A 144,179-nucleotide genomic window follows, 5' to 3' on the forward strand; every position below is an offset into this window, starting at 1 on the left:
GAGTTTATGTCTTGGGGTTAGTATTGATGTTTAGTTCATTTCTTGGGTTTAGTCATGATGTCAGCTGCTGTATTTACATTTACAGCATCTTGGGAAAGATGGGAACAGAGTCTGCATTCCAAATAGCACCCTATTCCCTATGTGCCCTGGTCAAAAGTAGCACACTACATAGGGAACAGGGAATAAGAGGGTGCAATGAAATTCAGCTAGTTCTGTGAATATTATGGCAGTAGGGAGTAGTTGTACTGTCTACATTCACACAGCTAGTTCTGTGAAGAGTAGTTGTACTGTCTACATTCACACAGCTAGTTCTGTGAAGAGTAGTTGTACTGTCTACATTCACACAGCTAGTTCTGTGAAGAGTAGTTGTACTGTCTACATTCACACAGCTAGTTCTGTGAAGAGTAGTTGTACTGTCTACATTCACACAGCTAGTTCTGTGAAGAGTAGTTGTGTCTACATTCACACAGCTAGTTCTGTGAAGAGTCTACATTCACACAGCTAGTTCTGTGAAGAGTAGTTGTACGGTCTACATTCACACAGCTAGTTCTGTGAAGAGTAGTTGTACTGTCTACATTCACACAGCTAGTTCTGTGAAGAGTAGTTGTACTGTCTACATTCACACAGCTAGTTCTGTGAAGAGTAGTTGTACTGTCTACATTCACACAGCTAGTTCTGTGAAGAGTAGTTGTGCGGTCTACATTCACACAGCTAGTTCTGTGGAATGACTCCATTCCTCTCTTTATTGTAATGGATGTATTACACATTCAAACCTATCCTTTACTTTTTCCCAACCTCCATATTATGATAGTGGAGGGGTGTTCACACAGCTAGTTCTGTGAATAGACTCCATTCCTCTTTATGCTTCCTGTCCAACTCAAAGGTCTCTCTTATTTGAACAGATGTGGCCAGACACAGCACCCCCCTTCCCCCATCTCCGCTGCACCCCAACGACCCTAACGTGCACTTCCTGTGCAGTAAGCTAACACCCAGCACCAGAACAATCCCACTTTGTACCCAATGCTACGCTAGACGTTCCCCTCTATAGTGCTTCCACTGTGGGCTCTATAAGAGAAGAGCTTCAACTGAAGGTGAAGGTCAGAGGGAGACACCATTACTCAGTTTCCTCTCTTACATGTATGACTCTGGTAGTAGTGTTAGGGTTAGATATATTTTTAGTCAAGCGTTAGACAAAATAAATGAATGTTTATCGCCTGTGTGGTCCAGGGAGTTGTTAAGGTACACTACCTTCCCGAAAGGGTTCACACCCCTCCACTTTTCCCCATCTTGTTGTTACAAAGTGGGATTAAAAATGGATTGAATTGTCTTTTTTTTGTGTGTCAACGATCTACACAACGATCTACACATTTGTAGCATGCTAGACAGCTAATTTAATAGGTGTTAGGAGCATGTCAGATAACCAATTACCACAGGTGTTTGTAGCATGTTAGATAGCTAATTAGCACAGGTGGTCCCTCTGTCTTCGGTAAACACTCGCTGTAACATCGAGAGATCGGCATGTGGGAACACTAACCCTAACCCCATAAAGGTGTGTATCAATTAAATGTTTTGTTTTCTGGAAATGATTTCTCGCTGATATGAAAGATAAGTTCCTTAATGTTCAGAGGGAGCGTTGCTCTGAGCAAAAATCTCCCCTACAGAAGACGCCTTCGGCCAATGACTTTTACGCGTAATGTAAAAGATCAGATAGTCATGATCAAGGGCCTGCATGAGCGTTTTGTTTTGTAATTGTTTTTACAGTCATGACTGGTTGTGTTTATACCACGTTAAAAGGTAGGCTAATACATTTTAAAAGTTAAACGACATATCAGGGCTACTAAACCCATAGAGATTATATTGAATGAATAGGGATTCTACATGTAGCCTAATTGTATGATTACAAGGGGGTGGGGGGCACTCCAACCCACTAAACCTGGTCAGGCTCCTCTCCTTCCCCCCTCTCCTAGCTGCTGCTGTGTATGACTGCCAGAGATGGATTAGGTCAAGGTTGGCTTGAAACCCGACCACCTGGGTTCAAGAAGTAATTGTTTACTTTCAAATACCTCAATACCTTAGCCGCCGCTCTTATCGAGCTTTCCTGTTGAAATAGAATCGATGGAACAGTTCCAAAACCTACCCATCTGACACTCAGGCAGGCTATCTGAGTATTTTGAAAGAAAACAAACACTACTTGAAAGCAAAGCTGAGGCTGGGTGGAAACATGTCTAACTGTGCTGTAGCAGGGGAACTCCTAGTACCAAGGGAGGATGTAACGGTAGGGCAGATATCTTACTTTTTCCCTCTTTAACTTCCTCCCAACCTTTCTACAGTGCAGCCAGTATGGGGATAGGAGAGGGTGTAACACTGCTCTATTCTGTCCAGGGGTCCGACCTGTTGACTGGGCTTGGCTACAGACAGTAACCACCTTCCTCCCAACCTGGGGAGAGTGATATCCTGCTGATTCCATGGGATAAGTCATTTAGGTCAAATACATTACAATTCAGGGTGTTATTTTCCTGTAATGAGCATGGGGCTGACATAATGCTCAACCAAATACCTCTCCTCATACTATATAGTAGTTGATCTGATTAACAAAACAAGGTATTGATGAAATCATCACCCACATGTTCCTGGTTATCTGACATCACCCACATGTTCCTGGTTATCTGACATCACCCACATGTTCCTGATTGTACCATCTGACATCATCACCCACATGTTCCTGATTGTACCATCTGACATCATCACCCACATGTTCCTGATTGTACCATCTGACATCATCACCCACATGTTCCTGATTATACCATCTGACATCATCACCCACATGTTCCTGATTGTACCATCTGACATCATCACCCACATGTTCCTGATTGTACCATCTGACATCATCACCCACATGTTCCTGATTGTACCATCTGACATCATCACCCACATGTTCCTGATTGTACCATCTGACATCATCACCCACATGTTCCTGATTATACCATCTGACATCATCACCCACATGTTCCTGATTATACCATCTGACATCATCACCCACATGTTCCTGATTGTACCATCTGACATCATCACCCACATGTTCCTGATTATACCATCTGACATCATCACCCACATGTTCCTGATTATACCATCTGACATCATCACCCACATGTTCCTGATTGTACCATCTGACATCATCACCCACATGTTCCTGATTATACCATCTGACATCATCACCCAAATGTTCCTGATTATACCATCTGCTTGACGGGAATTCAGTCTTGCCACTACCGTAAAGGCCTGAGTACTGCAGAGTTGGTTGTCCTTCTGGAAGGTTCTCCCATCTCCATAGAGGAACTCTGGAGCTCTGTCAGAGTGATCATCAGATTCTGGGTCACCTCCCTGACCAAGGCCCTTCTCCCCCGAATGCTCAGTTTGAACGGGTGGCCAGCTCTAGGGAGAGTCTTGGTGGTTCCAAACTTCTTCCATTTAAGAATGATGGAAAACACAGTGTTCTTGGGGACCTTCAATGCTGCAGAATGTTTCCGTTAGGGAGTTGCAGCGATGAGACAAGATCATAATTGGATCGCAATTGGATGTTACAAAATTGGGGAGGAAAAATGTTTTACTTGCATAGCTTCATTTATTTCCACAATTAACGAATAATAACGTTGGCAGTTCATACGAGGGATTTTTCTTTTTTACCTATAACCGGGATTGGTATTAAAAAATAACATTTTTGGCAAGCAATTATTATTTGTTGGCAAACAACTACTGTGATTCATCCAATACATCCCATAACATCATTACCCCATAGCAACAGATGTAGAATACATTCTATACTGTCCCTAACATCATTACCCCATAGCAACAGATGTAGAATACATTCTATACTGTCCCTACATCATTACCCCATAGCAACAGATGTAGAATACATTCTATACTGTCCCTACATCATTACCCCATAGCAACAGATGTAGAATACATTCTATACTGTCCCTACATCATTACCCCATAGCAACAGATGTAGAATACATTCTATACTGTCCCTAACATCATTATCCCATAGCAACAGATGTAGAATACATCCAATACATCCCATAACATCATTACCCCATATCAACAGATGTAGAATACATTCTATACTGTCCCTAACATCATTACCCTATAGCAACAGATGTAGAATACATTCTATACTGTCCCTAACATCATTACCCCATAGCAACAGATGTAGGATACATCCAATACATCCCATAACATCATTACCCCATAGCAACAGATGTAGGATACATTCTATACTGTCCCTAACATCATTACTCCATAGCAACAGTTGTAGGACACACATACACTCATCACCCTTCCCCCACAACGACAAGCTCAGATGTTCAACAGTTGCTCCATCCTGAGCCCATCCTGAGCCTCAACAGAAGACAATGTCTGAATGCATATGCAGTTGTAGCTTTTTGAGAAGGTATGCAAAATTCAGCAAGAATGGGGAGATTTGATTAACCAATGTTAAGTCCTAGCTGATGGAGAACAGATACACCCCCTTCTCCAGAAGCACACACACACTCGTCCCCCATTGTGACCATTTCCCATCAGGGCCACAATAATTTCCCCCCTCTCTGATTGTCAGAGTGTGACCCCCCTCCCCATAGGTTACTGCTGCCAGCACTGCCACTACCTGGAAGGGGGCAACCCACCGGAATTCACATTCCTACTGAAACGAGAGTCTCAAACAACTGCGGAATTTCCAACTCAAAATCAAAAAAATGGGGAATGACAACTGCAAGGGTAGGTTTAACCAGCCATCCAAGCGTTGGAAATATCAGGAGGAATTTACCAGTAGGTGCATCATCCAAATCAAATCAATTTGTATTTGTCACAAGTGCCGAAATAACAGGTGTAGACCTTGAAATGCTTACGTAAAAGCCCTTAACCAACAATGCTTTAAGAAGTTTTAAGAAATAAAAGTGTTAATAAGTAAAAAATAGAAAAGTAACATATAATTAAACAGCAGCAGTAAAATAACAATATGGAGGCTGTCACGAATCCCGCTTCCTGAGTATGTGTTTGCCTGTGTTTCTGTCCTGGAGTGTGTTTCCGGTGTCCTGGAACGCACCCTGTCTGGTTGCCGGGCGAATTAGCTTGTTGGGAGATCGATGTTCACCCGCACCTGTATCCCATCAGTAATCTGCACATCTGTCCTGATCATCACCTCTCCCCTTCAAAAGCTCTGACCTGACATCCATTCCCTGCCGGATCGTTAGCCATGAACAGTATGTTGTGCCATAGTATCAGCCTCAAGTTGGATAGAATTTGTTTTGTTGTTTTTTACGTATTGCTTGCCTTAAACTTACCTCCGTTTGTTCTGTCTTCAGTTACTCACCCGGATCATTTACCCCATTCCCGCCTGGTCGTCGGAGGATTCCGCTTCCCCATTGGATCTACCTATTTACTCCCATCAACTCACCACCGCTGCCCGCTACGCCACCTGGATATATCTACCCATTCACATTCACTTGTAAATAAATACTCACCTTCTTCCTACTCTCCTTGTCCTGGTCTGCTTCTGGGTTCGATTTTGAAAGAACGTGACAGAGGCTATATACAGTGGGTACCGGTACAGAGACAATGTGGAGGCTATATACAGGGGGTACCGGTACAGAGTCAATGTGGAGGCTATATACAGGGTATTACGGTACAGAGTCAATGTGGAGGCTATATACAGGGTATTACGGTACAGGGTCAATGTGGAGGCTAGATACATTATGCACCGGTTAGTCGAGGTAATATGTACATGTAGGTAGAGTTAAAGTGACTATGCATAGATAATAAATAAGAGAGTAGCAGTAGCGGAAAACGGTGAGATGTGGGGCAATGCAAAATGTCTGGGTAGCCCTTTGATTAGCTGTTCAGGAGTCTTATGGCTTGGGGGTAGAAGCTGTTAAGAAGCCTTTTGGACCTAGACTTGGCACTCTGGTACCGCTTGCAGTGTGGTAGCAGAGAGAACAGTCCATGACTAGGGTGGCTGGAGTCTTTGAAAATTCTTAGGGCCTTCCTCTGACACCGCCTGGTATAGAGGTCCTGGATGGCAGGAAGCTTGGCCCTAGTGATGTACTGGGCCATACGCATTACCCTCTGTAAGTGCCTTGCGGTCGGAGGCTGGGCAGTTGCCATACCAGGCAGTGATGCAACTAGTCAGGATGCTCTCGATGGTGCAGTTGTAGAACCTTTTGAGGATCTGAGGACCCATGCCAAATCTTATCAGTCTCCTGAGGGGGAATAGGCTTTGTCGTGCTCACTTCACTACTGTCTGGACCATAACAGTTTGTTGTTGATGTGGACACCAAGGAACTTGAAGCTCTCAACATGCTCCACTGCAACCCCATTGATGAGAATGGGGCATGCTCAGTCTTCATGTTCTTGTTGTCCACAATCATCTCCTTTGTCTTGATCACGTTGAGGGAGAGGTTGTTATCCTGGCACCACACGGCCAGGTCTCTGACCTCCTCCCTATAGGCTGTCTCATCGTTGTTGGTGCTCAGGCCTACCACTGTTGTGTTGTCCGCAAACTTGATGATGGTGTTGGAGTCGTGCCTGGCCATGCAGTCATGAGTGAACACGGAGTACAGGAATGGACTGAGCACGCACCCCTTAGCAAAACAGTCATGTAGCTTAGCATCTGCTTCATCTGACCAATTTCTTGTTGACCGACTCACTCATGCTTCAGTTTTTTCTTATAAGCAGGATTCAGGATGATAGAATTATGGTCAGATTTGCCAAATTGAGGGCGAGAGAGAGCTTTGTACATGTGTGGAGTAAAGGTGGTCTAGAGGTTTTTTTTCCCTCTGGTTGCACCTTTAACATGCTGGTAGAAATCAGGTCAAAAGGATTTGAGTTTTCCTGCATTAAAGTCCCCGGCCACTAGGAGCGCTGCCTCTGGATGAGCGTTTTCAAGTTTGCTTATGGCCTCATTGAGTGCCAGCATTGGTTTGTGGTGGTATAGTGGCTTGCAAAAGTATTCACCCCTCTTGGCATTTTTCCTATTTTGTTGCCTTACAACCTGGAATTAAAATAGATTTTTGGGAGGTTTGTATCATTTGATTTACACAACATGCCTACCACTTTGAAGATGCAAAATATTTCTTGTTTATTTCACAATAAAACATAAGACCCCAAAAAATTTAAACTTGAGCGTGCATAACTATTCACCCCCCCAAAGTCAGTATTCTGTAGAGCCACCTTATATAGTATTGCAGCTGCAAGTCTCTTGGGGAATGTCTCTATAAGCTTGGTACATCTAATCACTGGGATTTTTGCTCATTATTCAAGGCAAAACTGCTCCAGCTCCTTCAAGTTGGATGGGTTCCGCTGGTGTACAGCAATCTTTAAGTCATACCACAGATTCTCAATTGGACTGAGGTCTGGGCTTTGACTCGGCCAATCCAAGACATTTAAATGTTTCCCTTTAAACCACTTGAGTGTTGCTTTAGCAGTATGCTTAGGGTCATTGTCCTGCTGGAAGGTGAACCTCCATCCCAGTCTCCAATCTATGGAAGACTGAAACATGTTTCCCTCAAGAATTTCCCTGTATTTAGCGGTATCCATCATTCCTCCAATTCTGACCAGTTTCCCAGTCCCTGCCGATGAAAAACATCCCCACAGTATGATGCTGTCCCCACCATACTTCACTGTGGGGATGGTTTTCTCGGGGTGATGGGAGGTGTTGGGTTTGCACCTGACATAGCATTTTCCTTGATGGCCCAAAAGCAAAATTTTAGTCTCATCTGACCAGAGTACATTCTTCCATATGTTTGGGGAGTCTCCCACATGCCTTTTGGCGAACACCAAATGTGTTTGCTTGTTTTTTTCTTTAAGCAATGGATTTTTTCTGGTCACTCTTTTGTGAAGCCCAGCTCTGTGGAGTGTACGGCTTAAAGTGGTCCTATGGACAGATACTCCAATCTCCACTGTGGAGCTTTGCAGCTCCTTCAGGGTTATCTTTGGTCTCTTTGTTGCCTCTCCGGTTAATGCCCTCCTTGCCTGGTCTGTGAGTTTTGGTGGGCAGCCCTCTCTTGGCAGGTTTGATGTGGTGCCATATTCTTTCCTTTTTTTTAAATAATGGATTTAATGGTGCTCCATTGGGATGTTCAAAGTGTCTGATATGTTTTTATAACCCAACCCTGATCTGTACTTCTCCACAACTTTGTCCCTGACCTGTTTGGAGAGCTCCTTGGTCTTCATGATGCTGCTTGCTTGGTGGTGCCCCTTCCTTATTAGTGGTGTTGCAGACTCTGGGGCCTTTCAGAACAGCTATATATATACTGAGATCATGTGACAGATCATGTGACAATTAGATTGCACACAAGTGGACTTCATGTAAATAATTATGTGACTTCTGAAGGTAATTGGTTAAACCAGATCTATTTAGGGGCTTCATAGCAAAGGGAGTGAATACATATGCAAAGGGGGTGAATACATACACAAAGGGGGTGAATACATACGCAAAGGGGTGAATACATACGTAAAGGGGGTGGATACATATGCAAAGCGGGTGAATACATATGCAAAGGGGGTGGATATATATGCAAAGCGGGTGAATACATATGCAAAGGGAGTGAATACATACACAAGGGGGGTGGATACATATGCAAATCAGGTGAATACATATGCAAAGTGTGTTTTCTGTTTTTTATTTGATATTTTTTAAACAAGTTTTTTTTTTTCATTTCACTTCACCAATTTGGACTATTGTATATATGTCCATTACATAAAATCCAAATAAAAATCCATTTAAATTACTCTCGGCGAAGGATCCTTACAAGGCACCCGGATCTTCGTCCTCAATACCTCCGTCTCTTTCTCCTGAGAATGACGGGGATGAGGGGTTTGTCGGGCGCCTGAAGTAAATCCTTCCCATCCGACTCATTGAAGAAAGATTATTCCTTCTTTACGAGGTGAGTAATCGCTGTCCTGATATCTAGAAACTCTTTTCGGTCATAAGACACGATGGCAGAAACATTATGTACAAAATAAGTTACAAATAATGCAAAACAACATACACAATAGCACAATATCGGGATTGTAAAATGGCTGCCATCTCCTTTGTCGCCATTCTCATTCAATGTGTTCTGGGCTCTGAAAGCAGAAACACCATGCCGATGAATCAATAGACTTTTACCAGAGGAAGGAAAGAGAGCTGGAAGGCTGTGGGGCCAAAGGATAACTCAGCCAACCACAATCCCCACCAGAACTGAAAAGGCATCCTATGAAGTTCAAGACCACAGTCCAAAAAGCCACATTCAATGGGGAAAACCCTAATCAAGCCCGTTGCAGTGGCCATGTATGGTGCTAAAATAGCCTGTGAGCTTAAACAGTCCTGCTGTATAATGACATTTTTGCTCAGTGTATTAATGACATGGCAAATGATTGACAGGGTGAAGGGAGGGAAACAACATGTTTTGCAGCTAGATGAGTCAACTTGTATTCATCAGATACAGTTTTGATGGAAAACTTGATGAGGACATGCTTTTTCGCACAGATCCACAGATGATGCAATCTCTATTGCACTCCACGTTGCCCTTTCCCTCTTGGACAAAAGGAAAATCTACGTTAGAATGCTATTCATTGACTCCATTCAACACCATAGTGCCCTCAAAGCTCATCACTAAGCTAAGGACCCTGGGACTAAACAACTGGATCCTGGACTTCCTGACGGGCCTCCCCCAGTTGGTGATGGTAGGTAACAACACATCTTCCACGCAGATCCTCAACACGGGGGGCCCCTCAGGGGTCCTTGCTCAGTCCCCTCCTGTACTCCGTGTTCACTCATGACTGCATGGCCAGGCCCGACTCAAACACCATCAATACGTTTTCTGACGACACAACAGTTGTAGGCCTGATCACCGACAACGATGAGACAGCTTATAGGGAGGAGGTCAGAGACCTTACAGTGTGGTGCCAGGACAACAACCTCTCCCTCAACATGATCAAGACAAAGGAGATGATTGTGGACTACACACACCACCAGCACACACCTATTCTCATCAATGGGGCTGTAGTGGAGCAGGATGAGAGTTTCAAGTTCCTTGGTGTCCACATCAACAACAAACTAGAATGGCCCAAACACACCAAGACAGTTGTGAAGAGGGCACAACAAAGCCTATTCCCCCTCAGGAAACTTAAACGATTTGGCATGGGTCCTCTGATACTCAAAAAGTTCAACAGCTGCACCATCAAGAGAGTCCTGACTAGTTGCGTCACCGCCTGTTACGGCAACTGCTCGGCCTCCGACCGCAAGGCACTACAAGAGTGTAGTGCATATGGCCCAGTACACCACTGGGGCAAAGCTTCCTGCCATCCAGGACCTCTATACCAGGCGGTGTCAGAGGAAGGCCCAAAAATTTGCCAAAGACTCCAGCCATCCTAGTCATAGATTGTTCTCTCTGCTACTGCACGGCAAGCGGTACCGGAGCGCCAAGTCTAGGTCCAAGAGACTTCTAAACAGCTTCTACCCCCAAGCCATAAGACTCCTGAACATCTAATCAGATGGCTACCCGGACTATTTGCATTGTCCCCACACCCCATTTTTACGCCGCTGCTACTCTCTGTTTATTATCCATGCATAGTCACTTTACCTACATGTACGCTCTCGTTGGCTGGCCCTCGCTTCATACTCATCGCTAAACCCACTGGCTACAGGTTATCTACAAGCCTCTGCTAGGTAATGCCCCGCCCTATCTCAGCTCACTGGTCACCATAGCAGCACCCACTCGTAGCACACGCTCCAGCAGGTATATCTCACTGGTCACCCCCAAAGCCAATTCCTCCTTTGGTCGCCTTTCCTTCCAGTTCTCTGCTGCCACTGACTGGAACGAACTGCAAAAATCACTGAAGCTGGAGATTCCCATCTCCCTCACTAGCTTTAAGCACCAGCTGTCAGAGCAGCTCACAGATCACTGCACCTGTTCATAGCCCATCTGTATACAGCCCATCTATCTACCTCATCCCCATACTGCATTTATTTATTTTGCTCCTTTTGCACCACAGTATCTCTACTTGCACATCCATCTTTTGCACATCTACCATTCCAGTGTTTAATTGCCATATTGTAATTACTTCGCCACCATGGCCTATTTATTGCCTTTACTCCCTCATTTGCACACACTGTATATAGACTTTGTTTTCTTTTTTTCCTACTGTATTATTGACTGTATGTTAGTTTATTCCATGTGTAACTCTGTGTTGTTGTATGTGTCGAACTGCTTTGCTTTATCTTGGCCAGGTCACAGTTGTAAATGAGAACTTGTTCTCAACTAGCCTACCTGGTTAAATAAAGGTGGAGTAAAAATAAAATTAACACATTGAAAAGTACAGTATTTTAAGTAAATGATTTCAATTTGAAGTATACTTTACAAATACTCGTAATATATACAAATATACATTGTTTTCCTCTTGGGCAACTGGCTGCTTTGATGTCACACACATACAACAACTCTGTCTCTCACACACACACACACACACACACACACACACACACACACACACACAGACAGACAGACAGACAGACAGACAGACAGACAGACAGACAGACAGACAGACAGACAGACAGACAGACAGACAGACAGACAGACAGACAGACAGACAGACAGACAGACAGACAGACAGACAGACAGACAGACAGACAGACAGACAGACAGACAGACAGACAGACAGACAGACAGACAGACAGACAGACAGGACAGACACACACACACACACACACACACACACACACCTGGGTGTGTGTTCACATCATCACTTCCCCAGCCATATGGACAAAACACCCTCAAACCAACTTTTCACAAGCAACTATATTTCAAACTACCATCAAATGTTGTATGTTGCCTAATATAACTTATCATTATAACCAGCTGAAATCATATCAGGTAGCCTTAGTCGATCTCGAGCAATACATTTGAAAAATGACTATTTATATTTGTTACTGTCAAAGGTAAGTGATTGTTCTCTTTTCTAAAAGTTGTCTGTGTTATCAGCATACATTTTCCACATTTGACTGACCCAAACTTAAGGAAAGCTTTGACTGTGTACTGACTCAGTGAGCATAGTCTTGCTATTGAGAAAGGCCGCCGTAGGCAGACCTGGCTCTCAAGAGAAGACAGGCTATGTGCTCACTGCCCACAAAATGAGGTGGAAACTGAACTGCACTTCCTAACCTCCTGCCCAATGTATGACCATATTAGAGACACATATTTCCCTCAGATTATACAGACCCATATAAAATTTGAAAACAAACCCAATTTTGATAAACTCCCATATCTACTGGGTGAAATTCCACAGTGTGCCATCACAGTAGCAAGATTTGTGACCTGTTGCCACAAGAAAAAGGCAACCAGTGAAGAACAAACACCATTGTAAATACAACCCATATTTATGTTTATTTATTTTCCCTTTTGTACTTTAACAATTTGCACATCATTACAGTGTCATTTTTACTGTTAATTTTAATTGTTTATTTCACTTTTGTATATTATCTACTTCACTTGCATTAGCAATGTTAACATATGTTTCCCATACCAATAAAGATCAATGTTAACATATGTTTCCCATACCAATAAAGATCAATGTTAACATATGTTTCCCATACCAATAAAGATCAATGTTAACATATGTTTCCCATACCAATAAAGATCAATGTTAACATACATACCAATAAAGATCAATGTTAACATATGTTTCCCATACCAATTCAATGTTAACCCATACCAATAAAGATCAATGTTAACATATGTTTCCCATACCAATAAAGATCAATGTTAACATATGTTTCCCATACCAATAAAGATCAATAAAGATCAATAAAGATCAATGTTAACATATGTTTCCCATACCAATAAAGATCAATGTTAACATATGTTAACATATGTTTCATATTTTCCCATATAAAGATCCAATAAAGAGCAATGTTAACATATGTTTCTAATACCAATAAAGATCAATGTTAACATATGTTTACCATGCCCATAAAGATCAATGTTAACATATGTTTACCATACCAATAAAGATCAATGTTAACATATGTTTCCCATACCCATAAAGATCAATGTTAACATATGTTTACCATGCCCATAAAATGGAGAGAGAGAGAGAGAGTCTGTCATATCTGAATGAATGGCAGTCTGATCATGACAACACTCCTACCACAGCTTTACAAGTATTCCCTGAACTAACTATATGTTTCTTTGGAATGCCAATTTCATCATGACCACCTCTCCCATCATCGGCTGATCACCAGTTTTCTTAGCTACAGATTGTTAGCCCAGATAATGTGATTTAACCCCCTAGAGTCTATTAATGCACGGTGCATGAATCTAAATTACATAACAAATATCCCCATCAAAATCCGTCAGTTTAAGAGATATCAGGTTTCTTTTCATTGGATGAGTATCAATCTACTGCATCTGCCAGTGTCACACTTCCCCATCTGTGGTGAAAGGAGACAGAGCTACAGTAGAGTGGTATCTGAACAGACCAGGAGACATCCCATCTGTGGTGAAAGGAAACAGAGCTACAGTAGAGTGGTATCTGAACACACCAGGAGACAGAGCTACAGTAAGTGGTATCTGAACAAACCAGGAGACATCCCATCTGTGGTGAAAGGAGACAGAGCTACAGTAAGTGGTATCTGAACAGACCAGGAGACATCCCATCTGTGGTGAAAGGAGACAGAGCTACAGTAGAGTGGTATCTGAACACACCAGGAGACAGAGCTACAGTAAGTGGTATCTGAACAGACCAGGAGATATCCCATCTGTGGTGAAAGGAGACAGAGCTACAGTAGAGTGGTATCTGAACAGACCAGGAGACCCCCATCTGTGGTGAAAGGAGACAGAGCTACAGTAAGTGGTATCTGAACAGACCAGGAGACATCCCATCTGTGGTGAAAGGAGACAGAGCTACAGTAGAGTGGTATCTGAACAGACCAGGAGACAGAGCTACAGTAGAGTGGTATCTGAACAGACCAGGAGACATCCCATCTGTGTTGAAATGAGACAGAGCTACAGTAGAGTGGTATCTGAACACACCAGGAGACAGAGCTACAGTAGAGTGGTATCTGAACAGACCAGGAGACTTCCCATCTGTGGTGAAAGGAGACAGAGCTACAGTAGAGTGGTATCTGAACAGACCAGGAGACCTCCCATATGTGGTGAAAGGAGACAGAGCTACAGTAGAGTGGTATCTGAACAGACCAGGAGACATCCCATCTGTGGTGAAAGGAGACAGAGCTACAGTAGAGTGGTATCTGAACAGACCAGGAGACATCCCATCTGTGGTGAAAGGAGACAGAGCTACAGTAGAGTGGTATCTGAACAGACCAGGAGACATCCCATCTGTGGTGAAAGGAGACCTCCGATCTGTGGTGAAAGGAGACATCCCATCTGTGGTGAAAGGAGACAGAGCTACAGTAGAGTGGTATCTGAACAGACCAGGAGACTTCCCATCTGTGGTGAAAGGAGACAGAGCTACAGTAGAGTGGTATCTGAACAGACCAGGAGACATCCCATCTGTGGTGAAAGGAGACAGCTACAGTAGAGTGGTATCTGAACAGACCAGGAGACTCCCATCTGTGGTGAAAGGAGACATTCCATCTGTGGTGAAAGGAGACAGAGCTACAGTAGAGTGGTATCTGAACAGACCAGGAGACTTCCCATCTGTGGTGAAAGGAGACAGAGCTACAGTAGAGTGGTATCTGAACAGACCAGGAGACATCCCATCTGTGGTGAAAGGAGACAGAGCTACAGAAGAGTGGTATCTGAACAGACCAGGAGACATCCCATCTGTGGTGAAAGGAGACAGAGCTACAGTAGAGTGGTATCTGAACAGACCAGGAGACCTCCCATCTGTGGTGAAAGGAGACAGAGCTACAGTAGAGTGGTATCTGAACAGACCAGGAGACATCCCATCTGTGGTGAAAGGAGACAGAGCTACAGTAGAGTGGTATCTGAACACACCAGGAGACAGAGCTACAGTAAGTGGTATCTGAACAGACCAGGAGATATCCCATCTGTGGTGAAAGGAGACAGAGCTACAGTAAGTGGTATCTGAACAGACCAGGAGACATCCCATCTGTGGTGAAAGGAGACAGAGCTACAGTAGAGTGGTATCTGAACAGACCAGGGACATCCCATCTGTGGTGAAAGGAGACAGAGCTACAGTAAGTGGTATCTGAACAGACCAGGAGACATCCCATCTGTGGTGAAAGGAGACAGAGCTACAGTAGAGTGGTATCTGAACACACCAGGAGACAGAGCTAGAGTAGAGTGGTATCTGAACAGACCAGGAGACATCCCATCTGTGGTGAAAGGAGACAGAGCTAAAGTAGAGTGGTATCTGAACAGACCAGGAGACTTCCCATCTGTGGTGAAAGGAGACATTCCATCTGTGGTGAAAGGAGACAGAGCTACAGTAGAGTGGTATCTGAACAGACCAGGAGACAGAGCTACAGTAGAGTGGTATCTGAACAGACCAGGAGACATCCCATCTGTGTTGAAATGAGACAGAGCTACAGTAGAGTGGTATCTGAACACACCAGGAGACAGAGCTACAGTAGAGTGGTATCTGAACAGACCAGGAGACTTCCCATCTGTGGTGAAAGGAGACAGAGCTACAGTAGAGTGGTATCTGAACAGACCAGGAGACCTCCCATATGTGGTGAAAGGAGACAGAGCTACAGTAGAGTGGTATCTGAACAGACCAGGAGACATCCCATCTGTGGTGAAAGGAGACAGAGCTACAGTAGAGTGGTATCTGAACAGACCAGGAGACCTCCCATATGTGGTGAAAGGAGACAGAGCTACAGTAGAGTGGTATCTGAACAGACCAGGAGACATCCCATCTGTGGTGAAAGGAGACAGAGCTACAGTAAGTGGTATCTGAACAGACCAGGAGACATCCCATCTGTGGTGAAAGGAGACAGAGCTACAGTAGAGTGGTATCTGAACACACCAGGAGACAGAGCTACAGTAAGTGGTATCTGAACAGACCAGGAGATATCCCATCTGTGGTGAAAGGAGACAGAGCTACAGTAGAGTGGTATCTGAACAGACCAGGAGACCCCCATCTGTGGTGAAAGGAGACAGAGCTACAGTAGTGGTATCTGAACAGACCAGGAGACATCCCATCTGTGGTGAAAGGAGACAGAGCTACAGTAGAGTGGTATCTGAACAGACCAGGAGACATCCCATCTGTGGTGAAAGGAGACAGAGCTACAGTAGAGTGGTTTCTGAACAGACCAGGAGACATCCCATCTGTGGTGAAATGAGACAGAGCTACAGTAAGTGGTATCTGAACAGACCAGGAGACATCCCATCTGTGGTGAAAGGAGACAGAGCTACAGTAGAGTGGTATCTGAACAGACCAGGGGACATCCCATCTGTGGTGAAAGGAGACAGAGCTACAGTAAGTGGTATCTGAACAGACCAGGAGACATCCCATCTGTGGTGAAAGGAGACAGAGCTACAGTAGAGTGGTATCTGAACACACCAGGAGACAGAGCTAGAGTAAAGTGGTATCTGAACAGACCAGGAGACATCCCATCTGTGGTGAAAGGAGACAGAGCTAAAGTAGAGTGGTATCTGAACAGACCAGGAGACTTCCCATCTGTGGTGAAAGGAGACATTCCATCTGTGGTGAAAGGAGACAGAGCTACAGTAGAGTGGTATCTGAACAGACCAGGAGACAGAGCTACAGTAGAGTGGTATCTGAACAGACCAGGAGACATCACATCTGTGTTGAAATGAGACAGAGCTACAGTAGAGTGGTATCTGAACACACCAGGAGACAGAGCTACAGTAGAGTGGTATCTGAACAGACCAGGAGACTTCCCATCTGTGGTTAAAGGAGACAGAGCTACAGTAGAGTGGTATCTGAACAGACCAGGAGACCTCCCATATGTGGTGAAAGGAGACAGAGCTACAGTAGAGTGGTATCTGAACAGACCAGGAGACATCCCATCTGTGGTGAAAGGAGACAGAGCTACAGTAGAGTGGTATCTGAACAGACCAGGAGACATCCCATCTGTGGTGAAAGGAGACAGAGCTACAGTAGAGTGGTATCTGAACAGACCAGGAGACATCCCATCTGTGGTGAAAGGAGACCTCCCATCTGTGGTGAAAGGAGACATCCCATCTGTGGTGAAAGGAGACAGAGCTACAGTAGAGTGGTATCTGAACAGACCAGGAGACTTCCCATCTGTGGTGAAAGGAGACAGAGCTACAGTAGAGTGGTATCTGAACAGACCAGGAGACATCCCATCTGTGGTGAAAGGAGACAGCTACAGTAGAGTGGTATCTGAACAGACCAGGAGACTTCCCATCTGTGGTGAAAGGAGACATTCCATCTGTGGTGAAAGGAGACAGAGCTACAGTAGAGTGGTATCTGAACAGACCAGGAGACAGAGCTACAGTAGAGTGGTATCTGAACAGACCAGGAGACATCACATCTGTGTTGAAATGAGACAGAGCTACAGTAGAGTGGTATCTGAACACACCAGGAGACAGAGCTACAGTAGAGTGGTATCTGAACAGACCAGGAGACTTCCCATCTGTGGTGAAAGGAGACAGAGCTACAGTAGAGTGGTATCTGAACAGACCAGGAGACCTCCCATATGTGGTGAAAGGAGACAGAGCTACAGTAGAGTGGTATCTGAACAGACCAGGAGACATCCCATCTGTGGTGAAAGGAGACAGAGCTACAGTAGAGTGGTATCTGAACAGACCAGGAGACATCCCATCTGTGGTGAAAGGAGACAGAGCTACAGTAGAGTGGTATCTGAACAGACCAGGAGACATCCCATCTGTGGTGAAAGGAGACCTCCCATCTGTGGTGAAAGGAGACATCCCATCTGTGGTGAAAGGAGACAGAGCTACAGTAGAGTGGTATCTGAACAGACCAGGAGACCTCCCATCTGTGGTGAAAGGAGACAGAGCTACAGTAGAGTGGTATCTGAACAGACCAGGAGACATCCCATCTGTGGTGAAAGGAGACAGCTACAGTAGAGTGGTATCTGAACAGACCAGGAGACTTCCCATCTGTGGTGAAAGGAGACATTCCATCTGTGGTGAAAGGAGACAGAGCTACAGTAGAGTGGTATCTGAACAGACCAGGAGACTTCCCATCTGTGGTGAAAGGAGACAGAGCTACAGTAGAGTGGTATCTGAACAGACCAGGAGACATCCCATCTATGGTGAAAGGAGACAGAGCTACAGTAGAGTGGTATCTGAACAGACCAGGAGACATCCCATCTGTGGTGAAAGGAGACAGAGCTACAGTAGAGTGGTATCTGAACAGACCAGGAGACATCCCATCTGTGGTGAAAGGAGACAGAGCTACAGTAGAGTGGTATCTGAACAGACCAGGAGACATCCCATCTGTGGTGAAAGGAGACAGAGCTAAAGTAGAGTGGTATCTGAACAGACCAGGAGACTTCCCATCTGTGGTGAAAGGAGACATTCCATCTGTGGTGAAAGGAGACAGAGCTACAGTAGAGTGGTATCTGAACAGACCAGGAGACATCCCATCTGTGTTGAAATGAGACAGAGCTACACTAGAGTGGTATCTGAACACACCAGGAGACAGAGCTACAGTAGAGTGGTATCTGAACAGACCAGGAGACTTCCCATCTGTGGTGAAAGGAGACAGAGCTACAGTAGAGTGGTATCTGAACAGACCAGGAGACCTCCCATCTGTGGTGAAAGGAGACAGAGCTACAGTAGAGTGGTATCTGAACAGACCAGGAGACATCCCATCTGTGGTGAAAGGAGACAGAGCTACAGTAGAGTGGTATCTGAACAGACCAGGAGACATCCCATCTGTGGTGAAAGGAGACAGAGCTACAGTAGAGTGGTATCTGAACAGACCAGGAGACATCCCATCTGTGGTGAAATGAGACAGAGCTACAGTAGAGTGGTATCTGAACACACCAGGAGACAGAGCTAGAGTAGAGTGGTATCTGAACAGACCAGGAGACATCCCATCTGTGGTGAAAGGAGACAGAGCTAAAGTAGAGTGGTATCTGAACAGACCAGGAGACTTCCCATCTGTGGTGAAAGGAGACATTCCATCTGTGGTGAAAGGAGACAGAGCTACAGTAGAGTGGTATCTGAACAGACCAGGAGACAGAGCTACAGTAGAGTGGTATCTGAACAGACCAGGAGACATCCCATCTGTGTTGAAATGAGACAGAGCTACAGTAGAGTGGTATCTGAACACACCAGGAGACAGAGCTACAGTAGAGTGGTATCTGAACAGACCAGGAGACTTCCCATCTGTGGTGAAAGGAGACAGAGCTACAGTAGAGTGGTATCTGAACAGACCAGGAGACCTCCCATATGTGGTGAAAGGAGACAGAGCTACAGTAGACTGGTATCTGAACAGACCAGGAGACATCCCATCTGTGGTGAAAGGAGACAGAGCTACAGTAGAGTGGTATCTGAACAGACCAGGAGACATCCCATCTGTGGTGAAAGGAGACAGAGCTACAGTAGAGTGGTATCTGAACAGACCAGGAGACATCCCATCTGTGGTGAAAGGAGACCTCCCATCTGTGGTGAAAGGAGACATCCCATCTGTGGTGAAAGGAGACAGAGCTACAGTAGAGTGGTATCTGAACAGACCAGGAGACATCCCATCTGTGGTGAAAGGAGACAGCTACAGTAGAGTGGTATCTGAACAGACCAGGAGACTTCCCATCTGTGGTGAAAGGAGACATTCCATCTGTGGTGAAAGGAGACAGAGCTACAGTAGAGTGGTATCTGAACAGACCAGGAGACTTCCCATCTGTGGTGAAAGGAGACAGAGCTACAGTAGAGTGGTATCTGAACAGACCAGGAGACATCCCATCTGTGGTGAAAGGAGACAGAGCTACAGTAGAGTGGTATCTGAACAGACCAGGAGACATCCCATCTGTGGTGAAAGGAGACAGAGCTACAGTAAGTGGTATCTGAACAGACCAGGAGACATCCCATCTGTGGTGAAAGGAGACAGAGCTACAGTAGAGTGGTATCTGAACACACCAGGAGACAGAGCTACAGTAAGTGGTATCTGAACAGACCAGGAGATATCCCATCTGTGGTGAAAGGAGACAGAGCTACAGTAGAGTGGTATCTGAACAGACCAGGAGACCCCATCTGTGGTGAAAGGAGACAGAGCTACAGTAGTGGTATCTGAACAGACCAGGAGACATCCCATCTGTGGTGAAAGGAGACAGAGCTACAGTAGAGTGGTATCTGAACAGACCAGGAGACATCCCATCTGTGGTGAAAGAAGACAGAGATACAGTAGAGTGGTATCTGAACAGACCAGGAGACATCCCATCTGTGGTGAAATGAGACAGAGCTACAGTAAGTGGTATCTGAACAGACCAGGAGACATCCCATCTGTGGTGAAAGGAGACAGAGCTACAGTAGAGTGGTATCTGAACAGACCAGGGACATCCCATCTGTGGTGAAAGGAGACAGAGCTACAGTAAGTGGTATCTGAACAGACCAGGAGACATCCCATCTGTGGTGAAAGGAGACAGAGCTACAGTAGAGTGGTATCTGAACACACCAGGAGACAGAGCTAGAGTAGAGTGGTATCTGAACAGACCAGGAGACATCCCATCTGTGGTGAAAGGAGACAGAGCTAAAGTAGAGTGGTATCTGAACAGACCAGGAGACCTCCCATCTGTGGTGAAAGGAGACATTCCATCTGTGGTGAAAGGAGACAGAGCTACAGTAGAGTGGTATCTGAACAGACCAGGAGACAGAGCTACAGTAGAGTGGTATCTGAACAGACCAGGAAACATCCCATCTGTGTTGAAATGAGACAGAGCTACAGTAGAGTGGTATCTGAACACACCAGGAGACAGAGCTACAGTAGAGTGGTATCTGAACAGACCAGGAGACTTGCCATCTGTGGTGAAAGGAGACAGAGCTACAGTAGAGTGGTATCTGAACAGACCAGGAGACCTCCCATATGTGGTGAAAGGAGACAGAGCTACAGTAGAGTGGTATCTGAACAGACCAGGAGACATCCCATCTGTGGTGAAAGGAGACAGAGCTACAGTAGAGTGGTATCTGAACAGACCAGGAGACATCCCATCTGTGGTGAAAGGAGACAGAGCTACAGTAGAGTGGTATCTGAACAGACCAGGAGACATCCCATCTGTGGTGAAAGGAGACAGAGCTACAGTAGAGTGGTATCTGAACAGACCAGGAGACATCCCATCTGTGGTGAAAGGAGACAGAGCTAAAGTAGAGTGGTATCTGAACAGACCAGGAGACTTCCCATCTGTGGTGAAAGGAGACATTCCATCTGTGGTGAAAGGAGACAGAGCTACAGTAGAGTGGTATCTGAACAGACCAGGAGACAGAGCTACAGTAGAGTGGTATCTGAACAGACCAGGAGACATCCCATCTGTGTTGAAATGAGACAGAGCTACACTAGAGTGGTATCTGAACCACCAGGAGACAGAGCTACAGTAGAGTGGTATCTGAACAGACCAGGAGACTTCCCATCTGTGGTGAAAGGAGACAGAGCTACAGTAGAGTGGTATCTGAACAGACCAGGAGACCTCCCATCTGTGGTGAAAGGAGACAGAGCTACAGTAGAGTGGTATCTGAACAGACCAGGAGACATCCCATCTGTGGTGAAAGGAGACAGAGCTACAGTAGAGTGGTATCTGAACAGACCAGGAGACATCCCATCTGTGGTGAAAGGAGACCTCCCATCTGTGGTGAAAGGAGACATCCCATCTGTGGTGAAAGGAGACAGAGCTACAGTAGAGTGGTATCTGAACAGACCAGGAGACTTCCCATCTGTGGTGAAAGGAGACAGAGCTACAGTAGAGTGGTATCTGAACAGACCAGGAGACATCCCATCTGTGGTGAAAGGAGACAGCTACAGTAGAGTGGTATCTGAACAGACCAGGAGACTTCCCATCTGTGGTGAAAGGAGACATTCCATCTGTGGTGAAAGGAGACAGAGCTACAGTAGAGTGGTATCTGAACAGACCAGGAGACTTCCCATCTGTGGTGAAAGGAGACAGAGCTACAGTAGAGTGGTATCTGAACAGACCAGGAGACATCCCATCTATGGTGAAAGGAGACAGAGCTACAGTAGAGTGGTATCTGAACAGACCAGGAGACATCCCATCTGTGGTGAAAGGAGACAGAGCTACAGTAGAGTGGTATCTGAACAGACCAGGAGACATCCCATCTGTGGTGAAAGGAAACAGAGCTACAGTAGAGTGGTATCTGAACAGACCAGGAGACATCCCTTCTGTGGTGAAAGGAGACAGAGCTAAAGTAGAGTGGTATCTGAACAGACCAGGAGACTTCCCATCTGTGGTGAAAGGAGACATTCCATCTGTGGTGAAAGGAGACAGAGCTACAGTAGAGTGGTATCTGAACAGACCAGGAGACAGAGCTACAGTAGAGTGGTATCTGAACAGACCAGGAGACATCCCATCTGTGTTGAAATGAGACAGAGCTACACTAGAGTGGTATCTGAACACACCAGGAGACAGAGCTACAGTAGAGTGGTATCTGAACAGACCAGGAGACTTCCCATCTGTGGTGAAAGGAGACAGAGCTACAGTAGAGTGGTATCTGAACAGACCAGGAGACCTCCCATCTGTGGTGAAAGGAGACAGAGCTACAGTAGAGTGGTATCTGAACAGACCAGGAGACATCCCATCTGTGGTGAAAGGAGACAGAGCTACAGTAGAGTGGTATCTGAACAGACCAGGAGACATCCCATCTGTGGTGAAAGGAGACAGAGCTACAGTAGAGTGGTATCTGAACAGACCAGGAGACATCCCATCTGTGGTGAAAGGAGACATCCCATCTGTGGTGAAAGGAGACAGAGCTACAGTAAAGTGGTATCTGAACAGACCAGGAGACTTCCCATCTGTGGTGAAAGGAGACAGAGGTACAGTAGAGTGGTATCTGAACAGACCAGGAGACATCCCATCTGTGGTGAAAGGAGAATGAGCTACAGTAGAGTGGTATCTGAACAGACCAGGAGACTTCCCATCTGTGGTGAAAGGAGACATTCCATCTGTGGTGAAAGGAGACAGAGCTACAGTAGAGTGGTATCTGAACAGACCAGGAGACATCCCATCTGTGGTGAAAGGAGACAGAGCTACAGTAGAGTGGTATCTGAACAGACCAGGAGACATCCCATCTGTGGTGAAAGGAGACAGAGCTACAGTAGAGTGGTATCTGAACAGACCAGGAGACATCCCATCTGTGGTGAAAGGAGACAGAGCTACAGTAGAGTGGTATCTGACCAGACCAGGAGACACCCCATCTGTGGTGAAAGGAGACAGAGCTACAGTAGAGTGGTATCTGAACAGACCAGGAGACATCCCATCTGTGGTGAAAGGAGACAGAGCTACAGTAGAGTGGTATCTGAACAGACCAGGAGACATCCCATCTGTGGTGAAAGGAGACAGAGCTACAGTAGAGTGGTATCTGAACAGACCAGGAGACATCCCATCTGTGGTGAAAGGAGACAGAGCTACAGTAGAGTGGTATCTGAACAGACCAGGAGACATCCCATCTGCCCCTCCCATCCATAGAGTACTATCAATACAAACCAAATGTCAGTTAACCAAATAGGTTCAATGTTAGCTAGTTAGCCAGGGAGGGAGGGGCAGGGGCGGAGCTATGGAGAGGGGGCCAGGGGTGGGAGGGGCCAGGGAGGGAGAGAGAGAGGTGGGGCAGAGAGAGGTAGAGGTGAAGTAGAGGTAGAGGTGGGGTAGAGAGAGGTAGAGGTGAAGTAGAGGTAGAGGTGGGGTAGAGAGAGGTAGAGTAGAAGTAGAGGTAGAGGTGAAGTAGAGGTAGAGGTGGGATAGAGGTAGAGAGAAAGAGATGGGGCAGAGAGAGGTAGAGGTGAAGTAGAGGTAGAGGTGGGGTGGGATAGAGGAGAGAGAGAGAGGTGGGGCAGAGAGAGGTAGAGGTGAAGTAGAGGTAGAGGTGGGGGAGAGAGGTAGAGGTGAAGTAGAGGTAGAGGTGGGGCAGAGAGAGGCAGAGGGGCAGAGAGGTGGGGCAGAGAGAGAGGTAGAGGTGAAGTAGAGGTAGAGGTGGGGTAGAGAGAGGTAGAGGTGAAGTAGAGGTAGCGGTGGGTAGAGAGAGAGGTAGAGGTGAAGTGGAGGTAGAGGTGGGGCAGAGAGAGGTAGAGGAGAAGTAGAGGTAGAGGTGGGGTAGAGAGAGGTAGAGGTGAAGTAGAGGTAGAGGTGGGGTAGAGAGAGGTAGAGTGAAGTATAGGTAGAGGTGGGGCAGAGAGAGGTAGAGGTGAAGTAGAGGTAGGGGTGGGGTAGAGAGAGTAGAGGAGAAGTAGAGGGGTGAAGTAGAGGTAGAGGTGGGATAGAGGTAGAGAGAAAGGGGCAGAGAGAGGTAGAGGTGAAGTAGAGGTGGAGGTGGGGTAGAGAGGTAGAGGTGAAGAGAGGTAGAGGTGGGGCAGAGAGAGGTAGAGGTAAAGTAGAGGTAGAGGTGGGGTAGAGAGAGGTAGAGGTGAAGTAGAGGTAGAGGTGAGGTAGAGAGAGGTAGAGGTGAAAGTGGAGGTAGAGGTGGGGCAGAGAGAGGTAGAGGTGAAGTAGAGGTAGGGTGGGGTAGAGAGAGGTAGAGGAGAAGTAGAGGTAGAGGTGAAGTAGAGGTAGAGGTGGGATAGAGGTAGAGAGAAAGAGGTGGGGCAGAGAGAGGTAGAGGTGAAGTAGAGGTAGAGGTGGGGTGGGATAGAGGTAGAGAGAGAGGAGGGTCAGAGAGAGGTAGAGGGAAGTAGAGGTAGAGGTGGGGGAGAGGGGTAGAGGTGAAGTAGAGGTGGAGGTGGGGAGAGAGGTAGAGGTGGGGGGGATAGAGGTAGAGAGAGAGAGGTGGGGCAGAGAGAGGTAGAGGTTAAGTAGAGGTAGAGGTGGGGAGAGAGGTAGAGGTGAAGTAGAGGTAGAGGTGGGGCAGAGAGAGGTAGAGGTAAAGTAGAGGTAGAGGTGGGGTAGAGAGGGTAGAGGTGAAGTAGAGGTAGCGGTGGGGTAGAGAGAGGTAGAGGTGAAGTAGAGGTAGCGGTGGGGTAGAGAGAGGTAGTAGTGGAGGTAGAGGTGGGGCAGAGAGGTAGAGGAGAAGTAGAGGCAGAGAAGGTAGAGGTGGAGAGTAGAGAGAAAGAGGTGGGGCAGAGAGAGGTAGAGGTGAAGTAGAGGTAGAGGTGGGGTGGGATAGAGGTAGAGAGAGAGGTGGGGCAGAGAGAGGTAGAGGTGAAGTAGAGGTAGAGGTGGGGGAGAGAGGTAGAGGTGTAAAGGTAGAGGTGGGGCAGAGAGAGGTAGAGGTAAAGTAGAGTAGAGGTGGGGTAGAGGTAGAGGTAGAGGGTGGGGAGAGAGAGGTAGAGGTGAAGTGGAGGTAGAGGTGGGGCAGAGAGAGTAGAGGTGAAGAGAGGTAGAGGTGTTGGGGATAGAGGTAGAGGTAGAGAGAGAGAGGTGGGGCAGAGAGAGGTAGAGGTGAAGTAGAGGTAGAGGTGGGGTAGAGGTAGAGGTGAAGTGGAGGTAGAGGTGGGGCAGAGAGAGGTAGAGGTGAAGTAGAGGTAGAGGTGGGGTGGGATAGAGGGAGGTAGAGAGAGAGAGGTGGGGCAGAGAGAGGCAGAGGTGAAGTAGAGGTGGAGGTGGGGGAGAGGCAGAGGTAGAGGTGGGGCAGAGAGAGGTGGGGAGAGGTAGAGGTGGGGTAGAGAGAGGTAGAGGTGAAGTAGAGGTAGAGGTGGGGTAGAGAGAGGTAGAGGTGAAGTGGAGGTAGAGGTGGGGCAGAGAGAGGTAGAGTTTAAGTAGAGGTAGAGGTGGGGTGGGTAGAGGTAGAGGTGGGGCAGAGAGAGGTAGAGGTGAAGTAGAGGTAGAGGTGGGGCAGAGGATAGAGGTAAAGAGAGGTAGAGGTGGGGCAGAGAGTGGTAGAGGTGAAGTAGAGGTAGAGGTGGGGTAGAGAGAGGTAGAGGTGAAGTAGAGGTAGGGTAGAGAGAGGTAGAGGTGAAGTATAGGTAGAGGTGGGGTAGAGAGGTAGAGGTGAAGTATAGGTAGAGGTGGGGCAGAGAGAGGTAGAGGTGAAGAGAGGTAGAGGTGGGGTAGAGAGGTAGAGGAGAAGTAGAGGTAGAGGTGAAGTAGAGGTGAAGTGGGATAGAGGCTAGAGGTGGGCAGAGAGAGGTAGAGGTGAAGAAAGTAGAAGTGGGTGTGGGTAGAGGAGAGGAGGGAGGGTCAGAGAGAGGTGAAGAGAGGTGGGGTGGGGAGAGGGGGTAGAGGTGAAGTAGAGGTGGAGGTGGGGGGAGAGAGGTAGAGGTGGGGTGGGATAGAGCTAGAGAGAGGTGGGGCAGAGAGAGGTAGAGGTGAAGTAGAGGTAGAGGTGGGGGAGGACAGAGGTGAAGTAGAGGTAGAGGTGGGGCAGAGAGAGGTAGAGGTAAAGTAGAGGTAGAGGTGGGGTAGAGAGAGGTAGAGGTGAAGTAGAGGTAGCGGTGGGGTAGAGAGACAGAGGTGAAGTAGAGGTAGCGGTGGGGTAGAGAGAGGTAGAGGCGAAGTGGAGGTAGAGGTGGGGCAGAGAGAGGTAGAGGAGAAGTAGAGGAGAGGTGAAGTAGAGGTAGAGGTGGGATAGAGGTGAGAGAAAGAGGTGGGGCAGAGAGAGGTAGAGGTGAAGTAGAGGTAGAGGTGGGGTGGGATAGAGGTAGAGAGAGAGAGGTGGGGCAGAGAGAGGTAGAGGTAAAGTAGAGGTAGAGGTGGGGTAGAGAGAGGTAGAGGTGAAGTAGAGGTAGAGGTGGGGTAGAGAGAGGTAGAGGTGAAGTGGAGGTAGAGGTGGGGCAGAGAGAGGTAGAGGTGAAGCAGAGGTAGAGGTGGGGATAGAGGGAGAGAGGAGGGTCAGAGAGAGTAGAGGTGAAGTAGAGGTAGAGGTGGGGGGAGGGGTAGAGGTGAAGTAGAGGTGGAGGTGGGGAGAGAGGTAGAGGTGGGGTGGGATAGAGGTAGAGAGAGGAGGTGGGGCAGAGAGAGGTAGAGGTTAAGTAGAGGTAGAGGTGGGGGAGAGAGGTAGAGGTGAAGTAGAGGTAGAGGTGGGGCAGAGAGAGGTAGAGGTAAAGTAGAGGTAGAGGTGGGGTAGAGAGAGGTAGAGGTGAAGTAGAGGTAGCGGTGGGGTAGAGAGAGGTAGAGGTGAAGTAGAGGTAGCGGTGGGGTAGAGAGAGGTAGAGGCGAAGTGGAGGTAGAGGTGGGGCAGAGAGAGGTAGAGGAGAAGTAGAGGTAGAGGTGAAGTAGAGGTAGAGGTGGGATAGAGGTAGAGAGAAAGAGGTGGGGCAGAGAGAGGTAGAGGTGAAGTAGAGGTAGAGGTGGGGTGGGGAGGTAGAGAGAGGTAGAGAGGGTGAAGTAGAGTGGAGGTGGGGAGAGAGGTAGAGGTGGTAGAGGTAGAGGTGGGGCAGAGAGAGGTAGAGGTTAAAGTAGAGGTAGAGGTGGGGTAGAGAGAGGTAGGGGTAGAGAGAGGAAGTGGAGGTAGAGGTGGGGCAGAGAGAGGTAGAGGTGAAGTAGAGGTAGAGGTGGGATAGAGGTAGAGAGAGAGAGGTGGGGTAGAGGTGAAGTAGAGGTAGAGGTGGGGCAGAGAGAGGTAGAGGTGAAGTGGAGGTAGAGGTGGGGCAGAGAGAGGTAGAGGTGAAGTAGAGGTAGAGGTGGGGTGGGATAGAGGTAGAGGTAGAGAGAGAGGTGGGGCAGAGAGAGTAGAGGTGAAGTAGAGGTGGAGGTGGGGGAGAGAGGTAGAGGTGAAGCAGAGGTAGGAGGTGGGGAGAGAGTAGAGGTAGAGGTGGGGTAGAGAGAGGTAGAGGTGAAGTAGAGGTAGAGGTGGGGTGGGGCAGAGGTGAAGAGGTGGGGCAGAGAGAGTTTAAGTAGAGGTAGAGGTGGGGGTGGGGGACAGAGAGAGAGAGGTGGGGCAGAGAGAGTAGAGGTGAAGTAGAGGTAGAGGTGGGGGCAGAGAGAGGTAGAGGTAAAGTAGAGGTAGAGGTGGGGGTAGAGTGGTAGAGGTGAAGTAGAGGTAGAGGTGGGGTAGAGAGAGGTAGAGTGAAGTAGAGGTAGGGTAGAGAGAGGTAGAGAGGTGAGACAGAGGTGGGGTAGAGAGAGGAGGTGAAGTATAGGTAGAGGTGGGGCAGAGTAGAGTAGAGGTGGGATAGAGGTAGAGAGAAAAGAGGTGGGGCAGAGAGAGGTAGAGGTGAAGTAGAGGTAGAAGTGGGGTGGGATAGAGGTAGAGAGAGGTGAGGGTCAGAGGTGGTAGAGGTAGAGGTGGGGAGAGGGGTAGAGGTGAAGTAGAGGTGGAGGTGGGGAGAGGTAGAGGTGGGGTGGGATAGAGCTAGAGAGAGAGAGGTGGGGCAGAGAGAGGTAGAGGTGAAGTAGAGGGTAGAGGTGGGGGAGAGAGGTAGAGGTGAAGTAGAGAGGTGGGGCAGAGAGAGGTAGAGGTAAAGTAGAGGTAGAGGTGGGGTAGAGAGGTAGAGGTGAAGTAGAGGCGGTGGGGTAGAAGAGGTAGAGGTGAAGGTGGGGGTAGAGGCGAAGTGGAGGTAGAGGTGGGGCAGAGAGAGGTAGAGGAGAATATGAGGGTGAAGAGGTGGGATAGAGGTAGAAGAAGAAGAGGTGAGAGGTAGGTGAAAGGTAGAGGGTGGGGGGGTGGGAGGGTAGAGGTGAAGTAGAGGTGGAGGTGGGGAGAGAGGTGAGGTGAAGTAGAGGTAGAGTTGGGGCAGAGAGAGGTAGAGGTAAAGTAGAGGTAGAGGTGGGGTAGAGAGAGGTAGAGGTGAAGTAGAGGACAGAGGTGGGGTAGAGAGAGGTAGAGGTGAAGTGGAGGCAGAGGTGGGGAAGAGAGAGGTAGAGGTGAAGTAGAGTAGAGGTGGGGTGGGATAGAGGTAGAGAGAGGAGGGTCAGAGAGAGGTAGAGGTGAAGCAGAGGTAGAGGTGGGGGAGAGGGGTAGAGGTGAAGTAGAGGTAGAGGTGGGGCAGAGAGAGGTAGAGGTAAAGTAGAGGTAGAGAGGCAGTGAAGTAGAGACAGAGGTGGGGCAGAGAGAGGTAGAGGTAGTGAGAGGTGGGGCAGAGAGAGGTAGAGTGAAGTAGAGGTAGAGGTGGGTGGGATAAAGAGGTAGAGAGAGAGAGGTGGGGCAGATAGAGTAGAGTGAAGTAGAAGAGGTGGGGTAGAAGAGGTGAGGTGAAGTAGAGGTAGAGGTGGGGTAGAGAGAGGTAGAGGTGAGGTAGAGGTAAGGTGAAGTAGAGGTAGAGGTGGGGTGGGATAGAGGTAGAGGTAGAGAGAGAGAGGTGGGGCAGAGAAGTAGAGGTGAAGTAGAGGTAGAGGTGGGGTAGAGAGAGGTAGAGGTAAAGTAGAGGTAGAGGTGGGGTAGAGAGAGGTAGATGTGAAGTAGAGGTAGAGGTGGGGTAGAAAGAGGTATAGGTGAAGTAGAGGTAGAGGTGGGGTAGAGAGAGGTAGAGGTGAAGTAGAGGTAGAGGTAGAGGGGTAGAGAGAGGTAGAGGAGAAGTAGAGGTAGAGGTGAAGTAGAGGTAGAGGTGGGATAGAGGTAGAGGTAGAGAGAGAGAGGTGGGGCAGAGAGAAGTAGAGGTGAAGTAGAGGTAGAGGTGGGGTAGAGAGAGGTAGAGGTAAAGTAGAGGTAGAGGTGGGGTAGAGAGAGGTAGATGTGAAGTAGAGGTAGAGGTGGGGTAGAAAGAGGTATAGGTGAAGTAGAGGTAGAGGTGGGGTAGAGAGAGGTAGAGGTGAAGTAGAGGTAGAGGTAGAGGTGGGGTAGAGAGAGGTAGAGGTGAAGTGGAGGTAGAGGTGGGGCAGAGAGAGGTAGAGGTGAAGTAGAGGTAGAGGTGAAGTAGAGGTAGAGGTGGATAGAGGTAGAGAGAAAGAGGTGGGGCAGAGAGAGGTAGAGGTGAAGTAGAGGTAGAGGTGGGGTAGAGAGAGGTAGAGGTGAAGTAGAGGTGGGGTAGAGAGAGGTAGAGGTGAAGTAGAGGTAGAGGTGGGGTAGAGAGAGGCAGAGGTGAAGTGGAGGTAGAGGTGGGGCAGAGAGAGGTAGAGATGAAGTAGAGGTAGAGGTGGGGTAGAGAGAGGTAGAGGAGAAGTAGAGGTAGAGGTGAAGTAGAGGTAGAGGTGGGATAGAGGTAGAGAGAAAGAGGTGGGGCAGAGAGAGGTAGAGGTGAAGTAGAGGTAGAGGTGGGGTGGGATAGAGGTAGAGAGAGAGAGGTGGGGCAGAGAGAGGTAGAGGTGAAGTAGAGGTAGAGGTGGGGAGAGGCGTAGAGGTGAAGTAGAGGTAGAGGTGGGGCAGAGAGGTAGAGGTAAAGTAGAGGTAGAGGTGGGGTAGAGAGAGGTAGAGGTGAAGTAGAGACAGAGGTGGGGTAGAGAGAGGTAGAGGTGAAGTGGAGGTAGAGGTGGGGCAGAGAGAGGTAGAGGTGAAGTAGAGGTAGAGGTGGGGTGGGATAGAGGTAGAGGTAGAGAGAGAGAGGTGGGGCAGAGAGAGGTAGAGGTGGAGTAGAGGTAGAGGTGGGGTAGAGAGAGAGGTAGAGGTGAAGTAGAGGTAGAGGTGGGGTAGAGAGAGGTAGAGGTGAAGTAGAGGTAGAGGTGAAGTAGGGTAGAGACAGGACAGAGAGAGAGGTAGAGGTGGGGTAGAGAGAGGTAGAGGTGAAGTAGAGGTAGAGGTAGAGGTGGGATAGAGGTAGAGAGAGAGGTGGGGCAGAGAGAGGTAGAGTTGAAGTAGAGGTAGAGGTGGGGGAGAGAGGTAGAGGTGAAGTAGAGGTAGAGGTGGGGCAGAGAGAGGTAGAGGTAAAGTAGAGGTAGAGGTGGGTAGAGAGAGGTAGAGGTGAAGTAGAGGTAGAGGTGGGGTAGAGAGAGGTAGAGGTGAAGTAGAGGTGAAGTGGAGGTAGAAGTGGGGCAGAGAGAGGTAGATGTGAAGTAGAGGTGGGGTGGGATAGAGGTAGAGGTAGGTAGAGGTGGGGCAGAGAGAGGTAGAGGTGAAGTAGAGGTAGAGGTGGGGGGTAGAGAGAGGTAGAGGTGAAGTAGAGGTAGAGGTGAAGTAGAGGTGGAGGTGGGGGAGAGGTAGAGGTGAAGTAGAGGTAGAGGTGGGGGCAGAGAGAGGTAGAGGTAAAGTAGAGGTAGAGGTGGGGTAGAGAGAGGTAGAGGTGAAGTAGAGGGAGGTGGGGTAGAGAGAGGTAGAGGTGAAGTGGAGGTAGAGGTGGGGCAGAGAGAGGTAGAGGTGAAGTAGAGGTAGAGGTGGGGGTGGGATAGAGGTAGAGGTAGAGAGAGAGAGGTGGGGCAGAGAGAGGTAGTGGTGAAGTAGAGGTAGAGGTGGGGTAGAGAGAGGTAGAGTAAAGTAGAGGTAGAGGTGGGGTAGAGTGGTAGAGGTGAAGTAGAGGTAGAGGTGGGGTAGAGAGAGAGGTGAAGAGAAGGGTAGAGAGAGGTAGAGGTGAAGTATAGGTAGAGGTGGGGTAGAGAGAGGTAGAGGTGAAGTATAGGTAGAGGTGGGGTAGAGAGAGGTAGAGGTGAAGTGGAGGTAGAGGTGGGGCAGAGAGGTAGAGGTGAAGTAGAGGTGAAGTAGAGAGAGGTAGAGGAGAAGTAGAGGTAGAGGTGAAGTAGAGGTAGAGGTGGGTAGAGAAAGAGGTGGGGCAGAGAGAGGTAGAGGTGAAGTAGAGGTAGAGGTGGGGTGGGATAGAGGTAGAGAGAGAGGAGGGTCAGAGAGAGGTAGAGGTGAAGTAGAGGTAGAGGTGGGGGAGAGGGGTAGAGGTGAAGTAGAGGTAGAGGTGGGCAGAGAGAGGTAGAGGTAAAGTAGAGGTAGAGGTGGGGGTAGAGAGTGGTAGAGGTGAAGTAGAGACAGAGGTGGGGTAGAGAGAGGTAGAGGTGAAGTGGAGGTAGAGGTGGGGCAGAGAGAGGTAGAGGTGAAGTAGAGGTAGAGGTGGGGTGGGATAGAGGTAGAGGTAGAGAGAGAGAGGTGGGGCAGATAGAGGTAGAGGTGAAGTAGAGGTAGAGGTGGGGTAGAGAGAGGTAGAGGTGAAGTAGAGGTAGAGGTGGGGTAGAGAGAGGTAGAGGTGAGGTAGAGGTAGAGGTGAAGTAGAGGTAGAGGTGGGATAGAGGTAGAGGTAGAGAGAGAGAGGTGGGGCAGAGAGAAGTAGAGGTGAAGTAGAGGTAGAGGTGGGGTAGAGAGAGGTAGAGGTAAAGTAGAGGTAGAGGTGGGGTAGAGAGAGGTAGATGTGAAGTAGAGGTAGAGGTGGGGTAGAAAGAGGTATAGGTGAAGTAGAGGTAGAGGTGGGGTAGAGAGAGGTAGAGGTGAAGTAGAGGTAGAGGTAGAGGTGGGGTAGAGAGAGGTAGAGGAGAAGTAGAGGTAGAGGTGAAGTAGAGGTAGAGGTGGATAGAGGTAGAGGTGAAGAGAGGTGGGGCAGAGAGAAGTAGAGGTGAAGTAGAGGTAGAGGTGGGGCAGAGAGAGGTAGAGGTAAAGTAGAGGTAGAGGTGGGGTAGAGAGAGGTAGAGGTGAAGTAGAGGTGGGGTAGAAAGAGGTATAGGTGAATTAGAGGTAGAGGTGGGGTAGAGAGAGGTAGAGGTGAAGTAGAGGTAGAGGTAGAGGTGGGGCAGAGAGGTAGAGGTGAAGTGGAGGTAGAGGTGGGGCAGAGAGAGGTAGAGGTGAAGTAGAGACAGAGGTGAAGTAGAGGTAGAGGTGGGATAGAGGTAGAGAGAAAGAGGTGGGGCAGAGAGAGGTAGAGGTGAAGTAGAGGTAGAGGTGGGGTGGAGAGGTAGAGGTGAAGTAGAGGTGGGGTCAGAGAGAGGTAGAGGTGAAGTAGAGGTAGAGGTGGGGGAGAGAGGTAGAGGTAAAGTAGAGGTAGAGGTGGGGTAGAGAGAGGTAGAGGTGAAGTGGAGGTAGAGGTGGGGCAGAGAGAGGTAGAGGTGGGGTAGAGGTGGTAGAGGATGAGGTAGAGACAGAGGTGGGGTCAGAGAGAGGTAGAGGTGAAGTAGAGGTAGAGGTGGGGGAGAGGGGTAGAGGTGAAGTAGAGGTAGAGGTGGGGGGGAGAGAGGTAGAGGTAAAGTAGAGGTAGAGGTGGGGTAGAGAGAGGTAGAGGTGAAGTAGAGACAGAGGTGGGGTAGAGAGAGGTAGAGGTGGTGGAGGTAGAGAGAGGTAGAGGTGAAGTAGAGGTAGAGGTGGGGTGAGGGGTAGAGGTAGAGGTAGAGAGAGAGAGGTGGGGCAGATAGAGGTAGAGGTGAAGTAGAGGTAGAGGTGGGGTAGAGAGAGGTAGAGGTGAAGTAGAGGTAGAGGTGGGGTAGAGAGAGGTAGAGGTGAGGTAGAGGTAGAGGTGAAGTAGAGGTAGAGGTGGGGTGGGATAGAGGTAGAGGTAGAGAGAAGAGGTGGGGCAGAGAGAAGTAGAGGTGAAGTAGAGGTAGAGGTGGGGTAGAGAGAGGTAGAGGTAAAGTAGAGGTAGAGGTGGGGTCAGAGAGGTAGATGTGAAGTAGAGGTAGAGGTGGGGTAGAAAGGGTATAGGTGAAGTAGAGGTAGAGGTGGGGCAGAGAGAGGTAGAGGTGAAGTAGAGGTAGAGGTGGGGTAGAGAGTGGTAGAGGTGAAGTAGAGAGAGGTGAAGCAGAGAGAGGTGGGTAGAGGTAGAGGTAGAGGAGAGGTGGGGCAGAGAGAAGGTAGAGGTGAAGTAGAGGTAGAGGTGGGGTAGAGAGAGGTAGAGGTAAAGTAGAGGTAGAGGTGGGGCAGAGAGAGGTAGAGGTGAAGTAGAGGTAGAGGTGGGGTAGAAGAGGTAGAGGTGAAGTAGAGGTAGAGGTGGGGCAGAGAGAGGTAGAGGTGAAGTAGAGGTAGAGGTAGAGGTGGGGTAGAGAGAGGTAGAGGTGAAGTGGAGGTAGAGGTAGAGCAGAGAGAGGTAGAGGTGAAGTAGAGGCAGAGGTGAAGAGAGGTAGAGGTGGGATAGAGGTAGAGAGAAAGAGGTGGGGCAGAGAGAGGTAGAGGTGAAGTAGAGGTAGAGGTGGGGTAGAGAGAGGTAGAGGTGAAGTAGAGGTGGGGAGAGAGAGGTAGAGGTGAAGTAGAGGTAGAGGTAGAGAGAGGTAGAGGTGAAGTGGAGGTAGAGGTGGGGCAGAGAGAGGTAGAGATGAAGTAGAGGTAGAGGTGGGGTAGAGAGAGGTAGAGGAGAAGTAGAGGTAGAGGTGAAGTAGAGGTAGAGGTGGGATAGAGGTAGAGAGAAAGAGGTGGGGCAGAGAGAGGTAGAGGTGAAGTAGAGGTAGAGGTGGGGTGGGATAGAGGTAGAGAGAGAGAGGTGGGGCAGAGAGAGGTAGAGGTGAAGTAGAGGTAGAGGTGGGGGAGAGGGTAGAGGTGAAGTAGAGGTAGAGGTGGGGGGCAGAGAGAGGTAGAGGTAAAGTAGAGGTAGAGGTGGGGTAGAGAGAGGTAGAGGTGAAGTAGAGACAGAGGTGGGGTAGAGAGAGGTAGAGGTGAAGTGGAGGTAGAGGTGGGGCAGAGAGAGGTAGAGGTGAAGTAGAGGTAGAGGTGGGGTGGGATAGAGGTAGAGGTAGAGGAGAGGTGGGGCAGAGAGAGGTAGAGGTGGAGTAGAGGTAGAGGTGGGGTAGAGAGAGGTAGAGGTGAAGTAGAGGTAGAGGTGGGGTAGAGAGAGGTAGAGGTGAAGTAGAGGTAGAGGTGAAGTAGAGGTAGAGACAGGACAGAGAGAGGTAGAGGTGGGCAGAGAGAGAGGTAGAGGTGAAGTAGAGGTAGAGGTAGAGGTGGGATAGAGGTAGAGAGAGAGAGGTGGGGCAGAGAGAGGTAGAGGTGAAGTAGAGGTAGAGGTGGGGGAGAGAGGTAGAGGTGAAGTAGAGGTAGAGGTGGGGCAGAGAGAGGTAGAGGTAAAGTAGAGGTAGAGGTGGGGTAGAGAGAGGTAGAGGTGAAGTAGAGGTAGAGGTGGGGTAGAGAGAGGTAGAGGTGAAGTAGAGGTGAAGTGGAGGTAGAAGTGGGGCAGAGAGAGGTAGATGTGAAGTAGAGGTGGGGTGGGATAGAGGTAGAGGTAGAGAGAGAGGGTGGGGCAGAGAGAGGTAGAGGTGAAGTAGAGGTAGAGGTGGGGTAGAGAGAGGTAGAGGTGAAGTAGAGGTAGAGGTGAAGTAGAGGTGGAGGTGGGGAGAGAGAGGTAGAGGTGAAGTAGAGGTAGAGGTGGGGCAGAGAGTAGAGAGGTAGGTGAAGTAGAGGTAGAGGTGGGGTAGAGAGAGGTAGAGGTGAAGTAGAGGTAGAGGTGGGGCAGAGAGAGGTAGAGGTGAAGTGGAGGTAGAGGTGGGGCAGAGAGAGGTAGAGGTGAAGTAGAGGTAGAGGTGGGGTGGGATAGAGGTAGAGGTAGAGAGAGAGAGGTGGGGCAGAGAGAGGTAGTGGTGAAGTAGAGGTAGAGGTGGGGTAGAGAGAGGTAGAGGTAAAGTAGAGGTAGAGGTGGGGTAGAGAGTGGTAGAGGTGAAGTAGAGGTAGAGGTGGGGTAGAGAGAGGTAGAGGTGAAGTAGAGGTAGGGTAGAGAGAGGTAGAGGTGAAGTATAGGTAGAGGTGGGGTAGAGAGAGGTAGAGGTGAAGTAGAGGTAGAGGTGGGGTAGAGAGAGGTAGAGGTGAAGTGGAGGTAGAGGTGGGGCAGAGAGAGGTAGAGGTGAAGTAGAGGTAGGGGTGGGGTAGAGAGAGGTAGAGGAGAAGTAGAGGTAGAGGTGAAGTAGAGGTAGAGGTGGGATAGAGGTAGAGAGAAAGAGGTGGGGCAGAGAGAGGTAGAGGTGAAGTAGAGGTAGAGGTGGGGTGGGATAGAGGTAGAGAGAGAGGAGGGTCAGAGAGAGGTAGAGGTGAAGTAGAGGTAGAGGTGGGGGAGAGGGGTAGAGGTGAAGTAGAGGTAGAGGTGGGGCAGAGAGAGGTAGAGGTAAAGTAGAGGTAGAGGTGGGGTAGAGAGAGGTAGAGGTGAAGTAGAGACAGAGGTGGGGTAGAGAGAGGTAGAGGTGAAGTGGAGGTAGAGGTGGGGCAGAGAGAGGTAGAGGTGAAGTAGAGGTAGAGGTGGGGTGGGATAGAGGTAGAGGTAGAGAGAGAGAGGTGGGGCAGATAGAGGTAGAGGTGAAGTAGAGGTAGAGGTGGGGTAGAGAGAGGTAGAGGTGAAGTAGAGGTAGAGGTGGGGTAGAGAGAGGTAGAGGTGAGGTAGAGGTAGAGGTGAAGTAGAGGTAGAGGTGGGGTGGGATAGAGGTAGAGGTAGAGAGAGAGAGGTGGGGCAGAGAGAAGTAGAGGTGAAGTAGAGGTAGAGGTGGGGTAGAGAGAGGTAGAGGTAAAGAGAGGTAGAGGTGGGGCAGAGAGAGGTAGATGTGAAGTAGAGGTAGAGGTGGGGTAGAAAGAGGTATAGGTGAAGTAGAGGTAGAGGTGGGGTAGAGAGAGGTAGAGGTGAAGTAGAGGTAGAGGTAGAGGTGGGGTAGAGAGAGGTAGAGGAGAAGTAGAGGTAGAGGTGGGGTAGAGGCAGAGGTAGAGGTAGAGGTAGAGAGAGAGAGGTGGGGCAGAGAGAGTAGAGGTGAAGTAGAGGTAGAGGTGGGGCAGAGAGAGGTAGAGGTGAAGTAGAGGTAGAGGTGGGGTAGAGAGAGGTAGAGGTGAAGTAGAGGTAGAGGTGGGGTAGAGAGAGGTAGAGGTGAAGTAGAGGTAGAGGTGGGGTAGAGAGAGGTAGAGGTGAAGTAGAGGTAGAGGTGGGCAGAGAGAGGTAGAGGTGAAGTGGAGGTAGAGGTGGGGAGTAGAGAGAGGTAGAGGTAGAGGTGGGAGGTAGAGGTGAAGTAGAGGTAGAGGTGGATAGAGAGAGGAGAGTGAAGTAGAGGTAGAGGTGGGGCAGAGAGAGGTAGAGGTGAAGAGAGGTAGAGGTAGAGGTGGGGAGAGAGAGGTAGAGGTGAAGAGAGGTAGAGGTGGGGTAGAGGAGAGGTAGAGGTGAAGTAGAGGTAGAGGTGGGGTAGAGAGAGAGGTGAAGTAGAGGTGAAGTGGGGAGAGAGGTAGAGGTGAGAGAGGTGGGGCAGAGAGAGGTAGAGGTGAAGTAGAGGTAGAGGTGGGGTGGGAGAGAGGTAGAGAGAGAGGTGGGGCAGAGAGAGGTAGAGGTGAAGTAGAGGTAGAGGTGGGATAGAGAGAGGTAGAGGTGAAGTAGAGGAGGTGGGGTAGAGAGAGGTAGAGGTGAAGTAGAGAGAGGTAGAGGTGGGACAGAGAGGTAGGGGTAGAGAGTAGAGGTGGGGAGGAGAGGTAGAGGTAGAGGTAGAGGTGGGGAGAGAGGTAGAGGTGAAGTAGAGGTAGAGGTGGGGGAGAGAGGTAGAGGTGAAGAGAGGTAGAGGTGGGGCAGAGAGAGGTAGAGGTGAAGTAGAGGTAGAGGTGGGGTAGAGAGAGGTAGAGGTGAAGTAGAGGTAGAGGTGGGTAGCAGAGAGAGGTAGAGGTGAAGTAGAGGTAGAGGTGGGGCAGAGGGTAGAGGTGAGTAGAGGTAGAGGTGAAGTAGAGTAGAGGTGGGACAGAGGAGAGCAGAGAGGTAGAGGTGAAGTAGAGGTAGAGGTGAAGTAGAGGTAGGTAGAGGAGAGGTAGAGGTAGGGTAGAGGTGGGACAGAGAGAGGTAGAGGTGAAGTAGAGGTAGAGGTGGGGCAGAGAGAGGTAGAGGTGAAGTAGTAGAGAGGTGAAGTAGAGGTAGAGGTGGGGGGTAGAGGTAGAGGTGAAGGTAGAGGAGGAAGTAGAGGTAGAGGTGGGGCAGAAGTAGAGGTGAAGAGGTGGGGCAGAGAGAGAGGTGAAGAGGTGAAGAGAGATGTGTAGAGGTAGAGGAGGAGAGGTAGAGTTAGAGGTAGAGGGGCAGAGAGAGGTAGAGGTAGAGGCAGAGAGGGGTAGAGGAGGAGGTAGAGGGGTAGAGTAGAGAGAGGTAGAGGCAGAGAGAGGTAGAGAGAGGTAGAGTTAGAGAGGAGGGGTAGAGAGAGGTAGAGGCAGAGAGATGTGTAGAGGTATAGAGAGGTAGAGGCAGAGAGATTTGGGGAGGTAGAGAGGGGAGGGGAGGTAGAGAGAGTTAGAGTGGGCGTTTACAGCCAGTCTGTGTGGAAAGAAGGGTAATTGTTTCCTGGTGTCAAGTTTCTGCTCTTTGCCTGCTTCTCTAAATAATAGGCCCTTTTCCATTCCTCCGATCTGAGGGTGGCTGGAGTTCTTTCTTGAAGTATATGTGTGTGTGTGTGTGTGTGTGTGTGTGTGTGTGTGTGTGTGTGTGTGTGTGTGTGTGTGTGTGTGTGTGTGTGTGTGTGTGTGTGTGTGTGTGTGTGTGTGTGTGTGTGTGTGTGTGTAGCAGTTTAGCGTGGCGCTAAAGATGCTAATCAGATTCATGTTTCAGCTGCTGCTCTACCCCATCTCCACTCAGTCTCCTAGTCAGACAGCCCACTGAATGACTCAACTCAGGAGAATGTAGTTACCGCTAGGTTTCTTCTAACACAAGGCTAGCCTATCCCACTACTGCTACTGCTAGGTTACTGCTAACAAGGATGGCCTATCACACTACTGCTACTGCTAGGTTACTGCTAACAAGGATGGCCTATCCCACTACTGCTACTGCTAGGTTAATGCTAACAAGGATGGCCTATCACACTACTGCTACTGCTAGGTTACTGCTAACAAGGCTAGCCTATCACACTACTGCTACTGCTAGGTTACTGCTAACAAGGCTAGCCTATCACACTACTGCTACTGCTAGGTTACTGCTAACATGGCTAGCCTATCCCGCTACTGCTACTGCTAGGTTACTGCTAACAAGGCTAGCCTATCACAGTACCACTACTGCTATGTTACTGCTAACAAGGCTGGCCTATCACACTACTGCTACTGCTAGGTTACTGCTAACAAGGCTAGCCTATCACAGTACCACTACTGCTATGTTACTGCTAACAAGGCTGGCCTATCACACTACTGCTACTGCTAGGTTACTGCTAACATGGCTAGCCTATCACACTACTGCTACTGCTAGGTTACTTTTATATTTACTTCACCTTTATTTAACCAGGAAGGCTAGTTGAGAACAAGTTCTTATTTACAACTGCGACCTGGCCAAGATAAAGCAAAGCAGTGTGACACAAACAGCAGAGTTACACATGGAATAAACTAACATACAGTCAATAATACAGTAGAAAAAGTCTATATACTGTGTGTGTTAATGAGGTAAGATAAGGGAGGTAAGGCAATAAATAGGCTATGGTGGCAATTTAATCACAATATGCCAATTAAACACTGGAATGGTAGATGTGCAGAAGATGAATGTGCAAGTAGAGATACTGGGGTGGAAAGGAGCAAGATAAATAAACACAGTATTGGGATGAGGTAGTTGGATGGGCTATTTACAGATGGGCTGTGTACAGGTGCAGAGATCTGTGAGTTGCTCTGACAGCTGGTGTTTAAAGCTAGTGAGGAAAATACGAATACCAGCTTCAGTGATTTTTGCAGTTTGTCTGGAAGGAAAGGTGGCCGAAGGAGGAATTGGCTTTGGGGGTGACCAGTGAAATATACCTGCTGAAGCGCGTGCTGCAGGTGGGTGCTGCTATGGTGACCAGTGAGCTGAGATAAGGCGGGGCTTTACCTAGCAGGGTCTTGTAGATGACCTGGATCCAGTGGGTGTGGCGACGAGTATGAAGCGAGGGCCAGCCAACGACAGCATAGAGGTCGTAGTGGTGGGTAGTATATGGGGCTTTGGTGACAAAACAGATGGCACTGTGATAGACTGCATCCAATTTGTTGAGTAGAGTGTCTCCTCCTTTGAAGAGGGGGATGATCGCGGCAGCTTTCCAATCTTTAAGAATCTCAGATGATACGAAAGAGAGGATGAACAGGCTAATAATAGGGGTTGCAACAATTTCGGCAGATAATTTTAGAAAGAGAGGGTCCAGATTGTCTAGCCCAGCTGATTTGTAGTTGTCCAGATTTTGCAGCTCTTCAAAACATCAGCTGTCTGGATTTGGTTGAAGGAGAACTAGGGGGGGGGGCTTGGGCCAGTTGCTGTGCGGGGTGCAGGGCTGTTGGCCGGAGTAGGGGTAGCCAGGTGGAAAGCATGACCAGCTGTAGAAAAATGCTTATTGAAATTCTCAATTATGGTGGATTTATCGGTGGTGACAATGTTCCCTATCTTCAGTGCAGTGGGCAGCTGGGCGGAGGTGCTCTTATTCTCCATTGACTTTACAATGTCCCAGAACTTTTTTGAGTTTGTGCTACAGGATGCAAATTTAGCCTTAACTTTCCTAACTGCCTGTGTATATTGGTTCCTAACTTCCCTGAAAAGTTGCATATCATGGGGACTATTCGATGCTAATAGGATGTTTTTGTGCTGGTCAAGGGCAGGCAGGTCTGGAATGAACCAAGGGCTATATCTGTTCCTGGTTCTTAATTTTTTGGTGAGGAAGGCACTTTTAAAGAATAACCAGGCATCCTCTACTGACAGGATGAGGTCAATATCCTTCCAGGATACCTGGGCCAGGTCGATTAGAAAGGCCTGCTCGCTGAAGTGTTTTAGGGAGCGTTTGACAGTGATGAGGGGTGGTCGTTTGACCGCAGACCCATTACGGATGCAGGCAATGAGGCAATGATCGCTGAGATCGTGGTTAAAAACAGCAGAGGTGTATTTGGAAGGGCAAGTTAGTTAGGATGATATCTATGAGGATTTGGGTTGTACCTGGTAGAATCATTGATAATTTGTGTGAGATTGAGGGCATCAAGCTTAGATTGTAGGATGGCTGGGGTGCTAAGCATGTCCCAGTTTAGGTTATATTGTTGTGAGGTTTGGGTCTGGTCCAATGTAACATCACTCTAATCTGAGTTAAGTCATAGTGGCTGTCTAATGGAACAGGGAGGTTGTAAACTCTACTCTGAGTTGAGTCATAGTGGCTGTCTAATGGAACAGGGAGGTTGTAAACTCTACTCTGAGTTAAGTCATAGTGGCTGTCTAATGGAACAGGGAGGTTGTAAATGCTACTCTGAGTTGAGTCATAGTGGCTGTCTAATGGAACAGGGAGGTTGTAAACTCTACTCTGAGTTGAGTCATAGTGGCTGTCTAATGGAACAGGGAGGTTGTAAACTCTACTCTGAGTTGAGTCATAGTGGCTGTCTAATGGAACAGGGAGGTTGTAAACTCTACTCTGAGTTGAGTCATAGTGGCTGTCTAATGGAACAGGGAGGTTGTAAACTCTACTCTGAGTTGAGTCATAGTGGCTGTCTAATGGAACAGGGAGGTTGTAAACTCTACTCTGAGTTGAGTCATAGTGGCTGTCTAATGGAACAGGGAGGTTGTAAACTCATCTCCATTGTGTTGCCATTTCACTATGTCACACTCTGTCCTGACATCACTACGTCTCCTGGCTGGAGAGTGATTAGACCAGACCGGCGGGGAAGAGGTGAAACACATTCAGTCACTGACTCCTCAGCATCTGGGCTGTGCAATTTAGACTGACAGACTGAAAACCAGTAATTACATAAACCTCTCTAAAGCCACAAGCAACTCAGAGCAAACTGAAGGAAACAACACCGACATTCAACTGGCTGTCTAATGGAACAGGGAGGTTGTAAACTCCCTCTGACTGACCCCCACCCCTTCAATGACCACCCAGGTTGTAAACTGATCTCCATTGTGTTGCCATTTCCCATGTCCCTCTGTCCTGACCCCCCACGTCTCCTGGCTTCATTGACCAGACCGGGGAAGAGGTGACCCCACATTCAGTCACTGACTCCTCAGCATCTGGGCTGTGCAATTTAGACTGACAGACTGAAAACCCCTAATCACATGAAACCCCTCTAAAGCTGACCCCCACCCCAAACTGACCCCCCCACCCCATTCACTGACCCCCCACCCCCTCTACTGTCCCCCACCCCCTCACTGACCCCCACCCCGTCACTGACCACCCACCCCCTCTACTGACCCCCACCCCTTCACTGATCCCCCCACCCCCTCTACTGACCCCCCCCCACCCCCTTCACTGACCCCCCCACCCCCTCTACTGACCCCCCACCCCTTCACTGACCCCCCCCCTCCTACTGACCTCCACTGTTGTCCCCCCCCCTTCACTGACCCCCCTTCACTGACCCCCCACCCCTCCACTGTTGTCCCACCCCCTACACTGACCCCCACCCCCTCACTGACCCTCCACTGTTCTACCACCCTCTACTAACCCCCATCCCCTTCACTGACCCCCTCCTACTGACCTCCACTGTTGTCCCACCCCTACACTGACCCCCCTTCACTGACCCCCCCCCCTCCACTGTTGTCCCACCCCTCCACTGACCCCACACCCCTCTACTGACCCTCCACTGTTCTACCACCCCTCTACTAACCCCCCATCCCCTTCACTGACCCCCTCCTACCCCCACTGTTGTCCCCTTCACTGACCCCCCCCCCTACTGACCCCCTCCACTGTTGTCCCACCCCTTCACTGACCCCCACCCCTCCACTGACCCCCCATACAACGCTATTAAAAACAATCTTTCCATGTATTTAACCTTAGCCTATAATATCACAAAGAAAAATAAAACTACCTAAATTAGAACATATAGGAAGCTAATTGGTAAATAATACAATCGCGTGTCTCTCCCTCCCGCGCTACAAAAAAAAGAGTGTTTTCAATTATGCGCTCAAGAAAAAAGTGTGACGTCATACAGCGGTCCAGTCCCGTCGAGTGGCGAACAGGGCTCTGAGACGCTGCAGAGGAGGACGCAAGGAAAGTAGAGAGCCACCATAACTATGCAATCACACAAACACACTCGTCTCTATGGACTGTAAAATGAAAAGATCACACATCCTCAACTTGGATTGGAAGAAACAACACATGCGACTCTGATGACCAACACAATAACGGAATTCACTTTTTGGAGTTTTGGAGTTCACTCCGAAATAATATTTTGGCGTTTCAAGCAACAGTTTGTAAATATCGCTGAGACAGAACGACTGTAAGTAGGAATTTATTTGTTTATCTCGAACATAAAACATTTTAATCTCCAACACGTAGCCTATAGATATATACGAGATATGTCCGTTTTTCCTTCACCCTCGCGCACCTTCAGCTGCATCTTCAGGTGTCTATGCAAACGTAGGTAGGTTGTTTTCAAAAGTCGAACTAGTATGTTACCGGCCATCGTATTATCATTCACAATCAATTGACAACTGTTTAATGGTAGTTACCGCCGATGTCGTGTTCCTGGTCAACGTCTATTTAATATGTCTGGATCTCACGGCAGAAAACCGTGCAGCTGAATCATAACTTGTTGCGCCTGTGCAGTGCCAGGTAAAGCTATTGAATTTTTACATTCGTTCAATATATGAATCTTCGTTTTTCCATCGACAAAAAAACAACAGATGAAATGTGGGTTTTGGAAAATGGGAATAACTGTTACCTGGGTTGATCGATTTTGGGCAACTTTTTTCACTTTATCTTCGATGATTCCTTGGTAGACTAATTATTCAGAATAAAACACCTGGGTCCTGTAATCCTCCAGGCTCTATCCTGTCGTCCTGTAATCCTCCAGGCTCTATTCTGTCGTCCTGTAATCCTCCAGGCTCTATCCTGTCGTCCTGTAATCCTCCAGGCTCTATGCTGTCGTCCTGTAATCCTCCAGGCTCTATGCTGTCGTCCTGTAATCCTCCAGGCTCTATGCTGTCGTCCTGTATCCTGTCGTCCTGTAATCCTCCAGGCTCTATCCTGTAATCCTCCAGGCTCTATCCTGTCGTCCTGTAATCCTCCAGGCTCTATCCTGTCGTCCTGTAATCCTCCAGGCTCTATGCTGTCGTCCTGTAATCCCCCAGGCTCTATGCTGTCGTCCTGTAATCCCCCAGGCTCCATGCTGTCATCCTGTAATCCTCCAGGCTCTATGCTGTCCTGTTGTCCTGTAATCCTCCAGGCTCTCTGCTGTCGTCCTGTAATCCTCCAGGCTCTCTGCTGTCGTCCTGTAATCCTCCAGGCTCTCTGCTGTCGTCCTGTAATCCTCCAGGCTCTATGCTGTCGTCCTGTAATCCTCCAGGCTCTATCCTGTCGTCCTGTAATCCCCCAGGCTCTATGCTGTCATCCTGTAATCCCCCAGGCTCTATGCTGTCGTCCTGTAATCCCCCAGGCTCTATGCTGTCGTCCTGTAATCCCCCAGGCTCTATGCTGTTGTCCTGTAATCCCCCAGGCTCTATCCTGCGTCCTGTAATCCTCCAGGCTCTGCTGTCGTCCTGTAATCCTCCAGGCTCTATGCTGTCGTCCTGTAATCCTCCAGGCTCTGTCGTCCTGTAATCCTCCAGGCTCTATGCTGTCGTCCTGTAATCCTCCAGGCTCTATCTGTGTCCTGTAATCCCCAGGCTCTAATCCTCCCCAGGCTCTATCCTGTAATCCCCAGGCTCTATGCTGTCGTCCTGTAATCCTCCAGGCTCTATCCTGTCGTCCTGTAATCCTCCCAGGCTCTATCCTGTCGTCCTGTAATCCTCCAGGCTCTATCCAGGCGTCCTGTAATCCTCCAGGCTCTATCCTGTCGTCCTGTAATCCTCCAGGCTCTATGCTGTCGTCCTGTAATCCTCCAGGCTCTATCCTGTCGTCCTGTAATCCCCCAGGGTCTATGCTGTCCCGTAGCTCTTACAGATTATTTCAGTCTTTTGCTTAAACATTGGCTAGGACAGATTGATAGTCATCAAACATTCTTGTTGGTTTTTGGCATGTCCCCAAAGTCTACGCCTTGGTGTAGTCTCTCTCTGGCTCTGAGAGGGCTGTGTTCAATGCTGGGTGCCGGTCTGAGGTCTCAATAACAATGGTTTGGACATTTGACAAAAGTAATCCGTTTTTTTTTTCACTTTGTTTTGCTTTGAATCAGAACTACCTTTATTTGCCAATACATTAAGATGTACATGGATTTGATATGGTGCTGACAACGCCTTAAAATTAACCGAATATAGACAATAGAATTTGTCAGATCCTGTCATCTAATACATGGACTACATGACCGAAAGGATGTGGACACCTGCTCGTTGAACGTATCATTCTAAAATCATGGGCATTAATATGGACTTGCCCCCATCCCCCCTTTGCTGCTATAACAGCCTCCACTCTTCTGGGAAGGCTTTCCACTAGATGTTGGAACATTGCTGCGACAACAGCCTCCACTCTTCTGGGAAGCTTTTCCACTTGATGTTGGAACATTGCTGCTATAACAGCCTCCATTCTTCTTGGAAGGCTTTCCACTAGATGTTGGAATACTGCTGCTATAACAGCCTCTACTCTTCTGGGAAGCTTTTCCACTTGATGTTGGAACATTGCTGCTATAACAGCCTCCACTCTTCTGGGAAGCCTTTCCACTAGATGTTGGAACATTGCTGATATAACAGCCTCCACTCTTCAGGGAAGCCTTTCCACTAGATGTTGGAACATTGCTGCTATAACAGCCTCCACTCTTCAGGGAAGCCTTTCCACTAGATGTTGGAACATTGCTGCTATAACAGCCTCCACTCTTCTGGGAAGGCTTTCCACTAGATGTTGGAACATTGCTGATATAACAGCCTCCACTCTTCAGGGAAGGCTTTCCACTAGATGTTGGAACATTGCTGCTATAACAGCCTCCACTCTTCAGGGAAGCCTTTCCACTAGATGTTGGAACATTGCTGATATAACAGCCTCCACTCTTCTGGGAAGCCTTTCCACTAGATGTTGGAACATTGCGGCGGGTCCAAGAGCTTTAGTGAGGTCAGGTACTGATGTTGAGTGATTAGGCCTGGCTCGCAGGTGGCATTTCAATTAATCCCAAAGGTGTTAGATGGGGTTAAGGTTAGGGCTCTGTGCAATCCAGTCAAGTTTTTCCTCTTCGATCTCAACAAACAATTTCTGTTTGGACCTCGTTTTTCTGCACGGGGGAATTGTTGCCACAAATTTGGAAGCACAGAATCGTCATTGTCATTGTATGCTGTAGCATTTAAGATGTCCCTTCACTGGAACTAAGGGGTCAAGCCTGAACCATGAAAAACAGCCCCAGGCCATTATTCCTCCTCCACCAAACTTTACAGTTGGCACTACGCATAGTCTTCTCCTGCCATCCACCAAACCCAGATTTGTCCGTCAGACTGCCAGATGATGAAGCGTGATTCATCACTCCAGAGAACGTGTTTCCACTGCTCCAGATTCCAATGGCGGTGAGCTTTACACCTCCCCAGCCGTCGCGTGTGTGGCAGAACAGTTTGTAGGACAAACCGTTCCAGATGATTTTGTGAGGAGAATGTTTTTCGTGATGTCTCATGGTCTGTGCAGACACCGCTCTGTCATCTTTCACAGCAGATGCGAAAGTGCGATATAGGCAGATGTGGTAGATTGAGACATTTGTTTAGTATTATGCTATTTAGATTTCCACGGGGGCGTAGACATCGACCATAGCAGGTTAAGTGTTAAAATTTGCCTTCTGAAAATGTATCTGTAATCGGCTTTATAGCCGCTAGTCGAAAACACTGCATGGGTTTCACCACGTTAACACAGTGGGCATCATAGTAAGAATGCCCTGGTATGGGTTTCACCACGTTAACACAGTGGGCATCATAGTAAGAATGCCCTGGTATGGGTTTCACCACGTTAACACAGTGGGCATCATAGTAAGAAGGCCCTGGTATGGGTTTCACCACGTTAACACAGTGGGCATCATAGTAAGAAGGCCCTGGTATGGGTTTCACCACGTTAACACAGTGGGCATCAGTATCACAGGGACGTGAGGCAGGAAGTAGATTAAAGGCACCTCAGTGGTTTTCTAAATGGCATGCCCTTTTATAGGGGTGTGGTCTAAAGTAGTGTGCTATATAGGGCTCTGGTCTATAATAGTGCATTATATATGGAATAGGGGCTCTGGCCTAAAGTAGTGCACTATATAGGGAATACGGTGCAATTTGGGACTGTCCCTGTGTTTTTGTGAATGTGACAAATGATGAGTGGTGATAGTGATTGTTGGTGCTGTCAAACCAACCAGATGGGAAGAGCCTGCACCGGCCGGTAGGTCAGATGGAATGCAGGTCAGTCACAGGAGAGACCTGCGTCCTGTCCCAGCCTCAACCCCAGCCCCTTCCTAAGCTCTCCCAGGGATGGCTTCATGTTCATTGGGCAAGTAAACATGTAATACCCCTCACACTGTCTGGTGTATTATATACCCACGCCGGTCACACTCCATGCCCAACTTGGAGGGAGAATAACACGTGGTTACTGTGTAGTAGAGGTCAACCGATTCATCGGAATGGCCGATTTAAACTTTTCATAACAATTGGAAATCTGTGTTTTTGGGCGCCAATTTTTAAGTATTTATTTTTACACCTTGGTTATAGTGGTAGTGTCTACAGTAGTAATGGTAGTGACTGGATATAGTCGTGGTAGTGTCTACAGTAGTAATGGTAGTGACTGGTTATAGTAGTGGTAGTGTCTACAGTAGTAGTGGTAGTGACTGGTTATAGTAGTGGTAGTGACTGGTTATAGTAGTGGTAGTGACTGGTTATGGTAGTGACTGGTTATGGTAGTGGTAGTGACTACAGTAGCTATTAGCTTGAACATGAGAAAGTTGGTTTGGTGTCTCTAGATTTATATGGTTGACAAATGTTTTTTATAATTTGAACTTGTATTTCTAGCTCCAATAGAGCAGTAATGTCTAACCATTTCACGACATATACCCAAACAGATCTAAGTAAAGGAATGGATTTAAGAATATTTAAAATAAATGGACGAGCAATGTCAGAGCGGCAAAGACTAAGATGCAGTATATACATATGAGATGATTTAATACAAAATATGTGAACATTATTAAAGTGAACATTATTAAAGTGACCATTGTTCCAATTATGAATGTGTCCAGTGATGTCTATAGGCAGCACCCTCTCTGTGCTAGTGATGGCTGTTTAACAGTCTGATGGCCTTGAGATAGAAGCTGTTTTTCATTCTCTCGTTCCCAGCTTTGATGCACCTGTACTGACCTCGCCTTCTGGATGATAGCAGGGTGAACAGGCAGTGGCTCGGGTGGTTGTTGTCCTTGATTATATTTTTGGCCTTCCTGTGACATTAGGTGCTGTAGGTGTCCTGGAGGACAGGTAGTTTGCCCCCGGTGATGCGGTGGGCAGACCGCACCACCCTGTGGAGAGCCCTGCGGTTGGGCGGTGCAGTTGCTTCACCAGGCAATGATACAGCCCGACAGGATGCTCTCAACTGTGCATCTGTAAAAGTTTTAGGTGCCAAGCCAAATTTGTTCAGCCTCCTGAGGTTGAAGAGGGGTTGTTGCGCTGCTTTCACCAGCTATCTGTGTGGGTGGACCATTTTCAGTTTGTAGGATAGCCTGAACATGTGAAAGTCGGTTTGGTGTAGCTTGAATGGTTCAAGAGTTTTACTGTTGGTGAGTTTATTTTTGCAAATGTGTATAGTTATATTTGATAAAGATGTGTTAAGAATTTGATAGCCTGAACATGTGCATGTTGATTTAGTGTCTCTGGCTGGAACTATTCATGAGTTATTTGTTGTTAATTGATGCAAGTCATATTTAAAAAATGTTTATTTTATCAAGGTTTGAGAGAATTTTAAGTTGGGGTTTGCCTGAACATTTTAAAGTTGGTCTTGTCGATGAATTGACCAAGGAGCAGGACCATTTTGAGGGGGAGTCAAAGGATCTGCATTTGTCCATCAGGTATTCTAAGACGGGTGAATACTAGTGACCCACCACAACAACATCCAGTGAAATCTCACAGCGCAAAATTCAAAATACAAAAATCATAATTTTAAACATTCATGAAAATACAAGTGTCTTACATCGTTTAAAAGCTTAACTTCTTGTTAATCCAGCGGCTTTGTCAGATTTCAAAAAGGCTTTACGGAGGAAGCACACCATGCAATTATCTGACGACAGCTCCCCGCATACACCAACATTAAAAACATTTTTCAAACCAGCAGAGGCAGAAAAACTACAACTACTTGCTCATTTTTCAAAAAACAAGCCTGAAACCCTTTCTAAAGACTGTTGACATCTAGTGGAAGCCATAGGAACTGCAATCTGGGAGGAAGTCTTTTGAATATCCCATAGACTAGCATTGAAATGGCCTGTGACCTCAACAAATATTTTTTTCCCGAATGGATTCTCCTTGCGTTTTCACCTGCCATATCAGTTCTGTTACACTCAGACATTATTTTAACCTCTTGAGACTAGGGGGCAGTATTTTCATTTTTGGAATAATAACGTTCCCAAAGTAAACAGGCTATTTCTCAGGACAAGATAATAGAATATGCATATAATTGACAGCTTAGGATAGAAAACACTCTAAAGTTTCCAAAACTGTAAAAAATATTGTCTGTGAGTATAACAGAACTGATATTGCAGGCGAAAGCCTGTGAAAAATCCAATCAGGAAGTGACTCTTTTTTGAAACCTCTGCGTTCCTGTGCCTCCCTATTGAGCATTGAAAGGGATATCAACCAGATTCCTTTTTCTATGGCTTCCCTAATGTGTCTAGAGTCACAAGACATAGTTTCAGGCTTTAATTTTGAAAAATAAGCGTGAACGACAACATTGCGTCAGTGGTCAGATGGTGGCTCTCCGAGTGATTTGTGCGTAATAGACAAAGGCGGCCATTGTTTCTCTCGCTCCTACTAAGAAGCCAATTGTCCCGATGGATATATTATCGAATAGATATTTGAAAAACACCTTGAGGCTTGATTATTAAAAAAAACGTTTGCCATGTTTCTGTCGATTTATTATGGATCTAATTTGGAATATTTTTCAGGGTTGTTGTGAACGCAATTTCCGGTGGATTTCTCAACAAAACGTGAAGAACAAACGGAGGTATTTCAGCTATAAAAATAATCTTTATGGGACAAAATTAACATTTGCTGTCTAACTGGGAGTCTCGTGAGTGAAAACATCCGAAGCTCATCAAAAGTAAACAATTTAATTTGATTGCTTTTCTGATTTTCATGACCAAGTTACCTGCTGCTCGCTGGACATAATGCTATGCTAGGCTATCGATAAACTTACACATGCTTGTCTTGCTTTGGTTGTAAAGCATATGAATATTTTGTAGTAAGATTTTTTTGTTTAAGAGGTTAACAGTTTTGTAAACTTCAGAGTGTTTTCTATCCAATGCTACCAATTATATGCATTTCCGGCTGATTAACAGGCAGTTTACTTTGGGCACGTCAGTCAACCGAACTTCCGAATACTGCCCCCTAGCCAAACTATAGTTTTGCAAGTCAGTTGTGTCATGCACAAAGTAGATGTCCTAAGTCATTTTTCCAACAATTGTTTACAGACAGATTACTTCACTTATAATTCACTATCACAATTCCAGTTGTTCAGAGTTTACATGCACGAGTTGACTGTGCCTTTACACAGCTTGGAAAATTCCAGAAAATTATGTCATGGCTTTAAAAGCTTCTGATAGGTGTACATGTTGATGTATTTCAAGGCCTACCTTCAAACTCAGTGCCTCTTTGCTTGACATCATGGGAAAATCAAATTAAATCAGCCAAGACCTCAGAAATAATTTGTAGAATTCAAAAAGTCTGGTTCATCCTTGGGAGCAATTTCCCAAATGCCTGAAGGTACCACGTTAATCTGTACAAACAATAGTACATGAGTATAAACACCATGGGACCACGCAGCCGTCGTACTGCTCAGGAAGGAGACGCGTTCTGTCTCCTAGAGATGAACGTACTTTGTTGCGAAAAGTGAAAATCAATCCCAGAACAACAGCAAAGGACCTTGTGACGATGCTGGAGGAAACGGGTCCAAAAGTATCTATATCCACAGTAAAATGAGTCCTATATCAACATAATCTGAAATGCCGCTCAGCAAGGAAGAAGCCACTGCTCCAAAACCGCCATAAAAAAGCCAGACTACGGTTTGCAACTCCACATGGGGACAAAGATTTTGTACTTTTTATTTATACATTTATACTTTTTGTATAAATGTCCTCTGGTCTGATGAAACAAAAATAGAACTGTTTAGCCATAATGACCATCGTTATGTTTGGAGGAAAAAGGGGGAGGCTTGCAAGCCGAAGAACATCATCCCAACCGTGAAGCACGGGGGTGGCAGCATCATGTTGTGGGAGTGCTTTGCTGCAGGAGGGACTGGTGCACTTCACCAAATATATGGCATCATGAGGAGGGGAAATTGTGGATATATTGAAGCAACATCTCAAGACATCAGTCAGGAAGTTAAAGCTTGGTCACAAATGGATCTTCCAAATGGACAATGACCCCAAGCATACTTACAAAGTTGTAGCAAATTGGCATCAGGACAACAATGTCAAGGTATTGGAGTGACCATCAAAGCTCTGACCACAATCCCATAGAACATTTGTGGGCAGAACTGAAAAGGCGTGTGCGAGCGAGGAGGCCTACAAACCTGACTCAGTTACACCAGCTCTGTCAGGAGAAATGAGCCAAAATTCACCCAACATATTGTGGTTAGCTTGTGGAAGGCTACCCAAAACATTTGACCCAAGTTAAACAGTTTAAAGGCAATGCTACCAAATATGAATTGAGTGCATGTAGACTTCAGACCCACTGGGAATGTGATGAAAGAAATCAAATCTGAAATAAATAATTCTCTCTACTATTATTCTGACATGTATCATTCTTAAAATAAAGTGGTGATCCTAACTGACCTAAGACAGGGAATGCTTACTAGGATTAAATGTCAGGAATTGTGAAACTGAGTTTAAATGTATTTGGCTAAGGTGTATGTAACCTTCTGACAACTGTACTTTCTTTAGGCACTGTAGGTAAGTCAAAATGAGATTTGGCTTATGAGGTGTTTGACAAAACAGACATTGTGACACAGTGTGACTAACAGATATCTCACTAGGTTGTATTACCACCCAGCAGTATTGAAAACGGGACTTTTCCGTCTGGGCTGTGTTTTTCGGAGTTTTCCTGCTTTAAAACTCAACAGAGGAACTCAGTCAGCAGAGCAATGCACTGGTTGAGTTAAACACAGGCTCTCACACACACACACACACACACACACACACACACACACACACACAGTTTATGTCCAGTGTATTCAGGCCAGAGCTCTAGAGTTGAATTGGCTGATACTCTTCTCCCCCAACACCCTGGCAGGAAGTAATGGGCCTCTGGGCTGTGCCTTGAGCACGTGCACATGTTTGTGAAAAAGCCTGGAGCCTCAGCGTGGGTCTTGTAATCGAATCCTTATCATTTACGCACAGCAATGTGGATGTGTGTGGTCATCTTGTATGTTCACATTCCTTACAGTGTCTCTATAGCAGCGTGACACAACAATTCTTGAACTATAGTGAAAAAATATATAAACTAACCCTGTTTTGACCCCAGGAAGAGTAGCTACTTTGGCAGCAGCTAATGTGGATCCTAATTAATACTAAATAAACAAAAATATGAAAGCAACATGTAAAGTGTTGGTCCCATGTTTCATGAGCTGAAATAAAAGATCCCAGAAATGTTCCATACGCACAAAAAACATATTTCTCTCAAATATGATGCATAAAATTTGTTTACATCCTTGTTAGTGAGCATTTCTCCTTTGCCAGGATAATCCATCCACCTGACAGGTGTGGCCTTATCAAGAAGCTGATTAAACAGCATTATCATTACACAGATGCACCTTGTGCTGGGGACAATAAGAATCCACTCTAAAATGTGCAGTTTTGTCACACAACACAATGCCACAGATGTCTCAAGTTTTGAGGGAGCGTACAATTGGTATTCTGACTGCAGGAACGTCCACCAGAGCTGTTGCCAGATAATTTAACATGAAATTATCTACCATAAGCCACCGCCAACATTGTTTTAGAGAATTTGGTAGTATGTCCAACTGGCCACACAACTGCAGACCACAAGTAACCACGGCAGCCCAGGACCTCCACATCTTCCTCCTTCACCTGCGGGCTGAGACCAGCCACCCGGACAGGAAACTGTTTTACACAACCTAATCATTTCTACACAAACTGTCAGAAACAGGCTCAGGGAAGCTCATTTTGTTCAGTATAGTCCTAAGCTATGTCAGGGGTTCGGCGGGGGTCTGTATAAGTTAGGGGTTGGGGGGGGTCCTGTCTAAATACTATAAACTGTGGAATTCATGGGCTGTGCCTGAAATGGAGGACTTTGGGGGTTGGGTGTGTTAGCACAACTTAGTGTTATATCTGTCAGTATGTAAAACATTTCCATCTGTTCTGCTTTTATGAGTACGGCCTGACGCTATTTCAGATCCCCCTTCTTAACAGCTGTTTGTAAAATAATGATGTAAAATCTTCCAACCTTCTGCATGGCTCTTGCTCAACACCGAAACAGCTGTGGTGGAAGGTATTAACAATGCTGTTGACTGCAGATTCTGGATCTCCCAGCATCCTCTTTTTGTTTCTTTCTTTCTTGAGCGGATGGTCGGGGGGGCTGGAACATAATTACAAATAATTTGTAGACTGCAAATTGACCGCAAGAAGCCCAAATAGATATGTTTGACTAAAACACAATCATTATAAACTTACATTTCTATACGATCACGTGTGTCTCTATTACGCGTTGGAATACTTGGGAAAATATTTCTTAATTAAGATCACTTGGAGCTGATTTACTGGTGTTTTTACAGTCTATTGACCATCAATAACAAATAAATAAAACATTTGCTCAACTTTGGGGGGGATAAATAAAACGGCCCGTGGGCCACCAGTTGAGGAACCCTGCCGTAGAAAACACCATCCTCCTGCAGCATCTCAGATGGCACACTGCTGCTGTCTCTAGACCACACCATCCTCCTGCAGCATCTCAGATGGCACACTGCTGCTGTCTCTAGACCATAGCATCCTCCTGCAGCATCTCAGATGGCACACTGCTGCTGTCTCTAGACCATAGCATCCTCCTGCAGCATCTCAGAGAGCACACTGCTGTCTAGACCATAGCATCCTCCTGCAGCATCTCAGAGAGCACACTGCTGTCTAGACCATAGCATCCTCCTGCAGCATCTCAGAGAGCACACTGCTGTCTAGACCATAGCATCCTCCTGCAGCATCTCAGAGAGCACACTGCTGTCTAGACCATAGCATCCTCCTGCAGCATCTCAGAGAGCACACTGCTGTCTAGACCATAGCATCCTCCTGCAGCATCTCAGAGAGCACACTGCTGTCTAGACCATAGCATCCTCCTGCAGCATCTCAGAGAGCACACTGCCTAGACCAGCATCCTCCTGCAGCATCTCAGAGAGCACACTGCTGTCTAGACCATAGCATCCTCCTGCAGCATCTCAGAGAGCACACTGCTGCCGTCTAGACCATAGCATCCTCCTGCAGCGTCTCAGATAGCACACTGCTGCCGTCTAGACCATAGCATCCTCCTGCAGCGTCTCAGAGAGCACACTGCTGCTGTCTAGACCATAGCATCCTCCTGCAGCATCTCAGAGAGCACACTGCTGTCTAGACCATAGCATCCTCCTGCAGCATCTCAGAGAGCATCCACTGCAGCATCTCAGAGAGCACACTCTGTCTAGACCATAGCATCCTCCTGCAGCATCTCAGAGAGCACACTGCTGTCTAGACCATAGCATCCTCCTGCGGCGTCTCAGAGAGCACACTGCTGTCTAGACCATAGCATCCTCCTGCGGTGTCTCAGAGCACACTGCTGCTGTCTAGACCACACCATCCTCCTGCGGTGTCTCAGAGAGCACACTGCTGCTGTCTCTAGACCATAGCATCCTCCTGCGGTGTCTCAGAGAGCACATCCCCCTGCGGCGTCTCAGAGAGCACACGGCTGTCTCTGGAACAACTGGTTCTCCTATCTCTCCAATGGGAAGCAATACATCACTGGAGAGTCCAGATCGGAGGAGTCTGCAGTCACATGCAATGTCCCACCATGATGTCCCACCGGGCTATGTTTCTGTCCGTCATTTACAAGCTCCCTCTCGGCCAAATCCTCAGATTCCGTAACATCAACTTCCACGGCTGTTAAGCTACGCTGACGATAACCAGGTATATTTTACCATCTCAGTACTATTGTAAATTGGCAGCTGCCTAGATGACGTCATCGTATGGATGAAATTACTTCCTCCAGCTGCAAGACTGAGGCGATGCTTATTTGAGACACCCAAGCAGGTCAGCAGTGCTGGAAACACCTGCCCTACAATTGTTGGTCAAGACATCCATCTGTTCCCTGTCATATCCAACCTGGGAGTCAAGTTTGATCCTTTTCTGTCCTTTTAATGCTCATATTGAACATATCTGCTAAAGATAATGTTTCCATCTGTGAAACTTATCCACGCCTTCATCTTCTCCCGGGTTGACTACGGCAGTGCTCTGTTCGGAGGGGGTCTACCAACCAGACAAATGACTGCAGTGCGACACAAACAACAGAGTTACACATGGAGTAAACTAACATACAGTCAATAAGAATAGAAAAGTCTATATACAGTGTGTGCAGATGAAGTAAGGAGGTAAGGCAATAAATAGGCCATAGTAGCGAAGTAATTACAATTTAGCTAAATCTTCGCTGGAGTGATAGATGTGCAAAAGAGCAAAAAAGTCAATAAAAACAATATGGGGATAAAGTAGGTGGATTGGGTGGGCTATTTACAAATGGGATGTGTACAGCTGCAGCGATCGGTAAGCTGCTCAGATAGCTGATGCTTAAACTAAGTGAGGGAGATGGGAGTCTCCAACTTCAGCGATTTTTGCAATTCATTCCAGTCATTGGCAGCAGAGAACTGGAAGGAAAGGCGTCCAAAGGAAGTGTTGGCTTTGGGGATGACTAGTGAGATATACCTGCTGGAGCGCGTGCTACGGGTGGGTGTTCTGGTGACCAGTGAGCTGAGATAAGGCAGAGCTTTACCTAGCAAAGACTTATAGATGACCTGGAGCCAGTGGGTCTGGCGACGAATATGTAGCGAGGGCCAGCCGACAAGAGCATACAGGTCGCAGTGGTGGGTGGTATATGGGGCTTTGGTGACAAAACGGATGACACTGTGATACACATCCAATTTGCTGAGTAGAGTGTTGGAGGCCATTTTGAAAATGACATCGCCGAGGTTCGGTAGGATAGTCAATTTTTTACAAGGGTGTGTTTGGCGGCGTGAGTGAAGGTGGCTTTGCTGTGAAATAGGAAGCTGATTTCTAATTTTGGATTGGAGATGTTTTAATGAGTCTGGAAGGAGAGTTTAGTCTAACCAGACACCTAGGTATTTGAAGTTGTCCACATATTCTAAGTCAGAACCGTTCAAAGTAGTGATACTAGTTGTGTGTGTGGTGAGGGCAGCAAACGGTTGAAAAGAATGCATTTGGTTTTTCTAGCATTTTAAGAGCTGTTGGAGGCCACGAAAGGAGTGGTGTATGGCATTGAAGCTTGTTTGGAGGTTAGTTAACACAGTGTCCATAGAAGGGCCAGATGTATACAGAAGTGTGTCGTCTGCGTAGAGGTGGGTCAGAGAACCACCAGCAGCAAGAGCAACATCATTGATATATACATAGAAAAGAGTCAGCCTGAGAATTGAACCCTGTGGTACCCCATAGAGACTGCCAGAGGGCCGGTCAACAGGCCTTTCCGATTTGAAATCTATCTGAGATGTAGTTTGTGAACCAGGCAAGGCAGTCATTTGAGAAACCAAGGCTGTTGAATCTGCCAATAAGATTACGGTGATTGATAGAGTCGAAAGCCTTGGCCAGGTCGATGAAGACGGCTGCGCAGTACTGTCTTTTATCGATGGTGGTTATGATATTGTTTAATACCTTGAGCGTGGCCGAGGTGCTCCCGTGACCAGCTCGGAAACCGGATTGCACTGCGGAGAAGGTACGGTGGGATTCGAAATGGTCTGGTCGAAATCTGTTTAACTTGGCTTTCGAAGACCTTAGAAAGGAAGGGCAGGATGGATATAGGTCTGTAACAGTTTGGGTCAAGAGTGTCTCCCCCTTTGGAGGGGGGATGACTGCAGCAGCTTTCCAATCTTTAGGAATCTTGGATGATACGAAAGAGAGGTTGAACAGACTAGTGATAGGGGTTGCAACAATGGTGGCGGATAATTTTAGATAGAGAGGGTCCAGATTTTCTAGCCCGGCTAATAGGAGATTTTGTAGCTCTTTCAGAACAACAGCTTTCTGGATTTGGGTGAAGGAGAAGCTGGGGAGGCTTGGGCAAGTAGCTGCGTGGGGTGCGGCGCTTGTTGGCCAAGGTTGGGTGGCCAGGAGGAAAGCATGGCCAGCTGTAGAGATGCTTATTGAAATTCTTGATTATCGTGGATTTATCGGTGGTGGTAGTAATTCCTATCCTCAGTGCAGTGTGCAGCTGGGAGGAGGTGCTCTTATTCTCCATGGACTTTAGTGTCCCAGAACTTTTTGGCGTTAGAGCTGGAGATTTCTGTTAGGAAAGCAAAGGCTCGCTTTTAGAAACTGACTGTGTGTATTGGTTCCTTACTTCCCTGAAAAGTTGCATATTGGGGGGCTATTCGATGCTAATGCAGTACGCCACAGGATTGTTTTTGTGCTGGTCGAGGGCAGTCCGGTCTGGAGTGAACCAAGGGCTATATCTGTTCTTAGTTCTACATTTTTTGAACGGGGCATGCTTATTTAAGATGGTGAGGAAATTACTTTGGAAGAACAACCAGGCATCCTCTACTGACAGGATGAGGTCAATATCCTTCCAGGATACCTGGGCCAGATCGATTAGAAAGGCCTGCTCGCAGAAGCTCCCTATAACACGTTTGACAGTGATGAGGGGTGGTCGTTTGACTGCTGACCCATTACGGATGCAAATCAAATCAAATCAAATTGTATTTGTCACATACACATGGTTAGCAGATGTTAATGCGAGTGTAGCGAAATGCTTGTGCTTCTAGTTCCGACAATGCAGTAATAACCAACAAGTAATCTAACTAACAATTCCAAAACTACTGTCTTATACACAGTGTAGGGGGATAAAGAATATGTACATAAAGATATATGAATGAGTGATGGTACAGAGCAGCATAGGCAAGATACAGTAGATGGTATCGAGTACAGTATATACATATGGGATGAGTATGTAAACAAAGTGGCATAGTTAAAGTGGCTAGTGATACATGTAATACATAAGGATGCAGTAGATGATATAGAGTACAGTATATACGTATGCATATGAGATGAATAATGTAGGGTATGTAACATTATGTTAGGTAGCATTGTTTAAAGTGGCTAGTGATATATTTTGCATCATTCCCATCAATTCCCATTATTAAAGTGGCTCGAGTTGAGTCAGTGTCACTGTCAGTGTGTTGGCAGCAGCCACTCAATGTTAGTGGTGGCTGTTTAACAGTCTGATGGCCTTGAGATAAAGCTGTTTTTCAGTCTCTCGGTCCCAGCTTTGATGCACCTGTACTGACCTCGCCTTCTGGATGATAGCAGGGTGAACAGGCAGTGGCTCGGGTGGTTGTTGTCCTTGATGATCTTTATGGCCTTCCTGTAACATCGGGTGGTGTAGGTGTCCTGGAGGGCAGGTAGTTTGCCCCCGGTGATGCGTTGTGCAGACCTCACTACCCTCTGGAGAGCCTTACGGTTGTGGGCGGAGCAGTTGCCGTACCAGGCGGTGATGCAGCCCGCCAGGATGCTCTCGATTGTGCATCTGTAGAAGTTTGTGTGCTTTTGGTGACAAGCCGAATTTCTTCAGCCTCCTGAGGTTGAAGAGGCGCTGCTGCGCCTTCTTCACGATGCTGTCTGTGAGTGGACCAATTCAGTTTGTCTGTGATGTGTATGCCGAGGAACTTAAAACTTGCTACCATCTCCACTACTGTTCCATCAATGTGGATAGGGGGGTGTTCCCTCTGCTGTTTCCTGAAGTCCACAATCATCTCCTTAGTTTTGTTGACGTTGAGTGTGAGGTTATTTTCCTGACACCACACTCCGAGGGCCCTCACCTCCTCCCTGTAGGCCGTCTCGTCGTTGTTGGTAATCAAGCCTACCACTGTTGTGTCGTCCGCAAACTTGATGATTGAGTTGGAGGCGTGCGTGGCCACGCAGTCGTGGGTGAACAGGGAGTACAGGAGAGGGCTCAGAACGCACCCTTGTGGGGCCCCAGTGTTGAGGATCAGCGGGGTGGAGATGTTGTTGCCTACCCTCACCACCTGGGGGCGGCCCGTCAGGAAGTCCAGTACCCAGTTGCACAGGGCAGGGTCGAGACCCAGGGTCTCGAGCTTGATGACAATGAGGCAGTGATCGCTGGGATCCTGATTGAAAACTGCAGAGGTGTATTTAGAGGGCAAGTTGGTCAGGATAATATCTATGAGTGTGCCCATGTTTACAGATTTAGGGTTGTACCTGGTGGGTTCCTTGATAATTTTTGTGAGATTGAGGGCATCCAGCATAGATTGTAGGACGGCCGGGGTGTTAAGCATATCCCAGTTTAGGTCACCTAACAGTACAAACTCTGAAGATAAATGGGGGGCGATCAACTCACATATAATGGTGTCCAGGGCACAACTGGGGGCCGAGGGGATCTATAACAAACGGCAACAGTGACTTATTTCTGGAGAGATTCATTTTTAAAACCAGAAGCTCGAACTGTTTGGGGACATACCTGGAAAGTATGACAGAACTTTGCAAACTATCTCTGCAGTAGATTGCATCTCCTCCCCCTTTGGCAGTTCTATCTTGATGGAAAATGTTGTAGTTGGGTATGGAAATCTCAGAATTTTTGGTGGCCTTACTAAGCCAGGATTCAGACATGTCTAGGACATCAGGGTTGGTGGAGTATAACAGACTTTGGGAGGAGACTTCTGATGTTAACATCGCAAAACCAAGGCTTTTACAGTTACAGAAGTCAACAAAAAGTAGAGTGCCTGGGTACACACAGGGCCTGGGTTAACCTCTACATCACCCGAGGAACAGTAGGATGAGGGTATGGCTAAAGGCTATCAAAACTGGTCGTCTAGGGCGTTAGGGGCAGAGAAATAAAGGAGAAATAAAGGAGCAGATTTCAATACATTCAGGGCATAATGTACAGACGGGTATAAATTTACTAAGACTTCAGTATTTTTTTCATGTGGGACCCCATGGCAAAATGAATAGAATTGCAGGACATTATAATTGCTTTTTTTTATCTTATGTTATAAAATTGTAAAGTTCTCTCTGCCCTCCGGAATTGCAGAAAACTTCCAGAAAACATTTTCTTTATGGCAAAATGTGTAGATTTGCAGGAAATTAAATTATCTTTCCACCGTAAAGAGGGGGGCGACTAAAATGTTTTGTCGTGAGATTGGGCGGGGGTGGCAAAGGCTAGGGCCGGCCCTGTCTGTGAACCTTTTGATGGGACTGTGTTGAAGTGAAGGGAGGACAAAATGCTTCTATGCTTAACTGTGTGCAGACAGTCCTCCCTCTCTCTCTCCATAAATGGGATAAAAAGACCAGGCGGGGTGCATCCCAAATGGCACTCCATTCCCTATATAATGCACTACTTCTCACCAGATGCACATGGGCCATTTGGGACACGTCCATTTGTCTTCTCTTGTAGACAGGACCACCCTGGAGCACCCTGTGTCTAGTACTGATGAGGTCACAGCCTGCCTATTATCCTGTCGCTCCCAGAAGAGACAGAACAAAGGAACTCTTATCTGGTCGGGGATACAATTAAACACAGCCATTCCATGAGAATCAATGGATGCGTTCCCAAATGGCTCTCTCTTCTGTATTTAGTGCACTAATTTAGACTGTCACAGGGACTAGAGTGCCATTTGGGACACAGTACTTCCATCTGCCCAGCAGAAGGTAATACATGGAAAATACATATGACTGGAGAGGAGAGGAGGTATGGCTGTATTACAGAGGAGAGGAGAGGAGATATGGCTGTATTACATATGACTGGAGAGGAGAGGGTAGTGTGGCTGAAATTCATACAGTACCAGTCAAAAGTTTGGACAACTACTCATTCAAGGGTTTTTCTTTTCTTTAATTTGACTATTTCCTACATTGTAGAATAATAGTGAAAACTATTTAGTAACACATGGAATCATGTAGTAACCAAAAAAGTGTTAATCAAATCAAAATAAATTTGAAATTTTTCAAAGTAGCCACCCTTTGCTTTGATGACAGCTTTGCACACACTTGGCATTCTCTCAACCAGCGTCACCATTCTCTCAACAAATTTAATGAAGAATACTTTTCCAATGTTCTTGAAGGAGTTCCCAGATATGCTGAGCACTTGTTGGCTGTTTTTCCTTCACTCTGCGGTCCAACTGATCTCAAAACATCTCAGTTGGGTTGAGGTCGGGTGATTGTGGAGGCCAGGTCATCTGATGCAGCACTCCATGACTCTCCTTCTTGGTCAAATAGCCCTTACACAGCCTGGAGGTGTGTTTGGTCATTGTCCTGTTGAAAAACAAATGATAGTCCCACTAAGCACAAACCAGATGGGACGGCGTATCGCTGCAGAATGCTGTGGTAGCCATGCTGGTTAAGTGTGCCTTCAATTCTAAATAAATCACCTATCGTATCACCAGCAAAGCACCCACACAACATCACACCTCCTCCTCTTTGCTTCATGGTGGGAACCACACATGCGGAGATCATCTATTCACCTACTCTGCATCTCAAAGACAATGCGGTTGGAATCACAAATCTCACATTTGGACTCATCAGACTAAAGGACAGATTTCCAGAATATTCTAAAATCTCTGAATTAAAAAATGTATGTGGAAAAAACAGAATTAATGGGAAAAATTGGACCACAAAAGTACTTAGAATGCTTAAAGATCAAAGTCTTTTTTTTTTCTTCAATTTTTTAAATGACATTCCCAAATCTAACTGCCTGTAGCTCAGGACCTGAAGGATATGCATATTCCTGATACCATTTCAAATGAAACACTGAGGTTTGTGGAAATGTGAAATTAATGTAGGAGAATATAACACATTAGATCTGGTAAAAAATCAGAAAACACATTTTTATATATTTGTTTTTTTTGATCCAAAGGACCATACATTGAGATTGGATTTTAGGTGTAATGTAGATGTTGTCCACAAGATGGCAGCAGTGTGTGTGCAAAGTTTCAGACTGATCCAGTGAAGAATTACATCACTACACAATATTTTGCATCAATTTTGCACAAATGTGCTGAATTGGTCAATTTATACATTCTCAACTACATAGAGACTAACTATAGAAAACATACAAACATGCTATTTTGATACATTTTAGTTTAGTTTACACATTCCCAGGAATGTCATACACGATGGATCATTAGCTTCCCTACAGAAAAGACACTAACCTTCACACATCTAGATGACCGGGTGGGGTGGGTGTGGAGCCAGAGACGGCAGGGGTTCAAGCTGTAGAACCCAGTTCCTACATTTGAGTGTAAAAATAGATTTTTATCAAACAAAACTATGCTGCATTTTATCTCTGGGACCCTCAGGATGACAAATCAGAGCAAGAATACTGAATGTATCAAACCAGTTGCTGTGATTTGTTATTTTTTGCACTATCCTCAAACAATAGCATGTTATTTTTTTTGCTGTGAAATCTACTGTATGGTGGACACTGCAGTTAGATTAACAAGAATGTAAGCTTTCTACCCATATAAGATATGTCTATGTCCTGGAAAGTTGGCTGTTGTTTGCAATGTCATTCTAGTCTCATTATCTCATATTAAGCAACAACTGTCCTGGTTGAGGGACACTGATCCCGTAGAGGTTTTAATAAGTGACAAATATATAAAGATAACTTTATTCCATTTACTCAACAATATGAAAGCAGATCTAATTAAATGGAACATTCTTCCCATAAATTTTAAAGGTAGAATAAACCTCTTGAACGGTTTTTAGTTTTATTCTTGATACCGAAGACGTTCTTTTAAAAAAAAGTATACTCGGTCATAAGACTTTTTATATGGGCGAATCAAACTCATCGAATAAATAGGAAAGTTTTATGTCTTCCTGAGTCTGTGGGTGGTTTTAACCTTCCGGATTAGGAAATGTATCAACTCACCACCCAGGGACTTGCAACATCTAGTTAAATCACTAAAGAGGAACAACGGGTACATATTAAAGATGCACATGCTCATCCCCAGAATATTTTGTCTATTTTGAAAGGATACAGCTGAGAACATGAACAACAATATAGTTAACTACAATATGGAGGAAAATGAAACCAATATCGCTCCCTACAAACACAACCCTATGGAATGATCCTTGGATAGATTTTCACAATTCACTGATACGTTGACCCACATGGAATACTAAAGGCATAGAAACTGTAAATGACTTGTTAACAGGAAATACATATATTTCCATGACAGAATTAAAAATCAATTTTAGACTGACTAATGTGCTTTTCAGAAAGTATTCACACCCCTTGACTTTTTCCACATTGTGTTGTTACAGTCTGAATTTAAAATGGATTATATTGAGGTTTCTTGGCCACTGGCCTACATACAATACCCCATAATGTCAAAGTGGAATTATGTTTGTCAAAGTTTTACAAATTAATAAAAATTGAAAAGCTGAAATGTCTTGAGTCAATAAGTATTCTACCCCTTTGTTATGGCAAGCCTAAATAAGTTCAGGGGTAAAAAATCTGCTTAACAAGTCACATAAGTTGCAAGGACTCTGTGTGCAATAATTGTGTTTAACATTTTGAATGACTACTTGATCTCTGTACCCCACACATACTGTACCTCACAATTATCAACCACAAAGACCAGGGAGGCTTCCCAATGCCTTGCAAAGAAGGTCACCTATTGGTAGATGGGTAAAAAAAAGACATTGCATATCCCTTTGAGCATGGTGAAGTTATTAATAACACTTTGGGGGAATTGATACAATATCCAGTCACTACAAAGATACAGGCGTCCTTCCTAACTCAGTTGCCGGAGGGGAAGGAAACCATTCAGGGATTTCACCATGAGGCCAATGGTGACTTTAAAACAGTTACAGAGTTTATTGGCTGTGACAGGAGAAAACTGAGGATGGATCAACAACATTGCAGTTACTCCACAATACTGACCTAATTGATAGAGTGAAAGGAAGGAAGCCTGTACAGGGTTAAAAAAAATATTTCAAAACATGCATCCTGCACTAAAGTAATACTGCAAAAAATGTGGCAAAGCACTTCACTTTTGTCATGCATACAAAGTGTTATGTTTAGGGCAATTCCAATACAACACATTACTGAGTACCACTCCATATTTTCAAGCATAGTGCTGCCTGCATCATGTTATGGGTATGCTTGTAGTCGTTAAGGACTGGGGAGTTTTTCAGGATAAAAGATTAACTGAATGGCGCTAAGCACATATTAAAATCCCAGAGGAAAACCTGGTTCAGTCTGCTTTCCACCAGACACGGAGAGATGAATTCACCTTTCAGCAGGATAATAACCTAAAACACAAGGCCAAATCTACATTAGAGTTGCTTACCCACCTTGCAGCAAAATATTCTATTCCCCCCCCATCTTGACGCTGGAGAGAAATTACAATAGAGAAAATGTTGCAGTTTTAAAGGCCCAGTGCGGTCAAAAATGTCAATTTCTTTGTTTTATATACAGTGCATTCAGACAGTATTTAGACCCCTTTCCCTTTCCCAAATGTATTAAAAGTAAAAACATGAATACCTTATTTATGTAAGTATTCGGACCCTTTGCTATGACTTATACAATGTAAGGGAACACCCCCCTGAAATGGACAAAAATGAATGGGAAGTCATTGGCACTGGACAAACCATATACATGGTGTCCAATACCATTCAATTTGGTGTCGTTTCATTCAAAGTTGATTGCAAGTGCCATATGGCAAATGCCAGGTGTAACACTTTGAAAATCCAACAGGTGGCGAGTTCGCTCCACCGTGGTTTTTCATATTGCAAATGCAACACAAGTCAACATCCAAAAGCAAAATTTTGAAAAAGTGAAAAAAAATTCAAACCTATCACCTCCGTTAAAGTGCTTTCTGGACTGTTTTTCCAAATTCTTTCGAATTCTTTTTTTTTTTTTTTTTTTTTTTTTTTTTGGTCAATTACACATGTGTAAGAACTGTATGAATATACTTTTGTCCAATTGTATTATTATTTTTTATTATTTTTTACTTGCGCATAATAAGGCATATGTTTTGTCCATTTGCAATATGATTTCATAGGAAGTCAAAAGTCAAAAATAGCAACATTTTAGAAAACTTCTCACACCCTTAAGGTGCTTTCTGGAAATCTTTTGAATTTTGTGTCAATTACACACGTATAAGAACTGTATCAACATACTTTAGTCATATTTTATTATCATCGTTTTTTTTTTTTTTTTACTTGTACATTTGCAATATGATTTCATAGGAAGTCAAAAGTCACTTTTTGGGGGGCCAAATGCCATAAGAAATTTGACATGCTCAAAATACTGCAGAAATTCAAAATTGACTGGCCTGATGAACACAGGATGGCCGGGCAGTGATAGTTGTTCCTTTCCATCACTCGTTGTGTTGATTTCATCATGTCCATTTGGTGATTGTTTTTTCACTATTGAATCATATTGTAAGTGCACATGCATTTGCAATATGTTTCAATGGGCATGTACCATCACAAATTTGGCATGCTAAAAAAATCCTGCAGAAACGCAAAATTGACTGGACCGATGAACTCGGGATGGCGGGGCAGTGATTCTGGTTCCTCCCCATCGCTCGTTAGGGTTGATTTCAGAATGTCACTTTGGTGATGGTACCTCACTGTTTAAACCCTATTGCAAATTGACAATAGTCACCAGCAAGTCACCATCCATCAGTCAATTAGATCTAATTCTGACACCAAACTGATACAAACTAACACCCACTTTTTCCAACTCGCTTAGTAGCCAACTATCACATACTTCAGAGCTGGCCCAAAATTCACAACGCCTTCTGTTCAAACCATAACAAAAATGTAAAACACGTAGTTACGTTCTAGCTGCAGGTCCAGTCCTGACATTATGTGTAGGTCTATGTGAGGCGACCCCGAATCCCAAGTTTCGGCTCGATTAGGTAATTAGGTGCCCGAGCAAGACCCTAATTGGTGCTGAAAATCCCCTTCCAACCTGTGTGTGTGTGATTTAGTTTTTCTTTGTAATTTTATGGGAAAAATGACTGATTTACAGTACATGGGGGTTGCCTAATCACACATGTGAAGTTTTGGAAAGATCTGCCTTTTGTAACCCTTCGAAACAGCCCCTGTGACACCAATTATGGCACTTCCGGTTGGCACAGGAAGCTATAATTAAACACATATCCTCATTGGGGTATGCTTTTACAGAATCCTGAGTTGTAAGTGTTTACGTTAAGAACTGACTGATTTACACAGGGTTGAATGCACTATTTATCACAAACTGCTGGTTGGGTATGGATATATACTTTTAGGGTGATTTTTAACCACTTTCGGTTGGTCCAGGAAGCTTAGAATCAACACAGGTAGACCTCATAGTGGCCTGATGGACTGTCATCGAAGACCGGTTCATACGGCATTCATAACCCACATAGGCTTCAGGTTGAATTTAGGAGTGCAGGCAATGTATTCCTATGGGGAGAGAAGTCATTGTAATCTGTGAGATAAAAAAAAAAAAACGTTTTACTGTTAAGGTTTAATGCCACACGGTCAAGGTTAGGCTTGCACGGATCGGGAGGACCTCAGGTACGTTCATGAGGTTGAATTATGCTTCTCACCCTAACGGTTCTCTCACTGTCACCCAAAAGCAAATGACGTTGGGGGGCATGCTTCATTTTGGGCCTACTTTTCTCATGGTCGCTGCGCTCAGACCGAGCAAGCTACGGTTAAGCGGGATATCTTGTTGAACTCGGCACGGCCTAGAGATTATGGTAATGCCATTGCCTGCTCTCTGTGTCTTTAAGCACCGCACTTTGTCACTCCATCTTTGCTGTGTGTGTGTGTGTGTGTGTGTGTGTGTGTGTGTGTGAGAGCTTTTCTTTGACATCTGTTGGGAGAAATTACTGATTTACAGTTCAGGAGGGTTACCTAGTCACACATATGAAGTTTTTTGGAAAGATGTGACTTTTTTAACCCTTCAAAACAGACATTGTGACCCAATTAAAGGTACTTCCGGTTGGCACAGGAAGTTATAAGTAAACACATATATTTCTTGGGGAATGCTCTTACAGAATCCTGAGTTTAAAGTCTTTAAGTTAAGAATTGACTGATCTACACAGGGTTGAATGCAGTGATTTTCATAATGACAGGTTATGTGTTTCAAAACACTTTTAGGGTGAATTTAATCACTTCCGGTTGCTTCAGGAAGCTTAGAATTGACACAGGTAGACCTCATAGTGGCCTGATGGATTGTCATCGAAGACAGGTTCATACGGCATTGATAACCCACATAGGCTTCAGGTTGAATTGAGGGGTGCAGGCAATGTATTCCTATGGGGACAGAAGTCAATGCAAACTGTTTGATGTAAACACCTTCTTTTAACTGTTAAAAGTTAATGCCACACGGTCAAGGTTAGGCTTGCACGGATCGGGAGGACCTCAGTTATGTACCTGAGGTCGAATTGTGCTTCTCACCCTAACGGTTCTCTCACTGTCACCCAAAAGCAAACGACATTTAGGGCCAGGCTTCATTTTGGGCCTTCTTTATTTCAAGGTCGCTACACTCAGAGCGAGCTACGGTCAAGCGGGGCATCTCGTTGAACTCTGCACAGTCTGGAGACGATGGTGATGCCATTTTTAGTGTTGATTTCAGAATGCCATTTTGGTGATGGTCCCTCTCCGTTTAAACATATTGCAAATGTACAAAAGTCAACTAGCAAGTCAGTGTCCATCAGTCAATTAGATGTCATTCTGACACCAAACTGATACCAATTGACACCAAACCCACTTTTTCCAACTCATTTAGAAGCCAACTATCACATATTTCAGAGCAGGCCCATAATTCACAGCGCCTTCAGTTTAAAACATAATAAAAACATAAAACACATAGTTCCGTTCTAGCTGCGGGTCCAGTTCGGACATTATGTGTAGGCCTATGTGAGGCGACCCCAAATATCGAGTTTCGGCTCGATAGGTCATTCGGTGCCCGAGCAAGACCCTAATTGGTGCTGAAAATCCACTTTTTTCCATGCCTTGCTACGGGGTCCTTGAATGAGCTATTGGACAGAAACATTGGGGTCCATCTCTATGGGCCGAGCCGGTTTCAATGCGCCTAGTCTTGCGTCTCTGAGACTTTTCTAAATGTTGTCATTTTCGTAATGATCAAAATGAATTGAAGTCATTGCAAATGTACGAGGCTGTTTCTCGGTCCGAGAACCTTCTAGAGCCACCTAACTCACCACGCACTATCGACCTGAGGTCTAGAACCGGTTTCTAAAGTTTCAGAACTCTAGGTCTGACGGTTCTTTTTTAGCTCGAACAAAGCTAACTATTGCATGCACTAACTATTGCATTGCACGTCTGTCTCTACGCACCCCAATGGGTCCCTCCTGCCAAGCTGTGTGTGTGTGATTTTAGTTTTTCTTTGAAATTTTATGGGAGTCATGACTGATTTACAGTTCATGGGGGTTGCCTAATCACACATATGAAGCTTTGAAAAGGTCTGACCATTTTAACCCTTCAAAACAACCACTATGACACCTTTTAAGGCACTTCCGGTTGGCACAGGAAGCTATAAGTAAACTCATATCCTGATTGGGGTATGCCTTTACAGAATCCTGAGTTTTAAGTCTTTACGTTAAGAACTTAGTTATTTACGGAGGGTTTAGTGAGTGTGTGTTATTTCAGAAAATCACAGAAATCTCGCAGAGCTCTGCAGCACACTTTAAAAAGATTCGTATGAACACCCTGCAACTGGATCTGTAACTGTTTAAAAAAAATATATATATATATTTTTGAACATCACCAATTTGACATTGTACGATTTCTCTTAAACGACGATAGATACATGTCTGGTTCTTTTTTTATTGACACCATAGGTTCCTTTACTTTGACGTGAAGCAGAAACATTATTGCTCTATTTTAATTTTGGACCTTTTTTCCCAGAAAAATGGCCATAACTCAAAAACCGTTGAGGCCTAGACGCCATCTTGTTCGGGGCCAACTGCCCATTATGCCAAACCTATGCTCACCAAGTTTCGGCTTCGAAATATTTTCCGTTTAGGAGATAAGGCCACGTCGTGAATCGTGATGTTTTGTACATTTGCAATATGATTCCATTCGCCCTCTTGTGGGATTTATCGGGACAGCGGAAAAATGACCAAAATTGGATTATTTTATAAAACGGAAACCGAATGTCCGAGAAAGTTCGTTTGATGACTTCCCGGTAGATCCGGCCCTGCCGCACGGCCCGACGCCGTCCGGGAATTTTACAAATGTTTTCGGACGGCTAGTAAGGGACTGTCCATTTGCAATATGGACTTTCTCACTGGCGAATGTCAAAATGTTCCCTTAAGGTATGCTAATATGTTATCTGAGTGACAAGTCAGGGCCCCTCCAGTTGTTATTTGTCCTAGATTATTACTAGCCCCTGTCTTCCTAACAACCTACTGTGTCTCCCTAACAACCTACTGTGTCTCCCTAACAACCTACTGTGTCTCCCTAACAACCTACTGTGTCTCTCTAACCCCTGTCTCCTCTCCTCCAGACCCCTAACAACCCACTGTGAACCCCTCGGACCCACTGTGACTCTCTCTAACCCCTGTCTCCTCTCCTCCAGATCCCCTAGCCAGCCTTCAAGATGGAGGAGGAACAGTGCTTCTACAATGAGTCCATTGCCTTCTTCTACAACCACAGTGGAAAGTACCTGGCTACAGAGTGGAATACCGTCAGTAAGCTGGTGATGGGGCTGGGTATCACAGTATGTATCTTCATCATGCTGGCTAACTTGCTGGTCATGGTCGCTATATACGTCAACCGCCGCTTCCACTTCCCTATTTACTACCTGATGGCCAACCTGGCCGCCGCGGACTTCTTTGCCGGCCTGGCGTACTTCTACCTGATGTTCAACACGGGCCCGAACACACGGCGCCTCACGGTCTCCACGTGGCTGCTCCGACAGGGTCTCATCGACACGTCCCTCACGGCGTCCGTGTGTAACCTCCTTGCCATCGCCATCGAGCGCCACATCACCGTTTTCCGCATGCAGCTACACACGCGCATGTCCAACCGGCGTGTGGTGGTGGTGATTGTAGTCATCTGGACCTTGTCTATCGTCATGGGAGCCATCCCGTCGGTAGGGTGGAACTGTATCTGTGACATCGGCACGTGTTCTAGCATGGCTCCGCTGTACTGTAACTCCTACCTGGTGTTCTGGGCCGTATTCAACCTGGTCACCTTCCTGGTCATGGTGGTGCTGTACGCTCACATCTTTATGTACGTGAGACAGAGGACCATGAGGATGAGCAGACACAGCTCTGGGCCACGCAGGAACAGAGACACCATGATGAGTCTGCTGAAGACTGTCGTCATCGTATTGGGTAAGAACCTCCACTACCTTCACAACAGAAACTATATGTTAGATACTAGTACTGCGTAGGACCACGTAGGAACAGAGATATCATGATGAGCCTGCTGAAGACTGTCAGGATTGTACTGGGTAAGACCTTACCCTTGACATCCCATAATAACATAACACAGTATCCCTGTAAAACTGAGGTCAAGAACCTGGAGTAAGGATTAGGGATGTTGTCATGACCGTATTACCGCCACACTGGAAGTCGTCAGTCACGACCACAGTAAAATTCCACTTGACTGTTGAGCCCAGGTAATCCCCTCTATTGTTCCTCCATCAGGTCCTAATGGCCTGGTACTCAGGGCTCTATTGCCTGGTACTCAGGGCTCTATTGTCCCTCCATCAGGTCCTAATGGCCTGGTACTCAGGGCTCTATGGCCTGGTACTCAGGGCTGTATTGTCCCTCCATCAAATCCTAATGGCCTGGTACTCAGGGGTTTGTTGGCCCTCTAACCTAATCTGGAAATCAATGAAATTGAAAATCACAAACACTTATTATCAAAACAGTATTGTGCTTTTAAAACTCACCTCGCTGTGATTGATCAATTTGAAGGAAGAAGGGCAACAGCGGGTTGATTTGTAAAACATGGTCGTTGTGGATGTTGTTTCAAAGCCTAGCACAAAGAAATGGACAGCGCTTTCTAAGGTGATGATCCATTCAAAACACCCATAATTAGGGCTTATGTATAAGCCTATAAATGAGCCCAACCCCCCCCTCCAAAAATGAATTAAAATAGTGATTGTGCCTTTATACAATACATAGCCTACTGCATATCACACGTGGCAGATAAGCATGAACAACAACAAAAATACTGATTTAAAATATCTTTATTACATAATTGGTCTAGCCTAAATTAAACAAATTCAGATTTAGCTTACAATTTATATTGCATTTGTATTTTATTTTGTATAACCTAGTGAGAGGGCGTTGTTTTATATTTTCATAATTAATTGGGTGACACATTTACCTCTAGCTCCAGAATCTCTCCACCATGTGTTTCCATCTCCCCCTCTTCTTTATTCCTTTCTCCAGAACATCTCTCCACCATGTGTTTCCATCTCCTCCTGCCCTCTTCTTCATTCCTTTCTCCAGAACATCTCTCCACCATGTGTTTTCATCTCCTCCTGCCCTCTTCTTCATTCCTTTCTCCAGAACATCTCTCCACCATGTGTTTCCATCTCCTCCTCTTCTTTATTCCTTTCTCCAGAACATCTCTCCACCATGTTTCCATCTCCTCTTCTTTATTCCTTTCTCCAGAACATCTCTCCACCATGTGTTTCCATCTCCTCCTGCCCTCTTCTTTATTCCTTTCTCCAGAACATCTCTCCACCATGTGTTTCCATCTCCTCTTCTTTATTCCTTTCTCCAGAACATCTCTCCACCATGTGTTTCCATCCTCCTCCCCTCTTCTTCATTCCTTTCTCCAAAACATCTCTCCACCATGTGTTTCCATCTCCTCCTCTTCTTCATTCCTTTCTCCAGAACATCTCTCCACCATGTGTTTCCATCTCCTCCTCTTCTTCATTCCTTTCTCCAGAACATCTCTCCACCATGTGTTTCCATCTCCTCCTCTTCTTCATTCCTTTCTCCAGAACATCTCTCCACCATGTGTTTCCATCTCCTCCTCTTCTTCAGTGCCTTCCTCCAGAACATCTCTCCACCATGTGTTTCCATCTCCTCCTCCCCTCTTCTTCATTCCTTTCTCCAGAATCTCTCCACCATGCGTTTCCATCTCCTCTTCTTCATTCCTTTCTCCACCATGCGTTTCCATCTCCTCTAGAGGTCGGCCGATTAATCGGAATGGCCGATTAATTAGGGACGATTTCAAGTTTTCATAACAATCGGTAATCAGCATTTTTGGACACCGATCATGGCCGATTACATTGCACTCCACGAGGAGACTGCGTGGCAGGCTGACTACCTGTTATGCGAGTGCAGCAAGGAGCCAAGGTAAGGTGCTAGCTAGCATTAAATGTATCTTATAAAAAACAATCAATCTTAACATAATCACTAGTTAACTACACATGGTTGATGATATTACTAGTTTATCTAGCTTGTCCTGCGTTGCATATAATCGATGTGGTGCCTGTTAATTTATCAATGATTCACAGCCTACTTTGCCAAATTGGTGATTTAGCAATCGCATTAGCGAAAAAATAACGTATGTACCTAACCATAAACATCAATGCCTTTCTTATAATAAATACACAAGTATATATTTTGAAACCTGCATATTTAGTTTAGATTCAAATGTATTTATGTAGCCCTTCTTACATCAGCTGATATATCAAAGTGCTGTACAGAAACCCAGCCTAAAACCCCAAACAGCAAGCAATGCAGGTGTAGAAGCACATGTAATATTGCCTGCTAACATGAATTTCTTTTAACTAGGGAAATTGTCACTTATCTTGCGTTCTGTCTAACAGAGTCAGGGTATATGCAGCAGTTTGGGCCGCCTAACTCTTTGCGAACTGTGTGAAGACTATTTCTTCCTAACAAAGACAGCCAACGTCGCCAAACGGGGGATGATTTAACAAAAGCGCATTTGCGAAAAAAGCACAATCGTTGCACGAATGTACCTAACAATAAACATTAATGCCTTTCTTAAAATCAATACACAGAAGTATATGTTTTTAAACCTGCATATTTAGTTAAAAGAAAATCATGTTAGCAGGCAATATTAACCAGGGGAAATTGTGTCACTTCTCTTGCGTTCATTGCACGCAGAGTCACGGTATATGCAACAATTTGGGCCGCCTGGCTCATTGCGAACTAATTTGCCAGAATTTTATGTAATTATGACATAACATTGGAGGTTGCGCAATGTAACAGGAATATTTAGACTTATTGATGCCACCCCTTAGATAAAATACGGAACGGTTCCGTATTTAACTGAAAGAATAAACGTTTTGTTTTCTAAATGATAGTTTACGGATTTGACCATATTAATGACCTAAGGCTCTTATTTCTGTGTGTTATTATAATTAAGTCTATGATTTGATAGAGCAGTCTGACTGAGCGGTGGTAGGCACCAGCAGGCTCGTAAGCATTCATTCAAACAGCACTTTACTGCGTTTGCCAGCAGCTCTTTGCAATGCTTCAAGCATTGCGCTGTTTATGACTTCAAGCCTATCAACTCCTGAGATGAGGATGGCAATACTAAAGTACCTAATAGAACATCCAATAGTCAAAGGTATATGAAATACAAATGGTATAGAGAGCAACGTCCTATAATAATAATACAACCTAAAATTTCTTACCTGGGAATATTGAAGTCTCATGTTAAAAGGAACCACCAGTTTTCATATGTTCTCATGTTCTGAGCAAGGAACTGAAACGTTAGCTTTCTTACTTAGCACATATTGCACTTTTACTTTGTTCGCCAACACTTTGCTTTTGCATTATTTAAACCAAATTGAACATGTTTCATTATTTATTTGAGGCTAAATTGATTTTATTGATGTATTATATTAAGTTAAAATAAGAGTCAATTGTTTGTTCAATATTGTTTTAATTGTCATTATTACAAATATATATTTATGAAAATCGGCCGATTTTAATCAGTATCAGCTTTTTTTGGTCCTCCAATAATCGGTTACGGTATCGGCGTTGAAAAATCATAGTCGGTCGACCTCTAATTTCCTCCCCTCTTCTTCATTCCTTTCTCCAGAACACAGAGAAGGGCTGTCAACAGTTTAATGAAATATGTGTCCTTGTGAAAACATGTTACTATTGATGTTCCCGAACAGATTTCACTTGGTTTCCCACATTAATCACTGGGTAGCTCCATGAACAGGGTTGGTGAGACCATGGCATCCAGAGTACTGGGTAGCTGCATGAACAGGGTTGGAGAGCCCATGGTATACAGAGTACTGGGTAGCTGCATGAACAGGGTTGGAGAGCCCATGGCATCCAGAGTACTGGGTAGCTGCATGAACAGGGTTGGAGAGCCCATGGCATCCAGAGTACTGGGTAGCTGCATGAACAGGGTAGGAGAGCCCATGGCATCCAGAGTTTAGGTGGAATATCACCTGTTGCACAACAAAATAACCAGAGTGGCCTACCCAGCATGAGGGAAACAAGGGGTTCTCCATTCCACTATATATACAGACCACATGCATTTCCCCCTGCCCCTGTTCCTGCCAATTTTGATAATGGGCCATTCTAAATTTAAACTATGGTATGGGTAGGCATAATAATTTGTTCTTAACGGACTTGCCTAGTTAAATAAAGGTTAAATAAAAAACGTTTAATAAACAAGAGCTACGGACAACAAACACACTTGCAGTTTATCGATGGCAATTTGAATGCACAGAGATACCATGAAGAGATCCTGAGGCCCATTCTCGTTCCATTTATCCGCTGCCATCACTTCGGCAGGGTACCCTAGTGGTTAGAGCGTTGGACTAGTAACCGGAAGGTTGCAAGTTCAAACCCCCGAGCTGACAAGGTACAAATCTGTCATTCTGCCCCTGAACAGGGAGTTAACCCACTGTTCCTAGGCCCTCATTGAAAATAAGAATTTGTTCTTAACTGACTTGCCTAGTTAAATAAAGGTAAAAATGTTTCAGCATGATAATGCACGGCCCCATGTCGCAAAGATCTGTACGCAATTCCTGGAAGCTGAAAATGTCCCAGTTCTTCCATGGCCTGCATACTCACCAGACATGTCACCCATTGAGCATGTTTGGGATGCTCTGGATCGACGTGAATGACAGCTTTTTCTAGTTCCCGCCAATATCCAGTAATTTCACACTGTGGGACAACATTCCACAGGCCACAATCTGATCAACTCTATATGAAGGAGATGTGTCGTGCTACATGAGGCAAATGGTGGTCACACCAGATACTGACTGGTTTTCTGAGTTACGCCCCCTACCTTTTCTTTAAGGTAACTGTGACCAACCGATGCATATCTGTATTCCCAGTCATGTGAAATCCATAGATTAGGGCCTAATTTATTTATTTCAATTGACTGAGTTCCTTATATGAACTGTAACTCAGTAAAACCGTTGAAGTTGTTGCATGTTGCGTTTACTTAGTGTTTTAGTTAGGTCCTAGCAAAGAGAGATGGACTCTTAAGCTTCCTGCTCAGTGGTTAATGTGTCAGGGTTGGGGAGTTGAACAATACACCTGATTGTCCGGGACTACTGCAGTGCCTGACACCATAGCAGCCCTGCTGCACCAGAACCAGTCTTTACAGTAGTACAGGTCATAGCAAAAGCCAAGCCATGAACCCCAGTACGGTGGAGGAGGCCAGTGGTTTGTCAGACTTACCATTTCAGTTTCAGCATTATCTCAGTCCCTTTCTCACCGGACTGAAGAGAATTTAAAGTCAAGCACATCCAATTTTTTTTTTTTTTTGTTCTGTCAGATTTGTCGCAATCAACCAACACTACAATTTGTTTTCTAAAATGACAGAGCTCTAAGTTAGATAAATTGACCACCAGGTACAATAGTGATATCTATTGTATTTTGTAGAATGAGTTGTGAGGTTCTCAGTATCACAATATATCACTTCTCAATGCTATTGTTTGCTTCAGCTGCCTACCATTTACTAATGATGTGTATATTTCTGAGGAAGCACGGTGGGTGGATTTTGAAGTTTTCTCTCTCTTCAGCTGAAGTGAGTTTAGTTTAATAGTTGGAGGGAAACTTAACATATTTCCAAGTAACACATCTGGAAAGCAGATGAGGGCAGATTACAGCTTTCTGCTTAAAATATGTCCTGATTTCTCCTGGGAACATCTATCAGAGAAAAGAGCAGGATCCCCAACTAGCACCAACCCATCTGCCCAAAAACACACCTCACATGATAACCTGTTCTAGGAATAGTGCACTACGTTTGACCAGGGCTCTGAAGTGTAATACAAAGGGGCGAAGATATAATACTCAGGAACATCCACATTCACCTGTCACTTCTTATTGGCTAAGGAAGACCAGTGTCACTGTGATGAAGAGCCACTCAGGTGTGAAACAAACAAGAGTTTTATTAGTACCAGGTGTGTTTCCCAGCAGCTCCTAAGGATGACAGAGATTGAGCTATGGGACCTGGGCTGGCTGACACAGACACTAACACTCATTCACTCACTCACACTAACACTCACTCATTCACTCACTCACACTAACTCTCACTCACTCACTCACACTAACTCTCACTCACTCACTCACACTAACACTCACTCATTCACTCACTCACACTAACACTCACTCACAACCTAGGACTGTAACCTGAATCTGATTTATTGTCCTTGTTAACGAATCTCTGTAATGACACCAAATGTAAAGTTTCAGATTACTGAATAACCCTGTCTAATTCACTGTTATATCACTCTTTCACACGCACACACAGATGGAGAGAAGGAGAGAGAAAGACAATAATACTGTTCTAGATTCAGACACACGGCCTTTGACACAATGAGTTGTGTGTTTCTGCCCTGTGAATTCAGAACAAACGACTGGCTGCGTCACAAGTGGCACCAGGGCCCCATAGGGGCTCCCTACATAATGGTCGTAGGGCTCTGGTCAAGGGTAGTGCTCTATGTAGGAATAGGGTGCCATTTGGGGCACAGACACTAGCCAAGCCCTCCCATCTCTGGCCTGCCTGCCTTAAACCATGGGCCAAGCCCTCCCATCTCTGGCCTGCCTGCCTTAAACCATGGGCCAAGCCCTCCCGTCTTGAACCATGGGCCAAGCCCTCCCGTCTTGAACCATGGGCCAAGCCCTCCCGTCTTGAACCATGGACCATGTCCTCACGTCTTGAACCATGGACCATGTCCTCACGTCTTGAACCATGGACCATTTCCTCACGTCTTGAACCATGGACCATGTCCTCACGTCTTGAACCATGGACCATGTCCTCACGTCTTGAACCATGGACCATGTCCTCACGTCTTGAACCATGGACCATGTCCTCACGTCTTGAACCATGGACCATGTCCTCACGTCTTGAACCATGGACCATGTCCTCACGTCTTGAACCATGGACCATGTCCTCACGTCTTGGACCATGGACCATGTCCTCACGTCTTGGACCATGGACCATGTCCTCACGTCTTGGACCATGGACCATGTCCTCACGTCTTGGACCATGGACCATGTCCTCACGTCTTGGACCATGGACCATGTCCTCACGTCTTGGACCATGGACCATGTCCTCACGTCTTGGACCATGGACCATGTCCTCACGTCTTGGACCATGGACCATGTCCTCACGTCTTGGACCATGGACCATGTCCTCACGTCTTGGACCATGGACCATGTCCTCACGTCTTGGACCATGGACCATGTCCTCACGTCTTGGACCATGGACCATGTCCTCACGTCTTGGACCATGGACCATGTCCTCACGTCTTGGACCATGGACCATGTCCTCACGTCTTGGACCATGGACCATGTCCTCACGTCTTGGACCATGTCCTCCCGTCTTGAACCATGTCCTCCCGTCTTGAACCACTCATCCGTCTTGAACCACTCATCCGCTTCATTCTGTCTTTCCATGTCTACACTTCTGCAGTCTGCCTAGTTCTGCAAAGCTGTGGATCCAACAAAGTTGGTCAGTTATTTTTTTTTATCCCAAAAGCTGTTTCCATAACATCAGCTATTCTTCTTGGGGTCCAACATAGAACAAAATATACATTACAAACAATTACATTTTACATTAAGACATTAAGACATTACAAACATTGAACAAGTAGATGTTACAGAGAAAATACCTTGCATGTAATACACTTAACATTTTATGTGGTTTAGTATCTGTCCAGACATATGATCGATAGCGTTAGATGTTATTTTGTTGTTTTCTTGAAGGTGAATTTACTTTTTACCTGATTTTTGTAAAGCATTCAATTTAGTGATGGCTCTGTAATATTATTGGAGATTTGTCCTTGGTCTGAGGGGTGTCAGATTACCTGAACTTGCCTGTCTGGTTTGGTGGTTATGTTTATTGCTAGTAGACATTAATTGGTCTGAAATATATATATATATACATTTTTTTTTTTACATTCTTAAAAAAAAAAAATCAAGACTGGACACTAATTTGCTTTCATCAGGAAACCATGAGCAATTCAGATGCATTGAGTTGAAGTTCTAGGGGAAGCCATGAGCGATTAAGATTCATTGGGTTGATGTTTATTCATATAGAGCGAGGAAGAGCTAGTCTGGCAGCCATGTTTTGAGAGTTGGAGCTTTTTTAGGTATTTGTTTTGCTGCAGATGATCATATGACTGGACACTACTCTAGGTGTGACAGAACCAGAGTTTGAATCACCTGATGCAGAGTGCTGGATGTTAGATAGTCAGAACATTTTCTTGTTATGGCAATGTCCTTAGCAATTTGAATTACAACGTTATCTATATGTTCAGACCAGAATAGAGCTGCATTGGATGTGACTTTCAGTAGTTTGGTCTTTTTAACTTGTTTTACAGCCAACCCATCCTTCGAAAAGTTTAATTGATGGCCACCAGTAAGCATATATCTTGGACCAAATACAATACATTTTGTTTTAGAAAAATATTCCAACACCAATGTGTTCAAATTAACCCACTCAGACACTGTTCTTAGTTATCTGCTCAGTACTACATCTGTTAGTTCATTAAATGTTGATGCAGCACTATACATTGTAGAGTCATCAGCATACTTAACCACTCTTGCTTCATTCATTACTGAGGGTAACCATTAGTAAAGATGGAGTAGAGGAGTGGTCCTAGGCAACTGCCTTGAGGAACACCATAAGATAAAGAGAATAGAGGATTGGTCCTAGGCAGCTGCCTTGAGGAACACAACACGCTAAAGATAGAGTTGTTGTATTTATTATGGATCCCCATTAGTTCCTGCCAAGGCAGCAGCTACTCTTCCTGGGGTCCAAACAATTAAGGTACTTGCATCACACACACAACAAAAAGTATAACAGTACAGTATATAGCATTATTACACCACTACATATCTACAATACAACATGTATAATACCACCAATAATACAATGCACGCGTGTCTGTTCCTGTCTCTCTTCACAGTCCCTGATGTTCCATAAGGTGTATTTTTAAGTTTAAAAAAAATCTGATTCTACTGCTTGCATCAGTTACCTGATGTGGAATAGAGTTCTATGTAGGCATGTGGTACTGTGCGCCTCCCAGAGTTTGTTCTTGACTTGGGGATTGTGAAGAGACCTTTGGTGGCATGTCTTGTGGGGTAGGGATACACCGATATGACATTTTTGGCCAATACCGATATCCCATATTTTCCATGCCCAAAAAAACCCGATACCGATAACCGATATTTACAATTTTTGAGGCCTTTTAAGCATTCTAGTAGTTAAATAGTTAACACACACACATGGACGCAGTGCTCTAAGGCACTGCATCTCAGTGCAAGAGGCATCACTACAGTCCCTGGTTTGAATCCAGGCTGTATCACATCCGGCTGTATTTGGGAGTCCCATAGAGCGGAGCACAATTGGCCCAGCATTGTCCGGGTTTGGCCGGGCTAAGCCGTCATTGTAAATAGGAATTTGTTCTTAACTGAATTACCTAGTTAAATTAAGGTTACACACACACGCCATACCACACTGACCAAAAAATGTATTTTGTTGGCATTTACGTATGTCCCCATTACCAGTAAAACATAATCAAAACCTATTTCTTTCACTTACTTGCTGTTTTGTTGTTCATTTGGTCAGGATTTCCTCATACATGTCAAGCAGTGAAGTTTCAGCTCTGTCTATCCGTGGCCTCTCTTCCTCGGTGCCCACTGTCACTGTGTCCGTTTCCATCTTGTCCAGCCATGTCTGTCCATGGCCTCTCTCCCTCTGCACTGTCACTGTGTCTGTTTCCATCTTGTCCAGCTCTGTCTGTAACATTTCACGTAAACCCTGTTTCTTGTCTGCATCGAGGTACCGGTCCTTGTACCTAGCATCGAACATGGTGGTGACACAGTAAAGAGGCTCAGAGAGAATGCCTGTTAATGAATTAGCGGTCCTTGTACCTAGCATCGAGCATGGTGGCGACACAGTAAAGAGGCTCAGAGAGAATGCCTGTTAAAGAAATGCCATTGAAATGGCAGCAGCGGTATGAGAACCAGCACATTCTTGAACAATACGGCTTTCCTCAGTACGAAATCCTCAACGATCACTGTGCTGTCAGACTCGGCCTGCTCATGGGGCTGACATCACTTCTCCAAATGTCAGTTGTGACGCTAATAGCAGTGACGCTAATAGCAAGTAGCTCGTGGATGTACATTCCAAAAGTACTGTGTAACTCTGGTAGGGCAAAATCTGAAAAATAGTGTGTACCCGGGGCTCGACCAGTCGGCGAAAGCCAATATCATCCACGACAGAGGACGGTTGATTGTCACGGGCAATGCAATCCATTGTCTTGGCGTTAATTGTCTCGCTGAAATGTTCTTACTCTTTCAAATGAGTGCTCGACTTGTTTAGTTGTTGGAAGTGTGTAGTTGTTGGAAGTGTGTAGTTGTTGGAAGTGTGTAGTTGTTGGAAGTGTGTAGTTGTTGGAAGTGTGTAGTTGTTGGAAGTGTGCGCTTAGTGTTTTTCTGCTTTTGTTCTGAGTAGCGGTGTATTTTTCATGGCATCATTACGTCATTTACTTACGTTATATAAGTATGTATGTCATCTACCTATGTTATGTAGGTCATCTACCTACGTTATGTAGGTCATCTACCTACGTTATGTAGGTCATCTACCTATGTTATGTAGGTCATCTACCTATGTTATGTAGGTCATCTACCTATGTTATGTAGGTCATCTACCTATGTTATGTAGGTCATCTACCTATGTCGCGTAGGTCATCTACCTATGTCGCGTAGGTCATCTACCTATGTCGCGTAGGTCATCTACCTATGTCGCGTAGGTCATCTACCTATGTCGCGTAGGTCATCTACCTATGTCGCGTAGGTCATCTACCTATGTCGCGTAGGTCATCTACCTATGTCGCGTAGGTCATCTACCTATGTCGCGTAGGTCATCTACCTATGTCGTAGGTCATCTACCGTAGGTCATCTACCTATGTCGCGTAGGTCATCTACCTATGTCGCGTAGGTCATCTACCTATGTCGCGTAGGTCATCTACCTATGTCGCGTAGGTCATCTACCTATGTCGCGTAGGTCATCTACCTATGTCGTAGGTCATCTACCTATGTCGCGTAGGTCATCTACCTATGTCGCGTAGGTCATCTACCTATGTCGCGTAGGTCATCTACCTATGTCGCGTAGGTCATCTACCTATGTCGCGTAGGTCATCTACCTATGTCGCGTAGGTCATCTACCTATGTCGCGTAGGTCATCTACCTATGTCGCGTAGGTCATCTACCTATGTCGCGTAGGTCATCGTAGGTCATCACCTATGTCGCGTAGGTCATCTACCTATGTCGCGTAGGTCATCTACCTATGTCGCGTAGGTCATCTACCTATGTCGCGTAGGTCATCTACCTACGTCGCGTAGGTGTGCACGTCAGCTCTGACATCAGTTTTGCACATCGCCATTAACTTCTTGCGTCGAGCCATCCCGGATCCGGGATCGTGAATACAGCCTCAAGCTCATTACCATAATGCAACGTTAACTATTCATGAAAATCGCAAATGAAATGAAATTAATATGCTAGCTCTCAAGCTTAGCCTTTTGTTAACAACACTGTCATCTCAGATTTTTAAAATATGCTTCTCAACCATTGCAAAATAAGCATTTGTGTAACAGCTAGTGCGGCTATCGTAGCATTTAGCGTTAGCATCAGCAGACAACATTTTCACAAAAACCAGAAAATCATTCAAATAAAATCATTACCTTTGAAGAACTTCAGATGTTTTCACTGAGGAGACTCTCAGTTAGATAGCAAATGCTCAGTTTTTTCTGAAAGATTATTTGTTTAGGAGAAATTGCTCCGTTTGGTGCGTCACGTTTGGCTACCAAAAAAAACAGAAAATTCAGTCTTCAAAACGCCAAACTTTTTTCCAAATTAACTCCATAATATCGACTGAATCATGGTAAACGTTGTTTAGAATCAATCCTCAAGGTGTTTTTCACATATCTCTTCATGATATATCGTTCGTTGAAAGCCTGCTCTCTCCTCTCAATCACTGGATGACTGCGTGCAGCTTGTAGATTACGCGCCAATTTAGACAAAGGACACCGGGCGGACCCCTGGTAAATGTAGTCTCTTATGGCCAATCTTCCAATGATATGCCTACAAATACGTCACAATGCTGCAGACACCTTGGAGAAACGATAGAAAGGGCAGGCTCATTGTCGGCCCATTCACAGCCATAGAAGGAGACAATGGGAAACAGAGCTTCAAAAATTCTGCCAATTTCCTGGTTGAAGTTTCATCTTGGTTTCGCCTGTAGCATGAGTTCTGTGGCACTCACAGATAATATATTTGCAGTTTTGGAAACCTTAGTGTTTTCTTTCCAAAGCTGCCAATTATATGCATAGTCGAGCATCTTTTCGTGACAAAATATTGCGCTTAAAACGGGCACGTTTTTTTTATACATAATTTAAAAGAGCCCCCCCTATATCCAAGAAGTTAAACTAGACATCGGGCCAATGTTGGCATTTTCAGCCTATATCGTCCGATACGCTCGCCAAAATATCGTTCATCCCTACTTGTGGGATATGCATGGTTGTCCAAGCTGTGTGCTTGTAGTTTAAACACCTCTTCTGGATAGGACCCTATAGACATAATTTCAAAAGGATTTTCTGATGATCAATTAGCCTTTTTAAAATGATAAACTTGGATTAGCTAACACAACGTGCCGTTGGAACACAGAAGTGATGGATGCTGATAATGGGCCTCTATACGCCTATGAAGATATTCTATTAAAAATCAGTTGTCTCCAGCTACAATAGTAATTTACAACATTAACAATGTCTACACTGTATTTCTGATCAATTTGATTAATTTTAATGGTAAAAAATGTGCTTTTCTTTCAAAAACAAGGACATTTCTAAGTGACCCCAAACGTGTGTGTGTGTGTGTGTGTGTGGTCGTGTCTTTGGCATCATTAAAGGTGAAGACTGTTATTTTATCAAATCATTTCTCTGTAATTATTATTACGTGATTAAACTAATCATGTAGATGTAATTAACTAGGAAGTCGGGGCACCAAGGAAAATCTTCAGATTACAAAGTTATAATTTTAATATCTGATCAATTAATGAGTTATTCTTTACCTCATGTCAGTCTCATTTCAAACGCTGTAGAATTCTTGATTATCTGCATGAACCCAGCCTAAACTATGAATCATCATCAACACCAATTGGCTTTATCATTTATTTACTAACTAACTAATCAAACAGTAGATATTGGTAACAATGATAGGGAAGATTCCCAAGTGGGCTAAGCCGATATGACGGCTTGGTGGTTCATAATGATGGCTGACCTTCATGGGCTGATTTGGAGTGTTGTGTAACTTAATATAGAATAATGAAACAACTTTGGTTACCTTCTCGAGTGTGTGAAGATTGCACAGAAACTGACTGGGTTAAAAGCAATGTTTTCCTGGACCGTGTTAGGATATAAAAATGGATTTTATCAAACAAAACTATGCTACATTTTATCTCTGACTCTCAGGATGATAAATCGGAGCCAGATTACTGAATGTAAGTACATTGTTTACCGTCAGAGGTGAATGTATCAAACCAGTTGCCTTTAAGTGATTTGTTCTTGTGTCCTCAACCAATAGCTGTTTGTTTTGCTGTGACAGCTACAGTAGATTGGACCCTGCAGATTAACACACCTTTTTAAGGCTTCTTATGGTATACTGTCTATGTCCCGGAAAGTTGGCTGTTTACAATGCCATTCTAGTCACATTATTGAGCAAAAACTGTCCCAATTTTGAGAGTGATCCTGCAGAAGTTAAACAGGACACCTTGGTGCATTCAGCATGTCAACACTTCTTACAAAAACAAGTAGAAATTAAGTCAACCTCCTCCTCCACTTTGAGCCATTATTAACGCTAGTTCTCCGTGTTCATTTAAGGGCCCTCTTTGCGCCACCTGACCACTACAGGAATGACGGAGTCCATCCAAATCATCTTGGCTCCTGGACTCTATCCACGCATTTCAAGGCTGCGTTGAAACAATGACTGGTAAATGATCCAAGACCAGCTCAGTTAATCCCTACCATTGTGACAATGAGTCTACCTACAATGAGTCGTCATAATGCTGCATGAAATGTACATGATCTTAGGGGCATTGGCAAACACAATGTAAGTAATTTAATTTATGTACCCCCAATTGCACCGAATACATTTGTTTATCCTACAGCTATTGTAAGCAGTAATCATGAGCCTATAAACCAGAGTTACACTGTTAGCACTGAGGCGGTGTGCAATAGTAGGAAGTCCAATTTATGCAGCTCACCCTGCACTATCAGCTCCAATGTAAATAACATGTGTAAGTCTACCTCTGATAAGCTTCCCAGTAAAAGCATTAAAAATAATCAAGCAACCCAGAAAAGTGCTAAAAATAAATAGCCCATGAGTTCTCAATTTGCAGTACGTTTGCCAATCAGTTGTGCAGCCAGACTTATTTGCCATTCCTTTTGCCTCCTCCCTCTCAAACATACAATGTTAAAATTCCTCATAAATTCATTTAGATTGAAGTTTTTAGTCATTTTCTTAATGAGCTTATTAGTAACTGGAATAAGCAATTTCATAAATGTGTCAAGTGCAGCGTCTGGTTGTTCCTCATTACTCACCACAGACTAGCAAATATTCTTCACATCATCAATATAGGAAACACTATGAAACTTCTTGTATGACCTCTTATACCCTGTATTAGGCCCAGCCTTTGGAACGTTGGTTTTCCTAGATATGGCTATTCCGAACACTACATCCAACGAATTTGGATACTGCTTAAAGCAAAATTCTACAGCATTTATAAAGATGTGATCAATACATGTTGATGGTTTATTTAATTCCTGCGCGTTGAATTATTATTATGTGTATTTATTGAACCTTTTATTTTTACTAGGCAAGTCAGTTATGAAAACCATTTTGATTTACAATGACCACCTACCCTGGCCAAACCCTAACCCGTATGATCCTGGGCCAATTGTGCGCCGCCCTATTGGACTCCCAATCACGGCCGGTTATGATACGGCCTGCAATTAAACCAGGCTCTTTGGTGACGCTTCTAGCACTGCGATGCAGTGCCTTAGACCGCTGTGCCACTCGGGGGCTCTACCCTGGTAGGTTGACTGATAATCTGAAACAGGGTGCAGGGACTGGTTAGAGTTTCTTTTATTATTATTGAGTGGGCAGCTTGATGAAAGCCAGTCAAATATTTAAATCACCCAGAAAATATACCGCTCTGTTGATATCACATACATTATCAAGCATTTCACACATGCTAACCAGATACTGACTGTGAGAACTTGGTGGTCTATAGCAGCTTCCCACCAGAATGGGCTTTAGGTAAGGCAGACAAACCTGTAGCCATATTACTTCAACAAAATTTAACATGATGTGCCTCTAAGCTTTACAGGAGTGTGGTTCTGAATATAAACAGAAACACCATTGGCTTTTCTGTAGATGTTATAACCATGTATTACTACCACTGCATCGTCAAAGCTATTATCGGAGTGAGTTTCAGATTCAAAATATACGTGTCATCTGTTACTAAGAAGTTATTGATTTCATAAAACTTGTTTCTTAGGCTACATTAATGTGGGCTATTTTTTTAATCAATTTTCTGTGATGATTGATTTGATTGATTGATTGTTGTCATTGCTTTACTGGGACATGCTTTTCCAAACGTCTTGAAGGAGGTCCCACATGCTTTTCCAAACGTCTTGAAGGAGGTCCCACATGCTTTTCCAACAGCCTTGAAGGAGGTCCCACATGCTTTTCCAACAGCCTTGAAGGAGGTCCCACATGCTTTCCCAACCGTCTTGAAGGAGGTCCCACATGCTTTTCCAACCGTCTTGAAGGAGGTCCCACATGCTTTTCCAACCGTCTTGAAGGAGGTCCCACATGCTTTTCCAACCGTCTTGAAGGAGGTCCCACATGCTTTTCCAACCGTCTTGAAGGAGGTCCCACATGCTTTTTCAACCGTCTTGAAGGAGGTCCCACATGCTTTTCCAACCGTCTTGAAGGAGGTCCCACATGCTTTTCCAACCGTCTTGAAGGAGGTCCCACATGCTTTTCCAACCGTCTTAAAGGAGGTCCCACATGCTTTTCCAACCGTCTTGAAGGAGGTCCCACATGCTTTTCTAACCGTCTTGAAGGAGGTCCCACATGCTTTTCCAACAGCCTTGAAGGAGTTCCCACGTATGCTGAGCACTTGTTGGCTGCTTTTCCTTCACTCTGCGGTCCAACTCATCCCAAACCATCTCAATTGGCTTCAGGTTGGGTGATTGTGGAGGCCAGGTCATCTGACGCAGCACTCCACTCAAATAGCCCTTACAACTCTGTGTCGTTGTATGTGTCGAACTGCTTTGCTTTATCTTGGCCAGGTCGCAATTGTAAATGAGAACTTGTTCTCAACTTGCCTACCTGGTTAAATAAAGGTGAAATAAATAAATAAAAAATAAACACAGCCTGGAGGTGTGTTTTGGGTCATTGTCCTGTTGAAAAACAAATGATAGCCTCACTAAGCGCAAACCAGATGGGATGACGTATCGCTGCAGAATGATGTGGTAGCAATGCTGATAGTGTGCCTTGAATTATAAATAAATCAGACACTGTCACCAGCAAAGCTCCATCACACCTCCTCCTCCATGCTTCACCGCAGGAACAACACATGCAGAGATCATCCGGTCACTTACTCTGCATCTCCCAAAGACACGGCGGTAGGAACAAAACATGAAACATTTGGACTCGTCAGAACAAAGGACATGATGTCCATTGCTCGTGTTTCTTGGCCCAAGCAAATGTCTGATTATTGGACACTTAGTAGTGGTTTCTTTGCAACAATTTGACCATGAAGGTCTGATTCACGCAGTCTCCTCTGAACAGTTGATGTGTCTGTTACTTGAACTCTGTGAGGAATTTATTTTACCTACAATCTGAGGCTGGTAACTCTAATGAACTTATCCTCAACAGCAGAGGTAACTCTGGGTCTTCCTTTCCTGTGACGGACCTCATGAGAGCCAGTTTCATCATAGCACTTGATGGTTTTTGTGACTGCCCTTTAAGAAACTTTCAAAGTTCTTGAAATGTTCCGTATTGACTGACCTTCATGTCTTAAAGTAATGATGGAATGTTGTTTCTCTTTGCTTATTTAAACTGTTTTTGCCATAATATGGACTTGGTCTTTTACCAAATAGAGCTATCTTCTGTATAACACCCCTACCTTGTCACAACACAACTGATTGGCTCAAACGCATTAAGAAGGAAAGATATTCCACAACTTTTAAAAAGGCACACCTGTTAATTAAAATGCATTCCAGGTGACTCCCTCATGAAGCTGGTTGAGAGTGTGCAAAGCTGTCATCAAGGCAAAGGGTGGCTACTTTGAAGAATGTCAAATATAAAATATGTTTTGATTTGTTTAACACTTTTTTTGGTTACTACATGATACCATATGTGTTATTTCATAGTCAAGTGTTATTCTACAATAAAAAGAATAACCCTTGAATGAGTAGGTGTGTCCAAATGGTGGCTTCTACCACTAGCACAGCCTACTGTACTGTAGCACGGCCTACTGTACTGTAGCACGGCCTACTGTAGCACAGCCTTCTGTAACACAGCCTACTGTACTGTAGCATGGCCTCCTGTACTGTAGCACGGTCTTCTGTAGCACGGCTCAGCTCAGTCTTGGGTGTAAATTTGTGTTGACGTTTTAGCTTTTTATCTCAGCGAGACTGAAACCAAAACCTCCTCAGAGACGAATGTGTCCCAAATGGCACCCTATTCCCTACATAGTGCACCATGTAGAGAATAGGGTGCACCATGTAGAGAATAGGGTGCCATTTGGGACGTCGACATAAATATTATAAACTATATTAAAAACAACATCATAATGGCTTCCTGTAATAGAGAAATAGGACACTAATTCCTGCATTTACCCCCAGTGCCATTTTCAAACAGAATTATTGAAAGTGCCTTTTAGACCAAATGAGTTCAGGAAATAGTTTCCATTTCTGCAGAAGAGGGTGACGATTTAGTCATTCAGAACCATTTCTATAAGAGATCTATGAGGAAGTGATGCTGTTGATGAGAATGATGATGAGGCAGAGATTGTTCCTTTCAGCACATTGTATCATCTGTTTGTTATACGGGGCCTTTGTGATATACCCTAGTAGGACACCAGACCACAGAGTAGTGAATGGCCAATAGCGAGAGTACTATAGCAGCATACTAGAACATCTTTCAGAGGACATGAGAGGAACAGATGTGTTATTTTAACTCTCCCAGTCTGACATCTGAAGAGAGTTAGACTGAGATATGATATGTTTGAAACAATGTGAATGTTCCTAACTGAATAGACAGACAATGTGAATGTTCCTAACTGAATAGACAAAAAATGTGAATGTTCCTAACTGAATAGACAAACAATGTGAATGTTAATTTTCTGTTTTTCTCTGGTTTGTTTTCTTTTCTCAGGGGTGTGTTAGGGTTGGGCTGTGTTGTGTTTTAGTCTCTGTTCATCCCTGCCATCTGGTATAAATTAGTCCTCATCATGTTCCCACAACTTCCCAGGTCTCAGTAACTAGGAGGGAGAAGTGTTCTCACACAGCCTCTCTCCCCTTTCATACAGCCTCTCTCCCCTCTCATACAGCCTCTCTCCCCTCTCATACAGCCTCTCTCCCCTCTCATACAGCCTCTCTACCCTCTCATACAGCCTCTCTCCCCTCTCATACAGCCATTCTCCTCTCATACAGCATCTCTCATACAGTTTCTCTCCTCTCTCATACAGCCTCTCTCCTCTCTCATACAGCCTCTTCCCTCTCATACAGCCTCTCTCATACAGCCTCTCTCATACAGCCTCTTCCCTCTCATACAGCCCCTCTCATACAGCCCCTCTCATACAGCCTCTCCCCTCTCATACAGCCTCTTTCATACAGCATCTTTCCTCTCTCCCCATTCACAACCTACAGCTGTATACTACACCGGCTCTGACGCTCGTCAGATGTGGCAGGGATTGCAAACTATTATAAAACGTATATATAAAAATAGAAACCCAGACGCGAGTTGCCCAGTGATGCAAGCCTACCAGACGGGCTAAATGCCTTTTATGCTTGCTTCGATGCAAGCAACACTGAAGCATGCATGAGAGCACCAGCTGTTACGGACAATTGTCTGATCACGCTCTCCATAGCCGATGTGAGAAAGACCCTTTTAAAGAGGTCAACGTTCACAAGGCCGCAGGGCCAGACGGATTACCTGGATGTATACTCAGAGCATGCGCTAACCAACTGGCAAGTGTCTTCACTGACATTTTCAACCTCTCCCTGACCGAGTCTATAATACCTACATGTTTTAAGCATACCACCATAGTCCCTATGTCTAAGAAAGCGAAGGTAACCTGCCTAAATGACTAACGTCCCGTAGCACTCATGCCAGTAGCCATGAAATGCTTTGTTAGACTGCTCATGGCTCACATCAACACCATTATCCCTGAAACCCTGGACCCACTCCAATTCGCATACCGCCCCAACAGATCCACAGAAGACACAATCTCAATCGTACTCCACTGCCCTTTCCCACCTGGACAAAAGGAACACTGATGTGAGAATGCTATTCATTGACTACAGCTCAGCGTTCAACACCATAGTGCCCTCAAAGCTGATCACTAAGCTAAGGACCCTGTGATTAAACACCTTCTGCAACTGGAACCTGGACTTCCTGACGGGCTGCTCCCCAGGTGGTGAGGGTAGGCAACAACACGTCTGCCACGCTGATCCTCAACACAGGGGCCCCTCAGGGGTGCGTGCTCAGTCCCCTCCTGTACTCCCTGTTCACCCACGACTGCATGGCCAAACACGACTCCAACACCATCAAGTTTGCTGACAACACAACGGTGATAGGCCTGATCACCAACAACAATGAGACAGCCTTTAGGGAGGAGGACAGGACAACAACCTCTCCCTCAACGTGAGCAATACAAATGAGCTGATCATGGACTACAGGAACAGGCAGGCCGAACAGGCCCCCATTAACATCAACAGGGCTGTAGTGGAGCGGGTCGAGAGTTTCAAGTTCCTTGGTGTCCACATCACCAACGATCTATCATGGTCCAAACACACCAAGACAGTTGTGAAGAGGGCACAACAATGCCTTTTCCTTTGGCATGGGTCCCCAGATCCTCAAAAAGTTATACAGCTGCACCATCGAGAGCATCCTGACTGGTTGCATTACAACCTGGTACGGCAACTGCTTATCATCCTACTGTAAGGCGATACGAAGAGTAGTGCGTACGGCCCAGTACATCACTGGGGGCAAGCTTCCTGCCATCCAAGCTTCCTGCCATCCAAGGCAGTCACCCCAGTCATAGACTGTTCTCTCTGCTACCGCACGACAAGCGGTACTGTAGGTCCAAAAGGCTCCTTAACAGCTTCTACCCCCAAGCCATAAGACTGATGAACAATTAGTAAAATGGCTACCTGGACTATTTACATTGACACCCCTCCCCCCTTTGTTTTTACACTGCTGCTACTCGCTGCTTATTATCTATATATTGTCACTTGACACACCCCTACCTACATGTACAAATGAACTAATATTTTCTCAACTCTAATTCCTGAACTGCATTGTTGGTTAAGGGCTTGTAATTACGCATTCCATGGTATTTACCTGTTGTATTCAGCGCATGTGACACATAACATTTAAATTTGACAGATGTCTCTCTCCTCATTCACAATTCACAGCTGTCAATTCAATTGGTTTTATTGGCATGGGAAATATACTATATGTTTACATTGCCAAAGCAAGTGAAATCGATAATAAACAATATAAAATGCACAGTAAACATAACACTCAAAGTTCCCCCCAAAAAATAGATATTTCAGATGTCATTGTTTCTCTCTCATTCCATTCACAACCCACAGATGTCTTCTCTCTTTCTCTCTCTCTCTGTCTCTGTCGGTTGGGAGAACCTAAATGTTATTTTGGGTTCCAGGTAGAACATGTGAGTCGGCTGCTCTTCTCTTACAGCTTGTTTAACTCCTGAGAGCCTCTCTGAATATCTGAGACATGAGGTGTACAGCCAGACTAGGCTGAGACCCGCTGAGCGGAACATAAAGCAGAGGGAAAAGCTTTAACAAAACATCTGCTCTCTTACAAAGTCTGAATATTGTTATTTTTTTAACACAGAGATTTTCAGCTGAATGTCATTGTAGAGTGTAAATCTTCATGCATCTTTGTCTTTGGGTATAATCAGAATGTTATGTTGATAAAAGCAGAATTGTAGCTATATGTGTAAATGATGTTGCTGTGATGGTCAAGAACGTGTTGTCTTTAGTTGGAGATAAGAGGAGGATCATTTTGTGTCAGAGGAACCAAGGAGAGGCCTTGACCTTAACAGAGAACTACTAACTATATATGCGTCCTATTTGGGACACACCTACTCATCCCAGGGTTTTTTATTTATTTTTACTATTTTATACATTGTAGAATAATAGTGAAGACATCAAAACTATGAAATAACACATGGAACTATGTAGTAACCAAAAAAGAGTTAAACAAATCATAATATATTTTAAATTTGACATTCTTCAATGTAGCCACCCTTTGCCTTGATGACAGCTTTGCATTGTCTCAACCAGCTTCATGAGGTAGTCAACTAGAATGCATTTTAATTAACAGGTGTGCCTTGTTAAAAGTTCATTTTTGGAATTTATTTCCTCCTTTAAAACTTCTTAAGGCTAGGGGGCAGTATTCAGAAGTTTGGATGACTGGGGTGCCCAAAGTAAACTGCCTGCTACTCAGGCACAGAAACTAGGATATGCATATAATTGGTAGTAGTTTCTAAAACTGTTAAAATAATGTCTGTGAGTATAACAGAACTGATATGGCAGGTGAAAACCCAAGTTTATTTTGTTGTTGAGGTGTCTGCCCATTCAAATGCTTGTTTATGGGAAAATCAAAGGAATTTCTCCCAGATTGCAGTTCCTAGGGCTTCCACTAGATGTCAACAGTCTTTAGAAAGGGTTTCAGGCTTGTGTTTTGAAAAATGAACCAGAATTTGTAGTTTTTCAAGGTGGCTCTTGGTTTGACTGTAGTCTTGTAGCGCACGTGGATAAGGGCGGCCACTTCATTATTTATCTTCGGTAATAAACATACTATTCTCCGTCTTAAATTTGATCATTTATTTACATATTGGGGTACCTGAGGATTGATTAGAAACGTTATTTGACTTGTTTGGATGAAGTTAATTGGGATTCCTTTGTCTGCATGTTGAACGAGGGGAACAGGTGGATTACAGAATCAAGTGCGCCAACTACACTGACTTTTTTGGGATATTAAGGACTTTATCGAACAAAACAACCATTTATGTAGCTGGGACCCTTTCCTAGCACCCCACCTTTCCCAAAGAGCTTAATGCTTTTGAGCTAATCAGTTGTGTTGTGACAAAGTAGGGGTGGTATAACAGGGCTCTACGCTAACTTTCTCCCCAAGGAGTACATGTGCTCCTAAATGAAAAAATGTAGGAGCACAGTGAAAAATGTAACGAGTTTATTAACAATTTATTACATACATATTTATACTGTGTGTGTGTGTGCGAGTACTAAGGGACACACATCTGTGGAACAGCACATACCACCAAAATCACACATTGACCCATGACCCATGCCTACTAGACGCAAAGGATATCATTGTCCAGCTGGTTTTGTATGTTGGCCGTCTGGCACGCTTAGAGGTCAGCCAGCGGTCCACGGCAGGAGTGGGATCCAACTCCTCGACAGAAGGCCCCTCCAGGCTGATCCTCATCAGGTCTTCGTTGATGGAGGCAGCTTCTTGTCGAATTCGAATCCGGTTCTGCGCAGAGAAGCCTCGCTCTCACTTGGCAGCTGAAATGGGCATAAGCTGCACCAACTCCAGTATGTTCTAGGGAAAAGATATCTTTCAATTTCATTTAAACTCTTACCATTAATTTATCAAACCAACCATAGGATAGCACTCAGGACTGTTAGTCGACCTTGTAATCGTGCCTGTAGGGATCCTTTGTCAACATGGTCTCCCACAGGCCACCGTAAGACTTGTCCTTGAAATTGTGGCTGACCAGGATTTTCAGCCCCTGCCACTCATCCTGGATTGCAGCCATGTTGCACCCTGATCTGCAGGATTGAACAGAGCAAGTGAGTTTGCAAAATATGCTAACATAACATGGTCTCATATGGCAATGCAGTGTCAAATAAATTCTTACCTCTCTAGAGGCTCCTTGAAATGCCTCATCAGTTCTGCCACACCATCATCGCCGAAGGTGAGGAGGCTTGGCCTGGTCATGTGTCAGAGTTTAGCACTCTGAAAGACTCCACTGCGGTCTGGACACCCTCATCCTTTAGCAAACCACCAAACATGGCTTTGAGACCATCCACGCCACCTTCTGAATGGTCAATAGCGCCAGCTCTAGTCTGTGAAAGTCAGAACAGAATCTTCCCAAACAATTCACCATCTCCCCCCTTTCTCTTGTGCCAACAGAAAACAATAATTATGTGGTATTTACCATTCCAGCACTTAGCGCATGCACACACTAAATCATAAGTTTGTAACTAATACATTCTCTGTGGCATACAGTGGATTGGGATTATATGCCCCCCTGCCTCTCTCTGCAGGTGGGCAATCACTCCCCCACGGTGGCCCATGTTCACGGAGACACGATCTGCCCCGAAGGAGATGCACCTCTTCATCCATGACCCTCCATCCTCCTCTGGGCAAACAGCACAAAATGTGGCCTTGGTGGCATCCAGAACGCCTCGAATGACAACACAATACAAAAGTATTTCTGACAAACTAAATTAAATTATATGAATAACGGTTAAACTTTACACAAGACTAAAGCCTATAAAGAGGAACAATTTACCAATGGCATGAGCGTGCTCAAGGGTCTGTTGTCCGACCATGTGATTGACTAGCTTCCCATCCTCCAACAAGCGCAGGTAGACAATCTCTCGTTCGGTGTTGGATATATCAGCGCAGGTAGACAATCTCTCGTTCGGTGTTGGATATATCAGCGCAGGTAGAAGATCTCTCGTTCGGTGTTGGATATATCAGCGCAGGTAGACAATCTCTCGTTCGGTGTTGGATATATCAGCGCAGGTAGACAATCTCTCGTTCGGTGTTGGATATATCAGCGCAGGTAGACAATCTCTCGTTCGGTGTTGGATATATCAGCGCAGGTAGAAGATCTCTCGTTCGGTGTTGGATATATCAGCGCAGGTAGAAGATCTCTCGTTCGGTGTTGGATATATCAGCGCAGGTAGAAGATCTCTCGTTCGGTGTTGGATATATCAGCGCAGGTAGAAGATCTCTCGTTCGGTGTTGGATATATCAGCGCAGGTAGAAGATCTCTCGTTCGGTGTTGGATATATCAGCGCAGGTAGAAGATCTCTCGTTCGGTGTTGGATATATCAGCGCAGGTAGAAGATCTCTCGTTCGGTGTTGGATATATCAGCGCAGGTAGACAATCTCTCGTTCGGTGTTGGATATATCAGCACATGTAGAAAATGTTCCATTCGGTGTTGGATATACAGTGGGGCAAAAAAGTATTTAGTCAGCCACCAATTGTGCAAGTTCTCCCACTTAAAAAGATGAGAGGCCTGTAATTTTCATCATAGGTACACTTCAACTATGACAGACAAAATGAGGAAAAAAATCCAGAAAATGACGTTGTAGGATTTTTAATTAATTTATTTGCAATTTATGGTGGAAAATAAGTATGCATGTAAAAACATGTAACAGATGTTATTCTGTTGTAGCTTAGACCCTAATTTACATCAGGTTTTAGTGTCGTGCCGCCATCGGTTGAGACACAGCATGCTCTTGACTACAGGGTGGGTGTCATTTCAATCATAGAAACACAATTCATAGAATGGACCTATGCCTTCAGAACACTGTAATTTACCTGGTGCACCATTGAAATTAAATAGAATTTAAACTTTGTAATTACTACCACAAAGATGGCTTCCTGTCCACCCACCATCAAATGCCAACTTTAAATGGTCATGTCCAATGTTCCCTCTGACGTTTTGGGGCACTGAGCAAATTGTAGGTTTTGTGAGAGGAAACTTGAACATTGTGAGAATTGTGTGCAACTTCTGGTGAGCGTTTTACAGTGAACACTGAGGCTGTACCCTTAGTTTCAGTAGCCAATAGGTTGTACCCTTAGTTTCAGTAGCCCAACCCTTAGTTTCAGTAGCCAATAGGTTGTACCCTTAGTTTCAGTAGCCAATAGGTTGTACCCTTAGTTTCAGTAGCCAATAGGTTGTACCCTTAGTTTCAGTAGCCAATAGGTTGTACCCTTAGTTTCAGTAGCCAATAGGTTGTACCCTTAGTTTCAGTAGCCAAGTAGGTTGTACCCTTAGTTTCAGTAGCCAATAGGTTGTACCCTTAGTTTCAGTAGCCAATAGGTTGTACCCTTAGTTTCAGTAGCCAATAGGTTGTACCCTTAGTTTCAGTAGCCAATAGGTTGTACCCTTAGTTTCAGTAGCCAATAGGTTGTACCCTTAGTTTCAGTAGCCAATAGGTTGTGTACCCTTAGTTTCAGTAGCCAATAGGTTGTACCCTTACAGTTTCAGTAGCCAATAGGCTGTACCCTTAGTTTCAGTAGCCAATAGGTTGTACCCTTAGTTTCAGTAGCCAATAGGTTGTACCCTTACAGTTTCAGTAGCCAATAGGCTGTATGTACCCTTACAGTCTTAGACAGTAGCCAATAGATTATTGTGGATATTGGAGCATAACGTAGGCCTACCAACAAAACCAATGGAGTAAAGCACATAACATTTTCACATGGAAATAGCTTTTGATTTCTATGATAGTCTATATGAGGTTAAATACAGGCCTACAGTAGTCTATAAGAGGTGTTCAGTGAAGGCCTACAGTAGTCTACATGAGGTATACAGGCCTACAGTAGTCTATAAGAGGTGTTCAGTGAAGGCCTACAGTAGTCTACATGAGGTATACAGGCCTACAGTAGTCTATAAGAGGTGTTCAGTGAAGGCCTACAGTAGTCTACATGAGGTATACAGGTCTACAGTAGTCTATATGAGATGTTAAATACAGGCCTACAGTAGTCTATAAGAGGTGTTCAGTGAAGGTCTACAGTAGTCTGCATGAGGTGTTCAGGCCTACAGTAGTCTGCATGAGGTGTTCAGGCCTACAGTAGTCTGCATGAGGTGTTCAGGCCTACAGTAGTCTATAAGAGGTGTTCAGTGAAGGCCTACAGTAGTCTACATGAGGTGTTCAGGCCTACAGTATTCTATATGAGGTGCTCAGGCCTACAGTAGTCTATATGAGGTGTTCAGGCCTACAGTAGTCTATATGAGGTGTTCAGGCCTACAGTAGTCTATATGAGGTGTTCAGGTCTACAGTAGTCTATATGAGGTGCTCAGGTCTACAGTAGTCTATATGAGGTGCTCAGGTCCACAGTAGTCTATATGAGGTGCTCAGGTCTACAGTAGTCTATATGAGGTGTTCAGTGAAGGCCTACAGTAGTCTATATGAGGTGTTCAGTGAAGGCCTACAGTAGCCTATATGAGGTGGTCAGGTCTACAGTAGTCTATAAGAGGTGTTCAGTGAAGGTCTACAGTAGTCTGCATGAGGTGTTCAGGCCTACAGTAGTCTGTATGAGGTGTTCAGGCCTACAGTAGTCTATATAAGGTGTTCAGTTCTACAGTAGTCTATATGAGGTGTTCAGGTCTACAGTAGTCTATATGAGGTGTTCAGGTCTACAGTAGTCTATATGTGGTGTTAAATACAGGTCTACAGTAGTCTATATGAGGTGTTCAGGCCTACAGTGGTCTACATGAGGTGTTCAGGTCTACAGTAGTCTAAATGAAGTGTTAGGTCTACAGTAGTCTAAATGAAGTGTTCCGGTCTATATGAGGTGTTCAGGTCTACAGTAGTCTATATGTGGTGTTAAATACAGGTCTACAGTAGTCTATATGAGGTGTTCAGGCCTACAGTAGTCTATATGAGGTGTTCAGGCCTACAGTAGTCTATATGAGGTGTTCAGGTCTATATGAGGTGTTCAGGTCTACAGTAGTCTATATGAGGTGTTCAGGTCTACAGTAGTCTATATGAGGTGTTCAGGTCTACAGTAGTCTACATGAGGTGTTCAGGTCTACAGTAGTCTGCATGAGGTGTTCAGGTCTACATTAGTCTATATGAGGTGTTAAATACAGGCCTACAGTAGTCTATATGTGGTGTTAAATACAGGCCTACAGTAGTCTATATGTGGTGTTAAATACAGGCCTACAGTAGTCTGAGGTGTTCAGGTCTACAGTAGTCTATATGTGGTGTTAAATACAGGCCTACAGTAGTCTATATGAGGTGTTCAGGTCTACAGTAGTCTACATGAGGTGTTCAGGCCTACAGTAGTCTGTATGAGGTATTGAATACAGGCCTACAGTAGTGGTTTTTGTGCTCTTGTAGGAAACAGTAACTCCCCATCTATAATTGGGCTATTAACTTGCTAAATAGCAAAGAATATCAACAAATATGCACACGCGCGGCTCTGAATCTTAACTGATCTGAAAAGCGTTTTCACTTTGCGGATGATTGAAAGACCGTTGCGCTCTGGCTCTGCCTGCAACAAAATCATACTCAATCTAGCAAAGTTACATTTGTTTTGGTTTGTTGCATTCAAATGGGGCTGATATAATGTTGTTGATTCTATCATAGAAACAAAGTGGATCTAATACACCACAAACTAATGGGGCGGATCGCTTGCGTCTCCAAGCGCCCCGTTTAGAGGGCACATTGTTAGAATAAACATTATCTATATTTCATTAGGTTTCCTATGGAGTATTGACAGTATAATTTAAAACAAAATATATTCCATTCCCATTCAAGTCAACATTCTCTGTATTGACCTTCAACTATTTTTTGTGGTACCGTTTGTAAGTTAATTTTAGTAACTGTGTCAGCCAAAATATGACCCCCCTTATATTCAAGTGCACGTTGTGTCTCAACTGATGGCACAACACAAACACATCTGATGTAAAATAAGGTCCAAGCTACAGCATATGTGCAACACAACATTTAGATAGTTTTAACTTTTAAGGTTAAGAAATTAAATGTTTCTCAATAAATTATAAAACAGTTTGACAATTGCTGCTTGTAAACTTTTAAAAAGATATATCCATTTCAGTCGTTGATATTTTCCAGTGACGAAGACGAATGTTTCATGGTAAGGTATGTAGAAGAGGTCAACTTTGAGCACATCTCCTGAATGTTTTGCCATTCAGGTCCAAAAATCACTTCCTGACCACTTCTACAATGGAAAAACGTGTATGGTTTCATTCAAATCAAAAGGGCTGCTGTCAAAATATACAATACCACAATATATGGCTGCGTTTCAAATGTCTTTTCTATATAGAAATCAACAATTGTAGGTTGAGACTAATTTCTGGCCACACTGAGCAGTCCCATTCTCTAACCAGTCATCTCCTTCTGGTGGTCAGATTAACTGAGCAGTCCCATTCTCTAACCAGTCATCTCCTTCTGGTGGTCAGATTAACTGAGCAGTCCCATTCTCTAACCAGTCATCTCCTTCTGGTGGTCAGATTAACTGAGCAGTCCCATTCTCTAACTGAATAGTCTTACTTTCTCACTTTTCTCTTCTCCTCCAGGTGCGTTCATCGTGTGCTGGACTCCAGGCCTGGTTCTCATCCTACTCGATGTGTTCTGTGCCAACTGTAACGTCCTGGACTTTGAGAAGTTCTTCCTGCTTCTGGCTGAGTTTAACTCCGCCATGAACCCCATCATCTACAGCTACCGGGACAAGGAGATGAGCGCCACCTTCAAGCAGATCCTGTGCTGTCAGCGCCAGGAGAACGTTAACGGGACGGCAGCCGAGGGCTCCGACCGCTCAGCGTCCTCCATCAATCACACCGTGCTGAGTGGAGGGAAACAAAACAATGATCACTCAGTGGTGTGAGGAGAGGGGCTGGAGACAGGAGGAGAGGGGCTGGAGACAGGAGGAGAGGGGCTGGAGACAGGAGGAGAGGGGCTGGAGACAGGAGGAGAGGGGCTGGAGACAGGAGGAGAGGGGCTGGAGACAGGAGGAGAGGGGCTGGAGACAGGAGGAGAGGGGCTGGAGACAGGAGGAGAGGGGCTGGAGACAGGAGGAGAGGGGCTGGAGACAGGAGGAGAGGGGCTGGAGACAGGAGGAGAGGGGCTGGAGACAGGAGGAGAGGGGCTGGAGACAGGAGGAGAGGGGCTGGAGACAGGAGGAGAGGGGCTGGAGACAGGAGGAGAGGGGCTGGAGACAGGAGGAGAGGGGCTGGAGACAGGAGGAGAGGGGCTGGAGACAGGAGGAGAGGGGCTGGAGACAGGAGGAGAGGGGCTGGAGACAGGAGGAGAGGGGCTGGAGACAGGAGGAGAGGGGCTGGAGACAGGAGGAGAGGGGCTGGAGACAGGAGGAGAGGGGCTGGAGACAGGAGGAGAGGGGCTGGAGACGGAGAGGAGAGGGGCTGGAGACAGGAGGAGAGGAGAGGGGCTGGAGACAGGAGGAGAGGAGAGGGGCTGGAGACAGGAGGAGAGGAGAGGGGCTGGAGACAGGAGGAGAGGAGAGTGGCTGGAGACAGGAGGAGAGGAGAGTGGCTGGAGACAGGAGGAGAGGAGAGTGGCTGGAGACAGGAGGAGAGGAGAGGGCTGGAGACAGGAGGAGAGGAGAGGGGCTGGAGACAGGAGGAGAGGAGAGTGGCTGGAGACAGGAGGAGAGGAGAGGGGCTGGAGACAGGAGGAGAGGAGAAGGGCCGGAGCTAGCAGAAGAGGAGCTGGAGACAGGAGGAGAGGACTGGGGCTAGAGACCAGAGGAGAGGGGGCTGCAGTGTGGAGCCCAGCCCAGGGGTGGCCAGGAGATGGACAATTGGACCTACTATAACTGACCAGGGTGTTGCCATGGAGACAGGTCGGAACAGAGGGCAGATTCATTGCAAGACTCTTATTGGTTGTTAGTTATTTGTTTTCTATTCTGTTAAGTGTTGACACCACATGAACTATTTAAAGACTTTAATGTATGATGATGTGAAGGACTTACCTGCAGAAGCTCTCTGTATCCCCCCTCTCTCTGACTAAACTTCTTAACTATCATTATAAACACATTACCATCACAATAGGAAGAAGGGTTTGACTAAACGGCTGAACAGCTTTTACCCAGGTCTTTTGGGCCTTCATTGTGACCACACGACTTAGATATTTGTTACTGTCTGTATTCTGTTGTTGAGCCAGACCAAAGGGGGCCAACCAAGTCGTTAGTCTGCCAAGACCTGGCCTGTGTCCCAAATTGGTCCTGGTCTAAAGTAGTGCACTACAAAGGGAATAGGCTTCCATTGGGTCCTGGTCTAAAGTAGTGCACTACAAAGGGAATAGGGTTCCATTGGGGACATAGACCTGTTCATAATTTTAACTTTCTGTTGCCAAGTATGTTGATCCATTAACTGAAAGCTTGGTGACCTGTTTTACCAAACTCTCGCTTTGGCCAGATTCCACCCCAAAGTCTGTCGTTGTCAAACACGACTGATCATAAAGTGTGTACATTCCAGATGTTTTAATGTCAGACATTCAGGTTAACACACTCTGTCCTGGACAAAGATCGAGAGACACTCCCTTGCCTATGGTCAATCTACAGTTATGGTCTATAGATGGCCTGAATTGCTTACAGGAGGTGTATTGATGGCATTAATGCAATTGATGGGCAACTCTAATACAGCTGACCTGAGTGATATCACCTCTAATACAGCTGACCTGAGTGATATCACCTCTAATACAGCTAACCTGAGTGATATCACCTCTAATACAGCTAACCTGGGTGATATCACCTCTAATACAGCTAACCTGAGTGATATCACCTCTAATACAGCTAACCTGAGTGATATCACCTCTAATACAGCTAACCTGAGTGATATCACTTCTAATACAGCTAACCTGAGTGATATCACCTCTAATACAGCTAACCTGAGTGATATCACCTCTAATACAGCTAACCTGGGTGATATCACCTCTAATACAGCTAACCTGAGTGATATCACCTCTAATACAGCTAACCTGAGTGATATCACTTCTAATACAGCTAACCTGAGTGATATCACCTCTAATACAGCTAACCTGAGTGATATCACCTCTAATACAGCTGACCTGAGTGATATCACCTCTAATACAGCTAACCTGAGTGATATCACCTCTAATACAGCTAACCTGAGTGATATCACCTCTAATACAGCTAACCTGAGTGATATCACCTCTAATACAGCTAACCTGAGTGATATCACCTCTAATACAGCTGACCTGAGTGATATCACCTCTAATACAGCTGACCTGAGTGATATCACCTCTAATACAGCTGACCTGAGGGCCAGTTTGTTGGTGCCGTCATGCAACTACCTCTCATTGTCATGCCAAATACAGGGATCTGCCTAAATCTAGGAAAACCCAATATACAGGGTGGGTTGCACCAACATGGAGGAACTCTTAAGCCTTCATTTAACCCAGTTTCATCTTCATCTTGTTGCACCAAACTTTAAATCTATTTTTAAATGAATCCTAGTTAAAATGAATCCTTCTTCTAATCATAAGTTTTAGTTTTCACTTTAAACCTAGAGTCATTTTAAGCTTGAATATAAACTTAGATTGGAGATTCTGAACTGCCATTTGATGTGGTTGAACTGATAAAATGACAGGATATCGACTGTGGAGAGACCAGAACGACAGAGTTCCTCAGAGAACATTACGAGACAGGTTGTATCCTGTTGAGTTTTTTTTATAATGATGAGTTTTCAAGGAGATGCCGCTTCTCCAAGGAATCTGTAATGCAACTGGAAAGAAAGGTTGGACCAAGCGTGGGAACGACGGTAACGAGGATGTACCCCTACTACTTCAGCTCCTGATGACTCTACGGTTCTATGTAACTGGATGTTTCCAGATGGTGGATGGATGTGGACCTTTCTGGACTCCACAAGTCAACCGTCTACAGGATTGTAGTGTCCAGTGCTTTTGCCGGCCTGAAGAACGAGTACATCAGGTTCAGTCCTACAGAGGAAACAGCAGCTGGATTTTGAGATGAAAGCTAGATTCCCGTGTGTACTATGGGCAATAGACTGGACACACATTCCTATTCCGAACCCTGGTGGTGGGAATGGAGAACTATTCTGTAATCAGAAAGGTTACTGCTCCGTCAACATGCAGGCTGTCTGTGATGTCAAAGGTCAGCTCACCAACATCCTAGCAAGACGGCCAGGATCCACCCATGACAGCAGATACTTTGACAATAGTCGTCTGTGTGCAATGCTGGAACGGGGAGCATATGAAGGCCCCCTACTACGTAACAATGGATATTCTTGTCATGGGAACCTTATGACTCCCCTTTTAAACCCCCAGACACCTGAAGAGAGACAATCCACCACCTCATATCCTGACAAGAGATCTCATAGAGAGAGAATGCACCACCTCTCATATCCTGACAAGAGATCTCATAGAGAGAGAACACACCACCTCTCATATCCTGACAATAGATTTCATAGAGAGAGAACACACCACCTCTCATATCCTGACAAGAGATCTCATAGAGTTTTTGTAGTATGGAAGAAAAGATTCCCTCCCCTACAGGTGGTGCTCTGCATGAAGATGGACACTACACTGACAATCACTATTGCAGTGGAAGTTCTGTATAACTTTAGCAAGAGACAAGGAGACAAGCTACCTGAGGAGGCTGAGGAGGACCTACCTGAGGAGGATGAGGAGAATGGAGAAGATGGCCAGGTGCAACATGCTGTTGATGTGAATGCGATGAGGAGAACTTTGATTGAGAACCATTTTTGCAGCCTAACATGTGTGTGTATAGTGTAACATGTAAAAAGCAATATTATATTTTGACTGACGTGCAATTCTTAATAAGACTATCTGTATTAAAATGCATTATTAAGTCATTTGTTATTCTCGATCATAAAGGGGGGAACTGGAAGCACCAGAACATGAGTGGGGGCACCACATTGCTAGGGAAAGCATTGTTTTAATAAATAACAAGATTAGCATTCTTTCCACATTTGTTCCCCTGAAGGCGTTTCTGTTTCTGAATTCGCAGTAGCTCTTTTTTGTAAACTCAGAATCTCAGTCTGCGGAATATTTTTCTCTCCCTCCTGCGCCAAAACATCAATATGAGCTGTTTTAGTCTTGGGTTCTGGGGGCGTTCGATTGGCCCGGCTAGTTCAAGATCCAGGCATTGCTGTTTCTCTACGACAACAGGGTGTCGGCTCAACTGAAGAGAATCAACTCCTTATTAGAACTTACCTTCCCATTTTGTAATTGAATTAGAGCTTGTGATACACCTTGGTAGAATGATGACGTTATGCAACATGCTGTAACGGGACTGAGAACAGTAACATTCTAGTGAAATACTATTAGCGTTAGTTTCAGTGGTGGAAAAAGTCATTTCACACTGTTGTAAAAGTAATGATATCTTAATAGAAAATAACTCCAGTAAAAGTCAGCCAGTAAAATACTACTTGAGTAAAAAGTCAAAAGTATTTGGTTTTAAATGTTCTTAAGTATCAAAAGTAAAAGTATGAATTATTTAATGTTCCTTACATTAAGAAATCCAGATGGCACGGTTTTATTACATACATACATTGACAGTTTGCCAGTGTCACACTCCAACACTCAGACATCATTTACAAATGAAACATTTGTGTTTAGTGAGTCTGCCAGATCAGATGCAGTGGGGATGACCAGGGGATGTTCTCTCGATAAGTGCCCGAATTGGACCAGGTTCCTGTCCTGCTAAGTATTCAAGAAAATGTATGGAGTAAAATGTTGTTTAAGTCTTTTCTTTAGGAATGTAGTGAAGTAAAAATAAAAGTTGTCCAATATATAAATAGTAAAGTACAGATACCCAAAAAACTGACTTAAGTAGTACTTTAATATATTTTAACTTAAGTACTTTACACCACTGGGTAGTTTTGACATGCATTGTAGTCATTGATGTTAACCAGTTATTTATGCTTACTAAATATTGGTGGGACTAGTTGTCCGTTGTCATCATAGGGTTAACTGTTCGGGTATCATCACATATGTCCTGAGAGAGAGACTGTGGTCTGAAATATCTTCCGCCTCTCATCTGCTGCATTATTTTTGGCTTTCGCTTTGAAGTTTTTCCCAGCAGCCTTCATCTGATTTGTGTCCCTCTCCTCTTTCATGTCAATCATTTAAATATGTCGCATAAAACAGCCCAGGTGTCGTCTTTCATCCTCCAGTACGTTACTAAATTCCTCCATCAGCTCAGTACGTTACTAAAACTAAGTTTACATACACCTTAGCCAAATACATCTAAACTTAGTTTTTCACAATTCCTGACATTTAATCCTAGTAAAAATCACTTTATTTTAAGAACATGAAATGTCAGAATAATAGTAGAGAGAATGTGGGTCAGAAGTTTACATACACTCAATTAGTATTTGGTAGCATTGCCTTTAAATTGTTTAACTTGGGTCAAACATTTTGGTTAGCCTTCCACAAGCTTCCCACAATAAATTGGGTGAATTTTGGCCCATTCCTCCTGACAGAGCTGGTGTAACCGAGTCAAGTTTGCAAGGCCTCCTTGCTTGTACACTTTCAGCTCTGCCCACAAATGTTCTATAGGATTGAGGTCAGGGCTTTGTGATGGACACTCCACTCCAGGTCAGGGCTTTGTGATGGACACTCCACTCCAGGTCAGGGCTTTGTGATGGACACTCGACTCCAGGTCAGGGCTTTGTGATGGACACTCCAGGTCAAGGCTTTGTGATGGACACTCCACTCCAGGTCAAGGCTTTGTGATGGACACTCCACTCCAGATCAGGGCTTTGTGATGGACACTCCACTCCAGGTCAAGGCTTTGTGATGGACACTCCACTCCAGGTCAGGGCTTTGTGATGGACACTCCACTCCAGGTCAGGGCTTTGTGATGGACACTCCAGGTCAGGGCTTTGTGATTGGCACTCCACTCCAGATCAGGGCTTTGTGGTGGACACTCCACACTCTGATGCCTATCAGAAGCTTTTAAAGCCATGACATCATTTTCTGGAATTTTCCAAGCTGTTTAAAGGCACAGTCAACTTAGTGTATGTAAACTTCTGATCCACTGGAATTGTGATACAGTGAATTATAAGTGAAATAATCTGTTTGGAAACAATAGGACAAATTACTTGTCATGCACAAAGTAGATGTCCTAACCGACTTACCAAAACTATAGTTTGTTAAGAAGAAATTTGTGGAGTGGTTGAAAAATAATTTTTATTGACTCCAACCTGAGTGTATGTAAACTTATGACTTCAACTGTATATGCTGTGTATAGAGCCCCACATTGGAGGTGTGATAATACCCATACAACCTAGCGGTGAAACAGAGAAATGGTTCCAGTCTATTTTCCACCATTCATTCTTCCCATTGGGGATAGTTAGAAACACTTAAAATAAGGTCTGTGTTTCATGTAGGCTTACCCTGGCGTGACATTTTATTAACCTGTAAATCTCTCTTGGACAAGATTACTTTTATCAATATATTTGGCTCTATTTACTCTCAGATTTGAAAACACTAATTAGCATCAAAGTAGAGATCGTGAAAAACTACAAATACATGTTCCTGCACGTCATCTCTAGCTGACACCAGGTACATAACAGGTATTATGGAAATTTCAAACTTGCACAAGACAGTTCACAGAATTGCAGGAAATAAACTTTAAAACAGATGTTTTTTTCTCTCCAACGTCAGGAGGGGGGGGCACTAAAATATTTTGCAGTGAGGTAGTGGGGCCCCCAAAAGGCTACTGCCGGCCCTGGAGATCTGGATACAATGCAGCTAGATAATAAACTAACGAAGCAGCTGGAAGAAATACTGGTGGCTATGACAGAAGCCAAACGTGAGTTGGCTTGGGGGTGTGGTTTGACGTCCTTGCCACCACCAAGACACACCCATCTGTCAGAACCTTGCCTGCAGCTGTTTCCTCCCCACTCATTCACAACAAACAAACCTCCTGTAGATTCAGTTCAATAACTACAGGCAGATGTATGGTGAGATGCCAGAGGAAGCTTTGACTAGGTCAGTAGTCTACAGAGTAATATGAGAAGAATGCAATTGTTGAATTTATGTAGATATTCTAAACTAAGTGTTTTGATAACTTTCAATTGTAGTAACAGCTCCATGTAGAATAAACAAGCCTTTACATAAAACCATAGAAGAAGTGTTCGTTCTGGTTATATAACAATGTGCACCTTTCATTGTCATTCCCAGCCGATACGGATACTGCTTCCTGTCTGCTGGTAATGGGGTTACCATAGTAACCTGTTTCTCCCTCCTCATATACTGACATCTGATCCTGGTTCAGAATACACAGGGTTTCTCCCTCCCCATATTGACTGAGACCTGATCCTGGTCCAGAATACACAGGGTTTCTCCCTCCCCATATTGACTGAGACCTGATCCTGGTCCAGAATACACAGGGTTTCTCCCTCCCCATATTGACTGATCCTGGTCCAGAATACACAGGGTTTCTCCCTCCCCATATTGACTGATCCTGGTTCAGAATACACAGGGTTTCTCCCTCCCCATATTGACTGAGAGACCAGAATACACAGGGTTTCTCCCTCCCCATATTGACTGAGACCTGATCCTGGTCCAGAATACACAGGGTTTCTCCCTCCCCCCCATATTGAGGGTTTCTCCCTCCCCATATTGAGACCTGATCCTGGTTCAGAATACACAGGGTTTCTCCCTCCCCATATTGACTGAGACCTGAAGACCTGATCCTGGTTCAGAATACACAGGGTTTCTCCCTCCCCATATTGACTGAGACCTGATCCTGGTCCAGAATACACAGGGTTTCTCCCTCCCCATATTGACTGATCCTGGTTCAGAATACACAGGGTTTCTCCCTCCCCATATTGACTGAGACCTGATCCTGGTTCAGAATACACAGGGTTTCTCCCTCCCCATATTGAATGATACCTGATCCTGGTCCAGAATACACAGAGTTTCTCCCTCCCATATTGACTGATCCTGGTCCAGAATACACAGGGTTTCTCCCTCCCCATATTGACTGATCCTGGTCCAGAATACACAGGGTTTCTCCCTCCCCCTGATCCTGGTTCAGAATACACATTGACTGAGACCTGATCCTGGTCCAGAATACACAGGGTTTCTCCTCCCCATATTGACTGATCCTGGTTCCAGAATACACAGGGTTTCTCCCTCCCCATATTGACTGATCCTGGTTCAGAATACACAGGGTTTCTCCCTCCCAATATTGACTGATACCTGATCCTGGTCCAGAATACACAGGGTTTCTCTCTCCCATATTGACTGATACCTGATCCTGGTCCAGAATACAGGGTTTCTCCCTCCCATATTGGATCCTGGTTCAGAATCACCTCCATATTGACTGATACCTGATCCTGGTCCAGAATACACACACATAGGATACCTGATCCTTCTCCAGGATTTCACTCTCCATATTGACTGATACCTGATCCTGGTGCAGAATACACAGGGTTTCTCCCTCCTCATATTGACTGATACCTGATCCTGGTTCAGAATACACAGGGTTTCTCCCTCCCCATATTGACGAATAACATTCACTTGAATCATTAAAAAAATACAATACAAGGTCTCTGTCCATTTAGAGTGCCAGGTCTCTGTCCATTCAGAGTGCCAGGTCTCTGTCCATTCAGAGTGCCAGGTCTCTGTCCATTTAGAGTGCCAGGTCTCTGTCCATTCAGAGTGCCAGGTCTCTGTCCATTCAGAGTGCCAGGTCTCTGTCCATTCAGAGTGTCTGTCCATTCAGAGTGTCTGTCCATTCAGAGTGCCAGGTCTCTGTCCATTCAGAGTGCCAGGTCTCTGTCCATTCAGAGTGCCAGGTCTCTGTCCATTCAGAGTGCCAGGTCTCTGTCCATTCAGAGTGCCAGGTCTCTGTCCATTCAGAGTGCCAGGTCTCTGTCCATTCAGAGTTCCAGGTCTCTGTCCATTCAGAGTGCCAGGTCTCTGTCCATTCAGAGTTCCAGGTCTCTGCCCACGCAGTGTGCCAGGTCTCTGTCCATTCAGAGTGCCAGGTCTCTGTCCATTCAGAGTGCCAGGTCTCTGTACACGCAGAGTGCCAGGTCTCTGTCCATTCAGAGACATACGTATCATGCCCGTCTGCTGGTCTAGACTCCATCACATCATCATGCAAGTCTCCATGTGCTGGCTGGAGGCTAGAGGTAAGGTTAGTGATGGGCCTAGCATCATAGATCAGTTTGATTCTCATCAAATATACTGGTCGGTTACACACACACATACACACACACACACACATCACTGATGACCTTCTCAATGGTGGTTATGATTAGCATGATGGAACCAACCTGATCGCTGCTTTCACTTTCGTTCAGATATCATGACGTGTTGTGAAATAGAATGGTAAACGCAGCCATCAGGCTGGTTCCACAAGGCTATGTTATGAAGGTGAATTGGGACAAAACTCAAAACTGTTTTGATCTTTGACCAGGTCATACTGCTGTGAGAACTGCTATCTGTCCCGGGATCCTGCCAGATTCCGTATAGGGGGAGAGACGCGAAAGCCCAGCTAGTCTAGCTGGCTCGGCGATCTCAAAATGAGGCCGCTATTGAACATTTCCAACGTTGCAGGAGATACGTTTACTTTGCTTTTTTCCAGGACAATGTGGACCGCGCTGATTTTCAGCAACTGCTTGCTTACGGAGGACTACAGGAGGACTACAGGAGTGAAGTGGCTAGTCTTAGCAAGTAGGTAGCAAACCTTCACAAGCTACTGGAGAACCGACACCCGCCAACTTTTTTTTCCTTCTTCCTCCCCAGTAGCCAGACGCTGCTCTGGTCTGGAGGAAGTTTAGGCGCCGTGTTGGCTCTCCACAGCCGACTGGCCGGTGCTCGGCAGGGTTCCATCCCCGAAGGGGTCTTCCCCTCCCCCTTTCCTGGAGAACAGAGCTGATCTCGACCAGCCATGGAGATACGTCACTCGCAGCGGATGTCGGAGAAGGCGTCCCCTGGCAATGGGGTCTCCATGGAGATGTTGAGCTCGGAACTGGCACAGACCAGAAACAGCTTTGCCTCCCTGGATCCAGAGGTTCCGATGCCTTCGTCCTTGGTGGCTTCCCAATCAAGATTGGATCCGGAGGTACCTGTGTCTTCGTCCTCAGCTCTGTCTCCCTCTCTGGTGGCTTCTACCTCAGTTCAGATCCTCGGAGCTCCCACCCTCACCAGACCGTGAGGCTGCCTGAGAGACCGGCCCATTCAACATCACCAGCTGTCATCATAGGCAGCTCTATGGTGAGAAAGGTCTGCCTCACCTAAAGCCCATTTTTGTGGGAAGCTGCTATAGAAGTGCTAACAGTCAGTATCTGGATAATATGTGTGAAATGCTTGATAATGTTTGTGATATCAACAGAGAAGTATGTTTTCTGTGTGATTTAAATATTGACTGGATATCATCAAGCTGCCCTCTCAGGAAACTTTAAACTGTAACCAGAGCCTGCAACCTAGATCAGGTTGTCAGTCAACCTAACAGGGTAGTTACAAACAGCACAGGAATAAAATCAACATGTATTGATGACATATTTACTAACACTGCAGATATTTGCAGATCCATAGGATGTAGTGATCACAATATATTAACCATATCTAGGAAAACCAAAGTTCCAAAGGCTGGGCCTAATACAGGGTATAAGAGGTCATACAAGAAGTTTCATAGTGATTCCTATGTTGATGATGTGAAGAATATTTGCTGGTCTGTGGTGAGTAATGAGGAGCAACCAGATGCTGCACTTCACACATTTATGCAACTACTTATTCCAGTTACTAATAAGCAAGCACCCATTAAGAAAATGACTGTAAAAACTGTTGAATCCCCTTGGATTGAAGAGGAATTGAAAAATTGTATGGTTGAGAGGGATGAGGCAAAAAGTATGGCAAATAAGTCTGGCAGCCCAACTGATTGGCAAACGTACTGCAAATTAAGAAATAATGTCACTAAACTAAATTAAAAGAAAAATAAACTACACTATGAACGAAAGATAAAGTATATTAAGAATGATAGTAAAAAGCTTTGGGGCACCTTAAATGACATTTTGGGGTAAAAAAGCCAACTTGGCTCCTTCATTCATTGAATCAGATGGCTCATTCATCACAAAGCCCACTGATATTACTACTTTAATTACTTTTTCATTGGCAAGATAAGCAAACTTAGGTATGACATGCCAGCAACCAGCGCTGACACTACACATCCAATTATACCAGACCAAATGATGAAAATAAAGAATAGTACTTTTGAATTCCGTTAAGTCAGTGTGGAAGAGGTGAAAAAATTATTGTTTTCTATCAACAATGACAAGCCCCTGGGATCTGACAATATGGATGGAAAATTACTGAGGATAATAGCAGACGATATTGCCACTCCTATTTGCCATATCTTCAATTTAAGCCTACTAGAGAGCGTGTGCCCTCAGGCCTGGAGGGAAGCTAAAGTCATTCCACTACCCAAGAATAGTAAAGCCCCCTTTACTGGCTCAAATAGCTGACCAATCAGCCTGTTACCAGACCTTAGTAAACTTCTGGAAAAAATAATGTTTGACCAGATACAATGATATTTTACAGTAAACAAATTGACAACAAAATTTCAGCATGCTTATAGGGAAGGACACTCAACAAGCACAGCACTTTCACAAATTACTGATGATTGGCTGAGAGAAATTGATGACAAAATGATTGTGGGGTCTTTCTTGTTTGACTTCCGTGCAGCTTTTGACATTATTGATCATAGTCTGCTGCTGGAAAAACGTATGTGTTATGGCTTTACACCCCCTGCTATAATGCTGATAAAGATTTACATGTCTAACAGAACATAGAAGGTGTTTTTCAACTTCCTGCTACTCATGCCAAGAATATAAGAATATATGCCAAGAATATAAGATATGCATATTATTAGTAGATTTGGATAGGAAACACTTTGACGTTTCCAAAAGTGTTTGAATCATGTCTGTGAGTATAACATAACTTATGTAGCAGGCAAAACCCAGAGGACTAACCGTTCAGAATTTTTTTTTATTGAGGTCTCTTTCTGTTCACTGAGTTCTCATTGGGAAACAATATTTCTTAGGAACTCGTGTTCAGTTCCTACCGCTTCCACTGGATGTCACCAGTCTTTGGAATTTGGTTGAGGTTATTCCTTTGTGCAATGAAGAAGTAAGGCCATCTAGGAACTGTGTAACACTGTTGAGAGTTGTGCAAGACTTGAAAAGTAGCTTGGTTTGTTGTCTTCCTGTATTGAACACAGATAGACCCGTCTTCAACGTTATTAACGGTTAAAAATACCTGAAGTTGTATTACAAAAGTAGTTTGAAATGTTTTGGCAAAGTTTACAGGCAACTTTTGAAATATTTTGTAGTGACGTTGCGCAATATGGAAGCTGTTTTTTTCTGGATCAAACGCATCAAATAAATTGACATTTTGGATATATATGGACGGAATTAATTGAACAAATGGACCAATTGTGATGTTTATGGGACATATTGGAGTGACAACAAAAGAAGCTCGTCAAAGGTAAGGCATGTTTTATATTTTATTTCTGCGTTTTGTGTAGCGCCTGCAGGGTTGAAATATGCTACCCTCTTTGTTTACTGTTGTGCTATCCTCAGATAATAGCTTCTTATGCTTTCGCCGAAAAGCCTTTTTAAAATCTGACATGTTGGCTGGATTCACAACGAGTGTAGCTTTAATTTAGTATCTTACATGTGTGATTTAATGAAAGTTAGATTTTTATATCATTTTATTTGAATTTGCCGCGCTGCATTTTCCCTGGCTTTTGGCCAAGTGGAACGCAAGCGTCCCCTATACCATAAGAAGTTAATGGAAGCCTATCAAACATAATCCAGTTAGAATCAGGAAATCCCCAGGGAAGCTGTCTAGGTCCCTTGCTTTTTCAATTTTTACTAACAACATGCCACTGACTTTGAGTAAAGCCAGTGGCATTCTTTGTTGCAGACTCAACACTATACATGTCAGCTACTACAGCGACTAAAATTACTTCAACACTCAACAAAGAAATGCAGTTAGTTTCAGAGTGGGTGGCAAGGAATAAGTTAGCCCTAAATATTTCCAAAACTAAAATCATTGTATTTGGAACAAAACACTCACTAAACCTCAACTAAATATTGTAATAAATAAGGTGGAAATTGAGCAAGTTGGTATGACTAAACTGCTTGGAGTAACCCTAGATTGTAAACTGTCATGGTGAAAACATATTGATGCAGTAGTAGCTAAGATGGGGATAAGTCTGTCTGGCTATAATAAAGCTATGCTCTGCCTTCTTATCAACACTATCAACAAGGCAGGTCCTACAGGCCCTAGTTTTGTCACACCTGGACTACTGTTCAGTCATGTGGTCAGGTGCCACAAAAAAGGACTTAGTAAAATTGCAATTGATTCAGAACAGGGCATAATGGCTGGCCCTTGGATGTACACAGAGAGCTAATATTAATAATATGCATGTCTATCTCTCCTGGCTGAAAGTGGAAGAGATTGACCTCATCACTACTTTTATTTATGAGAGGTATTGACGTGTTCTGACGTGGTATTGACGTGGCCATGTTCTGTTATAATCTCCACCCAGCACAGCCAGAAGAGGACTGGCCACCCCACATAGCCTGGTTCCTCTCTAGGTTTCTTCCTAGGTTTTGGCCTTTCTAGGGAGTTTTTCCTAGCCACCGTGCTTCTACACCTGCATTGCTTGCTGTTTGGGGTTTTAGGCTGGGTTTCTGTACAGCACTTTGAGATATCAGCTGATGTACGAAGGGCTATATAAATAAATTTGATTTGATTTGTGTTGAATGCACCGAGCTGTCTGTCTAAACTACTGGCACACAGCTCAGACACCCATGCATACCCCACAAGACTTTCCACAAGAGGTCTCTTCACAGTCCCCAAGTCCAGAGCAGACTATGGGAGGCACACAGTACTACATAGAGCCATGACTACATGGAACTCTATTCCACATCAATTAACTCATGCAAGCAGTAAAATTAGATTTTTAAAAACTGATTAAAAAACACCTTATGGAACAGCAGGGACTGTGAAGCAACACAAACATTGGCACACACACACACACACGATAACATACGCACTATACATACACATGGATTTAGTACTGTAGATATGTGTTAGTGGAGTAGGGGCCTGAGGACACACAGTGTTTTGTAGATATGTGTTAGTGGAGTAGGGGCCTGAGGACACACAGTGTGTTGTAGATATGTGGTAGTGGTGGAGTAGGGGCCTGAGGACACACAGTGTGTTGTAGATATGTGTTAGTGGAGTAGGGGCCTGAGGACACACAGTGTGTTGTAGATATGTGTTAGTGGAGTAGGGGCCTGAGGGCACACAGTGTGTTGTAGATATGTGGTAGTGGTGGAGTAGGGGCCTGAGGGCACACAGTGTGTTGTAGATATGTGGTAGTGGTGGAGTAGGGACCTGAGGACACACAGTGTGTTGTAGATATGTGGTAGTGGTGGAGTAGGGGCCTGAGGACACACAGTGTGTTGTAGATATGTGGTAGTGGTGGAGTAGGGGCCTGAGGGCACACAGTGTGTTGTAGATATGTGGTAGTGGTGGAGTAGGGGCCTGAGGGCACACAGTGTGTTGTAGATATGTGGTAGTGGTGGAGTAGGGACCTGAGGACACACAGTGTGTTGTAGATATGTGGTAGTGGTGGAGTAGGGGCCTGAGGACACACAGTGTGTTGTAGATATGTGGTAGTGGTGGAGTAGGGGCCTGAGGACACACAGTGTGTTGTAGATATGTGTTAGTGGAGTAGGGGCCTGAGGACACACAGTGTGTTGTAGATATGTGTTAGTGGAGTAGGGACCTGAGGACACACAGTGTGTTGTAGATATGTGTTAGTGGAGTAGGGGCCTGAGGGCACACAGTGTGTTGTAGATATGTGGTAGTGGTGGAGTAGGGGCCTGAGGACACACAGTGTGTTGTAGATATGTGTTAGTGGGTAGGGGCCTGAGGACACACAGTGTGTTGTAGATATGTGGTAGTGGTGGAGTAGGGGCCTGAGGGCACACAGTGTGTTGTAGATATGTGGTAGTGGTGGAGTAGGGGCCTGAGGGCACACAGTGTGTTGTAGATATGTGTTAGTGGAGTAGGGGCCTGAGGACACACAGTGTGTTGTAGATATGTGTTAGTGGAGTAGGGGCCTGAGGACACACAGTGTGTTGTAGATATGTGTTAGTGGAGTAGGGGCCTGAGGACACACAGTGTGTTGTAGATATGTGTTAGTGGAGTAGGGGCCTGAGGGCACACAGTGTGTTGTAGATATGTGTTAGTGGAGTAGGGGCCTGAGGGCACACAGTGTGTTGTAGATATGTGTTAGTGGAGTAGGGGCCTGAGGACACACAGTGTTTGTAGATATGTGGTAGTGGTGGAGTAGGGGCCTGAGGGCACACAGTGTGTTGTAGATATGTGTTAGGGGAGTAGGGGCCTGAGGGCACACAGTGTGTTGTAGATATGTGGTAGTGGTGGAGTAGGGGCCTGAGGGCACACAGTGTGTTGTAGATATGTGGTAGTGGTGTAGGGGCCTGAGGACACACAGTGTTTTGTAGATATGTGGTAGTGGTGGAGTAGGGGCCTGAGGACACACAGTGTTTTGTAGATATGTGTAGTGGTTAGGGGCCTGAGGACACACAGTGTTTGTAGATATGTGGTAGTGGTGGAGTAGGGGCCTGAGGACACACAGTGTTTTGTAGATATGTGGTAGTGGTGGAGTAGGGGCCTGAGGACACACAGTGTGTTGTAGATATGTGGTAGTGGAGTAGGGGCCTGAGGGCACACAGTGTGTTGTAGATATGTGGTAGTGGTGGAGTAGGGGCCTGAGGGCACACAGTGTGTTGTAGATATGTGGTAGTGGTGGAGTAGGGGCCTGAGGGCACACAGTGTGTTGTAGATATGTGGTAGTGGTGGAGTAGGGGCCTGAGGACACACAGTGTGTTGTAGATATGTGTTGGTGGAGTAGGGGCCTGAGGGCACACAGTGTGTTGTAGATATGTGGTTAGTGGAGTAGGGGCCTGAGGGCACACAGTGTGTTGTAGATATGTGGTAGTGGTGGAGTAGGGGCCTGAGGGCACACAGTGTGTTGTAGATATGTGGTAGTGGTGGAGTAGGGGCCTGAGGACACACAGTGTGTTGTAGATATGTGGTAGTGGTGGAGTAGGGGCCTGAGGACACACAGTGTGTTGTAGATATGTGTTAGTGGAGTAGGGGCCTGAGGACACACAGTGTGTTGTAGATATGTGTTAGTGCAGTAGGGGCCTGAGGACACACAGTGTGTTGTAGATATGTGGTAGTGGTGGAGTAGGGGCCTGAGGACACACAGTGTGTTGTAGATATGTGGTAGTGGTGGAGTAGGGGCCTGAGGACACACAGTGTGTTGTAGATATGTGGTAGTGGTGGAGTAGGGGCCTGAGGGCACACAGTGTGTTGTAGATATGTGGTAGTGGTGGAGTAGGGGCCTGAGGGCACACAGTGTGTTGTAGATATGTGGTAGTGGTGGAGTAGGGGCCTGAGGACACACAGTGTGTTGTAGATATGTGTTAGTGGAGTAGGGGCCTGAGGGCACACAGTGTGTTGTAGATATGTGTTAGTGGAGTAGGGGCCTGAGGGCACACAGTGTGTTGTAGATATGTGGTAGTGGTGGAGTAGGGGCCTGAGGGCACACAGTGTGTTGTAGATATGTGGTAGTGGTGGAGTAGGGGCCTGAGGACACACAGTGTGTTGTAGATATGTGGTAGTGGTGGAGTAGGGGCCTGAGGACACACAGTGTGTTGTAGATATGTGGTAGTGGTGGAGTAGGGGCCTGAGGGCACACAGTGTGTTGTAGATATGTGGTAGTGGTGGAGTAGGGGCCTGAGGGAACACAGTGTACTGTAGATATGTGGTAGTGGTGGTGTAGGGGCCTGAGGGCACACAGTGTGTTGTAGATATGTGGTAGTGGTGGAGTAGGGGCCTGAGGGCACACAGTGTGTTGTAGATATGTGGTAGTGGTGGAGTAGGGGCCTGAGGGCACACAGTGTACTGTAGATATGTGGTAGCGGTGGAGTAGGGGCCTGAGGGCACACAGTGTGTTGTAGATATGTGGTAGTGGTGGAGTAGGGGCCTGAGGGCACACAGTGTGTTGTAGATATGTGGTAGTGGTGGAGTAGGGGCCTGAGGTCACACAGTGTGTTGTAGATATGTGGTAGTGGTGGAGTAGGGGCCTGAGGGCACACAGTGTGTTGTAGATATGTGGTAGTGGAGTAGGGGCCTGAGGACACACAGTGTGTTGTAGATATGTGGTAGTGGTGGAGTAGGGGCCTGAGGACACACAGTGTGTTGTAGATATGTGTTAGTGGAGTAGGGGCCTGAGGACACACAGTGTGTTGTAGATATGTGTTAGTGGAGTAGGGGCCTGAGGACACACAGTGTGTTGTAGATATGTGGTAGTGGTGGAGTAGGGGCCTGAGGGCACACAGTGTGTTGTAGATATGTGTTAGTGGAGTAGGGGCCTGAGGACACACAGTGTGTTGTAGATATGTGGTAGTGGTGGAGTAGGGGCCTGAGGGCACACAGTGTGTTGTAGATATGTGTTAGTGGAGTAGGGGCCTGAGGGCACACAGTGTGTTGTAGATATGTGGTAGTGGTGGAGTAGGGGCCTGAGTGCACACAGTGTGTTGTAGATATGTGGTAGTGGTGGAGTAGGGGCCTGAGGACACACAGTGTGTTGTAGATATGTGGTAGTGGTGGAGTAGGGGCCTGAGGGCACACAGTGTGTTGTGAAACATGTGAATGTATTGTAATGTTTTAAAATAGTATAAACTGCCTTAATTTTTCTGGACCCCAGGAAGGGCAATTGCTGCTTTGGCAGGAAATAATGGGGATCCATAATACATACAAAATACAAATACAGTGAAGCATGGTGGTGGAAGCATCATAATGTGGGGATGTTTTTCAGCTGCAGGGATTGTGAAACTAGTCAGTATTGAGGGAAAGATGAATGGAGCAAAGTACAGAGAGATCCTTGAGGAAATCTTCTCCGGAGCACGCAGGATTTCAGACTGGGGCAACAACCCAGTCTCTGAATGTCCTTGAGTGGCCCAGGCAGAGCCTGGACTTGAACCCTATCGAACATCTCTGGAGAGACCTGAAAATAGCTGTGCAGATACGCTCCCCATCCAACCTGACAGAGCTTGACAGGATCTGAAGAGAAGAATTGGAGTAACTCTCCAAATACAGGTGTGCCAAGCCTGTAGCTTTATACCCAAGAAGACTTGAGGCTATAATCGACACCAAAGGTGCTTCAACAAAGTACTGAGTAAAGGGTCTGAATATTTATGTCAATAAAAAACGTTTTTTTTGCTTTGTCATTATGGGGTATATACGTTGATTGATGAGGGGGAAAACAATTTTAGAATAAGTCTGTAACGTTAAAAAACAATTTGGAAAAGTCAAGGGATCGGAATACTTTCTGAAAGCATTGTGGTTGGAACAAATAAATCTCAAATTTGGACTCAGACCAAAGGACAAATTTCCATCGCTTGCATTTCTTGGCCCAAGCAAGTCTCTTCTTATTGGTGTCCTTAAGTTGTGGTTTCTTTGCAGCAATTCGACCTCTGAACAGTTGATGTGGAAATGTGTCTGTTACTTGAACTCTGTGAAGCATTTATTTGGGCTGAAATTTGAGGCTGGTAACTCTAATGAACTTATCCTCAACAGCAGAGGTAATTCAGGGTCTTCCTTTCCTGTGGCGGTCCTCATGAGAGCCAGTTTCATCATAGCGCTTGATGGTTTTTACGACTGCACTTAAAGAAACTATCAAAGTTCTTGAAATGTTCCCGATTGACTGACCTTCATGTCTTAAAGTAATGATGGACTATCGTTTCTCTTTGCTTATTTGAGCTATTTTTGCCATAATATGGACTTGGGTCTTTTACCAAATAGAGCTATCTTCTGTATACCACCCCTACCTTGTCACAACACAACTGATTGTCTCAAACGCATTAAGGAAAGCAATTCCACAAATTAACTTTTCACAAGGCACACCTGTTAATTGAAATGCATTCCAGGTGATGACCTCATGAAGCTGGTTGAGAGAATGCCAAGCGTGTGCAAAGCTGTCATCAAGGCAAAGGATGGATACTTTGAAGAATATAAAATATATATTAATTTGTTTAACACTTGTTTCGGTTACTACATGATTCCATATGTGTTATTTCATAGTTTTGATGTCTTCACTGTTATACTACAATGTAGAAAATAGTAAAAATAAAAAGGAACAACTTGAATCAGTTGGTGTCCAAACTTGACTGGTAGATTTTTTTCAAAGTTCATCAACAAGGAAAGGAAATGTTTTAACAGGCCAATCAGAGTTTGTGGGTGTATACCCCTCTTGTCTATATAACACCCTGCACTGCTCTGGTTTCCTCATTCTAAGAACTACCTCTTACATGCGTCTTACAAGAGATCTGGTGGGATGTCTCCCTGAACTCCTTCAGAGAACCGGGGTTACACACCATAACCCAAAGTTCTCTTTCAGTCCACCCGGTTCGACATCTTACTATGGGACACTTGTAAAACACACTGATTGCCTGTGAAGACACATCCAGTATGTGACTGATGTTTCCAGGCAAAACACAGAGGAAGTGGCGAAAAGCCGTGGCTCTCGCTATGGTGAGGGCTGCTCGACAGGCTAAGGAGTCCAGAGACAATCCCCTAATCATGTTCTGCTGGGTCGGTAAGAGCAAGCCTTTGGCACAATTTATCCTGAAGCCTAGAGCAAGCAGGTGCGACAACAGCTGGGCTGTGTGCTCCGTTGCCTGAGCCCAAATGTCCAGATCAACCAGTCATCGATGTACGTCAGGACTCTTAAGCCTCTATCCTGTAGGGGGGATAGGGTGGCTAGGGGGGCTTCGGCACACTTGGTGAATGTCCGTGGGTCAAGGGGCAGACGGAATGGTAAGGTGAGATATTCGTAGGCTATGCCCCTGAAGGGAAACGTTAGATATCTCCTGCAGGATAAACTTCTTAAGCTTTACTGTGGTGAACCACGTGTTCCAATCTGACAGCATGCAATGCTTTGGCATTTGAAATGTGTAGACTCTCAGATGCTTGTTGAGGTGCCGTAAATCCAGAATGGAGTGTACCCCAGGAGCCAGGGAAGCAGAACCAGAAAGCTTTATTTACCAGGGTGGCGGTATTATTAAAGTAGAGCCAACAGGGATGCTAGATAATTAGCCTGAGTGATGATAGCCAGCTAGTCGAGCCGTAGCGTGAGAAACCAAGTGCAGACGTAGTGTGTAAACCAAGTAACTCAAGGTAAAAGGTGTTTGAATGGTGGGGTAACATGCTGAAGAAACAGCACTGCCAAACAAACCGGATGGAGGTTTAGCCAAGAGGTTGCTAACTACACCAGTGGTACCGTTAGTCCACTAACTAGTCAAGACACTTGGAAGTTCAGCTAGCTAACAAGTGATGGGAACCGACGGAGAGCTAGAAACTCCAGTAAATGATTCCTCATGGTTGAGCATGTTGCCTTTTTCTTCACTTTCTGAATCCAGTTTATTTGCAAACTGTTAAAATCATTAGAGGAACATTTATGTTGGTTTGTCTGGTGGAGGTGGTGAATCTTGTGTGTTGGTTTGGTAAAGAGTTCTATTGTGTCCACGTTGTCTATGTTCACTTCAGAGAAAGAGCACATGCTGGAACAATTATGTGCCCTAGACTTTCTTTATGGACCAAAGGTTTATTGAACTGAGGGTGATTGTGGTGAAACAGTGCCATCTATCATACAAGATCTGTAACAAACATGTTGACCGATACAACAATTATGATTTACTAGGCAATCAAATTACACCTCATCCCCTATTCATCCCCTATTCAGTGAACTATGTAGGAAATCAAATTACACCTCATTCCCTATTCAGTGCACTATGCAGGGAATCAAATTATACCCCATTCCCTATCCAGTGCACTACGTAGGGAATAACGTGACATTTGGGACACACAGTCTCAGAAATAAGGGTTCTTTATACTGCTAGTAAAGGGTTGATGTGTCTACACTACATGGGCTTATGGATCATTGTTTATGTGAGATGAGCAAAAACGGTTCTATTGAAACAATCGGTATCGAACCACACATTTTAAAAAGGTCACAAGGGGTCTAAAACATTTTAGTTAATTGATCATATATATAAATCAATGTTGTGCTGATGATCACACACGTTTAATTTAACTTAAAATAATAATTGACACTCTTCACAAACCAATATCCAACTCAACACCACAACCAACACAACATCCAACAAATCTCCAGAAATTCACATAAGAATTCAAACAGCTTATTAGAAGACATTTGTTGCAATGCATTTCAAACTGACCGTTGTTAACCTAGAATGACCACTACCCAGTCAACACAAAAAGCTGTGCTCAAGTCTATAAGAATCATTCTATCTAAATGTGTCGATAAAGTATACAAGATTAAAAAAGGACCAATAGTACAACATAATGAGAATGCCCAAAAGTGGAATAGCTATTTGTCTAAAAATAAGCTAAACCTACAGTACATATATATATAAATATCGCTGCTGGAATATGCTGAGCCTATTTGATGGCATATTGTCAGTATGCTTAAATGATGTACTAGTGAAGTACTGAATGAATTGACTGTACTAGTTAAGTACTGTATGAATTGACTGTACTAGTTAAGTACTGAATGAATTGACTGTACTAGTTAAGTACTGAATGAATTGACTGTACTAGTTAAGTACTGAATGAATTGACTGTACTAGTTGTACTGAATGAATTGACTGTACTAGTTATGTACTGAATGAATTGACTGTACTAGTTAAGTACTGTATGAATTGACTGTACTAGTTAAGTACTGAATGAATTGACTGTACTATCTGTACATTAGCTCTCTAACCTCTGTCATCCGCCACGACTTCTTCTCCGATATCAGCCTCTCCTAAATATCCAGTTGTCTTGGCACTATACTTAGTTCATGTCATTTCATCAGTCTGCTGCCCCTGTCCTGACCAACAACATTCATTTCTACTATCGCTGGTCTTCTTCACCATGAATCAGTGGATATGAACAATGATGCCCCCTGTCCTGACCAACATTATTTGAGTCTGAGACGACACAGGATCCAGAGATTTTTGCTCTGGGGAGGGACAGGATCTATTAAAATCACTAATGACTGTACATTTGAGTAAATGCCTGGCAGCTTGCCGTTTCAATCAATTGGCTACGGCCCCGGGCACAGGGCACAGGGCAGGGTGGGGGGAAAAGGGAGATAGGTTAGGCAAGGCAGGCAAGGTTGGCAGGGTGGATAGAGTGGGCCTTAACTCTGGCGTCGGCATGGCCGGTCTCAGCGTCTGCTCGTGAATCCGTTCCAGGATACGATGGATACTACTGAAGCTGGGTCTGTCTGTGGGGTGTCCGCTCCAACACAGTCTCATCAGATTGAACAGTTCTACAGGACAGTTCTCAGGGCAGGCCAAGATGTGGCCATCTCTAACGTAGTAGATGACCTCTTCATGGGCCATGCCGTAGTACGGCTGCATGCCGTGGGAGAAGATCTCCCAGAGAAGGACCCCGTAGGCCCACACGTCCGACTCCGTGGTGTAACGGTTGTAGAAGATGGACTCCGGGGGCATCCAGCGGATGGGGATAGCATCGTTCTCATTGGCCTTGTAGTAGTCAGCAGAGTAGATGTTTCTGGATAAACCGAAGTCGGCGATCTTAACCACCATCTCCTCTCCTACGAGGCAGTTCCGGGTGGCCAGGTCGCGGTGGACGAACTTCCGTTCCGATAGGTATGCCATGCCCGCCGCAACCTGGCGAAGAGAATGGGAAACCAAGAGTTAGCTTGGTAGCATTAGCCGTCATGAAAATATACAACTGTTCATGCCCAGCTAGTGTTGGCTTGATGGCTCGATGTCTCTTGTTTTCATATGGGAAATCCTAAAAGTTTCCTGTTTTAGTAATAACTGTTTTTGTTGGTAATCTAGTATAAGCATCGCAGCTAAGTTTCACATGTTTTTATACGGGAAATGCTAACAGTTCCCTACAATTAGCCTAATACTCTCTGTTAGCATGGCAGCTAAGTGTGTCATGTTTTCTATGGGAAATGCTAACAGTTCCCTACAGTTAGCATGGCAGCTAAGTGTGTCATGTTTTCTATGGGAAATGCTAACAGTTCCTACAGTTAGCATGGCAGCTAAGTGTGTCATGTTTTCTATGGGAAATGCTAACAGTTCCCTACAGTTAGCATGGCAGCTAAGTGTGTCATGTTTTCTATGGGAAATGCTAACAGTTCCCTACAATTAGCCTAATACTCTCTGTTAGCATGGCAGCTAAGTGTGTCATGTTTTCTATGGGAAATGCTAACAATATTAACATTTCTACTGTCTGTATTGTAATGTTGAATTAAAGAAAAAATTTAATCCTTTCAGTACCAGTCAAAAGTTTGGACACACCTACTCATTCAAGGGTTTTTCTTTTCTTTTTCTATTTGTACTATTTTCTACAGTGAACACATCAGCACTATGAAATAACACATGTGGTAACCCGAAAAAGTGATTAACAAATCAAAATATATTTTATATTTGAGATTTATCAAAGTAGCCACCCTTTGCCTTGATGACAGCTTTGCACACTCTTGGCATTCTCTCAACCAACTTCATGAGGTAGTCACCTGGAATGCATTTCAATTAACAGGTGTGCCTTGTTAAAAGTTCATTTGTGGAATATCTTTCCTTCTTAATGCGTTTGAGCCAATCAGGTGTGTTGTGACAAGATAGAGGTGGTATACAGAAGATAGCCCAATTTGGAAAAAGACCAAGTCCATATTATGGAAAGAACAGCTCAAATAAGCAAAGAGAAACGACAATCCATCATTATCACATTAAGTTTCTTCAAGTGCAGTCGCAAAAACCATCAAGCACTATGATGAAACTGGCTGTCATGAGGACTGTCACAGGAAAGGAAGACCCAAAGTTACCTCTGCTGTAGAGGATAAGTTCATTAGAGTTACCTGGCTGTCATGAGGACTGCCACAGGAAAGGAAGACCCAGAGTTACCTCTGCTGCAGAAGATAAGTTCATTAGAGTTAACTACACCTCAGATTGCAGCCCAAATTCGAGTTCAAGTAAACAGACACATCTCAACATCAACTGTTCAGAAGAGACTGTGTGAATCAGAATTTCATGGTTGAATTGCTGCAAAGAAACCACTACTAAAGGACACCAATAAGAAGAAGAGACTTGATTAGGCCAAGAAACATGAACAATGAACATTAGACTGGTGGAAATCTATCCTTTGGACTGATGACTCTAAATTTGAGATTTTTGGTTCCAACCGCCATGTCTTTGTGAGACGCAGAATAGGTGAACAGATGATCTCAGCATGTGTGGTTCCAACTATGAAACATGGAGGAGGAGGTGTGATGGCACTTTGCTTGTGACACTGTCAGTGATTTATTTAGAATTCAAGGCAGACTTAACCATCAGATGACCTGGCCTCCACAATCTCCCGACCTCAAAACAATTGAGCTGGTTTAGGATGAGTTAAACTGCAGAGTGAAGTAAAAGCAGCCAACAAGTGCTCAGCATATGTGGGAACTCCTTCAAGACTGTTGGAATAGCATTCCAGGTTAAGCTGGTTGAGAGAATGCCAAGTGTTTGCAAAGCTGTCATCAAGGCAAAGGATGGCTACTTAGAATCTAAAATCTAAAATATATTTTGATTTGTTTAAAACTTTTTTGGTTACTACATGATTTCATATGTTATTTCATAGTTGTGATGTCTTCACTATTACAATGTAGAAAATTGTAAAAATAGTGAAAAACCCTTGAATGAGTAGGTGTGTCCGAACTTTTGACTAGTACGGTGTGTGTATTAACGTTTTGTTGCACCTGCTTTGATATGAACAGCTGTTCTTCGCAGCACAGTGGCCCCAACTCCAGTTCAGAGGAGAAGCTGCGTCCTGATAGGCTGGCCTGGCTCAGGCTGTGTTGCTGGGTGGGACTACGGCGGCGCAGGTACTCGTTCAGGTCTCCGTAAGACATGTACTCAAACATCAGACACATGGGCTTCCCCACCGCACACACACCTGGAGGAGAGGACACGAACACACATACGCCAGTGTTGCCTCATAGCATACAAACCAAATACTTTGTGACCTCTGTCCTTTCTGATGTAAACATAGTGTGTTACCAGAATAACTACAGTGTCACTGCAACTATGGAATTAATCTGGTGACACTGGTTTCTGGGGACCGGGATGACATGCATGACTTGTCCCTATCCTACAGCGCACACAAAGGGTCACCCCCAACCTAACTCACCTAGTATCCTAACCATGTTGGGGTGGTCAAACTAACTAACCCACCTAGTATCCTGACTATGTTGGGGTGGTCAAACTAACTAACTCACCTAGTATCCTGACTATGTTGGGGTGGTCAAGCTAACTAACTCGCCTAGTAGCCTGACTTTGTTGGGGTGGTCAAACTAACTCACCTAGTATCCTGACAATGTTGGGGTTGTCAAACTAACTCACCTAGTATCCTGACAATGTTGGGATGGTTAAACTAACTAACTCACCTAGTACCCTGACCATGTTTGGGTGATCAAACTACCCTACCTAGCAGCCTGACAATGTTAGGGTGGTCAAACTAACTCACTTAGTATCCTGACAATGTTGGGATGGTTAAACTAACTAACTCACCTAGAAGCCTGACTATGTTGGGGTGGTCAAACTAACTCACCTAGCAGCCTGACGATGTTGGGGTGGTCAAACTAACTCACCTAGCAGCCTGACGATGTTGGGGTGGTCAAACTAACTCACCTAGCAGCCTGACGATGTTGGGGTGGTCAAACTAACTCACCTAGCAGCCTGACGATGTTGGGGTGGTCAAACTCAGCCATGAGAGCGGCTTCTCTCTGAAAGTCGTTCTGCATGTCAGCAGATGCTTCTTCCTTCAGCATCTTCACTGCTACCATGGTGAAGGGCTTAATGGGCTGGAGACCTGGGGCTCTGAAGAACAACACAATAATAACAGATATACAAAGTAATCACCTCATATAGACCCTGAACCTGATCCATCACTGCTATGTGGTGAAGGACTCCTGAACCTAATCCATCACGGCTACGTGGTGAAGGACTCCTGAACCTAATCCATCACGGCTATGTGGTGAAGGACTCCTGAACCTGATCCATCACTGCTATGTGGTGAAGGACTCCTGAACCTGATCCATCACTGCTATGTGGTGAAGGACTCCTGAACCTAATCCATCACTGCTATGTGGTGAAGGACTCCTGAACCTGATCCATCACGGCTACATGGTGAAGGACTCCTGAACCTAATACATCACTGCTATGTGGTGTAGGACTCCTGAACCTGATCCATCACGGCTACATGGTGAAGGACTCCTGAACCTAATCCATCACTGCTATGTGGTGAAGGACTCCTGAACCTAATCCATCACTGCTATGTGGTGAAGGACTCCTGAACCTGATCCATCACTGCTATGTGGTGTAGGACTCCTGAACCTGATCCATCACTGCTATGTGGTGAAGGACTCCTGAACCTAATCCATCACTGCTATGTGGTGAAGGACTCCTGAACCTAATCCATCACTGCTATGTGGTGAAGGACTCCTGAACCTGATCCATCACTGCTATGTGGTGTAGGACTCCTGAACCTGATCCATCACTGCTATGTGATGTAGGACTCCTGAACCTAATACATCACTGCTATGTGGTGAAGGCCTGCTGAACCTAATACATCACTGCTATGTGGTGAAGGACTGCTGAACCTAATACATCACTGCTATGTGGTGAAGGACTTGTGATGCTCTGGGGGTCTGGCATACTGAACCACCCAGGTGTTGACCTATCATCCATCCGTTTAACTGTGGGTCCAGGTTGCCATGATGGATCCTCTGGGGGTCTGGGGTGCTGACCTGGGATCCAGTAGCATGGTTTAACATGGGAGTCAGCCAAATCAGCCAGCCATGATGGATCCTCTGGGGGTCTGAGGTGCTGACCTGGGATCCAGTAGCATGGTTTAACATGGGAGTCAGACGAATCAGCCGGCCATGATGGATCCATTATGGGAATGACTTTATAGTATGTGTGCATGTGTCCAGTTGACACGTAATGGCAGCCATTCAGGGAGCTAGACCAAAGAAATCAGCTAGGCCATAGTTAGTCTTTGTGCCATTTCATTTCAGCACCACTTCCTCTGTTGTCTCCTGAGTGTTCCTGGATACAGTCAACAGAGCTCTCTCTGGCTGTATCCCAAATGGCACCCATAGGACTCTGGTCAAAAGTAGTGTCATATAGAAATAGGTTGTCATTTGGGACACATTATCTTTTTGAAGGGGTTATGAATATCTGCTTTACCAGTCTGTCTCTGCTGACAGTCTCTGCTGACAGCCTCTGCTGACAGCCTCTGCTGACAGTCTCTGCTGACCCACTGAGGAGGCTAAAGGGAGGGAAGCGTCACATCAGACCCATGATCTGATGCAGCTGATAGTCCCAGTCTGCTCTATTTTGGGCTGGGTTAGGAGGGGAGAGGAGAGAAGAGGGGGGGGTCTGGGGATTGTAAAGTGGTTTTGGAAGGAGGTGTCATCATGAGGGTGTGAGGGGGTTTATATATGTATTTATAATTCTGTCCCACGCTACACTATGCTAGTTGTTGGCTAGCTGTTGTTCCCAGGAGTCTCCATGTACAGGAGGAATGCTTTATGCTGCCCAGGGGATTACCTGAGATAAGTAGCTACCCTCTTGGGATAAAATGGAGATATCTAGAACCAAAAGGGGTTATTCAGCTGTCCCAGTAGGAGAACCCTTTGAAAAAACCCTTTTTGGTTCCATGTATAACAATTTTGGGTTCCATGTAGAACCCTTTCCACAGAGGGTTCTCCATGGATCTCAAAATAGGTATTCTATCTGGAACCAAAAACGGTTATTCTATGGGGACAGTCAAAGAACCCTTTTGGAACCATTTTTACCTAAGACTGTAAATCCTCACAGCTAAAGGTGCTCTGGAACCTCTAAAGAACTCATTCTACTGATCTAGAACCTCTAAAGAACACTCTTAGAAAAAAGGGTTCCAAAATGGTTCTTCAGTTGTCCTCATTGGAGAACCCTTTCTGGTTCCATGTAGAACCATTTGGGTTCCATGTAGAACCCTCTGTGGAAAGGAAAGGGTTCTACAAACTGGTTTGAATCTTACTGATGCTTTGCCACAATAACAAAATGTGTTTGCATGATTAATGCCTAAACAAATTCATTTCCCTGTGTCCAATCTCTGCTTGGGGTTTGAAATAGTTCAACCAAACTAAAGATGTGTTGTTAAGTGTTATTGAAACATACCTTTAAATAACTTATCATTTCCAGGGAACCATAGTAAAACGTTCTCAGAACTGCCCTGCAATCTAACAATTAAAGTTCCCAGAACAAGCAAAATGTTCACCTCCATTCTCAGAAAGTTTTAAAACATGTTTACGTTTTACCAGTCATGGAAGCTATGGCTTCATTCCCTGAACCAATGGGAAACCAAAAACTTCTAAGATTACCAAATGACCTAGCTGGGTATACTGCTTTGGAACCTCCAAAGGCCACATTCTGCTGCCCTGAAACCAGAGTTATCCTGCATTGTAAACTGTCATGGTGAAAACATGTTGATACAACAGCAGCTAAGATGGGGAGAAGTATGTCCATAAGGCACTGATTCACCTCCTACAGGCCCTAGTTTTTACCTTCTTAACAGGACTGTCAACAAGGCAGGTCCTGCAGGCTCTAGTTTCTACATTCTTAACAGCACTGTCAACAAGGCACGTCCTGCAGGCCCTAGTTTCTACCTTCTTAACAACACTGTCAACAAGGCAGGTCCTACAGGCCCTAGTTTCTACCTTCTTAACAACACTGTCAACAAGGCAGGTCCTACAGGCCCTAGTTTCTACCTTCTTAACAACACTGTCAACAAGGCAGGTCCTACAGGCCCTAGTTTCTACCTTCTTAACAACACTGTCAACAAGGCAGGTCCTACAGGCCCTAGTTTCTACCTTCTTAACAACACTGTCAACAAGGCAGGTCCTACAGGCCCTAGTTTCTACCTTCTTAACAACACTATCAACAAGGTATTTCACCTTTATTTAACCAGGTAGGCCAGTTGAGAACAAGTTCTCATTTACAAATGCGACCTGGCCAAGATAGAGCAATGCAGTGAGACACAAACAACAACACAGAGTTACACATGGAATAAACAAACGTACAGTCAATACCACAATAGAAAAAATCTGTATACAGTGTATGCAAATGGAGTAAGGAGGTAAGGCAATAAATAGGCCATAGTAGTGAAGTTAATACAATTTAGCATTAACACTGGAGTGATAGATGTGCAGATGATGATATGCAAGTAGAGATACTGGTGAGCAAAAGAGCAGCAAAGTAAATAAAAACAATGTGGGGATGAGGTAGGTAGTGGGATGGGCTATTTACAGATGGGCTGTGTACAGCTGCAGCGATCGGTAAGATGCTCAGATAGCTGATGCTTAAAGTTATTGAGGGAGATATAAGTCTCCAACTTCAGCGATTTTTACAATTCGTTCCAGTCATTGGCAGCAGAGAACTGGAAGGAAAGGAGGCCAAATGAGGTGTTGGCTTTGGGGATGACAAGTGTTGTTATGGTGACCAGTGAGCTGAGATAAGGCGGAGCTTTACCTACCAAAGACTTATAGATGACCTGGAGCTAGTGGGTTTGGCGACAAATATGTAGCGAGGGCCAGCTGATGAGAGCATACAGGTTGTAGTGGTGGGTGGTATATGGGGCTTTGTTGACAAAATGGATGGCACTGTGATAAACTGCATCCAATTTGCTGAGTAGAGTGTTGGAGGCTATTTTGTAAATGACATCGCCGAAGTCAAGGATCGGTAGGATAGTCAGTTTACGTGGGTATGTTTGTCAGTGTGAGTGAAGGTGGCTCTGTTGCGAAATAGGAAGCCAATCCTGGATTTAATTTTGGATTGGAGATGTTTAATATGAGTCTGGAAGGAGAGTTTACAGTCTAGCCAGACACCTAGGTATTTGTAGTTGTCCACATATTCTAAGTCAGAACCGTCCAAAGTAAAGATGCTAGTTGGGCGGGCGGGTGTGTGTAGCGATTGGTTGAAAAGCATGCATTTAGTTTTACTAGCATTTAAGAGCAATTGGAGGCCACGGAAGGAGTGTTGTATGGCATCGAAGCTCGTTCAAAGGTTTGTTAACACAGTGTCCAAAGAAGGGCCAGAGGTATACAGAATGGTGTCGTCTGCGTAGAGGTGGATCAAGAAATCACCAGCAGCAAGAGCGACATCGTTGATATATACAGAGAAAAGAGTCGGCCCGAGAATTGAACCCTGTGGTACCCCCATAGAGACTGCCAGAGGTCCGGAAAACAGGCCATCCAATTTGACACACTGAACTTTATCTGAGAAGTAGTTGGTGAACCGGGCAAGGCAGTCATTTGAGAAACCAAGGCTGTTGAGTCTGCCGATAAGAATGTGGTGATTGACAGAGTCGAAAGCCTTGGCCAGGTCGATGAAGGCCACATTCTGCTGCCCTGAAACCCACCACATCCTCTTCCTCCACCACCACCCCCACATCATCCTCTACCACCACATCCTCTTCTTCCTCCTCCACCACATCCTCTTCCTCCTCCACCACATCCTCTTCCTCCACCAACACCACATCATCCTCCACCACCACCACATCCTCTTCCTCCTCCACCACATCCTCCACCACCACCACATCCTCTTCTTCCTCCTCCACCACATCCTCTTCCTCCTCCACCACATCCTCCTCCTCCACCACCACCACATCCTCTTCTTCCTCCTTCACCACATCCTCTTCATCCTCCTCCACCACATCCTCTTCCTCCTCCACCACATCATCTTCCTCCTCCACCACATCCTCTTCCTCCACCACCACCACCACATCCTCTTCCACCACCACATCATCCTCTATCACCACATCATCCACCACCACATTATTTTCCTCCTCCACCACCACATCCTCTTCTTCCTCTTCCTCCACCACCACCACATCCTCTTCCTCTACCACCACCACATCATCCTCCTCCACCACCACATCAGACTGATGTGTGGTTAATTATAGACTCTGATATAACAACCTGTATAAACGTAAAAATGCAGACTCATGATATAACAACCTGTATAAAGGTAACAATGCAGACTCATGATAGAACAACCTGTATAAACGTAACAATGCAGACTCATGATATAACAACCTGTATAAAGGTAACAATGCAGACTCATGATATAACAACCTGTATAAACGTAACAATGCAGACTCATGATATAACAACCTGTATAAAGGTAACAATGCAGACTCATGATAGAACAACCTGTATAAACGTAACAATGCAGACTCATGATAGAACAACCTGTATAAACGTAACAATGCAGACTCATGATAGAACAACCTGTATAAACGTAACAATGCAGACTCATGATAGAACAACCTGGGAGAAACCATGGTTCTTGTTTAGCCTTTAGATCTAGGTGTTGTTGGAGGATCTTGGTACATGTAATGTAATCTACCCAGCTAGCACATTTGGTTCCTTGAAATGTTTTCGGAACTAAAGTTTTGGGTTTTCTATTGGTTCTGGGAATAAAGCCATACATTTCGTTACTGGTAAAACTGAACGTTTTTTCTGATAATGTAAGTGAACGTATTTTTAGGTTGCAGGGAGGTTCGAAGAACATTTTACTCTGGTTCCTGAGCATTTTCCTGGAGGTTTTAGTAACGCTCTGAGAATTGAAATTGTAGTTCATTTTGATGTTTTTTTCCTACTACTACACTTTCACTGAACGTTTTAATAAGACTTAACTCGAGTCTAAGTCCTGTCTACGCCGGGGTAAAGAGGTTCTAGTAAGATAACATATGGAATTGTTTTAAGATGGTCATACCAAGGTTTATTCGTGGAATAAATGAAAGCGCGAACCACCACATTTAACCATGGCAAGGTGACTGAGAATATGGCAGAATACAAAACAGTGTAGTTATTCCCTCCGTAAGGCAATCAAACAGGCAAAACGTCAGTATAGAGACAAGTGGAGTCGCATTTGAACGGCTCAGACACGAGACGTATGTGGCAGGGTCTACAGACAAAACCAGACACGTCGCAGACACCGAGGTCTTGCTTCCGGACAAGCTAAACATCTTCTTCGCCTGCTTTGAGGAGTGCCACAGACGTAGCCCGCTACCAAGGACTGTAGGATCTCCTTCTCCGTGGCCGACGTAAGACATTTTAAGCGTGTTAACCCTCGCAAGGCTGCCGGCCCAGATGGCATCCCTAGCCGCGTCCTCACAACATGCGCAGACCAGCTGGTTGGAGTGTTTACAGACATATTCAATCTCTCCCTATCCCAGTCTGCTGTCCCCACTTGCTTCAAGATGTCCACCATTGTTCCTGTACCCGAGAAAGCAAATATAACTGAACTAAATAAATAAATTGCCCCAGTAGCACTCACTTCTGTCATCATACAGTGTTTTGAGAGACTACATAAGGATTATATCACCTCTACCTTACCAAACACCCTAGAGCCACTTCAATTTGCTTACCGCCCCAATAGATCTACAGACAATGCACTGCACACTGCCCTATCCCATCTGGACAAGAGAAATACCGATATAAGAATGCTGTTCATTGACTATAGCTCATCATTAAACTCGGGGCCCTGGGTCTGAACCCCACCCTGTGCAACAGGACTTCTTGATGGGCCGCCTCCAGGTGCTGATCCTCAACACAGGGGCCCTACAAGGATGTGTGGTCAGCCCCATCCTGTACTCCCTGTTCACCCATGACTGTGTGGCCATGCACGCCTCAAACTCAATTATCAAGTTTGCAGAAGTAACAACAGTAGTAGGCCTGATTATCGACAATGACGGAACAACCTACAGGAAGGAGGTGAGGGCTGATCATGGACTTCACGAAACAGCAGAGGGAGCACGCCCCTATCCACATCGACCGCAATGGAGCAGGTGAAAAGCTCCAAGCTCTTCGGCGTACATCACCGACGATCTTAAATGGTCCACCCACACAGACAGTGTGGTAAAGAAGGCAGAACAGCTTGGCACCTAAAACCCTCACAAACGTTTACAGATGCACAATTGAGAGCATCCTCTCGGGCTGTATCACCGCCTGGTACGGCAACTGCACCGCCCGCATCTGCAGGGTTCTCCTGAGGGTGGTGCGGTCTGACCAACACATCACTGGGGGCAAACTTCCTGCCCCCCAGGACACCTACAGCCCCCGAAGTCACAGGAAGACCAAAAAGATCAAGGACACCAACCACCCGAGCCACTGCCCTGTTCACCCCGCTATCATCCAGAAGGCGAGGTCAGTACAGGTGCATCAAAGCTGGGACCGAGAGACTGAAAAACAGCTTCTATCTCAAGGCCATCAGACTGTTAAACAGCCACCACTAGCTGGCTTCCACCCAGTTACGCAGCCCTATTCTTTAGAGGCTGCTGCCCTACATATATAGAGTCACTGGCCAATTTAATAATGGAACACTAGTCACTTTAATAATGTTTACATACTGCCTTACTCATCTATGTATATACTGTATTCTATTCTACTGTATTTTAGTCTATGCCACTCCAACATTTCTCCTCCAAATATTTATATATTATTGAATTCCATTCTTTTAAGTTTGTGTATTGTGTGTATTGTTGTGAATTGTTAGATATTTCTGCACTGATGGAGCTAGAAACGACTCCATTTTGTTGATCCCTGCCTACAGACAGAAACTAAAACAAGAGGCTCCCACGCTGAGGTCTGTCCAACGCTGGTCCGACCAAGCTGACTCCACACTCCAAGACTGCTTCCATCACGTGGACTGGGAGATGTTTCGTATTGCGTCAGATAACAATATTGACGAATACGCGTTGAAGATGTCGTTCCCACAGCAATGATTAAAACATTCCCTAACCAGAAACCGTGGATTGATGGCAGCATTCATGTGAAACTGAAAGCGCGAACCACTGCTTTTAATCAGGGCAAGGTGTCTGGTAACATGACCGAATACAAACAGTGCAGCTATTCCCTCCGCAAGGCTATCAAACAAGCTAAGCGTCAGTACAGAGACAAAGTAGAATCTCAATTCAACGGCTCAGACATAAGAGGCATGTGGCAGGGTCTACAGTCAATCACGGACTACAGGAAGAAATCCAGCCCAGTCATGGACCAGGATGTCTTGCTCCCAGGCAGACTAAATAACTTTTTGCCTGCTTTGAGGACAATACAGTGCCACTGACACGGCCTGCAACGAAAACATGCGGTCTCTCCTTCACTGCAGCCGAGGTGAGTAAGACATTTAAACGTGTTAACCCTGGCAAGGCTGCAGGCCCAGACGGCATCCCCAGCCGCGCCCTCAGAGCATGCGCAGACCAGCTGGCCGGTGTGTTTACGGACATATTCAATCAATCCCTATACCAGTCTGCTGTTCCCACATGCTTCAAGAGGGCCACCATTGTTCCTGTTCCCAAGAAAGCTAAGGTAACTGAGCTAAACGACTACCGCCCCGTAGCACTCACTTCCGTCATCATGAAGTGCTTTGAGAGACTAGTCAAGGACCATATCACCTCCACCCTACCTGACACACTAGACCCACTCCAATTTGCTTCCCGCCCAAATAGGTCCACAGACGATGCAATCTCAACCACACTGCACACTGCCCTAACCCATCTGGACAAGAGGAATACCTATGTGAGAATGCTGTTCATCGACTACAGCTCGGCATTCAACACCATAGTACCCTCCAAGCTCGTCATCAAGCTCGAGACCCTGGGTCTCGACCCCGCCCTGTGCAACTGGGTACTGGACTTCCTGACGGGCCGCCCCCAGGTGGTGAGGGTAGGCAACAACATCTCCTCCCCGCTGATCCTCAACACTGGGGCCCCACAAGGGTGCGTTCTGAGCCCTCTCCTGTACTCCCTGTTCACCCACGACTGCGTGGCCACGCACGCCTCCAAATCAATCATCAAGTTTGCGGACGACACAACAGTGGTAGGCTTGATTACCAATAACAACGAGACGGCCTACAGGGAGGAGGTGAGGGCCCTCGGAGTGTGGTGTCAGGAAAATAACCTCACACTCAACGTCAACAAAACTAAGGAGATGATTGTGGACTTCAGGAAACAGCAGAGGGAACACCCCCCTATCCACATCGATGGAACAGTAGTGGAGAGGGTAGCAAGTTTTAAGTTCCTCGGCATACACATCACAGACAAACTGAATTGGTCCACTCACACAGACAGCATCGTGAAGAAGGCGCAGCAGCGCCCCTTCAACCTCAGGAGGCTGAAGAAATTCAGCTTGTCACCAAAAGCATTCACAAACTTCTACAGATGCACAATCGAGAGCATCCTGGCAGGCTGTATCACCGCCTGGTACGGCAACTGCTCCGCCCTCAACCGTAAGGCTCTCCAGAGGGTAGTGAGGTCTGCACAACGCATCACCGGGGGCAAACTACCTGCCCTCCAGGACACCTACACCACCCGATGTTACAGGAAGGCCATAAAGATCATCAAGGACATCAACCACCCGAGCCACTGCCTGTTCACCCCGCTATCATCCAGAAGGCGAGGTCAATACAGGTGCATCAAAGCTGGGACCGAGAGACTGAAAAACAGCTTCTATCTCAAGGCCATCAGACTGTTAAACAGCCACCACTAACAACCCTACATTATTCATCTCATATGCAGACGTATATACTGTACTCTATATCATCGACTGTATCCTTATGTAATACATGTATCACTAGCCACTTTAACTATGCCACTTTGTTTACATACTCATCTCATATGTATATACTGTACTCGATACCATCTACTGTATCTTGCCTATGCTGCTCTGTACCATCACTCATTCATATATCCTTATGTACATATTCTTTATCCCCTTACACTGTGTATAAGACAGTAGTTTTGGTATTATTAGTTAGATTACTTGTTGGTTATTACTGCATTGTCAGAACTAGAAGCACAAGCATTTCGCTACACTCGCATTAACATCTGCTAACCATGTGTATGTGACAAATAACATTTGATTTGATTTGATTTGAAACACAAGCATTTTGCTACACCCTCAATAACATCTGCTAAACATGTGACCAATTACAATTTGATTTGAGGTAGTCAACAGAGTTAACTGGGAGTCAACAGAGAGTCAGAGAATTGCTTGGTACATGTAATACAATATAATCTAATGAGAGTCTCACCTGGCCTGGAAGACCCGTCCGAAGGCCCCCTCTCCGATGTCCCTGACATACTCAATGTTGTTCCTGGGATACTCTAGAGCCAGCAGCTTGGAGTTAAGCAGTAGGGGCAGGCGCTGGTACATGGGGTTGGGGTGGAGGCGATCCAGCAGCAGACTCTCAGAGGGTAAGGCAGTCAGGGTGGGGGTCTCCATGGCTCTGAGAGAGATGGAGAGAGAGAGATAGGTTATTATAGTGACTGCTTCCCAAATTACACTTTATTCTCTATATAGTGCAATAATTTAGACCAGGGCTACCCACAGGGATACCCACAGGGCTCTGGTCAACAATAATGCACCATATAGGGAACAGGGTACCATTTGGGATGCACCCAGTGTCAACTCTGACCAATGGTCTCCTATGTTTGACAACACCATATACAGTCAGGTCCAGAATTATTGGCACCCTTGATAAAGATGGGGGGGGCTGTCTAAATTAAACATACAAAATACTGAGCGATATTGCATGCTCAAAACATGGGGAAATTATGATTTTGTTTATCAAGTAATAAAATAAACTATAAAAAAGATGGGAGGTCAAAATTATTGTTACCCCTGTTTTCAATACACCCTCTCCTGCTCTTGTGGACTGCCCTCTTCAATTCAAACCACATGTTTTCAATGGGGTCCAGAGACTAAGATGGCAAATTTACTAAGCACCAGGACATTTTAGCCTAAAAACCTGGTTGCCTCTGCCAGGAGGCTGAAACTTGGCAGCAAGTGGATTCTGTATGGAGCAATGCACTAAGATCCCTCCCACTGTATTCTCTAATTAGATTATGTATGGAGGAATGGTCTAAGATCCCACCCACTGTGTTCTCCAATCAGATTCTATATGGAGGAATGGTCTAAGACCCCTCCCACTGTGTTCTCTAATCAGATTCTGTAGGGAGGAATGGTCTAAGACCCCTCCCAATGTGTTCTCTAATCTCATAAAACATTTTAGAAAAAGCCCCCTTATGCTCGGACAGCAGAGTCCCTGCCCCCTGAACCTCGGACAGCAGAGTCCCTGCCCCCTGAAGCTAGGACAGCAGAGTCCCTGCCCCCTGAACCTCGGACAGCAGAGTCCCTGCCCCCTGAACCTCGGACAGCAGAGTCCCTGCCCCCTGAACCTCGGACAGCAGAGTCCCTGCCCCCTGAACCTCGGACAGCAGGGTCCCTGCCCCCTGAACCTCGGACAGCAGAGTCCCTGCCCCCTGAAGCTCGGACAGCAGAGTCCCTGCCCCCTGAAGCTAGGACAGCAGAGTCCCTGCCCCTGAAGCTAGGACAGCAGAGTCCCTGCCCCCTGAAGCTAGGACAACAGAGTCCCTGCCCCCTGAAGCTAGGACAGCAGAGTCCCTGCCCCCTGAAGCTAGGACAGCAGAGTCCCTGCCCCTGAAGCTCGGACAGCAGAGTCCCTGCCCCCTGAAGCTCGGACAGCAGAGTCCCTGCCCCCTGAAGCTAGGACAGCAGGGGCGAGGTAGGGGGATGAATGAGCCAATTGTTAGCTTGGGGAGGGTTCTGGAGGATTGGAAACGGTGGTGCTAATCATTTTGTCCCCTGTCTTTTAGAATTTCTTTATTTTATAATTTATTAAACTAAATATCTTTCTCTGAGCAATTTTTGGACACCTGCCTACACACAATCAAAGTGGAATTATGTTTATAGAAATGTTTACAAATTAATCAAAACATATAAGCCGAAATGCCTTGAATCAATAAGTATTCAACCCCGTTGTTACGGCAAGTCTAATTAAGTTCAGAAGTAAAAATGTGCTTAACAAGTCATATAATAAATAAAAATAAACAAAACAAAAGTATGCTTGAATAACGCTGAGGGTCAACGTTGTAACATCCAATGCCTGTTTGTCTGAGGTTGATGCCGTGCAGGTGCTTGTATGCATATACACACACTCGCATTCAAACGCACACATGCGGACACACACACATACATACACACATTTATATTGTGCCACACATGCACTCAAACGTATACAGTTGTCCTGGATGTCTGTTTTGATTGTTGTTGTCCTGGTTGACTTTGTGATAGTTCTTGTCCTGGATGTCTTTGTGATAGTTATTGTCCTGGTTGTCTTTGTGATAGTTATTGTCCTGGGTGTCTGTTGTGATAGTTATTGTCCTGGATGTCTGCTGTGGTTGTTGTTGTCCTGGATGTCTGTTGTGATAGTTATTGTCCTGGATGTCTGTTGTGGTTGTTATTGTCCTGGATGTCTGTTGTGATAGTTATTGTCCTGGATGTCTGTTGTTATTGTCCTGGATGTCTGTTGTGGTTGTTATTGTCCTGGATGTCTGTTGTTATTGTCCTGGATGTCTGCTGTGGTTGTTGTTGTCCTGGATGTGAATTTCAAACACAGATCAAACCACAAAGACCTGGGAGGTTTTCCAATGCCAAAGAAGGGAACATATTGGGAGATGGGTAAAAAATACAAACGTAGACATTGAATATCCCTTTGAGCATGGTGAATATATTAATTACACTTTGGATGGTGAATCAATACACCCAGTCACTACAAAGATAGTCCCTCACGGAGCGGAAGGAAACCGCTTAGGAATTTCACCATAAAGCCAATAGTGACTTCAAAAGTTTAGTAGCTTTGATAGAAAAATTAAAATGAATCAACAATATTGTAGTTACTCCACTTTACTGACAGGGTGAAAAGAAGGAAGCCTGTGCAGAATACAAATATTCCAAAACATGCATCCTGTTTGCAATAAAGCAATACTGCAAAAAATGTGGCAAAGCAATTCGCTTTTGTTTGAGGCAAATGCAATTCAACACATTACTGAGTATCTTCAAGCATGGTGGTGGCTGCATCATGTTATGGGTATTATTGTAATCTGGGAGTTTTTTAGGATAAAAAAGAAACAGAATGGAGCTAAGCACAGGCAAAATCCCAGAGGAAAACCTGGTTCAGTCTGCTTTCCACCAGACACTGGTAGATGAGTTCACATTTCAGCAGGATAATAACCTAAAACACATTGCCACATCAACAGTGGAGTTGCTTACCAAGAAGACAGTGAATGTTCCTGACTTAAATCTACTTGAAAATATATGGCAAGATTTGAAAATGGTTGTCTAGTAATGATCAACAACCAATTTGACAGAGCTTAAATTTTTTTTAAAAGAATAATGGCCAAATGTTGCACAATCCAGGTGTGGAAAGCTCTTAGAGACTTACCCAGAAGGACTCAAAGCTGTAATCAATGCCAAAGGTGCTTATACAAAGTATTGACTCAGGGGTGTGAATACTTATGGAAATACTTTTTCAGTCTTTCATTTTCAATAAATTTAAAAAATGTCCAAAAACATGTTTACACTTTGTCCTTATGAGGTATTTTGTGCAGATGGGTGAGAAAATAAATCAATGTAATCAATTAAATGAAATCAAGTCAGAATTCGGGCTGTAACAACAAAATGTGGAATAAGTCAAGGGGAATGAAGACTTTCTAAAGGCACTGTATAACTAACCACGTTACTAACTATATAACTAACCACATTACTAACTATATAACTAACCATGTTACTAACTATATAACTAACCATGTTACTAACTATATAACTAACCACGTTACTAACTATGTAACTAACCATGTTACTAACTATGTAACTAACCACGTTACTAACTATATAACTAACCATGTCACTAACTATATAACTAACCACATTCCTAACTATGTAACTAACCACTTTACTAACTATATAACTAACCATGTTACTAACTATATAACTAACCATGTTACTAACTATATAACTAACCATGTTACTAACTATGTAACTAACCACGTTACTAACTATGTAACTAACCATGTTACTAACTATATAACTAACCATGTTACTAACTATATAACTAACCGTGTTACTAACTATATAACTGACCACTTTACTAACTATATAACTAACCATGTTACTAACTATATAACTAACCATGTTACTAACTATATAACTACGTTACTAACTATATAACTAACCATGTTACTAACTATATAACTAACCATGTTACTAACTATATAACTAACCATGTTACTAACTATGTAACTAACCACGTTACTAACTATGTAACTAACCATGTTACTAACTAAGAGTATTACTAACTGTGTTACTTAGCGTGTTACTAAGTGTATTACTAACTTTGTTACTAAGCGTGGTACTAAGCGTATTACTAACTATGTTACTAAGCGTGTTACTAAGCGTGTTACTAAGCGTGTTACTAAGCATGTTACTAAGTGTGTTACTAACTGTTACTAACTGTGTTACTAAGCATGTTACTAAGTGTATTACTAACTGTGTTACTAAGCGTGTTACTAAGCGTATTACTAACTGTGTTACTAACTATGTTACTAAGCGTATTACTAGCTGTGTTACTTAGCGTATTACTAACTGTGTTACTTAGCGTATTACTAACTGTGTTACTAAGCGTGTTACTAAGTGTGTTACTAACTGTGTTACTAAGCGTGTTACTAAGTGTATTACTAACTGTTGAAGAAATGTCTGCAGAATGTCTTCTGCTATATTGGCTGACATAACCCAGCGTACGTCTTGTGGTTCTTCCATGTCTTCCTCCTCCTCTTGCACATGATGATGATGAGGAACGCTATGGCTGCGAAGGCTGCTAGTAGACTGATGATGATGATCATAGAGTAGGCCGGAGAGACGGAGGGAGGGAGGAGGGGAGGATTCTGGCGAGGGAACGATGACTCCGTCTTCACTACCACTGGGGGAACAAAGAGTCAACAGTCTTCACTAGTATTGAGGGGACAGAGAGTTAACAGTCTTCACTAGTATTGAGGGGACAGAGAGTCAACAGTCTTCATTAGTATTGAGGGGACAGAGAGTCAACAGAGAGTCAACAGTCTTCACTACCACTGAGGGGACAGAGAGTCAACAGTCATCACTACCACTGGGGGGACAGAGAGTCAACAGTCTTCACTACCACTGGGGGACAGAGAGGCAACAGTCTTCACTACCACTGGGGGACAGAGAGGCAACAGTCTTCACTACTACTGAGGGGACAGAGAGTCAACAGTCTTCACTACCACTGGGGGACAGAGAGTCAACAGTCTTCACTACCACTGGGGGACAGAGAGTCAACAGTCTTCACTACCACTGGGGGGACAGAGAGTCAACAAGTCTTCACTACCACTGGAGGGGGGACAGAGAGTCAACAGTCTTCACTACCACTGGGGGACAGAGAGTCAACAGTCTTCACTACCACTGGGGGACAGAGAGTCAACAGTCTTCACTAGTATTGAGGGGACAGAGAGTCAACAGTCTTCACTACCACTGGGGGGACAGAGAGTCAACAGTCTTCACTACCACTGGGGGGACAGAGAGTCAACAGTCTTCAATCCCACTGGGGGGACAGAGAGTCAAGGCTGTCATCACAAGATGGATCTTACCTCAATTAGTAGCTCAATAATTGCCCTTTTTCTCAAGACCTGAACAGGAAAACCACCTTGGCCCTAGCCATGCACTGTAGGTAGGGCCCATATTCTTCCTGATCAGGTCTCAGTCTTTTGGAAGTCATATTTGGGAAAGCTGCAGTATCCCTACACTCTAAGAAAAAATGGTTCCAAAAATTGTTCTTCAGCTGTCCCCATAGGAGAACCCTTTTTTAATTAGAGGCAGAACCATTTTTGGTTCCAGGTATACAGTAACTATTTTGGGTTCCATGTAGAACCGTCATGGAACCCAATAGGGTTCTACCTGGAACCAAAAGGGTTCTTCCAAGGGTTCTCCTATGGGGACAACCGAAGAACCCTTTGAGGGTCTAGATAGCACCTTTGTTTTCAAAGGATGTACCTTCTCCACATTTGGGAATGTTGCAGTATTCCCAGCGGATGTTGGGGTTGGTTGTATAACACCAGGGCTTCTCATTTTCTCCTCCGGGGTTCCGGCACGAGCTCTGTGCGTTCCTCAGCTCTGATAATACATCCACACTGAGACGGTGCAGGTGGGGACCCTGAGACAGAGAAAGACAGAGAGAGAGACATGAGCAGATGATCTCTCACATTTTTCAACATAACCTTCACTCCAAATCAAAACTCTCAACCTACAACCTGATTTTGGATAAAATCACCTGGAAGGATTCCTACTACCAAAGTTTATTATGTCCAAGATATATAGCAAATGCTCTGGCAAACAAACAACAGAAACCTGAAAACACCATCCAATCTGGAACTGAGTGAGTCAAGTTTAGTCTGAAGCTACTTTTAAAGCCAATAAAATAAAAAATATTACAATGATATACACTGCTCAACAAAAATTAAGGGAACACTTAAACAACACAATGTAACTCCAAGTCAATTACACTTCTGTGAAATCAAACTGTCCACTTAGGAAGCAACACTGACAGACAATACATTTCACATGCTGTTGTGCAAATGGAATAGACAACAGGTGGAAATTATAGGCAATTAGCAAGACACCCCCAATAAAGGAGTGGTTCTGCAGGTGGTAACCACAGACCACTTCTCAGTTCCTATGCTTCCTGGCTGGTGTTTTGGTCACTTTTGAATGCTGGCGGTGCTTTCACTCTAGTGGTAGCATGAGACGGAGTCTACAACCCACACAATGGCTCAGGTAGTGCAGCTCATCCAGGATGGCACATCAATGCGAGCTGTGGCAAGAAGGTTTGCTGTGTTTGTCAGCGGAGTGTCCAGAGCATGGAGGCGCTACCAGGAGACAGGCCAGTACATCAGGAGACGTGGAGGAGGCCGTAGGAGGGCAACAACCCAGCAGCAGGACCGCTACCTCCGCCTTTGTGCAAGGAGGAGCAGGAGGAGCACTGCCAGAGCCCTGCAAAATGACCTCCAGCAGGCCACAAATGTGCATGGTCAGACTCCATGAGGGTGGTATGAGGGCCCGAAGTCCACAGGTGGGGGTTGTGCTTAAAGCCCAACACCGTTCAGGACGTTTGGCATTTGCCAGAGAACACCAAGATTGGCAAATTCGCCACTGGCGCCCTGTGCTCTTCACAGATGAAAGCAGGTTCACACTGAGCACGTGAGAGACGTGACAGAGTCTGGAGACGCCGTGGAGAACGTTCTGCTGCCTGCAACATCCTCCAGCATGACCAGTTTGGTGGTGGGTCAGTCATGGTATGGGGTGGCATTTCTTTGGGGGGCCGCACAGCCCTCCATGTGCTCCCAGAGGTAGCCTGACTCCCATTAGGTACCGAGATGAGATCCTCAGACCCCTTGTGAGACCATATGCTGGTGCGGTTGGCCCTGGGTTCCTCCTAATGCAAGACTTGTTTTAAGGACATTACATCAAAGTTGGATCAGCCTGTAGTGTGGTTTTCCACTTTAATTTTGAGTGTGACTCCAAATCCAGACCTCCATGGGTTGATAAATTTGATTTCCATTGATAATTTTTGTGTGATTTTGTTGTCAGCACATTCAACTATGTAAAGAAAAAAGTATTTAATAAGAATGTTTCATTCATTTGGATCTAGGATGTGTTATTTTAGTGTTCCCTTTATTTTTTTGAGCAGTGTATTTAAATTTATAAGGACTGAATGATAAGTTAAATGCAAGTATTTCCCGTGACTCAAAACAAAATGTCTACCTGGCCCACCGATCCACCTTGGACTTGAACAGCCTTTACCACCAGATCCACCTATACAAAGCAGCAGTGCCCACCTTCGCCCGGACCCTAAAGGGAGCCACAGACACCCGCCCAGACCCCCAGACCTACACATAGAGGACCCACGACGAGAGGACCTACATCCAGACCACAGCCCCACCAGCCACATCCACACCCCAACCCAATCAACACCCCCCAAGACAACCATGCCCACACCCCATTTAGGCCCCCTCAGATCAGCTATGCCACTCCTGCCCACCCCATGCTGCCCACTCCCGCAAAGAGGGCATCACCATGAAAGTCACACATATGCACATCGCTATGTTTGGAGGAAAAAGTGGGACGCTTGCAAGCCGAAGAACACCATCCCAACTGTGAAGCACGGGGGTGGCAGCATCATGTTGTGGGGGTGCTTTGCTGCAGAAGGGACTGGTGCACTTCACAAAATAGATGGCATCATGAGGAGGAAAATTATGTGGATATTTTGGAGCAACATCTCAAGACATCAGTCAGGAAGTTAAAGCTTGATCGCAAATGGGTCTTCCAAATGGACAATGACCCCAAGCATTCTTCCAAAGTTGTGGCAAAATGGCTTAAGGACAACAAAGTCAAGGTATTGGAGTGGCCATCACAAAGCCCTGACCTCAATCCCATAGAAAATATGTGGGACAAACTAAAAAATGTGTGTGAGCAAGGAGGCCTACAAACCTGACTCAGTCA

General features: G+C 45.2%; 2 protein-coding genes across 4 annotated transcripts in view; one reads left to right on the forward strand and one right to left on the reverse strand.

The window, feature by feature from the left end:
* The first annotated feature begins 42,606 nt into the window (after positions 1 to 42,606).
* LOC112219882 (lysophosphatidic acid receptor 1) lies at positions 42,607 to 99,509 on the forward strand. Of its 3 annotated transcripts, XM_042302806.1 has the most exons (4): positions 42,607 to 42,911; positions 69,571 to 70,330; positions 84,352 to 84,460; positions 99,109 to 99,241. In XM_042302806.1, the coding sequence occupies exons 2-3, from the start codon at positions 69,592 to 69,594 to the stop codon at positions 84,447 to 84,449; spliced, it is 837 nt and encodes a 278-aa protein (XP_042158740.1). In that variant the 5' UTR covers positions 42,607 to 42,911; positions 69,571 to 69,591; the 3' UTR covers positions 84,450 to 84,460; positions 99,109 to 99,241. The 3 variants fall into 3 exon arrangements, with proteins under 3 accessions (XP_042158740.1, XP_042158738.1, XP_042158739.1); XM_042302804.1 differs by lacking the exon at positions 84,352 to 84,460 and having other exon boundaries at positions 99,109 to 99,509; XM_042302805.1 differs by lacking the exons at positions 42,607 to 42,911; positions 84,352 to 84,460 and adding an exon at positions 62,556 to 62,566 and having other exon boundaries at positions 99,109 to 99,509.
* A 20,766-nt stretch (positions 99,510 to 120,275) lies between these two features.
* The window catches only part of musk (muscle, skeletal, receptor tyrosine kinase), a gene marked incomplete at its 5' end in the record, with an annotated part of 31,318 nt that continues 7,414 nt past the window's right edge, over positions 120,276 to 144,179 (reverse strand). The window contains 6 exon segments of the mRNA XM_042302807.1: positions 120,276 to 122,382; positions 124,461 to 124,657; positions 125,432 to 125,580; positions 135,841 to 136,035; positions 140,409 to 140,586; positions 141,675 to 141,834. Of these exon segments, the coding sequence (XP_042158741.1) occupies positions 121,783 to 122,382; positions 124,461 to 124,657; positions 125,432 to 125,580; positions 135,841 to 136,035; positions 140,409 to 140,586; positions 141,675 to 141,834 (1,479 nt within the window).

The sequence above is a fragment of the Oncorhynchus tshawytscha genome, linkage group LG20 (genome assembly GCF_018296145.1).
Source record: "Oncorhynchus tshawytscha isolate Ot180627B linkage group LG20, Otsh_v2.0, whole genome shotgun sequence".
NCBI classification, from domain to species: domain Eukaryota; kingdom Metazoa; phylum Chordata; class Actinopteri; order Salmoniformes; family Salmonidae; genus Oncorhynchus; species Oncorhynchus tshawytscha.

What these genes read in the sequence shown, in the direction of transcription:
- LOC112219882 (XM_042302804.1), top strand. Translation starts at nt 69,592, where the DNA reads ATGGAGGAGGAACAGTGCTTCTACAATGAGTCCATTGCCTTCTTCTAC. An exon ending in GACTGTCGTCATCGTATTGG is followed by an intron (nt 70,331 to 99,108) that starts GTAAGAACCTCC and finishes CTTCTCCTCCAG; the next exon opens with GTGCGTTCATCGTGTGCTGG.